This window comes from Barbus barbus (genome assembly GCF_936440315.1).
Source record: "Barbus barbus genome assembly, chromosome: 29".
In the NCBI taxonomy this organism is placed as follows: Eukaryota; Metazoa; Chordata; class Actinopteri; order Cypriniformes; family Cyprinidae; genus Barbus; species Barbus barbus.
Genome location: NC_136757.1, coordinates 24,846,636 through 24,990,814, shown reverse-complemented (window position 1 = coordinate 24,990,814; position 144,179 = coordinate 24,846,636). Strand labels below are relative to the sequence as shown.

Sequence of the window (144,179 nt, the reverse complement as noted above, 5' to 3'; positions counted from 1 at the left end):
TTCGACTGAACCCAGACGTTTGTGTGCATAATCTTCACCTTTGGCAGTAAAATATGGGACATTGTGAACATTTTTATATCAAAAAGGAAATTTTAAGGATGGAACACAATGCATGGTTCCTAACGACATGCATACTATCTCAACAGCAGGTAGAGTCTTTCACAAGAACCTGCTGTGCAGAATAGCTGCACATTCAGACAGCCAAATGTTGCCCATATGAGACCTGCGTACAGAGCTCAGGATGGGGGCTGGGACTCAAGCGTTCGGCCCTGCCAGCATTTTCTTCTCTCTCTCTCTCTCTCTCTCTCTCTCTCTCTCTCTCTGTCTGTGCTCTGGTCAGAAAATCCTTCTCTCAGAGGAGCCTGAAGGTTTCTGCATGTGGCGATCACGTTGTGGTTTCTTGTACCAGTATGCAGTATAGAGCTGAAAGGTCAGAATATGAAGAACATGAAGTGAGACCGCAGGCTTCACAATGAGCTCAGTGTGATTGCTTTAATTTGGCAAGAGTTAAAGGGCACAAAATGAGGGGCGTCAATTAATTAGACACGCTTGGTGCACTTAAAAGGGACTGTATGCTTTTGAAGGAATTTTAAAGGCATTTTTGTGAATCTGTGAGATTTGCTTTATCAGTGCCAAGGCAGGTGGTAGCTGCCAGGATCCATGTGAAGAGCCATATATGATTCATGCAGTGGCACGGGCACAGCGTGAGTGTGTGGAGTGGGGGAGTGGACTCTATATGGAGATAATTGTGCATTGGGGGAGGGGCCAAAAGTAATGTGTTTCATTGATGAGCTCTCACATGCATGCTATATGTATGTGATGTATGTGTGTATATATTAAAGTCATTAAATATGAAAAATTATATATATATATATATATATATATATATATATATATACTATATATATTTAAACTTGCTCATTTAGGTTATTAGTTCTTTCGTTTCATCGTCATGAAATTTTATTTATTTATTGTCATGTTAAATTTCATTGTATTTATTTACTTTGTTTGTTTGTTCATCTCTTAACAGGTCACATTAATTCCAGTTTAAGTGATATTACACAACAGAATCATTTCATCAAATCGTTCCCAGCTTAATCAGTACTCCATGACCTCCTGAAAAGAGGAGTGTCTGCATCAATGCAGGTTTTTGCACAGGAAATTGAGGTTAGCAGAAAATGGGTCACTGTAAGACTTGCGCTCTGTGCGTGGCCTACTGTCAGCTCCTGCAAATTGAAGGGAGATGCACAAAGATAATTAGCAGTTTGAGAACAGGAGACAACCGTGTTTCGTCTGATCCGTTTTGAGCTCTGACACTGTCGGCGTAAGGGTTAAAGTTGTAAGCAATACCCATTTGCTTGAGTGCTATTTTGGTTGGAACGCTATAGAGGATAGGAGCGCATTAAATCCTGTGGTGTTGCTGTTACCTCAGAGGTAACTGAAGTTCAGATACTGCTCGGCCATCATGATAAATTAGAGATTATGATTATAATGCATCAAACACATCAAAAGATTAATTGAAGTGTATTGAAATAATATTGTGGGCTGTGAGCACTTGTTAATTACTTAAGAACAGATGAAAGTAGCTCGCTAGCGCAGATATCTGTGGTTTTTAGGATGTTCTGGTGATTCTAAGGTACGACTGGGTTGTTTTGGCAGGATCTAGGGTTTTCTGTGTACGTTTGATAAATCATTACTAGGCTATGGTGGAAATGACAACATAACATTTTTTTTTTAATTCTGATTTAAAAAAATCATTTTCACACTTTAAAATTAGATTTTTTATTATTATTTTACATTTTATATACATTTTACATTTTGAAAATACTTTAAATATTTGTTTTCTAAATGTTCAAATAGTTCATTTCATTATTTGATTTAGTTGTGCTTAAAACAGCTTTTTTTATCATGGATTTTAAGATTGAGAATGTATCTGGAACAAAAATAAAATGACAGTGACATAAAATTCTCATTCCTTTATGTATTGCATTTGATTATAAGACGGTATTTGGCATCACTGATCTGGTGTTTGTTCTGGAATGAAAATATGAGGATTGAAATCAATGAATTATGGCCAAAAAATTGGGCATCAGTATACATTTTTCTTTTTTTTTTAAAGTGTCATAAAAGTAGATTGTTATATTTCAGCATTCTGAAGTCATTTGATGCTTTTTGTAATGAACAGACCCAAAATTGTATTTAAAGTGTGCTTAAAAGTGTATTTAGAGGTTGTTTTGGACTGTGGACACTATTGAGTTATGTAACACACCACAGATATTTTGTTTTGCAAGAGAGAATAAAGAATAATTACCTCAAAATTGTGTTCAAAGTGCACTAAAACAATGTTGTTTTTGATTGTAGTCATTAGTTAGCTTTGTAATATAAGTTTGTGGTATACACAAAAATAGCTTGCTTTTGAAGCCACTTAGAAAGCACCTAACACACCACAAATATTTGTTTTGCAAGAGACTACAAAGGGAGATTGCATTAAAATTGCATCAAACTCCAAAGTCAACTGAATTAATGTTGTTTTAGACTGACCACTGCTTACTGTGTATTACAGAAATATTATCATCTGAAACATGCTGCAACTTGTACACCAAAGCAACTTGCATAATGCAATTAACATCAAGCATGCAAAACATGCAAAAAGCTTCTGTTTATTTGAATAGCACATTTCCCACACACCAGTAGTTTCAGTTTAGCTAAAATAGAAAAGCGTTTGTTTTTTTAACAGAATTTTACATTATTTCTTAATAGCTGTTTCTATCCAAAGTTAAGAATTAAACTTGTGCGCAAAATTGGAATATTGTATAAAACATTTGCAAACAAAGCACCATTTCCATCCAGTGAGTTGAAGAGAACAAAATCGTCACTTCCTGATTAACTTGCGCTAAATATCAAGAAAAATTTAATTTGCTGCAGTATAGTAGAAGGCACTGTATATAGTATAGTATAGTATAGTATTTTTGTATACAATAAATTACAAGCTTCAGAGCTCGCAGTTGAAACGTGGTCATGTTATCTTATTTTTGGAGTCTGCTGTTTAGAAGTTAATAACAAGGAAGCACTTTGACGAGACTTTGCTCAACCATTTTAGAATGACAAAACTAATACTTCAGATGCTATGAAATGAGATTGGTCGTTGGTTGGTCCAGTATTATGCTGTCCCATCGCAAAGTCACATGTCATTTTTAATGCACATTAAGGAATTTATTCAGTAAAAGTGTTTCTATCATAGTTTATGCATTTTAAAGGAACAATCCACTTTTTTTGGAAATAGGCTAATTTTCCAAGTCCCCAAGAGCTAAACAGTTGAGTTTTACCGTTTTTGAATTCACTCAGCCAATCTCCGGGTCTGGCGGTAGCACTTTTAGCATAGCTTAGCCTAGATCATTGAATCGGATTAGACCATTAGCATCTCGCTCAAAAATGACCAAAGAGTTTTGATATTTTTCCCATTTAAAACTTGACTCTTCTGTAGTTACATTGTGTAATAAGACTGACGGAAAATGAAAAGTTGTGATTTTCTAGGCCGATATGGCTAGGAACTATACTGTCATTCCAACGTAATAATCAAGGAACTTTGCTGTCGTACCATAGGTGCTGCAGGCAAAATGATATTACGCAGCGCTGAAAGTAGTCCCCAGCTATATCATAACTAGTTACCTAGCTGGGGACTACTTTCAGGCGCTGCGTAATATCATTGTGCCTGCTGCAACTCTTTGGCCATTTTTGAGCGAGATGCTAATGGTCTAATCCGATTCAATGATCTAGGCTAAGCTACGCTAAAAGTGCTACCGCCAGACCCGGAGATTGGCTGAATGGATTCGAAAACGGTAAAACTCAACTGTTTAACTCTTGGGGAGTTGGAAAATTGCAGTGTTCCTTTAAATTATACAAAAATTTAAATTCTAGAAATTATTACAGTAACACTTTACAATAAGGTGTCATTTGTTAACATTAATGTAGTAAATAACATGAACAAACAATGAACAATGCATTTATAACACTATTTATTAATCTTTGTTAATGTTAGTTAATGAAAATACAGTTGTTCATTGTTTATTCAATTTAGTTCACAATGCATTAACTAATGTTAACAAACACAACTTGTGATTTTAATAATGCTTTAGTAAATGCTGAAATTAACATCAACTAAGATTAATAAATGCTGTAAAAATATTGTTCATTCTTAGTTCATGTTTACTAATGTTGTTAACTAATGTTAACTAATGAACCTTATTGTAAAGTGTTGCCATTATTACTTATCCAGTTTTCTTACCGGATAAAAAATGTATACTACTTTGTTGAGCACATAAGTTTTCTATGCACATTTTAAGAATTTATTTGCATCTTGGTGTTTCCATCCAGCGTTTTTTTATGCAATATCACAAAATGCACATTAAAAATGTGGATGGAAACATAGCTATTGTAATAGTAAAATGTGACTCGATACAATTTTGACAGAGCAACTTATTTTTTTAATGTAACTCTCTGTGTGTATTGTGCATAAAAATAGGCAGTAGCTTGCTGTCATACTTGCTCAGCGCACCGCAAATATTTGTTTTGCCAGAAACAATGAAGTCTAGAACAAAAGTAATTTGAGTTATTTTCTCCTCTGCCAGATTTCACCACCCTCGACGTCAGTGGCGCCTCTGCCTGTGATGTCAGACGGTCTGAGGCTGTCAGAAGTGTTAGCCGGGTGCCTTATGTCTCAACCCTCCCCTATTTACAGATCCGGCAAATCCAGGCACCCAAACAACCCCGTCCACCACCATTTATCCTCTAAATACTGATAAAAACAACTGTCTGACCACAGACACAGTGGAATGTGCTTTCCAGCGCTTCACAAAGGCAGGACGGTCTCTCAGACAGCTGCCAATTCTCCCACAAATGTGCTAGTCTGGGGTTCACGGGAGGTTGAGCCTCGCAGGAAAGCCTGTGTAGAAGCCGCTACCTTCGTGGCCGGGCTTTCTGTTGCACTGTGCCCGGATCCAAAGCTCTGGATGAGCTTAAACTTACCGTCTTTTTCCCAATCTGCACGGACAAGTCCTCCCTACCACCGCATGTTTTTAATTACAGCGTGCATTTGGTCGAATGTTGCCAACAGGGCGAGACGGAGAGCGTAATATGTAATGCGCAAAGCTTTAGCGTCTGGGTCAGGATTGAAGTCTTTTACAAAACTGAACATCTACGACCTGTTTGCATGTAAAGCGCTTGAGGTCTCTCGCCTGCACGCAACAAATCTCTGCATTTGCAAAAGTGGTTTACGGCTGTCTAAGACTCTGTCTGGCTGTGGCCTTCCTGTCCTACATTTATCATGTGTCTCATCACTGTTTTTCTTCATTTTTCCTCCCCGCCTGGCAGAATGCATGAGCGTGTCACAAAGAGCAGACTCAGTCCTAAACCACCAGACAGTGTCTCACTCCTGCTCTGAATCACAGGCGAGTTGTGAAAGGGGAGCAGCTGGGTATCTGCGTGTGGCAGGCAGAGGCCGTACAGCTCATCCCGTTCCTTCTGTCTGTCGCAGGGGAGGGAATCTCTGGGAATCCATTTGGCTGAGCTCTGCCACCTGCACATACCTTATCCATAATGTAACCGTCTGAAGGTCCAAGCCTCAGACTCTACATTTTCTAATCAAGCATCCCAGCAGAATCCTCTCAACATTTGAAACTTTCAATTCAGATTTATTTGAATAGCACTTTTCATAATAAATATGATTCTAAAGCATTTTGTAAAAAAAAATAATAATAATAATTTAAACTGAAGAAAAATAATAATTTATATTATAAATAATTATTATAAATACCACAAAATCAAGTTTGATATGTTGTATTTGCTCAACATCTTAACAGCCAAGTTTTACATTTTGGGTGTTCCATTACACAATGAAAACTTTAAATTATATACAATGAACCGAATGAATCCACATATTGCTCAACAATTCCTAAGGTAATGCTTTTCTCTCTGTGATTGACCACAGCAGTGCAGATAGGAAATAGGAACACTTGACAGCATGTTTATTTATATAATTTTAAATATATTTCAAAATATACAAAAAAATGCCTAAAAAATGGGTTTGCTAAAATAAATAGAATTTCTACCAATAGATTTTATAATCATTTTTGTATGTTTTTCAAAATATATTTTGAAATATATTTTTGTGTATAAAAGTTGAAACAAAATGTATTTTCAATTTCAAAAATACATTTCATTGAGCTTCACTGTTTACAGCATATATTTAGCATATATTTAATACATATTTTTTCCCCCAATAATTCATCAAAATAACTGGCTCAAAAGAGCTACTGGTTCATAAATGTATTTATTTATTTACTTGTTTATTGTGCATCTCATGAGTTTTCATGCCATTATTTTGTAGTAGGCAGTGTTAAGTTATTTATTTTAACTTAAGTAAATGTATACGTGTGTGTGTGTGTGTGTGTGTGTTTGTGTGTGTGTGTGTGTGTGTGTGTGTGTGTGTGTGTGTGTGAGAGTGTGCATGTTTATGTGGTTTATGAGGACACAAATTTGTATAATGACATGGGTATGACAGAGGTATTACAATATGAAGGTGGTTTATGAGGACACTGCCTATGTCCCCGTAATTCAAAAGGCTTATAAAACATACTAAATGGTGTTTTTTTGAAAGTCTAAAAATGCACAAAGTCTCCTGTGAGGGCTAAGTTTAGGTGTAGGGTTGGTGTAGGGCAATAGCACACACAGTTTGTTCAGTATAAAAACCATTACGCCTATGGAGAGTCCCCATAAACCACAAAAAACAACGTGTGTGTGTGTGTGTGTGTGTGTGTGTAGTTGTGATTGACAGTTATTAGAAGAGTTTGATATGAGAGAATACCAGACTTTTTTTTTTTCCCAGAAATACGTAGATAGTCCAATGCATAGAGTTCATTTCACCTAATATGCACTCTAATATATACAATTCCCATTTGCATTCACTTATGTTACTGCTAGTATTTCATTTCTTCAAATGCAACATGAGGTTTGAGGTGGATGTTGAGAATGTGGCGCGTGGTTTGCTCTGGCCCATTAGAGCGCTGGGGGCTCATTCCTCCTCTAAGAGCACTACAAATCTGGCATCAAAACTCTCAAAGCTCTGGGGGGAAGGATAGATATCTAGACTTTTGAAGGATGAGTGAGTGATAGAGGGAAAACCACATCACGGCACTTAATTCTTCCCTGCACAGATATAGAGCGAGAGCCGTTTCCGGAATGGACTTGCAGAGTGGTGGTATTCTGGGAAGTCAGCAGTCCATCTGTTAATGCGGCCTGGCTGCTTGCTCTGAGCACATTCCAGGCGTTTGCCAATAAAATCGCAGGAGTCTGCAGTTCGTTCGCGTTCACCTTAGCTCCAGGTCAAGCTGCTTTTACAAGCTCATCAATAACATTTCCCTCAGCTTCTCTGCTGTGATTTTAGGTCCTCAGGAATGAATCCGACTGTGATATGATAAATATTGGCCCTTGTGTGTAATGATGCGCTAATCAGGAATACAGGAAATCAGATGCTGAGTAACATTCTTCACTATGTCATGTTTCAATGGACACTCTTAAAAATAAAGGTTCTTTATTGGCTTTGATGGTTCCGTAAAGAACCTTTAACATCCATGGAACCTTTTCAATGCACAAAGTGTGAAAGGTTCTTCTGATTAGAAATTAGAAGGAAAAAATGGTTCTTTTAAGAGCTGTTCACTGAAAAGTTCTTTGGGGAACCAAAAATTATTTTTCTGTGGCATTGCTGTAGAAATCCCCTTTTGGAACCTTTATTTTAAAGAGTGTAAATACCCCAATATACTTCAAGCAAAATTGAAGAACAAACAACTGCTGGTCTGTGACAATTACATAATAGGTTCTCACAAATAGCCAGACCTTCAAAATGACAGCAGAAGGTCTGGACTTCTTTGCAGCTTTCATTGGCCAAGGAGCACCCAAGAGGCCGTCTGACCAACATGTAGTTCATTTTGTGAAGCGTCATGTTTAGGGGCATTAAAATGTGATGTCACTACAATAACAGATCAGAGTGCAACCAATAAATCATTCTAGAGTTGTCATCAGCCCTCAAGATTCTATGCCTGCATTTCTCATCTGCATTTCTCAGAAATCACTAAATGCACTTTTAATTAATGTCAGTTGCCGAATTGAAGATCTGGTGCAAACATATCAACATCGCTGTCATCAGATGCTTTCTTAACTGCTGTTTTCTCACCCCTGTCTGCTGTCTCCTGAATGTTGTCAGGCATTCGGCGTTTCAGATGGGTTTGGATAGATCATTGCACCAGCAAAGAACAGTGAATGAGATGGCCTGGAAAGTGATATTGTGATATTGATATTGATTCTCCGCATCCAATCTTTAATTATCACGCTATATGCAAATTTAGTTCATGTTAACGAAAGCAACATATGCGCTGCATTTTATTCTTCATCAGCTAATTTCAAGATGAAAGACCTCAACAGGACAGAGAGCGGCATCAGCACTGGAAATACAAGTTAGTCGTACTAGTTTTAATAAAAATGATTGCGTGTTAAGCGTTTGCGACTTACTTTCAGTTTCATTTGCGGCAGTTTGAACATTGGCTAACTGAAGAGATAAGTCATCCGTGGTGATGTGTGTTGCATTTGCGCTGTCATTTCTGACTGTAACACATCATATAGCCTATAACATGCTCTCACACGTTTATTATTTTAATATTTTGGGAGGAGTAAAATTCACACATGTGGTTTCAACAACCAGATGCTTTTAAACTTTTCCAGTTCCATCTGGAATGCATCCCAGACCACCTCCTGAAGTGATTTGAACGATGGATTTAAATTCGTCTTGAAAGCGCTGCAGATGGCATTTAGAGAATGCGGACGAAGTGATTAGGTGTAAACAGACCCAAAATAGCTAAGTAAAACTGAGGTACTCAAGGTAAAATAAGTCTGATTCTAAGAAAAAAAAGCATCTGAAGACCTTTTTCCCCCATTCCGTCATTTTTCAAAGCAAGGATACATTCTGTATGGCCCCTAACAGTATACCTCAGCTCAATTATTTTGAACTTCTTTTGACTTCTAAGTGGCCATTCACACAGAAAGTGTTTTTGCTTTGAAAAGCAGGAGACATGAGCAGTGGAATGGGGGGGGGGGCAAAAACTTTTTTTTTTCATTTTTAAAAACGTTCCCTTATGCGCGACACCAAGAGACGTCAGCTTAACGGGCAAACTCAGTCGTCTAATGCATTTACATAGAAAAGACAATGGAAAATTAGCGCAATGGAATAGAAAAACTGATTCTGTGTAAACGCCCCCTCAGCAAATTTCTTTTTCATTCTTCACTATGCGTCTATCAGGTCCTTAAATGCCACCCAGATTCGTCCATGTCTCCTCAGTAAACAGGTTGTTTGTCTTGTCACCTATCTGACACACATACCATCAAAAAGCTGCTAATGGCTCAAACTGAAACTCGCTGTTGCTAGTGTTTTTGTTTTGAAAGTGTTTGCAGTTATGAAATGTGCGGTGAGCTGCTCTTCGATGTGTGAGAAACAGGATGAGGTTGGGTGCTGCCGTGTGGTTTGGACTGACATGATAACCCCGAGCTGAGGACATGCCTTTTGAGAACCTCTCTGCTGATGATTCGACCTCTTTCCTTGCGGTGCTGGAAATGTTGATATATCATTAATGCATTTTAGAGATGGAGAAAGCGAGAGAAAGTGTGTGTGTGTGTGTGTGTGTGTGTGTGTGTGCATGTGTGTGTGTGTGCGTGTGTGTGAGAGAGAGAGAGGCTCTTAAATACCCATCGGATGCACAGCATGGATCCTTCCAGAGAGCACTTTGGCAGCAAAATATCAAGCCAGAATCCCAGCGAAGAGACCACAGGGAAGCCAGTAAGAAGCTATTTCAGGTGATTCGAAAGCTTGATGCTGCTTGGCCCATTTCCTGACCCTCCATATGAAACCCAGCATTGAAAGTGCTGATTGAAACCGCTACTTATACAAATCCTCTGTATTTCAGGTGTGCAGCCCCACTGGGATACGGGATACAGTAAATGCAAATAATACAATTCTACCGGTCTAATAACCATGCATATTTAAGATTGAAAAATAAACAGGCGTATCTACTTATAGCACATGGGAAAACCCCTCCCATAATGTTGTTGTTGACAATGAAGGCTATGAGTCACATTGTTTTGTGAGTGCAAGTGAGTGGAATTTTCTTCAAATTCATCAGTCACTTGGTGGCAGATGTAACATGAACAGGTTGTGTGACATGCAGCTTGAAAAAAATGCTCACTACTGTGTGAGTGTGCATCATTTACACTTGTGAAAAATCAAGGGAATAAAATTGAACTTTTAAATGCAGGTTCACTTTCAGGAAGGACATTTTAGACACGTCCGCTGCGATCATTAGGATATTATAGCCCTTCATGTCGGACATTATAGTCCTTCATGTCCGCTGCGATCTCAAAACTCTGGCCGTTTGATAATACCTAGAATATCAAAATCAACTGCGGGCGGGAGATCGTTTTCCTATTTAGCGCCCAAACTCTGGAACAATCTACCTAACACTGTTCGGGAAGCAGACACACTCTGTCTGTTTAAATCTAGATTAAAGACCCATCTCTTTAACCTGGCTTACACATAATACACTATCGCATTTCTATAATTCAAATCCGTTAAAGGATCGTTAGGCTGCATTAATTAGGTCAACCGGAACCGGAAACACTTCCCAAAACACCTGATGTACTTGTTACATCGTAAGAAGATTGACATCTACGCTAATATTAGTCTGTTTCTTTCTTATTCCAAGATCACCGTAGCCACCCAGATTCAGTCCGTATCCAGATCAGATGGTGGATCAGCACCTAGAGATGACCTCTACAGCCAGGACACCTAGATGAGCCCCAGAGACTGATCCCCAGTGAAGACCCTGTGTCCAAGACGGCCATCGCGACAAGACCACAGGAACCAGATGAGTCCTTTGCACAATCTGATTCTGCTTTACCCTAGATTTAAACTGCTGATTTTGTCTGGCCAGAGGAGAATGACACTGTTTCGGCAAACTATTTCCCCGTCTAAATACTGTAAAGCTGATATAAAGCCACCCAGCTTTATATCAAGCCGATGTAAAGCTGCTTTGGCACAATTTGCATTGTTAAAAGCGCTATATAAATAATATTGACTTGACTTAACTTGATGTTATTTGTACTGGCCACCATTTGTTTTGTGTGGAGAACAATTTGGCTTAACATATTTAAATAATAATAATAAAAATAATAATAACTAAATATTGTAAATATATTTAGGTGTATGATTTTAAGGACGTTATGATGTTATTTTAATGTTTATTTATTTATTATTTTGATAGTGGGTTGGTTCATTATGTGATATTGAATGTGAGAACCACAGATTAAGGAAATGTCTGCAGTCATTTGCAGACATAATGACCACATTTACACTGTCACCCAATTTTTTTTTTTTTTTGTCCAAAAACTTGTGGCTTAGATTGGATCTTGTTGCATATGTCCATCTGATTTGGACTGCTTCCAAATTTGAGTCTAAATCCAGGTGTCTTTCTGATATCTGGCCATCAGTGTACACATGCCACCACTGACAAGTGAGCAATAAGAGCTACAGTAGTGATTAATGTTCGTATTGTATTGTGATTTCCTCAAGAATGTTTCCATTCATAATACATTTTTCTTGAGTATCAAATCAGCATATTAGAATGATTTCTGAAGGGTCATGTGACACTGAAAACTGAAGTAGTGATGCTGAAAATTCACAGGAATACAGTATTCCTGTTTTTACTGTATGTTTGATCAAATAAATGCAGCCTTGGTGAGAAAAAGAGACTTCTTATAAAAACCTTAAAAAATCTTACCAACCCCAAACTTTTGAATAGTAAATTTATATTATAAAGAAATACAAATTTACCTGTATATGTATTAATTTAGTTGTATCTGTTTTATATTTAATTTATTTATTCAATTTAATAATTCTTTGCATATGCATGCCACATTCTAATGATCCCTTCTTGTCTTTTTGAATGTAAACACATGCAAATATATGTCAGGATACTGGTTCTGTGCATTACGTTTTGCAGTGTATATGCATTCATATTAATGCAGATTATTTTTGAAAAGCCCCAAAATAGCTCTCAGTCCTGCATCTATGAATAACTTAATTTGAGCTATTTGTGCAGACCTTTTGTTTTCAGTCACAATGTGCGGTAATTGTTTTGTTGTGCTACAAATAGAAATAGAAGCTCACTTCGATGATAATTTAATTTGTGTGCATTAGGTTAAAGGCAGGGTAAGCGATTTCTGGAAGCCAGTGTTAATAATTGAAATCACCAAAACAAGCACGCCCCTACCCCAAAAGGGTCTCGCCCCTATTTTGATAGATCCACCCCACATATATGTAGCCTACGCAGCAGGCAACGAGTTCTGTGAAACATAAGCCACTTTTCCACCAAAATTACCTGGAGCAATATGTCCCAGGAACCCCCCTAGTCTGGTGATGTAACGTTAGGTCTGCGCACGTTTCTCAATACCAAGTACGCAAATTTCGACCTTGCATCCTCGGTGGTTCTGACTTCGCGAGTTCAACTCAGAAGTGTGAACTCCCGCGGACGGAACAACGCAAGTCCGGTAATTCTGCAAAGAGCAGCGTACTTGATAACGTCAGTCAGCTCACCTTGGCTGCTGCAATCTTCCTCAATGTATTTACAGACGAAATATATCAAACACCACTGCCTCTGTTCGTTTTCATTTAAACATATTAATAGCCACAGAAATGTAGAGGGAACGTACATATTACAATGAAACTAAATATTATATCAAACATTGACCGTTTTCATTTTCATTTTAACATATTAATAGAACAATAGAATAAAGACCAAAGACTACCTGTTAGATTTACCCAAAACAAATTATATCTTATGTTTAACCACTACAGAGACTTCAGAGCCAGCGGCAAATATCAGAAGGACTAGCCCAGGTTATGCTCCTCTCTTCGTCATACATGAGCACTGAGCGCCCGGTGATCGCGTGGAGCTCACGTCGTTCCGAAATCTGATATCTATTTTCAAATAGGTGCTGTTTTTATAAATAAACCGCAGATTTGAGTTTTAAACAGCTACATTCTCGCCTGAAATACACGCGTCAAGCGTAGGTAGTCTTTAGCTGTTGCACGTCCGGTGTAGATAACGGTGTTACTCACCTATCGGGAAGAAACAAAGCAATCTCGGCGTCCGATCGCAGGCCTTCCGCTCCTGGAAAGCTGATCCAATATTTACATGGGTCCTACTTCTTGCCTTATCGTTCTGCAGACGTTTTCCTCTTTTGTTTTTTATTTGCCATCTCTATCTTTCTATCTATCTTTCGGCTCGGCTGTTCACTGAACGCTCTCTCCTTCATATCATGAGTAGACACGCCCCTTACTGCTAATTGGCTACAAGTTTGTTTTGGTACTCGGCCCCGACTCAGTTTTCTAAAACGTTTTAAAAAAATGACATACCCCACCTTTAGAAGACACAACGGTTAAATTTAAGCGTTCCCATTTGCCAATCCCACATTTGTTTTTCAAATGACTAAAGTGGGTGATTCCTTTTACCTTTTGAACTCTGTAATGTCTAAAAAAAGTATTCACTTTATTTGGATAAAAGAAATTAATATGATTTCCGTCATCACCTTCTTAAGTTTAATATTGTATCTAATATATTAAAATTGTGAAATGGAAAAGTACTGCATAGCAAGAATGACCCAAACCAAAACCAGAGCCTGGCGTGTGTCCTGCTCCACCAAACCTTGGAATTCAGAGACAGTGACTCAGACTGCATATTTCATGGAGAAAAAAAACTTGTACCAATCTGTAGTTTGGTTGTGGAGACAGCTGTGCAGGGTTAGAAGAAGGACTGGAGAGAGGGAGAGGAGAAAAGAGCGGTGAAGGACACCATGGGAAAAGTGATCTCTTTCAGAAAGAATGTTAGCGGTTCCAGCCCATGATTCCAGCTTATAATGGATCACCTACCATGGTTTCTAAGAACTCACGTCTGCCATTGCTGTGCCTCTGTGCTGACGGCATTTGAGAGTACTAGAGTGTGAGGAGAGGTGAGAATCAAGACCTGAGAGCAGCAGTAGGGTTCTGGAGCCAATCATTTTCTCCATAAATAGATTGTTTTTTTAGTCAAGACAGACCTACCATGAACTCCAGGTTTGTTCATTGGTGATATGTGCTTCTGTAGAATTCTCAGTTTAAATTATTGTGATTTGTTACACTATCCACAATCCTGAAATCACCATTTTACTTTATTTTATTTTATATTAAATTACTTTTTATTCAGCAAGAGTGCAATAAATGTATCAAAAGTGGCAGTAAGGATAATTATAAAATTACAAAAGATTACGATTACGATCACAGTTTCCACAAATATATTAAGCAGCAGTTTTCAACATTAATAATAAGACGACGATATATAGAATATACTTTGTTTTTCCATTCAATTCATTTAATCCTTCATTAAACAAAAAAACATTTAAGATTCATTTTCCCCAAAATATTTAGTCATCTTTTCTTCTTCTCTTTCTTTTCATTCCATGTTGTGTGTGTGTGTGTGTGTTAATATGCTGAAAATTTTGCTTTGATCACAGCAATAAATTCCCTTTTAAATAATATTCAAATAGAAAATTATTTAAATTGTAATAATATTTCACAATAATATTGCTTTTACTGTATTTTTATCAAATAAATACAGCCTTGCTGGGCAGAAGAGACTTTTAAAACCTTAAAACTTTTACCGACTTAACTCTTTGAGTTTTATAATAAAATAAAAATATATTGTTCTAATAATTAGTGAATGAGCCTAAAGCTTTTATTTAATATTGTTTTGATCTATTATGTCACTTTCTATGTTTCATGAGAGCAGTAGTAAATTCCCTCATAAATGAATTTAAGTACACAGTATACTTTTACCAAATTGTTATTTTCTTGACTTACAAAAATAAATTGACTATGAAAATAAATTAATAAAATTAATATATAAAATGTAATTAATAAAATAAAACATGATTATCATTATTATTATTATGTAGATTTTCTTTTTTTTTTTTTTATCTCAATGGAGAAAATTAATGGGAAAAAAATACCACAGCCACTATAGAAAAGTGGGCGGTTACTGTTGCACTATATAGCCATTAAAAAGAAAGGACAAGTAGAGGTGAAGGAAGGTTGTTAGTCTAGCCTGGGTAAATATAGTATATTGTAATAGGGGTTTTGACATTTTCCAAGAATGTTTCTCTGTATCAGTAACCTTGGCTGTTGCACTACTGATCGACGGGAAAATGTGTTTGAGGTCTTCCTCTAAATGAAAGCAGTTGTTTTGCACCAGACTGTGTGGAGCATGTAATCCTTTGAGCAGATGATAACTGAGGCCCCGTGTGTTTCCATTGAAATGCTGCTCAGGTAGCAGCCGCCTGAAGCCGCACACATGGTCAGTACAGCAGAGATACACTCCCAGTCCCCTGTCTCATTTCATAACGTTCTCTTGCTTCCCTGGTACCCGAGACACACAGAAAGAGCGAAAAAGAGTGAAGCAGTGAGAGATAAACAGTGGGCTGTGACTTCCACTGAATTTCTGTGTAAGTGTCGGCTGGGCTGTTGAGTGAGTAACAGAGGTGCTCAGATGTAAACAAAGCTCAGAGTACATGCGTGTCTTTGACTCTGTTACTGCAGACAGGGCTTATGTTTACATGCTGGTTCGGTTACTCTGAATTTTTATTTGTTATGAGTCAATAAAAGTGGCGATAGGTCACAGAGTGCTTTGTTGATATTTTATACACAGCAAACATATGATTATATGAGTGAACTGAAATAGTATGTGTTACTAATTATAAGACAGGGATATTTTGCAACAATGTATATCTACTTTCTAAATATATATTTTTTTGTAGGTTACATTTCAATTTAAGTTGTTTTTTAACATGAGGGTTGTTTTTATATGATATCAATCTGAAGAATTTATTAATTACAATATTTTTGTATTTTGTTGTTTCATTAATTATTTTGTCTTTCATTATTATTTTACTGTTTCAATTTAAAGTTTATCTTACCCAATACAGTGTGACTCATTCAGTGACCTCTACTGGGGCATGTTGTCACATTTGGACATAGTGGGACATCAAGCCCTGGTCTCTTATATTATATTATTTATATTTTATTAATTTATTATTAATTATTTTTATTGGGGGGGGGGGGGTGCACAGTGTGCCATAGCCCTGGTCTATTATATTATATTATATTATATTATATTTAAATATTATTATTATTATTATTAAATAAAATATTTTAGTGTATTTTTGATCAAACAAATGAGTATAAACCCACTTCAAAAACACTGACCGACCCCAAACTTTTGAAGAGTATTTAGAAAACAATTATAATTATAGTAATGCAAAATAAAATAAAATAATAAAATTATTATTTTTTTTATTTATAATAATACAATTGTAATTAAATACAAATAAATATGTTTTAAATATATATTAAAATATTATTTAAAAAATATAAAATAAATGAATAAATGAATAATTTGCGGTTCATGTGAATTATTTTTGTGTTCAATTTGAATGTTTTATTGTAATTTATTTTTCAGCCGCCACCTGCAAGGAATGGTCATTAATTTTACAGTAGCCCTCTAGGCATGCTGATTTGTTATGACAGTAAAATTTCAACAACCCTTTGTCAATCCTTATTTCTGTATGTCACACCAAGAATCTGTATGATTTTAGTTAATGACCCAATTGTTGGTGCGCCATAGCGCACAATCCCATAGCCCCCACATACATCAAAGGCGTGCCCTATTATGCAACTCCAGTATTTTCATTGGCACTAGGATCTGTTCTGCGGTGAATTGAGCAACGCGTTTAGTTTATATTCTGATCTGGCATTTACAACCCAACCTGTGCAGCTTCTCACCGCACCCTCAGGGATCTGTGCTAGCGTGTGTCAAACTTTCATTTTGGTACAGCTTGCTCTTGTTCCCGCCGAAAGTCACGTAAACGCCCTGAAACATCTATTCACCTCACCCCACCTCCAGGCGTGACTCTTCCCAAATGAACGTTTTTTTGTTTGTTTTTTTTTTGTCTTTTGTCTTTTCTTGGCATCGAAATGTCCCAGAACAATTTAATAAAACATAAACAATTTCCTTAGTAATTCTTGGAAATGGATTCTACAAAGTAGTTTCACATGTAAACACTGAACTGAAACAGTTCCAAAACCTGCACTGAAAACAATATAGAGACAATTGGTGTAGAAACAATTTTCCCTCAGAAACTAGTAAATTCCACGATTAATTACACAGAAATGCATAAATTTGCCTAATATTTGTGTTTGTGTGTAGGAACGCAGCGTTAGCTTAGCATCATGCAGCCGATCTAAATTGCTCTAAACCAATCCCATATGTGGGACTTACAAGGCGGCTGCTTAGGTCTACAGCGTCAGTTTTGGAAAAGAGCTAACGACTCATATCTGAAGATCTTATTGGCTCTCGATGTTTTCATTAGCTTGCATGCCTGTGGTGACAGATGAGTTTTGATGTGTGTATTCTCAGGTGTGGAATTTCATTGTGTTCTGTCATTTTTACATGCATCAGCATGTGATAGCTGTTATGTGTTTGTACACATATTGTTTTAATCTATGCGAGCGTCTTTTCTCTCTTTAGTGAAACCATGAGTAGTAAAATAGTTGTTTGGGGTGGAGCAGAGCCCACGGGTGAAATCTGCTATCAGATGAAGGACGCCAAGCGACAGGAGCCGTATGCATGCTTTGTCATGCATTTCTCTCACGCTTATGCAGTCGTTTTTTCCCCACATGCTCATTATGCACATTTTGTACATTTCTCACAACCCCACCATGAATTCTTTAAAATGCCACATAAATGGGCTGCAGTGTCATGCTCATTCATCATTCATTCCTCATAAGATTTAAATGCAACTTGATTTTGAAACCTTATATATATATATATATATATATATATATATATATATATATATATATATATATATATATATATAAAACTATATATTTTTATTTATAAATGTTTTTTTATATATATATTTCTATATTTAAGGAATCCTAAAATAAAAATATTAAAGAAGTATATCTGTTTTCAACATTAATAATAAGAAACATTTCTCGAGCAGCAAATCAGCTTATTAGAATGATTTCTGAAGGGTCATGTGACATTCTGCTTGAATCAAAGGAATAGATTACATTTTCAAATATATTCAAATAGAAAGCAGCTATGTTAAAATGTAATAATATTTCGTAATATTTTATTGCATTGCTGGTCAAATAAATGGTGAACATAAGAGACTGCTTTCAAAAACATTAGAAAATCTTTCTGACCCCAAACTTTGAACGGTAGTGTATGTACGGGTATATATATATATATATATATATATAAATGGGTTCTTCTTACTGCAATGCAAAAAACTCAGATTGGTCTGAATTCACAGGTGCTATCATTTGATAGATGCTTGAGCAACTGGAAACACTTGTGTTTGTTTTGGTGTATCTACAACAAGGAGTTGTGCGTAAGCGTGAGAGGTACACGATGTGTGTGCGTGCGTGTGTTTACTATCCATATTGACCCAGATGACTCATCCTAGCATCTAACCCCATAATGGCCTTTTAATATAGCTGTGACCGGTGCAGGTGTCTTTGAGCACGATAAAATGTGTGTTTGTTGCTAAGTGCACCTCGCAGCTGTTTAACAGTCATTGCTGTTTACAGAGTAAGGGAAGTTTCCCCCTCTCCCCGCTTCTAATAGACTCACTTCCCCCGGCTCAAACTCCACTAGCTGTGAATGAGCTGTTCAGTTAGTATGTCACTGTGACACGGCCCTAACCCACACTAAATTCCACTTCAGTTATCTCAACCACATTCCCCAGGAAAGGGAACCACGTTCTTCCCTTTTTCAGTCTGCTTTCTGTTTTATAAAAGTGTATTGTTTTATTATGCAAGGGCCAAAACCTTGAATGGAATGTATTTTTTTTTTAAACTTCAGTGCCACATATTTTCTCCTTGGAAGCTGTTTCAGTGTAACAGTTCTGCTGATGTTTAATATTTTGTTTCATCATTATCTCAGTGAACGGTGCAGTGCGATTGCATATGTGCACGACGGAGTTGTGTCACCCTCTCAAGTCGTGTTGGTTTTTTCACCGCGGTGCTACAGATCTGCCCCAATTCCCTGCGATTCACATAAATCAGCACGGCCGCATTGTGCCACTCTTCCCAATCCTGTAATTGTTGTGAGGGAATGTCACAGTAACAATAGCAGCGTTGTAGGGCCAGCGCTAGAAACCCCGCAGGGCTGAGGCACACCTCTCTTTCACCTGTCCTACCTTCCGCAATTTAATGTAAGACATACAACTGGGGCAAATAAGTATTTGATACACTGCCGATTTTTCAAGTTTTCCCACTTACAAAGAATGGAGAGATCTGTAATTTTCATTGTATGTACACCTCAGCTGTGAGAGACAGAATCTTAAAAAAAATCCAGAAAATCACATTGTATTATTAAATAATCAACTTCCATTTTATTGCATGAAATAAGTATTTGATCACCTACCAACCAGCAAGAATTCTGTCTCTCACAGACCTGTTAGTTTGTCTTTAAGAAGCACTCCTATCCTCCACTCATTACCTGTATTAATTGCACCTGTTTGAACTCGTTACCTGTATAAAAGACACCTGTTCACACACTCAATCAATTAAACTCCAACCTCTCCACTATGAGCAAGACCAAAAAGCTGTCTAAGGACACTAGGGACAAAATTGTAGACCTGCACAAGGCTGGGATGGGCTACAGGACAATAGGTAAACAGCTTGGTGAAAAGGCAACAACTGTTGGCGCAATTATTAGAAAATGGAAGAAATTCAAGATGACTGTCAATCTCCCTCGGACTGGGGCTCCATGCAAGATCTCGCCTCGTGGAGTATCAATGATCCTGAGAAAGGTGAGGGATCAGCCTAGAACTACACGGGAGGACCTGGTCAATGACCTTGTAAAGGATTAGCCCTTATTTTAATTTAGTTTTGGGAAACTATTCTTAAGATTCGATATTGATATTTACATGATTAATCGATATTAATCAAAACGTCCAACTTATACCTTGTTAACGATACCTCTTTAACGACTTGTCCAGCAAGCATTAAAATCAGTATGTTATCTTTTAACAATTCAGATTATTCTGTGGCCACAGTAATACAGAATTGATTAGGTCAATTTTGAGCATAGGTAACGCGATCTTTGGCAAATAGTTTAAGACTTGGAAATCACACAGCACCAGACAAAGATTTCTTAATAAAATCAAAGTTTATTTTACTACTCTACACACTACTAAGCTAAATAACACAAACAGAATATGTAACACACAAACACCCACATTGCAATGAATTGTTTTGAGATGGAGAGAGTTTAAGGTTCTAATGCTCGTTTTCAAGAATGCTCTAACTTCAATCAGAGGGAGTCACAAGCAAGGAACTTTACTATCTTTACACTTAAAGATTAATGCAACCAGATTCCAGCAGCATTAGGAAGAATTGTTTGATTTTACTTGCTTTAAATTGAGTTCCGTTCCTTTCCTGTTCGAGGGAACCCCGGGTGCGGATTGGCTGCTGATGTGTCGTCGTCACGTGATGTCATGGGGATACCCTTCAGTGGTTGGTTGGCTTTTTTCTGACGTGATGACACTCTTAGGAAGTTTGTTTCAGTTCTTACGGCTTCAGATGTTCAAGTTTCTTTAGAAGTTTGACTAAGTCTTGATAGTTGTTCAAATGCTCGGCCAGATGTTAATGGCTGGAAGCGCTTAACATCGTGATCAGAGCAGGAGCCGAAGCTTCACTAGGTCAGCGCGCGAGCAAGCAAAGAGAGCACAGCTCCCAAAGGTGGGTGTCTGCCTTTTAATGGGCTGACTTCAGTCCGCCCCTTTTGCTGTTTAATCCAATCCCAAGTGTCTCTGTAGGGCGGAGCCCCGCCCCGCACGGCTCAGTTTTCCGTGCATAAATTATCTGCCCAGTTATTTTATTGCATGAAGAAACTATTGAAAGCAGATTTCTATACGTGTTGTAATCATACCTTATGATGATAAAAGACCATTTCCATCCACACCAGATTATTGCTGATGAAATCCGCTTTCATTCGAAATCAAACACCAAGTATTTTGCATACCCAAAGTACATATATCAATTTTATCTATTACGCGGTTAAGCCATAGATTAAACGATTCTAAATACTCACACCAAGCATGTGAAACTAAACAATAGTGATCGGGAAAAAATAGACATCAAAAGATTACAAAAATACCATAGGTTCCAATAACACAGCAAGCTTAATTTCATGAAATACAACCTGAATATATATTGTAAATATATTGTACATATTGCTTTTGAGTATATTGCTTTAATAGCAGGAACAATTATACTTTGTTCTTTTTGGAATCCTTAAGCAAGATTTGAGTCGCTTTGTCTGTTAATAAGAAGAAAAGGATTGTTCAAATGTGAGCGAGAGAAGAGTTGTCCGGGGATCATGAGAGTCCCATTGGACATGTATCTGTGAGACTTCAACGTCCAGTCTCATCATAAAAAACGTCTCTCCTGACTGATACAATCATTGAATATATGCGTTAATGATCAGGAGGTATCAGAGCTGGTCTGTGCTGGATCCTTTCCAGATGCAACAGGCTTTGTACTGTTCGACTTTATTTATGGTAAACCGGTCACGAACATTGAAGGTTCTGTTCTTTAAAGACATCCAGATGTTCTTCTCAAATATCTCCTGTTTTTATGGGTCTCAGGAGATACGACGATGGTTATCCTCTTATACACCCTTTCCACCAGCTGGAACCAGGTGCTAGTTCAGAGCCAGTGATATAGCCGGTTCGACTGGCGAGCCCTTTAAGAACCGGTTGCTCGCACCGAACGGTCCACGCAGCACCGATCCATCCCGAACAAGCCTAAACAAACTATCAACAATGGCGGACGTTGCGTTGCTATTGATGTTCATGGCTTTGCGAACCTACATCGGCATACAAACACGGCGAATCAAACGTGTTCGCGTTTAGCTGCTATTTCAAATATGGCGGTCCAAGTTTCTGTTCGTCTTGTTGGTCACGGTAACCCCGCCCCCAGCCCCTGACACAAGCGGTTCTTCCTTCTAGCCCAGCAATGTTTTGGTGCTACTTACGAACCACTTTTCCCGGTTCGGAGCTGGTGCCTTGGGTGTCGAAAAACAAAGAACTGGTTTGAAACTAGGCTCTGGCTCCAAACCAGCACTGGAACTGCCTTGGTGGAACAGGGGTATTAAACAGGGAAGCGTCAGTAGGCTTGGTCCCTTTCGGACTCAAAGGAAGGGAATCGTTTAAGTTTCCTCTTTGGTATGCAAGATTTTATAATTGTTTGGTCTTGGTTCAATAAGGTTCTACAACCTGAAGAGAGCTGGGACCACAGTCTCAACGGGTACCATTAGTACCAACACACTACACTGCCATGTATTAAAATACTGCAGCGCGCAAGGTCCCCCTGCTCAAGCCAGCACATGTCCAGGCCCGTCTGAAGTTTGAGACCATCTGGATGATCCAGAGGAGCCATGGGAGAAGGTCATGTGGTCAGATGAGACCAAAATGGAACTTTCTGGTATAAACTCCACTCGCCGTTTTTTGGAAATAGAAGGATGAGTACAATCCCAAGAACACCATCCCAACTGTGAACAATGGGGGTGGAAACATCATGCTTTGGGGGTGCTTTTCTGCAAAGGGTACAGGACGACTGCATCGTATTGCGCAATATTTTGGGCAACAACCTCCTTCCCTCAGTAAGAGCATTGAAGATGAGTCATGGCTGGGTCTTCCAGCATGACAATGACCCCAAACACACAGCTAGGGCAACTAAGGAGTGGCTCCGTAAGAAGCATTTCAAGGTCCTGGAGTGGCCTAGCCAGTCTCCAGACCTGAACCCAATAGAAAATCTATGGAGGGATCTGAAACTCCGTGTTGCCCAACGACAGCCCCAAAACCTGAAAGATCTGGAGAAGACCTGTATGGAGGAGTGGGCCAAAATCCCTGCTGCAGTGTGTGCAAACCTGGTCAAGAACTACAGAAAACGTCTGACCTCTGTAATTGTAAACAAAGGTTTCTGTACCAAATATGAAGTTCTATTTTTCTATTGTAACAAATATTTATTTCATGCAATAAAATGGAAATGAATTATTCAAAAATCATACAATGTGATTTTCTGGAATTTTTTTTATATTCTGTCTCTCACAGTTGAGGTGTACCTACAATGAAAATTACAGATCTCTCCATTCTTTGTAAGTGGGAAAACTTGAAATATCGGCAGTGTATCAAATACTTATTTGCCCCACTGTACCTGCTTCAGGCTTAAAGGAGTGATAAGATATCTTTCTGTATGTGTAAATGCAACTCCTCACAGAGATAAGTACAGGTTTCGGCAGGAGGTTAGACTATTCAGTGCTTTTTAAAAGACCCCAGGATAGCAAAATTAAAGTTGGATTATTAAATTATTCATTAAAGTTTTTTTTTATTGAATTTAATTAATTTTATTTTTGCTTATTTATGTATTTATCTATCTGTCTAAGCATTTACTCCATCTCTTTTATCTTCCAGGTCATGAACTATATATGCTAGGGTTTTTCTAAATGACAAAATAAATTTTTAGCTGATATACATATTTTGACAGACATTGCATGGTTACACTGAATTCAGTGCTTTAAAAGAAATACAAAATTATAGTTTAATTATTGAAATAAACTTAATTCAAAGTACGATTTATTTAATTTAATTGAGAGCTATTTTTAATTTAATATTTATTTTCAGGTCATCTAGTGCATCTAGTGTCCCCAAGTGGCAAAGTTAAATTTTAGCCGATAAAAACTAAAGTTTCTTTGTCTTCCGGAGAATGGAGCAAAAATCTTTGGGACTCATCCTACACTACACAGATTTTCGCCCAATCATATGCTCTCTAGAATAAGAATGTCCCACCCCTGCAACCAACCAACAAGTAGCAAACCATGGTTTGTGGCTGTGAGCTAACTATATATTTAAAAAAATAATAAAATAAATAATAAAATGTTCTAATCGCTTATCTCAACTAAAATGTATTTTAATAGGAAATACATTTGACATAGGAAAGAACTGTGCATGTCAAGTATTTTTGTTGGTCTTTATTTATCTTTTTTCAGGAATTTTAAGGATGGAGGAATCAATGCAATGACATTTGCTGGCATCTATACAAAGATTACACATGCTTTTCTCATAATAGTGAGTAACAGTGAGTGATGTGCTAGAGATTTAAGGAGGTTTTATTCTGGACACTGTATCATTACGAAGCATTCCCTGCAGACATTAGGGAGGAGAGTGATTAGATAGGGAAATGATTGGTGCGTGAATCAGCTAACGGTTCCTTTTGGAAGCTCTCTGGGCTCTTTGTTCTCTTAAGGTCAGTTTCAACCTTTTTTAAACATACAAACTCTTTTCTTAATGAATCAAAGGCAGAATAAGCCACTACTGACAGGGGCTGTAAGAAAAACTGAGAAAGACGGGCGTTTATGTTTATGAGGGATTTTTCTCAGGGTGATTACATTCAGCACTGTGTTTCAGTGTCTGTGGGATTACACACAGTATGACGTTTGTATCTGATTAAAGTTTCTTTTCTTAAGAAGCAAAATGAATATTTGTTGTTCACTATTAAAAGTACAAAAGTGAAATGGCATTCACAAACCCATTTATTTTTCGAGTGATGGATATTCAGCAAGACAAATGTTGGGTGGGACTTAATTTTATACATCTGGAATTGTTTGTCTCATAGAGGGTGTTCAGTACCAGAATGAGGTCAGGTGATTTGAGGGGAGGGGTTAAAATATGAGAAGGCTTAACGATGGCAGTCGACAATGAGATTTAAAGTGAGGTTAAGAAGTGATCTTTGGAATGACACGCACTGATGAATTATTCATGATATGACCAGTTGTGTCTGTTAAAGTAAATGGGGTTGGTTTTGATGCCATACTGATTAAATTGGTCTATGCCAAATGCTATTCGATGTCAATGGTGTCTGATAAGTAATCACAGCGGTACCGTTACCGTATTAACATTAACTGTAGTAACTTTGGTATTTTGGCGGAAAACCAACTGCATTGTTGTTTTAGTAAGGGTTAGCACAGGAAAATATTACAATAAATACAACTTAATTGGATACATTTAGACCTGGTACACTTAGCATTCACATTGTACTGATGCCTATTCAAAACTGCACTGGATAAAATAGTTCCTGTGATGAGATTGGGTAGGTATACATGGGCAGGTATACTTGAGCATTCTTGTGTTTAGGGTTGCATCTTGTTCGTTAAGATGTCTTTGGTCCATGTTGTGTTCATATTTCAACTGAACAAGAGTGCATTTGGAAGCAGAATGAGAATCCCCTTACATAACAGTGTTCACACTTATTCAAATGAACCACACTTACAGAGCAACCTCATCTGAGTTTGTTTTAATCGAACCAAACCTGCCAAGTATAAACACACCCTAAGTGCAGTGCTGGTTGCCTCCATTGATTTTGCTGAATCATGTCACTTCTTGACAGATGTTGTGCAAGCTTGCTCTCAAGTTACTTTGAAGAATTCAAACACCAGTCATTTATAAGGTATGTAGTACTTGGAGCTCTGCTTTAACACATTTTACCATGATGAAATCCAATCCAAATATTTTTTTTTTTTTTTTTTTTCTTCAAATAAGCACAGAATGTGTATAAAATGTCATCATATTCAATCCAGGTCCAACACGCAGTCTTTTCTTTAGCACAAACTCCAGATATCTGTTCTGTGTAGAGAACAGTGGGCTTTGATGGCTTGTTCTTGCCTCCCATCAACTCAGTGGACACGCTGTTCCTTCCATAGTTGGTGTGTCCTGAAATTCTGCTTCCAACACTAACGTAAGACCATATAAGAGGGAAGCACAAAGTGTTTCTGGTTTTCATGTGCGGTTTGTATCATGCCAAACTCTAAGTCTTTCTATGGGACTGGAGGGGGGGGTGGTCATTTTAAAGTGCCTCCTCTGTGCCGTTTTAAATGTCACTGCTTACTCAAGCTCTCTACACCTCATTCAATTACTTTATGCTTACTCCTAAGTAAAACACACGTTAACATAGAGAAACACTGTGAGACTAAATAAATATTATTTATATTTACAGTCATTTATATTTACAAGATATTTGTGGAAACCAAACATTTTCAGAATTCCTTAATACAAACACTTTTTCTAAAGAACAGCATGTATTTAACCCATTAAATGCATCCTTGCTGAAAAAGTATTTCTTAAAAGTTTTCTTATTTTACGTTTTAAGCAACCATTTTACTATTTCTGACCCTATGCTGCTTTGGCTAGTTTGTATACAGTGCCTTGCGAATATATATATATTCATACCCCTTCTTTTTTTTCTTCACATTTTGTTATGTTGCTGCCTTATGTTAAACTGCTTTAAATTACTTTTTCCCCCCACATCAATCTGCACTCTATACACCATATTGACAAAGCAAAAACAGAATTGTCACAACTTTGTAAATTTATTAAAAATAAACTCAAATAAGTACATTGCATGAGTATTCATACCCTTAACTAAATATTTAGCTGAAGTTTTTTTTTTTTTTTTTTTTTTTGATGCGACAAGCTTTGCTCATCAACATTTGGCAGTTATCTGCCATTTGTTTTCTCGCCTCTTCACCTCTCAAGCTCTGTCAGGTTGGATGGGGGCAGATGCACATTTTCAGGTTTCTCCAGAAATATTGGATTGGGTTAAAGTCCAGGCTGCTGCTGGGCCACTCAAAGACATTCACTTGCTGTATGCTTAGGGTCACTGTCCTATTGGAAGGTAAACCTTCTGTCCAGTCTGAGGTTCTGAATGCTCTGGACTGGGTTTTCATTAAGGCTATCTCAATATTTTGGTGCATTGAGTTTTTCTTCTATTCTGATGAGTCCCTCAGTCCCTGCTGCTGAAAAACAGCCCCATAGCATGCGAAGATGTTAAAATTTAGAAGTTAGAATTTGCAAAGATGTTAACCTTTTTTTTTTTTTTTTTTTGCTTTACCATTGTAGTGTATGGAGTGTAGATTTATGTGGAAAAAAAAGTCATTTAAAGCAGTTTAACATAAGGCAGCTATATAAAACGTGGAAAAAATTAAGGGGTATGAATACTTTCGCAAGGCACTGTAAATGAGGTCTGCTGTGATCAGCTGACCTCTTCACAACAGTTTCAATATCCTATGTAAAAAGAGTGGCAGAAAGTTCAGTTATGATTAGCCCAGTGTTCTGCTGTTTCACACGGCTTTGCTTTAGTGTGTTGGTTTGAATCGGGGCAGATGCATCTGAGGGATCCCCGGAGCCCAGTCCAAACATCTGTCTGTTTCACCTCTGCATCGCTTGAGTGAGCATGTAAATGATCGCTCCATGTTCTCACCTCTTTAACACACTGGTGATCGATCACATCTGTTTAGACTTTAGGCCGTGATGCATGACTGTAACAGACAGACATTATCATCATCAATCAGAGAAGTTAAGCAGTACTAACAGCACTTGCATTAAAGGAGCATGAATTATCAATAATTGAATAATCCTTTACAGGGCTAAATACTCTCCTCTTTATCTCTTTCCTTCTCACAGTGTGTTGGAATGTGGAATCTAATCAAACTTGCTGTGAGCGAGGAAGAGACAGAAAGTTCATACATGATAAGAACTTACCCCAGAGCAAAGGCCAGACTCTCCTCTTTCACTCGAGCAGCTGTTTCACAGAAGCGCATTGCTAAAGAACCTGCAGTAAAACTAGCACAAAACCATTCCATGATCATCTGAAAACCCTCGCCTCTCAAACTCAGTTTAAAAAACAGTTTAGGAATTATACAGTGTCTTTTGGGAAGTCAGTTTGCTTAAAAGAGTTTCCAATGGTAATTCTGGCCTGCGATTTGTATTGAAGATCTCTCACACACACTCAAATCGCTCCCAAGGGTCAACTATCAAAAGACTTATGAAAATACTTTTATTATGTGTTAAAATGATGAATGATGACATTCATTGATTTGCATTAGCACTAGATTAGAACAAAATACCATTTGTGGTGAAAATATTAACTTTTTAGGTTAAACATTGCTCAGATTCTTCTTTGAAACATTCCTAATGCAATATGTAGAACAGAATTTTCGCATTGTTCATTTGCAGCTGCAGTTTTGGAGTGGGCCTGAAAACTTTCCTAGTATTTCCAATCCATAGCTAACGTGTTTTGAGTGGATCACCTTCAAAAAGGCTAGGGTGTGAGGTGGTTTAAAAGGTATTCAGGGCACTGGGTGATCTGCATAGCTGCTTAGGTGTTCTGAATGGTTTGTAGGGTGTTGCTAGGGCGTGAGGTGTTTGGTGTGGTATTCGGAATGGTTTGTAGGGTGTTGCTAGGTTGTTCTGATTGGTATGTTGGACATTTATTCGGGTGTTCTATGTGGTACATAGGTGGTTGCTAGGGTGCATAGATGTTGCTAGGGTGTAAGGTGGTTGGCAAGGTGTTTTGAAAGGTTTGTAGGGTGTTGCTAGGGTGTTCTACATGGTTGATAAGGTGTTCTGAATGTGTGTAAGGTGGTTGCTATGGTGTTCGGAAAGGTTTGCAGGGTGTTGCTAGGGTGTTCTATGTGGTTGATAAGGTGTTCTGAATGTGTGTAAAGTGTAAGGTGGTTGATATTAGGGATGAGCGAGTACAGCATTATCTGTATCTGTATCTGTTAACCATATGAAGTATCTGTATCTGTATCTGTACTCGGACTGGGCGGGGCCTAACTCGGAAGTGGGCGGAATTTAACCTTGAAGTGGGTCGGGTTGTCTTGGAATGGGCGGGGCTTTAACCGGTATGTAAAAAAAAAAAAAAAAAATCTCAGACAGACAGAGACGCGAGTCGCATTCTACCAAGCACCACGTCTGAACAAACCCCCACGTTTACCAAAACTCTACTGGTTAATAAGTAAGTACTACAAACCAAAGTAAAAAACAAACCTGAAGAAACCCTAAACTTTAACGGAAAAAACCCGCGAACTTGAGTGACTGAGGGAGAGAGAAAGAGCTGTTCTCTTCTCAGTGTTCTGTGTGTGAGTGAGCAGAGCGGGACACAGCAACACAATAAATCTGTATGTGTGTAGGGGAGGGGCGCTGTGACTAGCCTATCACAGAACGCAGACACAGTCAGCTACCCAATGATAATTTTTATTCAATCCGAACACAGATATTGACTCGTATTACTCGTATGATACTCGTACTCGGCAAAAGTGCTTTATCCGTACCGGATACTCGTTTCAGCCGAGTATCCGGCTCAACTCTAGTTGATATGGTGTTCAGAATGGTTTCTAAGGTGTTGCTAAGGTGTTCGGCATAGTTTCTGTGTGTTCTTCACTGTTTCAAAGGTGTTTCGAATGGAATGTATGGCATTGCTGGGGTGTGACATGGTTACTAAGTTGTTCTGAATGGTTTGTAGGGTGTTGCTAGGGTGTTCTACATGGTTGATAAGGTGTTCTGGGTGTGTGTAAGGTGGTTGCTATGGTGTTCGGAATGGTTGTTAGGGTGTGATGAGGTTGGTAATATGTTCTAAAGGTTTGTAGGGTGTTGCTAGGGTGTTCTACGTGGTTGATAAGGTGTTCTGAATGTGTGTAAAGTGTAAGGTGGTTGCTATGGTGTTCAGAATGGTTTCTAAGGTGTTGCCAAGGTGTTCTGCTGTTTCTGTGTGTTCTTCACTGTTTCAAAGGTGTTTCGAATGGAATGTAGGGCATTGCTAGGGTGTGACATGGTTACTAAGTTGTTCTGAATGGTTTGTAGGTTGTTTCTAGGTTGTTCTGTATATGACATTTATTAGGGTGTTCTATGTGGTTAAGGTGTTCTAAATGTAGGGTGTGAGGAGGTTGGTAAGGTGTTCGGAATGGTTTCTAGGTTGTTGGTAGGGGGTTCTGTGTGGTTGATGAGGTGTTCAGAATGGTTTCTAGGGTGTTGCTAAGGTGTTCTGAATGGTTTCTGTATGTTCTTCACTGTTTCAAAGGAGTTCCGAATGGAATGTAGGGCATTGCTAGGGTTTGACATGGTTGCTAATTTGTTATGAATGGTTTGTAGGGTGTTGCTAAGTTGTTCTGAATGGTATGTGTCATTTATTAGGGCATTATATGTGGTTGATAAGGTGTTCTAAATGTAAGGTGGTTGCCATGGTGTTCGGAATTGTTTGTAGGGTGTTGTTAGGGTGTTCTATGTGGTTAATAAGGTGTTCTAAATGTGTGTACGGTGTAAGGTGGTTGCTATGGTGTTCGGAATGGTTTGTACGGTGTTGTTAGGGTGTGAGGAGGTTGGTAAGGTGTTCAGAATGGTTTCCAGGGTGTTGCTAGGGTGTTCTGTGTGATTTATAAGGTGTTCTGTTGTAGGGTGTTGCTAGGTTGTTCTGAATAGTATGCAGGACATTTATTAGGGCGTTCGTGAAAAGAGTGTTCTAAATGTAGTGTGTTGCTAGGGTGTAAGGTGGTTGCTATTGTGTTCGGAATGGTTTGTAGGGTGTTGCTATGGTATTGTGAGGTGTTTGCTGGCATTGCTAGGTGGTTACATAATGGCTTAAGTCAAAAGTCATTGTCTCTATGATATGCTGATACTTAGATTCAATGTAAACCATTGGGATTTTTTAATACTCGTTTCAGCAAACAGCAAAGCTGAAAGCTAAACCTGATCCCTTAGAAAAGTAATATTATGCTTTTCAGCAAGCCGCATGATTTGTCGCCTCAAATGACAAGACTTCAAAAAAAGACCAGCAGTTTTGAATCAGCCGCCGTGTGTTTGCTGTTGTTAAGCAGTAAGGTCAGCGGCACAACAGAGATGACGGAGACGTTCCGGTCAGATCAGATGAGAAAAGACAGAACCGGCAGAGATCAGCCATGACGTGTGCTAACAGATCGGATTTCTCCATCTCCATCGCAGTCAATGCCAAGGTCCCATAAACAATGTGTTTGTTTCCAGAACAGTTAACCCCCCACCACCACCTTCCATTAATGTGCATCCTCCATACCACAAATAAGTCAACACACGCCGTGTGGCCTGTCCTCGTGCTGACGTCCACAGTCATGAATGTAAACACAGACAGGGCTTAATTTCCAGCGCTCCTACGTCTTTGTTCCATTCTAAGCGCTTCTGTTTTCCAAAAGGTTGCACGGTTACGTATGACAGCGAGTGGGCGGGAGAGAAAGGAGATTGGTGGATAAAAGGAAAAAAGGGAACTTCTAAATCCGTGTTTGTGTATGTAATTAGACCTGCTATTGTTAGAACAGCGTGCTGGCTTTGTTTATATCTCGTTTGAATGGACAGGCACTTGGAGACGGTGTTAAGAGAGGACAAGAAAAAGAAAAATCACAAATGAGATCTCTCTGTATGATCTCTGTTGTTTCTGCTGGGTAGCAGTGATATTAAATGGAAATCTAATTAATCTCCTAATCACATTTTGTTCTAGGGCCTTTTTCTCAGGGTTTTCACATTAAGATTCCCATATCTTGGAACCAATGAATTCTTGACTTTTCCATGATTATTCTTTAGCATTTTATAATTATGTCTATGATTACGTAATCATTCTTAACAATTATTTTAATTTTATAGCCATTATTTATAGCAGTTTCAATGAGAGAGAGCAATTTCTAGTATAATACTGTAGAGCAGAGTCTGCTTATAATATCTATTTACAATGTGGAAATCTGTATGAGATTTAGATTCCATTATTTTTAACTTCAAATTTTTCAATTTTAATTGCATTTTTTAATTCCATTTTTTTCTAATTGTATTTTTATTTTTTTTATTGGGGGGAGGGGGTTATAAATTGCATGATTTTATTTCATGATTTCATTTTTTATTTCCATGACTTTTACAGATATGTATTAATTTTAAAATCATAATTTAATAAAATTTTTAATTGCATTATTTTATTTTTTGTGAAACATGTTTTTTTTTAATTGCATGACTTTAATTTCCTTTTTTTTTTTTTTTAAGTAGCATGATTTTAACTTCTGCAACTTTACAGATTTTATTAACTGAGAAATTAAAATGATTTAATTTCCATGACTCTTACAAATTGTATTGATTTGAATTTTGTTTGTTTTTTGTATTCATTATACACAATTAATAAATTGTATTCATTTTAAAACCCAATATTCAAATTGCATAATTTACATTTTTCAGACTTTTACACATTTTGTCAAATGTATTTTTTAATTGCATGATTTTAATTGATATTACTTTCATTGAGGGACACCATTAACATATTACTCATCCAGAGTTTCAGAAAAGATCTCAGCAATGTGACAAATTCAGATTTGTGCTTAGATTTCAACATGATCTCAAATATTTCTCACCAAATTCTCCCAAGGTATAGATTCATTTAATCTCATTAAATTTATTCATGAATGTCAAAAATTTACTGTTGCATCTATCGTATCTCATTTTGGTAGAAACATGTAATCAAAGTTTATATTCAGTGAAACGTAACTAAGATCCTCCATTACATGCAAAACGTGCATCGTGCTAATGTGCAGAAACTCTCTGTGCTCTTTCCACAAGTTTGGAACAGAGGCGTATAGCTGGAAGTTGAGCTCTCCAGTGACTTGCACAGTGTGTCAGGCTGGCATGTGAGCCTGGCGCGTGTGGGCCCGTGCCTGTCTCATCTCAGTGACCCTGTCATAAACTTTAGCCCGACTCCAGACACTACTCCTCTGACACTTAGAGTGATAGCATCTGTGTCACACCGCATTTCATCTCGCACTATTCATCAGATGACAAATTCTGAACAGTAAGAACGGTCGCAAACGTGCAGTCCTGGAACTGTGAAAATAAATAGTCTCTCTTCTCAAGATGGCGCCGCACATGGCAGCCATTGTGCTTGGCTCTCCAGTTGTTTGTCTTTTTGTTAGTTTTTCCTGTTTTTTGTTTGTCCAACACGATCAGTTTCACCAGGGAAGAACTGCTGAACATTCGGCAGAACACACCACAAAATCTCCAACCGGTTTTCGATTAGTCGGGTGTTTTGCTGAACATAGTAGTGGGTGGAGCTGCAGCGCTCTTTAGACGCGCAGATGGGGGAAGCGATCTGGCGCACTCGTGTAGCTCAGACAGAGTGAATTTCGAATGCCATTGTTAGCATCCATCTGGCTAATCTCCACTCTCTACCCAACAAAACGGACGAACTCCTTCTGCTTTCCCCAACCTGGTCTCATAAAAATACGTACCTCTGTGCGACACCATTTTACTTGCCTTACTGTACGTTTCACCGCAGTTTCAAAGAGAAATGTCCACTGAGTGGCGTTAAAACACAGGTTAAATACATGAACCCTGGCACATTTTTATTAGGTAAATATAGGTACATACTGCTGTGTTTTTATTACTTTGCTACAGGTACATATTGCGGCGTTTCAGAATTCAAATATCCGGGGTCTGTCCCTAAAAGTTAATGTTCTATCGTGTTGGAAATATGCCCTACACCAAACCCAACCCTAAACCTACCCGATAGTGTTAACAAATGCAAAACTGATATAAAATGTATTTGTTGATGCAACCGTGCCATTTCAACTTCCTTATATGCAGATTTGAACTGCTTTGTCAAACTGTGATTACACGGGATTCGAACAGGAGCTCCTCGCCTCCTAAGTACATCTCCGTACTCCGTGAGTTACCGTACAAACTTGCTGTCTATGAAAACCCATAGATACGAGGCTGGATATGTGCGACGCTCACGCTCAAAAGCATCAGTTTTCAAATCTCCCAGCATATTAATATTGCTTTGAAGACGTAACATGATATTCTTCAAGTAATTGTGTGAAAATGACGCTTTATTAATCAAAACTCTGTAAATTTGTGTGAAAAGAAGTAAAAGGTGTCGGAGTTTTACTGCCTCTAGTGTTTGTTTCTTTTGGAAACTGCAGTAATATGTAGTTATTGGTACGTATTTCGTGTCTCGCAAAAAAGTGCACCCAGGTACGTAAATGCCATGAGACCAGGTAGGCTTTCCCGGTTAAACAGGGACTTTTCAAACTCTGCTGCTCTGTGTTTCACGGAAACCTGGCTGAATGACGCCATCCCAGACAGCCAGATTCAACTTCCTAACTTCATGCTGATCAGAGCAGATCGTGACGTGGAATCAACGGGGAAATTGCGCAGCAGCAGGACATGCTTCTACATCAATGAAAGGTGATGTACAGATGTAACAGTGTTAAAGAAGATGTGCTGTTCAGATCTAGAAACGCTTTTCATCAACTGTAAACCTTTTTACTCACCGCGGGAGTTCTGATCGTTCATTGTCGTGTCTACATTCCTCCGCAAGCTCACATGAGCTCAGCTTTACAGAAACTCGCTGATCAGATCACAGACACCGAACAACAACACCCGGACTCTGTTTTAATCATTCTAGGGGACTTTAATAAAGCAAATCTTTCCAGTGAACTGCCAAAATACAGACAGCATGTTGCATGTCCCGCCAGAGACCGTAATATATTGGATCACTGTTACACAACAATAAAGGACGCATATCACTCTGTCCCACGGGCAGCTTTAGGAGTCTCTGATCTCTGTTTGGTTCATCTTATTCTGACCTACAGGCAGAAACTGAAGTCAGCTAAACCTGTATTAAGGACTGTAAAGAGATGGTCTAATGAGACAGTGTTTTACAAGCCTTTCTCGACCTTACTGATTGGAGTGTTTTTGAAGCTGCTGCAAACGATCTGGATCAGTTCACAGAGACTGTAACATCTTATATCAGTTTCTATGAGGATTTGTGCATTCCTACCAATACCCATCTAACTTACAACAACGACAAACCATGGTTCACTGCAAAACTCAGACAGCTCCGTCAGGCCAAAGAAGATGCTTACAGGAATGGGGACACAGTCTTGTATAAACAGGCCAAATACACACTGGAAAAGGAGATCAGAGTGGCAAAGAGGAATTATTCCGATAAGCTAAGGATCCAATTCCCTTCCAGTGACACGGCTTCAGTGTGGAAAGGTCTGAAAGACATCACCAATTACAAGACACCATCCCCCAGAACTGTGGAGAATCAACAACTGGCAGACGATCTGAATGAGTTCTACTGCAGGTTTGAAAAAACACCATTCACACCTCCTGCAACCCCCCTCTCCCCCACACCTGAACTGCAGATAAGAGATGACGTGTGCCAGGTTTTCAAAAAGAACAAGAGAAGGAAGGCACCAGGCCCAGACGGTGTGACACCAGCCTGTCTGAAATCCTGTGCTGACCAGCTGGCCCCCATCTTCACTCAGATCTTCACCAGATCACTGGAGCTGCATGAAGTCCCTTCATGCTTCAAACGCTCCACCATCATCCCCGTCCCAAAGAAACCCAAGATAACAGGACTTAACGACTACAGACCTGTGGGTCTAACATCTGTGGTCATGAAGTCATTTGACAAACTGCTTTTGCCTTATCTGAAGGACATCACTGGACCCTTACTGGGCCCCCTGCAGTTTGCCTACAGTGCAAACAGGTCTGTGGATGATGCAGTCAACATGGGACTGCATTACATACTGCAACACCTGGACAGACCAGGGACTTATGTGAGGATCCTGTTTGTGGACTTCAGCTCGGCCTTTAACACTATCATTCCAAACCTCCTCCTACCCAAATAACTCAGCTCTCCGTCCCCACCTCCGTCTGTCAGTGGATCAACAGCTTCCTGACAGACAGGCAGCAGCTAGTGAGTCTAGGAAAATACACATCCAGCACCCGTACTATCAGCACTGGATCTTCTCAGGGCTGCGTTCTCTCCACACTGCTCTTCTCCCTCTACACCAGCGACTGCACATGTAAAGACTCCTCTGTCAAGCTCCTGAAGTTTGCAGATGACACCACACTGATCGGCCTCATCCAGGACGGTGACGAGTTTGCTTACAGACAGGAGCTGGCTGTCTGGTGCAGTATTAACAACCTGGAGCTCAACACACTCAAAACTGTGGAGATGATCGTGGACTTCAGGAGAAACCCCCCTGCACTCCCCCCACTCACCATCATGAACAGCACTGTAACAACAGTGGAGTCATTAAGATTCCTGGGCAGCACCATCTCTCAGGACATGAAGTGGGACATTCACGTTGACTCTATTGTTAAAAAGGCCCAGCAGAGGTTGTACTTCCTTCGCCAGCTGAGGAAGTTCAACCTGCCACAGAAGCTGCTGAAACAGTTCTGCTCTGCCATCATTGAATCCGTCCTTTGCACTTCTATAACTGTCTGGTTCAGCTTAGCTACCAAATCTGACCTCAGAAGACTACGGAGGGTAGTCCGTACCGCTGAGCGAATCATTGGTACAACCCTCCCCACTCTCCAAGAACTGTACTTATCCAGAGTGAGCAAAAGGGCTGGTAAAATCACTCTGGACCCCTCACATCCAGCACACTCCCTCTTTGAACTGTTACCGTCTGGTCGACGCTACAGAGCTCTGAGCACCAGAACAACCAGACACAGGAACAGTTTCTTCCCTCAGGCAATCCATCTCATGAACATGTGAACTCTTAACAATAAACATGAAACACACAACACTATCATACTTTTTATTTATTTTTCATTTAACACACATACTTATTACATTTCAAATTTGCACCTAACAGACCTGTACATACTGAATTGTCTATTTTGTATATTGTGTTTGCTATTTTGCATATTGTCCATTTTGTATATTTGTACATTATTATTTTTATTTTTTAAATTATTATTATTATTATCAGTGTCCTGTCGCTGTCATTTTGTCGCACTGTGGATCTACTGTCACTAAAACAAATTCCTTTTATGTTGCATTAAAGCGAGTGGCTCTCGTATTGTCACATTTTGCATTAAAGCATGTGAATGAATGTAGTGGTTTTTCGTTTCACTCTTGGTGTGAACAGACCTTTTGTCCGTGATTCGTTTTGCTTTTCCGCTCATAGTGCGAACAGGCCTTTATTCTTTCGACCCTGCACCAGCATTTAAGCTTCAATGGTTCGTTACCCTCAGTATGTGCTTACTTTTTCTTTATTCACTCATATACAACAGAGAAAGCAAGGTCAATACGGCCCTAAGGAAATGAAATTCCCTAAGGATAGGCATATGGCTCCCGCTGGTGCTAATCAATATCTGCAATGCGGCACACGGCCCTGATCAATCGTGCATCATGAAGGCTTGTATCTTCGAATAAAGTATCGTTAACATCTCCAAAACCAAGAGCTGCATCTTCCCACCCAGGATCAATAAGAGTTTTCTTAAGCCTTGAGCACACGGCCTGCACTGTTTTCATTGACGTCTGCTGCTCTGATGTATATTTGACTGCTGGGTGTAACTTCTGTCCTGGAGAAGCACCAGTCAACAGTCGGATTTTAATGCAAGGAACTTTGACGATGTTAGGGGAACACCCTTTGATTGACAAACATCTCACACCCTACTTAATGGTAACACCTAAGGTCCGTTGGACAAAGAAAGATATGCTTAGAAAGATAATGAAGACTCGAGTGAGTTCTTGTAGGCATTGTTGCTGTGAATGTGTATGATGGGCGGCATGTTGTGTCAGAGGGAGAATAGCAACTAGTGAATAGAACTTAACATTAATAAATGCAACCCTAAGGATCTAGTTTAATCATTCAAGTCATAAATATCAATCTAAAATTCAGGCGTTTTCCACTTAAACCAGGGTTGGAAATGAACAGTTTTGTCACCAAAAGTCGAAGGACACAAATGGCCCTCGTTGTGAATTTGTCTGTAACGTAAGAGTGGAGATATTACATAATCTATTCAAGGCCTGTCTAGTTATTTTAAGATTTAGTCAGAGCTGTTGCTTGAATACTGTTACTTGGAACAAAAGACTCTAAAACAATGATTACATCAAACTGTATTGAGCTATTTAATCTAGCCACTAGCCAATTAATATGTATTCTAGAGAGTTTGTGTTATGATTTATTGTGTGTTATTTATAGAATCCCCACCATATAAAAGTCTGGGTTCAGTAAAAAAAAAAAAAAAAAAAAATTATTCAACAAAGACATTAAACTAATCAAAAGTGACAGCTATAATTTTGCGAAAAAAGTTATTTAGAATAAGTGCTGTTCTTTTGAACTTTATATTCATCAAACGATTAATAGAAAAAAAAAATGTGTCAATGGTTTTTTTTATATAATAATAATAATAAGAAATATTTCTAGAGCAACAAATCAGCATATTATAATGATTTCTGAAAGATCATGTGACACTGAAGGCTGGAGTAATAATGCTGAAATTTCAGCACTGCATTACAGGAAGAAATTACATTTTAAAAATAGTCAAATAGAAAATAGTTATTTTAAAGTTTTTGTTTTTTTGTTTTTTATGTATAGAACATAATATGCCCTCATAAAATAAAATAAAATGTCCCTGAAAATCAATTCCAGGGGCCCTTAATAAAAGTTAATTTCAGACAAAGGAACTAATGTCGGAACGGAAAATAATAGATCACTGTTTTGTTTTGCTTTGCTATTTGTCAAAACCGCTCGAAACTCCAAAACACTCTAAAATTACTTCACTTAATGAGGGCAAAGGGAAAAAAACAATGACCGTGAATCTAGCTCAGGCTCTACATCTGTTTTTCCATTTGGGAGCTGAAACGGTGATTGTCTACAGTGAGGTCACAAAGCTTCCTGTTGCCAAACAAAGTGATTGACCGTTGCTTGGCAAGGCGGTTAAACAGTTGTATTCATTCATGATGCAAATCAAGAGGAAGTGCACAGCTCTCCCCCAGTTTGTGGGGGGTTTTACCATGAGGTTAATGTTGAGTAATGGTGACGGATCAGCGTCTGTGTTTTGATTCAGCTGGGTCGTGATTATCACGAGGAAATGACTTGGAAAAATCCCCTCGTCTAAAAATGAGATGAACACAAAAACAAACCCAGACAGTGGGTCATCAGAAAAGAAAAACATGTGGAGATATCCATGTGATGATGATATATCAGATGGGTGCTCTGTAATCTATTTTGCTAAAGGATAATTATGTTAACCTGTTTCTGGTGTCCAGCTAAACGTGAGCGCCGTATTCATGCCCACAGACAAATGCACTTACACTCTCTCAGCCTGAGATGAGAAGTGACATACGCTAGTACTGCTTCAGCCTATACCTGGCCATCCCGAACTGAATCACATTCCAGAAGGTAATTTGCTGCTAAAAGCATTTCAGTAGTAAGGGGCTGTCATCAGATCTGCTGAAACGGGAGGGAGGCCAGGAAAGCCTCCCATCCAGTGCTTGTGTACGAGTGCTTAACTGATAGGACGCTGTCTGGGACACATAGCAGTGTGACATTCCTGACCTTGACAACAACTATGTTCTATTGTGCTGATAATGTGACAGTGTGAATTTTTAAACTGTATAGCTTAAGGTTGCTTTTGCAGAGATATGAAGACATAATCTAGGTGATTTCTAGGTAAACACTGTGTTTCTGTGGTGCTATCAAAACATTAATCTGTTTGTTTGAGACCAGCCCGACACAGCAACATTAAACCAATAGTGTGAGTTTGGGGGCGGGGCTATATGGTTGATTGTCAGGTTGTAGAAAGGAGAAAAAGGTTTCTTAAAAAATTCCCTGAAAATAGACTAAATATTAATAGTTGGTATGCAGTAAGTGTTATAATCTAACGTTCAGATGATTGAAGTTAGTAAGATTTTTTTTAATGTTCTTGAAAGAAGTCTTTTATGCTCATCAAGGCTGCATTTATTTGATGCAAAAATACAAAGAACAATAAAAATACTATTCTAATCTATTTTTAAAATGTAATTACACCTGTGATTGGAATGCTGAATTTTCAGCGTTACTCCAGTCTTCAGTCTCACATGATCCTTCAGAAAGCATTCTAAAATACTGAAGAAACATTACTTTATTGATATTGCAAACAGTTGTGCTGCTTAATATTTTTGTGATACGTTTTTTTACAGGGATTCTTTGAAGTTAAACAGAATTTATTTGAAATAGAATTTTTGTAACAATGTAAAAGCCTTTACTTTTCATCACATCAATTTAATGCATCCTTGCTAAATAAATGTATTAATTTCTTTCAAAAAAAATTACTGAGTCTAAACATTATAACACCAGTGTAAATTTTAGTTCATAAATTAATTACAACAGCGTAGCCTAATTTAGAGTTGGGACATTTTAATGAAAAATATTTCAGTTCATGTTCATTTTAATGTTTTGGCAAATCATAGTTGGAGATATCAATGCTCTCCATTTAAAAAAAAAAAAAAAAAAAAAAAAAAATCAGAGGAACAGGAAACTTGATCAAAATTCTCCATTTAATCCCATTACTTTATAGAAGAAACCATTATTAAAGTGATTTGTCATTTTCCTTTCCTATGAAGAGGACTGACAGCAGTGCTTTCAATTTTAGCTGCATATTTAAAGTCCTCCAACGATTCAGCATGTTCATTTTGATATGGAATGAGTCATATCCGTTATCGTCTGCTGTTGGCTGGCGTTATTTGTTTACAGGCTCGAACCAAGACCAAACAATCCGGACAAACATTTCAGAAGCAAAAGCATCTCATTTGCCCACCAATCTCTGGCACTCATGCCCTGACAGAGACAATGATTTAATACTGGGCCCTGCAAAAGCCAAGCTCTGCTTTGAGGTGTCCCCCCAATTTGAGACAAGTGAGGGTCATTTCCTGAAAGAGGGCTGTGGAATGCCGAACAGGTATGTCAGCGACCTTTGACCTCGTGTTTTTACCGGCATGAAAATTGACCCCGTGTAAACCCATGCAAAGCCCTTCCCACATGGCTTTGAAGTCCACTCATGGTTTTTCCCATGGTTCCCCTCCTTCCAGTCAGATTCTCAGGGGTGAAGAGGGGGGTTTGCACACTGGAGGAATGGAGTCTGAAGTTCCAAACTAGCACTTGAGTCATCTTTATCATTGTGGGCTAATAAAAGCGCAAGCACTATTCGTGTCAGATGAGCCGGGGCACCGGGCGGCTGTCACTCTCTCCTCTGCTGAGCAGGCAGCCATAGACGTAAGTGCTGTCATACCTCCATACAGCTTTATATTACATAGACCCCCACTGCATCTCCATTTCAGAGCGCCTCTCGTTCTTACCTAAGCGCGGCCCATAATCAGCGCTGAAGTGCACAGAGAAGGTGACTCATTATAGCGGGCCGCAGCCGTTAAACCAGCTCTATTAAATCAGTCTGAACGAGTCCCGCTGGGGGCTAGCGGTGCATTGTAAGAAGATGATGTACAAGACTTAATGTGGATGTGAAGAAAAAGGCACTATTCTGACATGCACAAAGCACTCTAATTTGCTGCCTGAATGATAATAATCAAATGCCGTTTGGTTATCCATCATTCCTTGAAGTTCTATTTATTTATGCATTTCATTTTATTTCCATGGTTTTCTTTCTAAAGCAAGGTATTTCTGAGTTTTTTTCTTCTTTCTGCTCTCCAGGGGAGTCGTGCATATCTTCATCTAGAAGAGAGTTCAGATCTCTGAGTCATCAAAACGGAGCGCCAGCATTGTGATTTGAACTGAACAAAAACAGGATTCTGGGTAAAAAAAGAAACACCACACAAGCACAAAAGCCAACTTATGAATCACACACATTAATCTGCAAATTTATGACTCACTGGCTTTTTCTGAAAAGCGCAAACTATTCACAGTGGTAACGGAAGGGAAAGCATGAGTGAAGTTTTATGGAACAGAACTGTTTTAAAACTAAACACAAGATCATTTGAGCAAATGATTTCATTTTTAATAATGGCACTAGTATAGCAGGTCAAAAACGGATTTGGAGCAGCGTTAATTTGGTATTATTTACAAACTAATATAATTTTTATTAATATTTTGAATAATATTTTCCGGTTTTCTATTAGTTTTTCATTTGCTATTTAGATTATTTATTATTTATTTTATAATTTTATTTAGATTTTCATTTAGTTCTTTATTTTTTCAGTTCCTTTCCGTTTTTATTTATTTTCATTTTTTATTTTTTTTTATTTCCAGTTTTATTTATTTTTTTATTTCCAATTTTAGTGCCTAAACTTATTTTAGTCAGTAGCTAAGGCAACATTTCTCATTTTCATTTAGTTTTTCATCTAAGTTTTTCATCTAATGTTTTGTATTTTATTTTATTAGCTTTATTTCAATTAACAAAAATGTTTTTAATAGATTAAAATAGACAAACCCTTATTTGGAGACTGAAGTCACACTTTAAAATGTATGAATGTCATTGAAATAAATTACAAATTATTTTACATATTTATTTTTAAATGTCTAATTTAAATATGCATACATATATATATATATATATATATATATATATATATATATATATATATATATATATATATATATATATATATATATATATATATGATATTATAAACATTCTTAAGTGTGACTTAAGTGAAATACATTTGGAGCCAATATCCACCTTATATTTCAAGACTTTAATTAGCTGCTGTAGATAAACTACAGGAATAACAAAGTGCAGTAGACAGTAAAACTGTTTGCATGACAAACCAGTATGTTTATAATTATGACACTATTTAAATAGTATGATAAGAAATACCAGTTGACAATATCAAGCAGCATAATGTGCTTTTTTGAACAGCTCAAAAAGCTGCACGTTATACTTTAAAAATACTTAGCATTTGATCAAAAAACACATTAATTGACTATCTGATTGGATATGCACATTCTATTTACACTTGGCTACGCAAATGTGTCTCTGCAGAATGGATATAAATACAACCTTCCCACGCTATTTGCAAATATAAGAGAGTTCACTTCCGTGATGATGCTAATGCTGGGCAACAAAATTCTCTGTTAAACACCCACTTCAGCCCACATGGCACTTCGTGTTTTGAGTTTTTTTAGTTGCTCCATCCATGTGTCTCATCCACGTGTCCCAAACTTCTGTATACTGATGCTGTTTTGTTTGGGAGGAGTAAAGTTTACATATGCGGCCTGAACAAGCAGATGCATTTACACTCTGCCGAGTTGCTTCTTTGTATGTATTTGAAACCACCTCCTCAGGGAGTCTGAGTGATCAGATTACTACACATCTCAAATGGGTCTTTGAGGGCATTTACACTTGGTCTTTACTACTTAACTATACAATGAGTAAAGATGAAGTGACCAGGTGTGAAACCCCCTAATACGGGAAGTCGTGGCCTAATGGTTAGAGAGTCGGACTCGTAATCGAAAGGTTGCGAGTTCGAGCCCCCGGCCGGCAGGAATTGTAGGTGGGGGGAGGGAATGTCCAGCGCTCTCTCCACCCTCAATACCACGACTGAGGTGCCCTTGAGCAAGGCACCGAACCCCCAATTGCTCCCCGGGCGCTGCAGCATGGCTGCCCACTGCTCCGGGTGTGTGTTCACGGTGTGTGTGTGTGGATTTGTTCACTACTCACTGCTGTGTGTGTGCACTTGGATGGGTTAAACGCAGAGCACCAATTTCGAGTATGGGTCACCATACTTGACAATACGTCACGACTTTTTACTTTTTTTTTTTACATTAGTTTTTTTGTTGATGTTTAGGCATATATCCAAAGGGCAGGGAAAATACAGAACACAGGGAGAGCAAGTGCCATTCAAACAATAATCTGCGCGGGAAAGAGAGGACAAGAGACATGGGGGATGGGTCTGCAAGTCTTTTATCTCAAGTTTCCCACATCCTGCCGCTGAGTTTAAAACCGGCCACCCAATTTGAAAGAATGCCTGGTATGTGCCTCATTTCCATAGCGACCGGCATTGTTCTCCATTTAAATAAAGCCTGTTGCACGCCAATAGGAGAAACAAAAAACTTTGAGCTAATTTGAGATTAATGAGGTAATGCAGTGCATGCTGTCTTCATATGCACTTCACATGACTGGAACAAAAACAAAAGTGCTGTCCATTGGGATGATGACGCATTTTATGTACAGAAAAGGAAAACGTGGGTTGCATTACACTGCAGAATACTTTTTACATGTCGTTTCTTCCTCTTAGACCATGTGAGCCGATTGTGTTCCTTGAATGCAATATACAAGGAAAACTTAAAAGTTGCACATTTGTGACCCTGGACTACAAAGTCATAAGTAGCTCAGGTATATTTGTAGCAATAGCCAACAATACATTGTATGGGTCAAAATTATAGATTTTTCTTTCATGCCAAAAATCATTAGTATATTAAGTAAAGATCATGATCCATGAAGATATTTTGTAAATTTAAAACCTTAAATATATCAAAACTTAATTTTTGATTAGTGATATGCATTGCTAAGAACTTCATTTGGACAACTTTAAAGGCAATTTATTTTAAATATTTAGATTTTTTGCACCCTCAAACCAATATCGTCCTATCCTAACAACCCATACATCAATGGAAAGCTTATTTATTCAGCTTTCAGATTAAAAAATAAATAAATAAAAATGGACCCTTATGACTGGTTTTGTGGTCCAGGGTCACATTTACTGTTATATTGTCACTGTACTAAAGTCAATTTATTTCTATCTATCTATCTATGCCTAATATATATATTTTTAGATTACATATGTATATAATATGCATTTGTACATATTAATATGCATGTATAAAGCATGCATCTATTTTGTAGTGCTCTTCAAACTTCTCTGAAATAATACTCCGAATCCGCAACGGGGGCTTTGTTATGTGTTATATTCACTCCGCCATGTGCATCATTCTCCCTGTCTGCCCCACGCCGGCTAAACGCCCTCAAAAAAACCCTCGACTATTTGGCGCGTTTTGATTCCCGCCACGTCTACGTTTTCCTTTATTTTCATATTTGATTGACTTTTTCTGCAGAGGCAGGCGCATTACTCATTGGCTGAATCGTGTTTGTGGGCGGGGCCACCGTTGACGTACGTGCATCCTTTTACTACTGGGTATATAACGACTCTTGCCCCTCCCTCATGCTTCAGAAAGCCGGGTGTTTGTGTCCGTCGCGCATCTCAGACAATAATATTTATCTTCGAAATATATTAATCGTTTGTTTATTTAATTTCATATTCTAAACTGGAATAGACCTTGCGCGGTCGTTTAAAGTTCGTCTCGAGAATCAAAACCCATCGAGCCTCGATGAGAAGGGATTTCTTCAGGCTTCTTCTAGACCGGATCCCTCAAGTAGACCTTCCCTACATCCATCTCTACACGACGGATTTCGACCTCAACATTGGAATAAACCTCAACCAGAACTCGCATTTCGGATTATAAAATGCTTCTGTCAAAACTCAACACATTCGCTCACATTTCCACCGTGGACATGCCGGCGAAAATCCAGCTTCAAGGTTAGAGGACGGTTATTCTCGCGTGTCTCGGTGTGTGTTGTGGTTTTGGGCTTGTTCACGTCAGCAGACTGAGTGTTGGGAATGGCGCGTGCGTCAGATTTCCAATTATTTCACATCTTTTATCAATTCTTACGAATCTATCGTGTCTTTTATCGACAGTTAAGGAGAAAGAGCCGTTCGAGAAGGTGTATCAGGTCGGCTCTGTGCTGGGAAGCGGAGGATTTGGGACGGTGTATGCGGGTTTGAGGATCGCCGATGGCGCGCCGGTAGGTTCCTGAATAACGTTAGAGTATTTTTATTCATAACGTGTGTGTATAACATATATATATATATATATATATATATATATATATATATATATATATATATATATATATATATATATATATATATATATATATATATATATATATATATATATGTTTACATAATATATCACTTCACTGCTTAATAATGCATTTATTTACCATTTCTAGGTTGCCATCAAGCATGTTGCAAAAGATCGTGTGACTGAATGGGGAGAGCTGGTGAGTTTTTAATTAAAATGATTATGTTAAGATTTGTATCTAAAATATCGCACGTAAATAATAAATGAGAGCGTCACTAAAACGAACATGTCCTCCGTTTCCAGCCCAATGGCGCGCGCGTCCCTATGGAGATCGTCCTGCTAAAGAAGGTCGGCACCGGATTCCGTGGCGTGATCAAGATGCTGGACTGGTGCGAGCGACCGGACAGCTTCATTATCGTCATGGAAAGACCGGAGACCGTCAAGGACTTGTTTGATTTCATCACGGAGAAGGGCGCGTTACCGGAGGAGCTCGCTGGGAACTTTTTCCGCCAGATTCTGGAAGCGGTGCGTCATTGCCACAACAGCGGCGTCGTTCACCGAGACATCAAGGACGAGAATATCCTCATCGATCTACGAACCGGCGATCTGAAGCTCATCGACTTTGGGTCGGGGGCATTACTCAAAGACACCGTTTACACCGATTTCGACGGTAAGAGCCATTTGCATGACCTTCAAGCCCAGGTTCCCACGGTCACGGAAAACGAAAATTAAAATACGTGCTTATCTAGCCTCATGGAAATGTGTGAGGGGTTTATAAACAAACCAAAATTATAGGCTAGAAATAGTTTAATGTCTTTTTAAATGCTGTGAGACATTGACATTCGATGGTTGTAAGGTTAGAAATCCTGCCAACCTCTAAAAAGGGTGTATGCTTTTATATTGAGGCGATGCTTTCACGTTTTAAAACGAGTGTATCAAACATATCTGGCATTAATCGCTTGATTAAATGTGTATTATGACCCCCTTTCATCGTTGACTAGCCATGTCAAGCTTAATAAAGCGCTCGGCGTGATGATTTGTTTATTTTTGTATTATGTTGCTTTGGGGAAAAGGCATTTTGCTGGTTTATGGGTTTGGCGCCCCCTCCGGTGGGAAATGGAATTATTACAACTCAAAGTTTGTAAACACAAGTCACATGGCAACCAGTTTCTCCACATGCGCGCGCCTGCAGTCACGCTCCCGAGCACATGACTGTGCACATTAATGCTGCACTATAACATAATGTTCGAACAGACACACCTTTTTCCTGCCGCACCTTTTACTACAGTGTTTGGTTTAGTGTTTGGTATCAGTCAGGTATTAAAATAAAGACTTGTTTTATTGCATTTTTTGGAGGGTTCAGTGTTGCAGAATCATGAACTTAAATGCATTTTTCTGTTTTCTGTTCTCTCTTCAGGTACACGTGTTTACAGTCCACCAGAGTGGATCAAATTTCACCGCTATCATGGTAGATCCGCGACCGTGTGGTCTCTGGGCATTCTGCTGTACGACATGGTGTGTGGGGACATCCCATTTGAGCAGGACGAAGAGATCGTACGTGGACAGGTGCTGTTCAGGCGGAGAATCTCCACAGGTAAGACTCACAGATCACATGACGCCACCTTCTAGGAGGTTTATGCGTTTATTGCAGAGCTATAATCACACATCCTGTTGTTTTATAGAGTGCCAGCAGCTTATCAAGTGGTGCCTGGCCCTCCGCCCTGCGGAACGCCCGTCTTTCGAGGACATCATCAACCACCCTTGGATGCAGAACACGGCGCCCCCTACAGACAACACTGAGATCAGACTGCACAGCATCAGCCACGAGCATCAGCCAGCTGCTTTCCCAGCAGTCACTGTGTGCAAATGACTCTATCTGAATGCATACGTAGAGACTTTCCATTACAGCAGCAAACCACCCAGGGGACCTGCGGACTGAGCAGTGCAAAAAAAACAAAAACACATGCTATTCTTTTATTTTGAGCATTGCTGCTAGGCAGGAGATCTAGGCTAGGCCAAAAAAGGGAGAGGTTCACCTTTTAGTGAGATCGGTTATCTCTCGTCTCCTGCCTCCCTGTGGCTCAGGGTCCCATAAGGCTGGATCGTAGTTACCAAATGACTGTCAACACTGCTGTCGGACACGGGTAGATTGAGAAGCCCATCTCAGCCAGTGTAGGGAGGAGCTCGGGGACGCCCGATGCAGCATCTACGAGGAGTTGTGCTGCGATGAGGGCCGTCAGGGCTGTTCCTCCAGGAAGCAGATCAGCCGAGCTTAATAATTTTAGTGCCTTCTGTGCAAGATCAAGGGTTTTTGTTTAGTTTTTTTGGAAATACTTGAATTGAGTAATAGCCACTGTAACACTCTACTCCTTAACCAGATGTCTTTTTTGACCTTCTTGCTTCCACCTTACCTGCTTCTGGCAGGTAACTGTCTGTCTTACTCTAATACGTCAGAGAGAGTAACCAAATCGACCTCACAAACCTCTGCAGAATGATAAGTCTTACCTCACTCTTTCAAACCGCTCTTTCTTTTTCCTCTTCATTTGTACTGAATAACCCTCAACAACTACCACTCATTGTCACAGATGCACAAAGCAATGCAACTATGACGTAAAAGACTACATTTTCTGCATATTATTTTTGTTTATATTGTAAATAGCTCGGTCAGATGACTCAATTCCATGATGAGGCTTATGTGCAAATGATATTTATTGGAGTGTCTTAAAAAAAAAAAAGAGATTGAAGTGGAAGTATTTATTTATTTATTTATAGAGAAACAATTTTCAGCAAAGTTTTTCTCATTCCACCACTGAAGGGCCCACAAATTATTTAAATGTATTTTTACCATATTTAAAGCCTTTTTTGAGAACGATATGTACATATGTTGTAAATAATCTTTGAAAGCACTTCTGTTTCTCGATGCATGGAGTACTGCTGATGGTAAACCATACCAGTCTGAAGTCGTGTTTGTCACCTAATTTAAACTGTCTGCTGTGCATATGTTGGAGGAACTGACCTCATGAATGTTTGAGGAACGAGTGATTTTACATGGTTTCTTTTTCACCTTTAGTAGGCATGATTGCTACTCGGATTTTGTTTTTCTGATTTAGCAATGTAAATTATGTTTAGAAAGCTATTTTTTTACACAATTGTCAATAAATATTTTTTTAAAATTCACTCTGGTTTCCCGGGTATGATTTGCTTTGTTTGGTTCACTACAGCAATATCAATCAGTGGTATTTAAACAGACAATGTCATTTGAGAAGTAGAGATGGACAGATTGCAGTGGTATTGGCTGTAAATCCATTTAACTAACTTTAATAACGCTCTTATCGTTTTATATTGATAGTGTATCTTTACTCTGAGGCGATTAGGACCACATGGGTCTAGATTTCTTAATGCTGTACTCCTGAACCGGATACATGCGATAGCTAACAGCATATACTTTATCTGTGTTTTTGTAGATAGCACCAGGTATGCTTTACATAGCATTATAAAGATATCGCTCACTGAGAAGGACAAAGATACAGAGTTATACATAAAGCCTGAATGTGAACGCCCACTTGCTCAGTGTCCTTGGTTCCAGCAGTACTTTTCCCATATTTTTCCATAAGTATTTCAAAGAAATTATTTAAAACCTGAGCCATGAACCAAAACAAGCAACTTTATGTAGAATGTAAAAAAAAAATGTTGAAAAAAAGTTGTTGGTGCACATATATATATATTATTATTATATACTGTGTATATAAATACTGTATATGTGTGTGTGTGTGTATATATATATACACACAATTTTATTAATTTTTTTTATTTTATTTATTGACTCCATTAAATCATTATTAATCATATGTAGGATTTAGTCCATGTGTATAGCTTTAACGTCGTTTATATGCTTTTGTTCTCCTAAAAGCTGATAAACGGTTTAAATATTTACAGTCTTCTAGGAAAATAGACCAAAAATATTGATGACTTATCTCACCCTAAGGGGCGTATGCAAATATTTACCCAATAAAATACTCTCTTGAACCACCTGATTCCATTTAGCAATAGCAAATGGCATAAAAATCATGGTTCATGTAAACTAAAGCCTATTGGCTATTTAAAAAAGCCACAATCCTTCTGTATGCCCCACCCAAACTTCCTGTCTCAATAGGAAATATATCAGGAATGAAAACTGTGCATACCACTGTTGCCACTCAGGTAGGTCTGTTTATATGCTTTAATTAAAAATCTATTTCTTTGATTGAAATTATACCTGTGGAACCCTCCGGTTGTGCCCCATATGTTAAAAGTTAAAGAGAGGCATAATAATAAATTCTCCCTGTGAGCAGTTTCACATTGTGCCTGAAACCTTGTCAGAGAAATAAACCAGATTTGTTGAATCGCTTCTCCTCTTATGCACCGTACAACCCAGGACAGCATGGCCCCCAGCATGGGGCGTCCTGACCTGATCCTTCCGTGGGCCCGTAATGGCTGCCCTCCCTATGAGGACGCACACAGCACAAGCAGGGAACGTTGTTGTTAAGCCTTTCATTAATCCTCTCACAAAAACCTTCTCAGCATTTACACTGCAGCTCTAAATGAGTTAGAATACGTGCATGTGACCCGAGGGGCACCTAATCGCTCAGCATCCGCAGGGGTATGTAACTAAACCTGACAAACCACACATCCAGGCTTGAGCTTTGACATATGACCAGAGCACAGTCAAAGTATCTGAATGAGTGGAAACCAAGTTCAGTATTCTTCAATATGGGAAGTTCAATATTCTTCAGCTCTCAAATTTTATTCACATCCATAATCAGATTCAAAATAATGTGCCAGTGCCAGGTTTCATGTCATTGACTTGGAGATATTAAATTTTTACTTTTGGGTCTGCTGCTAACAAAAAGATTTTTAGCTTCATGGATATCGAGTGCTGTAGTGATATTTTAGTAGGTAAACAAAGAAGTTTGCATCACCCTGGTTCCCTTGACCCAATAGGATTTTTTAATAGTTTTTATTTTTTATTTTTAAAGAAAATAATCTGTGTTTGATTTTTAAATGTTTTATCATTATAAACTTCACAAATGATACATTTTGAAGCCCATACACTAAATCAACAATTACTTTTGGTTTGAAAGGGCATTTACAGTTACCAAAAATATAACTTTTTGGGTTTTTGGTTATCAAAAATAAATAAGAAAGCCCTTCTCAGGTGACAAAAAGTAATACAAAAGTAATGTAAATCTTTCATGTTTTTTGCAGCCATTACTTTTAGTATATAGTATAGAGAATAGAGTTGCTTGAAGATTCATCAAAAGTTCTCCTGTTGTGTTTATGATGTAATGGTAAGTAAATAATCGCGATTAATCCAAAATAAAAGTTTTTGTTTGCATAATATATGTGTGTTCTGTGTATATTTATTATGTATATATAAATATACACACATACAGTATATATTTTGAAAATATTTACGTCTATATTTATATTAATATAATTAATATTATAAATTAATTAAATATATTTAATTTATAAACATGACATATTTTTCTGAAATATATACATGCATGTGTGTGTATTTATATATACGCACTAAATATACACAGCACACATACATATTATTTTGGATGTGATTAATCGCGATTAATCGTTTGATAGCACTACTAAATTTACAGTTTTGGGTGAACTATCCCTTTAAGTGGCATTTGTGGCCCATCTGATAAGGAAATTCATTTCAGATGTTGGTACGCTTCAAAGTTCTCAGGCTTTGTTGAAAGATTTTTATTTTTATTTTCTTGGAATAATTTCATGTTGGCTTCAAAAAAAGGTTCTTCTATGGCATCAGGCTGTAAAACCCTTTTTGGTGCTAATAGGAACCTATTGTGAGAGTGAAACTCCCAGTATGACTGTGGGAAGACTTCGTTCCTCAGTTTGTAGGTTTGATGAATGGAAGTCAAAGGATGGAGGCGAGAGCCTAACATGCAAACTGGTTTTAAAATGAGAGTCAAATAGCTGCTAGAATTTGCATGGCTGGAATCTATGAGCGAACATTTGACTGTTGAATCATCCCTGCTGCTGTTGCATAATCACCACAAAACACTACAAACACGCACAAGTTTCCGAGCAAATGCTCTGTACAATATCTGAATATTTACAAATCCGAGCCGAAAATCTCCTCTCTTGACAAATCCTCAAATAAGCATATTGTGTCACCGTCAGTGTGTTTTATGTTTGACCTTCGATGTTTTATTCATAGTGTTTATATGCAACATCTGTCATATTTTTAAATAGGACAGAATTCATAATCACATTTATATTTTTATCGTTTTCCACAATACATCAAGAGGAATATTTTATTGAGATATACATGTGTGAACTACATGTGTGAAGTTTCGCTTTTTCTCTTTGACGTACAATAAGAGTATATTGGTGTTAAATTACTGTGGAAATCAGCTCAGGTGACTTGGTCTTGGAAGATTGTTTATGTTCTTGCTGAGATCCCTGACTAGTAGACTTTTAATCTGAGCACAGTTTGAGACATTGCTGGGATTTATTTATTTTTTCTCAATAAAGAAACCAACATATTCAATCTCTCAACATTTTTCCTCTTTTGAAAAGTTATAGAAACGCTATTGGTTTCTTATGCTGTTGGGACAAATGGGGATGCTGAGAAGCTCAGAAAGGTGAAAAGGGTGTATAGCGCTAAAAACTTCATTGACCATTTCACAGACCTGTTGTCTGGTACGGGACATCGTTGAGATCTCTTCTGAAATGCAATAGGAGACACATGTGCACACTGTATTATTTTATTTTTGTTATTCTTTATTTTATTTTAAAGTTTTTTTATTTTAAATTTTTTTTAATTTTAGTTTAAATATAGCATTTGCGCACTTTTCTTCGTCTACTTATTTTTCAGCCATGTGAGTCCATGGCAGTCCATAGAACCGAAAATAATCAAATTTGGCACAATTTTAATATTAATCTATTTTAAATAACGATCTGACCAAATCTGGGTTCTCTATGACCTACTCTACAGTGCCACCACCACCATTTCAAAAAATCTGTTTTCTTTTGTTTATAGAAACTAAAAATTTAATTTGCTAATGTAAAAATGTGTCCGGTAACCTAAAATATATAAGCAACTGGTTTTATTAGTCAAACATTTAATATGACTCAACTGACCTGAATTAAATAAATTGCACCAATCAAAGTCATATATAGAGGTCAGATCAGGATGAAAAACAACAACATTATTTAAAGTGTTTGGGAAATGCAAAATGTGTTTAATAAATAGAATTTCTTCCAACACAATATCAGTCAGCATTTTCCAGCCTTTTGAAGCTAGACGATTGGAAACATAATCAAACACATTATCTCAGCTTCCCCTGAACTTTCCTTCACTCGGGTTAAGAGTTCTAGTTGCTATTCCGTTCACTCCCTCTCTTTCTCATCGCGCTCTTTCACACTGCTGGGAAATGGAAAGAGAACCCCAGCTGGCTCAAAGCACACTCTCCTCCCTCTCAAAGAACTGGATCTGTTGAGTAATCTTCCCGCACACACATACACACAACAACACTGAAACACTTGGCCGAAAGGAAATTGAGAGTGAGAATATTCATAAGACCGTGCTGTTGCGTTCAGAAACGGCCCAGACGGTTTCAGATCTCTCCCGCACCTGCAGGTGTGTCTCACACACTGTACACCTGGATAATTAGTCCCACTGAGTCAGAGTTTCTGCCACACACGGGCTCAATGATTCGGGCAAGGTCATTGTGGCCTTCGTCTGATTAAACCCTGTTTGCTTCACTTGCATATGTGTGATTGTGTGCTAGGCTGTTTGCTCACGTGCCCAGCTAGATCCATAATCCCATATTCTTTTTTTTTTTTTTTATTCTTTTTTTATTCAGCTTTTAATATGACATTTGCTTTTCCAGAACAAAGGTCCAAAAGGAAAGCAATAGTACGGTATACTAGTTACAAATAAATTCCTCTAATGTTCAAAATAAAGGGTTTCCAAACAGATCACAGTGATAACATCAGCAGGGTGTGAAGAAGAAAAAAAAAATGAATAGATAAATAAAAAATAAAAATAAATAAAAAAATTTAAAAAAGTATATATGTATATAATAAAATAAATAATATATATATATATATATATATATATATATATATATATATATACACATACATACACATATACACATACACATAAAAAAGTAAATTAAATACAAAAATACTTCGATCACCACATAATATTTAGGTAAATCAATTTAAGAGTTACAGATGCAGCATAAAAAACTATGTAAATAAGTCATCTCATTCCTAAGTAATCTAACACAGGCTTCCATATTTTCCAAAATATATCTAGCTTATCATCACCGATAAATCGTAATTTCTCAATATGAATAATGTCCGCTAGCTCACTCAGCAACACATCAAATGTTGGGACAATGTCAAGTTTCCACCTCTGAAGGATCAGTCTCTTTGCAAGTACCATAAATAAAGAAATACCCATGTCTTTCATATGAACTAAAAGAAGGTACCGAAATCACCCCAAAAATGGCAATCATTGGATCTGGAACAATATCTTTTTTATACACTTTTGAAAGCAGGTCAAAAATCATAATCCCATATTCAACTGAACAATAATCATGCATAATTGACTGCACAAAAGCTGCGATACTAAAGCAACATGACAGTCTCTGTATCATTAGTGGCTCTTGTTAAGACAGGCATTTCTTTTTGCTATTACACAATGGATTTCAACAAAACACAACTCTAAAGTTTTTTTTTGTTTTCATACTTGCATTGAGGTATGTAAACCATATAATATCATAGTGACTTGGGGTGGGTTCTTGTATTTAGAAACTACCCAGAAACTGCATAGCAATATTAAACTTAAGTACTGTTCAAATTTGCATGGACAGCTCATGTTTGGCCCAAGAGATATTCTCTTTTTTTAACTCTTTTTGACCTGGACCACTAAGACACCACCAAGCAATTAACTGAGCTTATTACAGTTTTGAATTAAACTATTACTTAAACTTGCTTAAACTATTACTAAAACATTATTTTATGTTTCAATTAGTTCAGTTAAAAAAAAAAAAGTCTGATATATTCGATTTTATAACTGTTTATGTTTATTGAATCATTGATATTTAAATACATACAACATAAATAATGAAATAAAAACAGCAACACATAAATAAAAATATAAATAAATAAATTAGCATTTTAAGTCATAAAGTGTATAGCTGTTCACGTGCATTTGTTGCTGCCGTTAAGAAATCCCCTCTTTTCGCAGAATTTTGTATCTGTTCATCAAACTTACTCTCTCCCATGCAGAACAGACGTTTGGAGAAGAGCATGGGAAACAGAGGCCGTTCACCATATTAGATGTCATACCATCAGAATGATTTTGAAAGGTAAAAACATCTGTAATACAATAACTGCTAGAAACCACCCTGGACCTCCTAATTGAAAAGCAACACCCTCTAGCAACCCCTCAGAACACCTTAGCATTGTTGAGGCACCCGTTAAACAAATTTTTTAATTCTATTACAGTGAAAAAGCACTATAGTCTGTTTTAAAAGACTGTTGTATTTTTAATTGTGTTGATAATGTCATCCATCACATTAGCATGCACAGTGAGCCTCTAAAGAATTAAGTGTGTGTGTATTTTAAAGAACTGTGGGAGCGCTCACAGTGTTTGCTTCCAGGCCGCTCTTCCTGTGTTTCCAGGACTCTACGGAGCTGCTCGGATAGGAATGTGCCTCTGAGAATGACCCAGACTCTTTTTCTCATCAGAATCTGTTTCTACCTGTTAAACTTCTTTCTCCCAAGCTTTTGCGAGCGGGTTCCTTTGACTACCCAGCATTCCTTTCTCAGTGACTCACTCGACTCTCAGCAATGAACTGCAGCGCGCTGATCACAGATCAGCCGTTTGAGCAAAAGGTCATCAGCCGAGAGCAAACCTCAGCAACATTCCTGTCCATCTACACTGGGAGAACACAGGAATCGATATCCCGACCTGCAACTGCAAACACGCAGCTGTTGACAAACCTCTTGTGATTCATCCTTTGGTAAATAGCTGTGTGGCGGCAGTCAAGTTTGGACAAATATGAGGGCCGGGACTAGCTTATGCAGTTATGAGGACAGTTCCGTGTGTGTCCTCCTCCCCAACAGATATTACTCACTGGAGTTTGAGTAACTTGAGAACTCCAGTGGAGTCAGTTCCCATGGTGGAGAATGACTTGTGGTGGGTGGACTCCGTGCAAACTGGAGATGTGCATTGGAATGAATGGGAATGTGAGATTTGGGAGTATTGGTTTTTTATAAGTTCTTGTCTATTTCTCATACTTGGGATGAAAGATTTGAACAAACCCTTAACCCTAAGTATTAAACTAGAGTGCATCTTGCAAATTTGTGCTACAGACATGAATGATACCTCATCGACCAAACTTATATATTTTTTTTGCATGACAAAATATTCTAAAAAAAAAAAAAAAAAATCCCCTTTTTTCTCTCATGAAAACATATTTTATTTTATTTTATTCATTTTAATTAATTTTATTATTTCTTTATTTTATTTCACAAATGAAGAAAACATTTAAATGTTTTTTTATTTATTTTAGAAATTAGAACAAGTCATCTTGAAAAAAATGACAAATTCATAACTAAAATCTTTCAAACAAACATTAAAAAACACCAAAATGGACCATATGAAAAAAAATATTTTATTTAAATATTTTAAATTGTTTAATTATATTAAATTATGTGCTTTAAGAAATTTGCTTTATTTAAATCAATAGCTTTATTATATTAAATTATATTTTAATTAGTGCTGTCAAATGATTAATCGTGATTAATTACATCCAAAACAAAATTTGTTTACATAATACAGTGCCCTCCAAAATTATTGGAACATGAAAAATGGGTGGGTTCAAACAAAAGGTGTGTATAAGATCCAGATGAAAATACCTGTAAATAAAAGTTGAAATGTTAATCTCTCATCTCATATTCATCTTTGGATGTCAAACCCAAATGTTTTCAGTCTACAGCAAAAATAAAGGAATTGGCCTTACTGTTCCAATACTTTTGGAGGACACTATATATGTGTCAGAGGCCGTTTCTCAATACCAAGTTCGCAGAGTCTGGACTTCCGTCCTTTTCGAGTTTGGACTTGCCAAGTTCGACTCAGAAGAACGAACTCTCGAGGACGGGAGGACGAACTGAATTCTGGGTTATGGCCCGTATCAAGTCCGCACAAGTCACCTCTCGATGCATCCTCGGTAAAAGGGGCGGATCAAGAACACATCCGGGGATTTGAACTGGACTTGGCTAGATGTGAACTTTGAATTGGAACAGTACTTGGGCAGCGACTGATGACGTTTCACAAGTCCACAAGAACACAAGTACAGACAAGTACGCATCTTGAGAAATGGCCAGAGAGTCACCACAGTCACGGCAGTCTCCACCAACAATACTCACCAGATCCCAATCCCCTGATTTCTGATCAGCGCCACCTGTCAGCACTATATCCCTGCACTCCTCCCATTCACTCACTGTCTGGTCTCAAACGTTCCATGTTGACTAACCTGACCCACTTACCTTTTGTCTACTTACCAGTTGCTCCAGTGTTCCCATCCCTGTTCTCCACCCCTCCAGTTCGTCACCGTCTCCACGCTCCGCTGTTACCTCCGGATCCCCTGGAAAAGGAAAAAAGACATTCACACTCAGATAAGCCCCTAGAAACATTCCCATTCCCCGCCTGCTTACCTGGACATTCTGCTTATCTCATTCCCCTCTGCTACTACTCAATAAACCTGTTGATTGTATTGCACTTACTTCTGTGTCCTGTGTCTATCTGCTGACAATGTGTTTGTACTGTGTATATTTATTATGTGTATATATACATATACATTCATGCATGCATTTATTTAGGAAAAATGTTATGTTTACATATTATATAATATAAATTACATCAATGTAAATATTTTTAAAATATATATTGTATGTGTATGTATTTGTGTATACATAAATATACACACAGATATTATGTAAACAAACTTTTATTTTGGATGCAATTAATCGTTTGACAGCACTAAATTTAATTATTTTTAAATTAATGTTGCAATCATTCATTTTATTAAATTAGATTTAATTTATTTCTTCAAATTTTGCACAAAGTCCTCTTCTTTAACCTCAGAAGTGAATATGCAACAAAAACAACAACAATAATAGTTTTTAGCAGTGATAACACCAATGTTATTTATTATATTATATTTTTATTTTATTATATATGACACTTGGAAATTATCCAACAGTGGTACAAATATTGCAAAACGTTTCCGAATTTCAAACACGTCAGCAATGTCCTAGAGGTTTCATAACAGAGTTCATAATGCAACAGAAAAAAAAACCTCAATCAGAGTTTACAAACACAAACTGTTTCCTTTTGCACATCTGTTGTAAGACCTCCTACATACCATGCCTTCCCATCAGCCCCTCCTAGCAGGTTTCCAGTAAACCCTCGTATCGCTTCCTCATTCCTCAGCTTGTGATCAGTCAGATATAGACAAGTGAACACTTGCACCTTCTTCCTCTTTGCTCGGCTGCGTCTCATGTCTCCCTCCCACATTCAGGCTTCATTATACAAATTAAACACTAAGTACTTTAATGTGAAAGGACTCACGCTACACGCCGCACTTTACATTTTCACAAAATAAGGGATTAATAGCAGCTTTGTGATTTATCAGCAGTTCTTCGAGGTTTTGGGTACACGATGATGCAAATTTTTCTAGGAAACGTGGCTCTTGTTTTATGTTAAACATCTTGTGTACTGATGTGTACCTAAGTCACATTTCTAAATGTTGTGTCATGATGAGTGTCATATCTACACTGAAAAAAAAAAAATGTGTAGGATTTACTTTGAAACGGATTTTACTTAGAAATTGCTTGAAAATTTCACAAATAATTACAAAGAAACTGCAATAACACATTGAATTAAATGTAAAATTCTTAAGCAAAGACTCAAATAGTAAAAGTACTCCAATAGTATCATTTGCAACCTTGAAAAATCATATTTGACAGTGTACATTTATATATTAGCGCAGTATAACAGGATTGAGAGTTATGTTTTTTTTTTGTGTCGCCAATGAAAAAGCTTTATAGAAAACTACAGAAGAAAGTGCAACATTTCTTCTTGATTTAATAATTCGCTGCTGTGATTCTGTGTTTTTAAACATCAGTTCAGTGAATGAGTATACTATATATGCTAGTAGCCTAAATTTCACAAATAATTTGAGAAAGTTTTAGATAGAAATACTGAAATAGTATTTTCTTGGAAAAAATATTTTATCACTAATTGATCAAAATCAGGTTTTATAGTATATAAAAGTAAAGAATAGTTTATGAAAGTTTTATATTAAATCATACTCCATCTTTACAACTTTGATAAATCATTTAATCACAATACATACATATGTACACAATCATTTCAATGTATATTATGCAATCAGTGACATTCAGGTATTTGTAAGGATATAGTATCCAAATACTATCATGAGTCACAGTCCATGTAGGTTATGTGGGGTTGTGGGTAATAAAGTGCTTGTGTAAACACTCAGGTCTGAGCGGCACGTGATGATGTTATGAGCTCTGGCACTGAAGCTTTTGAAACAGAGCTGCTTTAAAGAGGCCATTATGAGGCCACACTTCCCTTACTGGCATTATGAGGCAAAGGGCACTGGGCCACAATTTCTACTTCCTGCCATATTGTTACAACACTAGAACACCGTCAATACCACGACTGAGGTGAGACCCTTGAGCAAGGCACCGAACCCCCAACTGCTCCCCGGGCGCCGCAGCATTGGCTGCCCACTGCTCTGGGTGTATGTTCTATACTGTGTGTACACTTGGATGGGTTAAATGCAGAGCACAAATTCTGAGTATGGGTCACCATACTTGGCCACACACCACTTCCCTTTCCCTTTCCCTTTACATCTGAAGCTGCATGAGGAGGGCATTTGGCACTGAATCACAGTCACTCTTAAACCATCACAATATTGTTTAAGACCCACCTTGATGAAACACGTGAACGCTGATGAAGAAGCAGCAGTTCTGATCATGCAGTTGCAATATATGGCATAATAAAACAACATCCTTTATAAAAAATAAACAGATCTTTGGCAATATTGTCCTGGACAAATGATGCAGGAGTCATGACTAAACCGTGCACAATATTAAGCCATCAGATCAGCGTGTTCTTTTCATATGATGGTGGGTGTGTTTCCACATGGTGCCTGACAGATTTACACACTTGCACAATATTCTCATCCAAACTTACTTCTGATGAGGATTACTCCATAAACCACAACATAAATCACCCTGCCGGGAATGATTTTAGTCAACACCTTTAGTACACAGTTGACTGTTAAGTGTGTTAACTGAAATCTTCTGCTTTTTACCCTGGAATGCCCAGAGGGCAGTGTACACACACACACACACACACACACACACACATACATGCATGTATGTGTGTGTATAAACACATTATTAAAAAAAACAAAAATGACATTACAGTTAAAGAGAAATACATTTTATATTCAAACATTTTTATGTCAGTTTAAAAATATAAATTTTATACTAAATATTATATCTAGAAATACATACTACAATTACAAAATAATTACATTAAATAAATTAATAATACAATTTTATTTATTTATTCAGTCCTTCATTCATTTAAAATATACAATTATTTAAAAATAAAATGTATATAATTTGCACTACCATTCAAGAGTTTGGGGTCAGATTTTTTGTTGTTTTGTTTTGTTTTGTTTTTGAAAGAATTCTCTTATGCTCACCAAGCTGCATTTATTTGATTAAACATACAGTAAAAACGGTAATATTGTTGCAATTTAAAATAACTGTGGTCTTTTTAAAATACATTTTTAATTACGCTACATGGCCACTTTTTTAATGTCCATCAAGGGAGAACGATTGCCCTCGTAATGGTGTAGTTACAGCTGGGTCAAACTGGACCATTCTAACATGTAACTGTCAGTCCTCTGTCGTGTGTGTCATGTGTTCCTGCCTCATGTGTCCATATTTGGTTTGTTTCCTGTCCTTGTTAAATGTTATCATTAGTTAATTGTTGTCCAGCCGTGTTCGTCTCGTTATCTATGATTATCCCTTGTATATTAGTCCTGTCTGTTCAGTTAGATTGATTCTGGTCTACTCGTTACTCCCCGGTGTTTGGGGCCAGCCTTGCCTTGTCCTGCCATGCCTTGACTATGATTTGAAGTTACAGCCTCATCTGCGTGTTCCTGTGTCCTCCCTCGTGTGTGCACCGTGACAGTAACGTGTTTTCTCTCAGGAGAAAAATTTAAAAAGTAGGACACTTCATTCAAAGTCTCCATTTGTTCTGCATTTAATCTCATCGCTGCCTAGTAGAAACGACTAATATATTAAAGAAATCTCTTTTGTGTTTCTCCTTCCGATGGGATGCAATGACCCCAGTTTTTTTCTTTTTCTTCATTCACTCTTTGTTTTAAATATAGCACATGTCAGAAGAGGAGGTGGAGGATGCTTCGGTTTTTCCTCAGTTCCTCTGCTCTTCCAGTCAGTGCTCTGCCGTTGTGACCTACTTCCTATCCACTCTGACCCACTTCCTGCACTTCCACTCTGACCTACCGCTTGCATCCGCCGGCGGTGCCAGTCTCAACCAGTCCTCTTGTATAACATGCCGCTTGTGAGCGACGTTCAGTCTTAATCTTACACACACACACACACACCCTTTGAGTTGGATGGAGACAATGACTAACTCTCTCCTCAGTCTGTGGGTGGTGCAGACGGAGACTCTGTCCTTGGCATGGAGCTATTGTGTTCACACTCCTTCTGGAAGGCGATATCAAAGTGTCAGGCAGGCCTTGGTGTGGAACAAGATGTACTCATTGAGGAGAAAAGAATCTGCTTTAGTTCAGATTATTTCATTAAGATGATGAAATGAGTACAGTGAAGGTTTTAGATTGATTCCAGACATGTTATAATTGGATTTTATGTATATATGTACCTCAGTTCTGAATTAATTACAAGGACTGGGTAAAAAAAAACATTGAAATGCAATAACGTTAGTTTGTATGTATTATGTAGACTGTAAATGCCCAGGGAAGAAATATCATAAATTAAATCTCTTTAAGAGTTGTTACATTAACATTTATTCATCTGACAGATGCCTTTATCCAGATGCATTCAGTTTTAATAGGGATATTGCTGGATTTTAATATTTTTGGAATTGTTCTATTTAATATTATTGATTTTTATTGCTTAAAATAAATTGTTGATATTTAATTTTTATATATTTTACAATTACATTTTTTTTCTCCTGACTTTTTCAAGTATCCTGATAAAAATACTGCAGTAATCTAACATGTGGCTATTGTTAAAATTATAAAAAAAATAATTTTCAGTAATTGAAATAAAGCTGAAATAAAATGAAAACAAATATTAGATTAAAAACTTTAAAAAAAACAAAGTTACAAAAAAATGTGTAATATTGCCTTAGCAACTAACTGAAATAAATAAGTTTAATTTGAAGCACTAAAGTGACTAAAACGGAAAAAAATAAAATAATAATTGAAGCTATATAGAAATATAAAAAACTAAAACTAATAAAATGACAAAAGCACAATTATTTTACTAAAATTGTATCTAAAATTAAAATCTAAATTTTAAATAAATTATTCAAATTATTTTCAGTAACTGAAATGAGCTGAAATTTTTTTTTTTAAATGCAAATGTTAGATAAAAAGAAATAAACTTAAATGGAAATTAGAAATACTGCCTTGGCAACTAACTAATATAAATAAATTGAAGTTGTATTAGCCTATAAAAATTGAACTAAACGAAAATTAATTAAAGCTATATTCAAAAAAACAATAAACAAAAACTGAAACTAATAAAAATGACAAAAGCACTGAAAACTGAAAATATTCAAAATAATATATAAATAAAATAAGTACTGTAAAAGTGTGTATAAATAATACTAAAATAACACTGTCTCACGCCAAGATACTCAAATTTGCTGAAAAAAAAAAAAGAACTCTCAATTCTCAAAAATGTACATTTGCAAGTTACATTACGCCAATATATTGGAACTGAGAAAAATTTAGTTTTTGATTTGTCATCAGTTTTCACTCAGCTTTTCTCTAAATCTGAATCAAATCCCTCTATCATGTGACAGATTATACATGTACATGATTTTGGTCATATAACTCAATGTGGACTAAACGTGAACATGTTTAAATATGTTTTACCTTTGTAGGGCAGTGTGCTGTCCACAATCATTTTATAGCTCAATAATCTCACTATATGTCAACAATTGTCTCATTTGCGTCTTTTGTTTCTTTATATCTCAGTTAAATCTATGAAAGGGCAACCTCTGAGTAACAGCATTTTCCTCTGGGTGGGCTTTGAAGTGCTTATGTGGTGTTTTTCCTTATAATTTCCCTTTGGAGAAGAGTCACATACATGCTGCAAAAGCAGGATATTGTCTTTCAAGACTTCCTGTCTCAGTCTGCTGACCAACGAGACAGAACCGACTGGTGCATGCACTCGATAACCCGACTCTGGGTGTGTGTGGCACTGAAGAACCAACTACACACACGCTTTTGCACTCATAAAGCAACATTCCACAGATGCCATGGCTTCCTGAAGGACACGAGCAACATGACCTTTCATCTGTTTGTTTCATGTGTGGTGTGTGTGAATGAACTCAGAGGAAGCGCTTTAATGAGGGGGCAATTCTTCAAGCGGGAGGGTCTCAAACTTAAACACACAAGCGGATTGAACCCATTCACACAGTTTAGCGCTCATTTCCACAGCCATTACAGACGCAAACATAATACTTCCCTATCAGCTCTTTGTAAATGAACCCTGATAAACCCGGTGTGTTGAGAGTAGTGTTACTGTATGAATGCTGAGGAAGCTCTTCTCTTTTAAGGGCCTTTGTAGAATAAAAATAGCAAAAGCTATTTGAGGCCACAGGTTCTAGGAATCACGAGCAGCGCTTTATTATCCATTTATAGTTCACAGGAAGTGCCATGTCCAACTTCCGCTAAGGATGTGTGTATAATTGCTTTGCCTTAGGCATATTTACTTTTTTTCTTCATGCATCTGCAGCTGTTGTTATTGTTATTATTTTTTAAAGAATCATTCTAATAATAGAAACACTTAATATCTACTGCATTCAGTTCACAATCGATTTTAATATTACTTTTAATTTACTACAATATACTTAAATATACTCGATATTTTACTTTACAATACATACAAGATATAACAATACGTTATTGAAGTATCAAGCTGATATCTAATGTTTTTGCAATTCTAAGAAAATTAAATATCAGAGTGCACAGGCCAAGTCCATGCCAATTTTGTGATTTAACAGAGGGATAAAGCTTTAAAATATCCGATTTTCAATATCTTTAAAGGTTAATGTTAAAAGTTATGTTTTAACATATGCAATGAAACGATCAGTCTTCGCAAAACATACGTTTGCAAAAATCTAATTAAGAATAGGGCTGATAATAATTTCAGTAAAAGATCAATATTGCACAGGCTTCAGTACAGCAGAGGAAAGTGTAACTTTCAAGTATTTCACTCAGACCTCAGAGGAGAGCCATACATTTATGGGTAACTATTTCCATCTAGTGTTCAAATTGGGGAACTGTGAATTGACTCTTTTATCAATGCATTATAATGCATAATGGTTAAAAAGATTATTAATCACATTTTATTTATGTGGTAAAATAAATAATGACATAATTTGTCATGCATTTATTCATCCATCCTTGTGTTATTTGTTGTACTGCTTTTATGCTGATTTAAAACAAACAAACAAACAAACATTTTTTTTTTCCAAATAGGATGATTTATCATATATGTATTGCGGCAATCTAATGAGAATATAATGAGAACAATAATTTGCAATTACGAGAAATACAAACAAACTCAAAGGAGGGGCGATGTAAAGGTTTGTAAATTTAGTTGCAGATTTTGTGGAGGTTTTGGAATGCACAAATTCTTTTACGCACCAATTGTGCATTAATATTTTTTTCTGCATCTTCTGTATTGCACCTTTATGTTCCCCAGTACACTGTATTGCTCTGTATATTATAGGAAACACGGTTTCAAAGAATGTAGGTGCTGTAGAGATCAAAGTCTAATAAAACTCAAACCCCATTGGTCCGCTCCCATGCACCTGCTAGTCATTTCAACCAATCACAGCGCGACCTCACGCACCTCCAAGATGGCGACGTCCATCCAGAACCGCTGTAGGCACATTCGGTGTTGGCAAAATACTCGCAGTAACTAATCAAAACAAAGTAAGACAACATGCGGCAATACAACTAATAACATCGTTTTCGCCGTTGGAAATCTGCATTTGTCGGTTGACTGTGTGGGGTTCGCTTTCATGGCTGTTTGAGCGTGAAATTGGGCGTCCTCTCGCCATGGCCACCGACAACAGGATTCATTTCTGGCGGAAAAACCCAAAGGTTCCCGGGAGGTGAGTTTAATCACTTATTTCCTCTTTGAAATAGTTTAAGTGTGTTCTTTTGTACTCAGAAATAATTTTATATTAATGTATCGACTCTGACCAGCTGCTTTGTTTACTAGACACCGTGGCTGTGTGAAACATAGAAAGCTGTCTATTTTGACAGCATGGCTGTTCTGGACGTATGTTGCGTTTTTGCTCATGTTGTAAAGATCAAAGTTAAGATTATTTGTGCATATTATGAAACTGATGTTGTGGTGTCCGCTTGTGGTCATATGGTAACGAATTTAGTGTTGGTTTGTATCAACCCTTACTATAGTTCAACATTTTTGCTACTTATAGTTATTTTTGCTACTATAAAACTGTGGTAACTTGGGGTTTAGGTGCAATTTTAATCATAAACATAAAGCTTCTGGCACTGTATGATTTCATAATAATTTGTTATGATGTTACAGTAACTGGACTAACTATGCATGCTATCTATGTACTAATCAGTGCTTGCCATGGTAATTTTTGTAAAGGAAGCACAACTACCTGCATATGCATTGCTTTGGTTGTTTTCTAAACAGTATTTAATTAAATAGTAATTGAACCTCTTAAAGCAGACATGTAGGTTTGTCCAAGTTGTCCTCGCTGGGCCTTTTGTTTAGTGTGGAGAGAGAGTTTGCTGAGTGTGCTTCATTGCGGGTTGTTTGGATTTTCATGGTCACTGACAGAATCAGTTCATCTGACTGCGAACGCAAGCTTGTGATGACTGGACAGTTTCCTGTAGATCAGATGTTATATCAGGCCTTGCATAATCTTGCAAAAGAGGAACTCTCATGCAGTCAGTGTGGAAGATGTGCTGCTACTCTTGGTGTACAGCAGACACTGAAATTCACTTTTTTCTTTAAGAGCTAATATTCGCACATGATGGAATTTAATTTCAGGGGTATTTTTTTATTACTTTTGGAAAAATAAAATGTTATATGTTTTTATCTACTAGTTTAAATTCAGTTTTTAAAACATATAAGCACATATGTTTCTTTTTAAGATAGCCTGAGTTGTAGTTAAAGATTGTTTGCTGTTATCTCAATATTACCTCTGTATTATCTAGATAGAAGTTATTGCCAATAGGTTTTATGTTGTTAAATTGCCACTGGCTTCAGTCTTAGATATTTTTTATTTGTTTCCTCTTTTTCAGTCTCTTTTACTTTTATGCATTTTATGCACACAGTCTGTGCTATGCTTAAATTGTATCCTTTTTTTGGCATGTGGCATTTTTGACCCTTCAAAATCTTTGTGTCAGTTAGATCTTTTATGTTTCTGAAAAATAAGATTTTTCACCAAGGCACAAAATACAGTTAAGAACAGTTATTATTACAGTTACAAGGAATAGTTCACCGAAAATGAATATTGCCATCATGTCGTTCCAAACCTGAATAAGTTTCTTTATGTTGAACACAAAACAAGATATTTTTAAGAATTTTGAAGAACCAAACAGTTGTTAGTTCCCATTGACTTCCATAGTAGGGAAATAAATACTATGGAAGTCAATGGGGACCTTCAACATTAAATGAGGACCATTTAACATAAAAAAGAAACTCATACAGGTTTGGAACAACACGAGGGTGAGTAAATGATGACAGAATTTTAATTTTTTAGTGAACTTGGCTATCAGTTTTCTATTTTAGCCTATTTTAAAACTGTATTTTTAAAATACAGCAACCATTTCAGTCATGAGTCACATGATTCTTCAGAAATCATTGTATAGTTGTGCTGATTTGGTGCTCAATATAATAGAATTGGTTATATTGTGAAATATATTATTTCAGATTTTTAAAAAAAAAGTGTATTTTAATATATGTTAAAGTTAAGATGTTTAAAAAAAACAAAAAAATCAGTAGACAAATCTCCATAAAGCAGATTTATAAATTGTGAGTGAAAATGACCTTTATATATTGCGTGCTATTGTGAAGACTGTAAGTCTGTCTCTTGCAGCCTCGTTTTCATCCGTTGTAATATGGCATCTAACCTGAATAAGATCTAATTTGCTGCTCAAGAAACATTTCTTATATGATACAGATTTTTTTTTCCAGGATTCTTTGATGAAGTTCAAAAGAATTGCATATAATTAAAATAGAAATCTTTGTACATTATAAATGTCTTTACTGTCATTTTTTAATGAACTGTATAAAATTAATTTATTTGAATAATTTCTGAACTTTAATGGTTTATACATTGACAAAGGTTCCTGCTGTTTTTGGAAATAGTTCTTTTTTTATAAGTTCTTTGTCTTTTAAAATTGATATGTTTGATACATTTGATATATTTTACTACAGTTTCCATGGTATCATATCTTCAGAAAGTTGCTGTATTGTGAGCAGAACACAATGAAGATGATGTTAGAAATGGATGGGATTCCCCTCTGTGATGGGAAAGATGAACAGGTGGAGCTGAAGCAGCCGTTATTGTTTGGGTGTGGTTGTGATTCCAGACTGTTTGAGTTGCTTGTTCAGGTGAATCGGCAGCAGTTGGAGGACGCACAGTGGGTGTGATCCCGCTGTAATATGAGTGGACGAGAGGTGTGGCCCCTTTCCCACTGTTTATCTCATTTAACAGAAGGGACAGAGCATGCAAAAGTGATACTAGGTGCTTCCAGACAACTGTGGTGTCATCTTAGTAAAATGACATGACCTACAGTTGTAGAAAGGTGCACAAAAAGGTGTTCATTCACAGAGTGTGTCTTCATATTAGTTGATAACTGAATTATAGGCTTGTTTAATTCATTATAATAGCAAGTTAATGAAATTCTCAATGGAAATGATTAATTACATTGATAGTTTTCCCACTCTGTTAGCTTTTCTATGTAGATTATAGTGTGAAAATATCTTCTGTGTGTGTATAGCAGAAGGAACAGCACACGTTTAAGATAACGCTGCCCTCCAGCAAACTGCTCGCATACTCAAACACACTCCTCACTCACAGCCCAATATTTAATGCAAATGCGAGCAGCTTGCTTACATATCTGGAAGTAATTTACCTTTTATTTTCTGCTCGCATGAAAATTGATGAGTTGTATTTCAGCTGTGTGCATTGTGTTTTTGCCAGCTATTCTGTGGTCCCATTTGCACATAATGCCTTTAGTATTGTGTTGATTTCACCAGAAAAGGACCTTGTAACAACCATACTGTTAATTTTCCTTTCAACAATATGACCACACCTATGGCCCTGTGTTGCCTGTAAAAATTCTGCTTAGCATTGCAATGTTTGGAGTTCTCTCACCACCATTATGCAGGATATTGCACAGTAACTCACAATAGCCTCTGATATTATAGAGATTTATATTTATATGTTTTAGTAATGTGGAAGACCCAGCAGTGTGCTTGGCTTTTAATTTGAGATGTATTTTTTGCTGTCACTAAGCACCAGCAGGTCTATCTCCCTGCTCTGGAATTGTTACCACAGCATCTCCAGATATTTGTGTTTCGCTGTGGGTTTCAGACTAGGGTCGGGGGACGTATTGAATATTCAGAGTATATTTACAGTATACAGTTAAGCAGCATTATGGATGTCACAATGATGGCTATGTTTAGAATAGCATAATGCAATGCTATTCTTACCGTTTCTGTAGTGTGCATTATATTCTGTTCATAGTATGCAACTTTTATGTATGCTTAGATGACTGATTATTTGCCAAACATCCAAAATGCAACCTAGCACTCTGTATCTCATGAAACATTGTATTTAACTTAACCTTCCATTTCTGTTTGACTGCTGTGATTTGTGGTCCGTTTCATTAAATGTCTACACCACTCTTAAGCCTTAAATTAACCTTAACTACTGTTTAAAATTTAAGATTTATTTGTAATGTTACAAAAATAAGTCTCTAGTTGTAATGCTTACCAAAGCTATGTTTATTTGAATAAAAATAGTTAAAAAAGTACAATTGTGAAATATTATTACAATTTAAAATTGGCTTAATATTTGAATATATTTTAAAATGTTACATTTATTTATTTATTTATTTACTGTTTTAATCTTTGTGGATAAAAATAGCATTTCTTTCCAAAATAAAAAAAACCCCATACTATTCAGTTTTTGGTAGTGTATGTAATGTAATGTACTATCTGAAACGGTTGCTTGGGTTATATTATGTGGAATGCATTAAGCTTGTATTAAGTCATGAATACAGCTGTGTCATTAACTTAGTTTCACTATCCCTCCTTGTCTTGTAACTCAGTGACTCAGAAGTTTAAGGGCAAAGATATGTTTTGATAGCATCTCTAAGCTTTTTTATACTTTTATGGTGCCTTTTATCTCATTTTAAAGGTTGATGTTCCCAGTCAGTTTTTCATTATATGGAAAATTGGCCAGGATATTCCTTAGCAGTTTACTTTTTTATTCCACAGAAGAGGAAAAGTCATGCGGTTTTGATTGTAAATATGTAAATATTGAGATTTATATCAGTTACTATATCATACGATAAGGCTGAAAATAGAATTTGTCATCCGGTAGAGACATCCGGTACACGCTCACGTGACGTTGCTGTGCTACTCAGTCAAGAAAACTTATCGTTTGCACGTTTTTAAGCATTGTGGTTTAAAAACAAGAGGTTTTAAACTGTTGAAATTAGGGATGCACGATGTTATCGGACTGATATCGGAATCAGCTGATAATGGTTTAAATGTAAATATCAGCATCGGCCTGATATGAAAAATTATGCCGATATGTCTTGCCGATAAGAGTAATACATTAACTCACATGTGCTCAGGCTGTACTAGTGATTAGATCACGTCAGCAGTGTGGCTCATTCTTGAAGCAAAGTTTTTTCTTAATGACGATTAGATTGACTGACTGTTTTGGATAGCTGCATTTAATCTGTGAAATCCCATACAGAATAACCTGTTCTAATATACCTGTTCTCAGAATAACCAGAATAACCACTGTTTTACTTTTTGACAACTCTTTTGTTTTAGACCATCTACAAATGTTAAATCTTAAAATAAAATGTTAGGGTTAACACTGCATCTTTCTGGGGGAAAAAATGCAGCGATTGATATAGTTTATTTATAGTTATTTTCAAAGCTTCAATGTACTGTTAAAAAACCTTCATTTTTATTTAATTCTAATAAGTTCTTTTTAAAACCTAACCAAAATTTGAAATATTTTGCTTATAATTTCTGCACAGGAGAGACTTGGTGTTGTTTCCAAACGAAAGGAAATATATCGCTATCAACCAAAATGAGTTGAAAAATATCGGCATATTGGATATCGGCAAAATCCAATATCGTGCATCTGTTGTTGAAATGCAATTGGCAGCGAAAGAGAACTCATTTCGCTGTATGTGCGTGTTGTCCGAGATGTGGGCGCGTGCTCATAGAGAGGGGGAGTATTGAACGGAGTTAGACTGATTTATTTAGAACTAAGGCCAATTTATAGGCCTTGAAAGGTTAAATACACACACTTGTGTGTGTCAAAATACCATCTATGCAAGTATCCTTGAAAACACAGTAGCTCTAAGTCTTAAGTGAAAGCAAATAGCTGAAAATGTTTGATTATTTTATGTAGCATGTCTTATTTGTTCTACTGTTTTTTTTTTTGTCCTATTGCTTTAATTTGTTTCTTATTCTTATTTAAAGGTGGGGAAAGTGATTTCTGGAAGCCAATGTTAATATTTGAAATCACCAAAACAAACATGCCCCTACCCTAAAAGGGTCTCGCCCCTATTTTGATAGCTCCGCCCCACACATACGTAGCCTACGCAACCCAGGCAACGATTAGTTCTGTGAAACAAAGCAAAACCAATGTTACACCGTGTCTACACCGGATGCGAGCGGCGCGATAAAATACTATAGAAGTCATTATATTCAGTGATGCTGTCTACACTGGATGTTGCGTGGTTCGACACGACAATTCCCCGACAGAGAACTGTTGCCGCGTTCTATTTATGTCATACTGACACAAATTTCAAATTATTTTCAATGGTCGCTTTATCGCGTCCAGTGTAGGCATACTTTAGCTGTTGTGGCGCATCCAGTGTGGACACGATGTTACTAACCTATAGAGAAGAACCAAAGCAACCTCAACGTCCGATCGCAGGCCTTCCGCTCTTTGAGTTCTCTCCAGCGCTGGAAAGCTGATCCGATATTTACACGGGTCCTACTTCTTGCCTTATCATTTCCGCAGACGTTTTCTGCTTTTGTTTTTTATCTGCCATCTCTATCTTTGTCGCTCGGCTGTTCACTGAACGCTCTCTCCTCCATATAATGAGTAGACACGCCTCTTACTGCTGATTGGCTACAAGTTTGTTTAGGTACTCTGCCCCGACTCGTTTTTGATAAATTACATACCCCTCCTTTAATCGCTGACTAGTATTAGTTTTTTTTGTGATATTTACACTGGTTACAAGAATTATGAAATTGCTTTGGTATCAAAAAATTTGATATCATGAAGACCTTATTTAAAACAAAAATAATGATATTGTGACAAATATCGTCGTAATAAAATTACTCATGTCGTGATATAAGATTTTGGTCATATCGCCCACCACTACCCAGTCCTGTTTCTGATTCTCAAAGCACATATCAGCTTTTCTTTCTTTTAGCTTACAGCCAGTATATGGAGCACAACACCCTCCTCTGGACCCACGCAGACACCGTCCGTAAGTGCTGCTGCTACATGTCAACTGTCTGCGTGCAAATCAGCCATTTGATTTTTTTCAGTTATTTGTGCCTTTACTCTCTTCATTCATGTTTTCTGTCTTTCAGTTGTGGTCCGAATCACTCTGAATATGTTTGAGTGCAAGATTTGCATAAACCTTATGCAACTTTTTATCTATTTATTTATTTTTTATTTGTCTTGCATTATCCTTTCTAACTGTAACCAGTTCATATGTTATAGATCGTGTGCAATATTGCCATTTTCAAAAACCTGTTTATTTGTTTCCTTACAGATTAAAAGATGCTCTAAAGGCCAGCAGTGTGAACACAAAATCCAAAAAACCTTCCACTTTCCATGAATTTGCTCGGAGCACCAATGATGCATGGGACATTGATGATGAAGAGGATGACGATATGTTTAGTCTTAAACAGCCCTCATCTTCACCTGTCCAATCACGATCCATGCCTCAAACACCCTGCCTCAAAATCATCAAAACCCCAGAAGACACAGAGCCACTGCCCCACTCACTGGACAGGCAGGAACCAATCAGCACAAACCCCAATCAAGATCGACTGGATATAGAAAGCGGTCCAGCCAATGGCAGGGTGGTAAAGTCAAGCAGCGACGCCCAGCTGAATGTTAATGCAGGTATGCTGGTAGATGTTGTTTTTAAGCTTGGAAGAAGATATAAAATCATCAATCAGATGTAGGTTTTTTCCACCTACCTTTAATCTAAAAAGTCCCGTCATTACCTAATTACTGTTTGTTACATGGCTTGTATGGTTGTATGAATTAGTTTTTGACCATCCATTCAGAGACCGCACCAAGTTTGCTTTCTTTAAAGGTTAGACATGGCCAAAAGGTCACTTGTATTTCCAACCCTTATCTGAAAAGTTTGGTTGGAAGTATCTATTGAAAATTTGCCTTGCAAAATGAGACCAAGAGTCATTTGTCTATTTGACTAAAATACCTATACATTAAATGTATATGTATGTATGTATGTATGTATGTATGTGTGTATATATATATATATATATATATATATATATATATATATATATATATATATATATATATATATATATATATACACACACAGTATCTCACAGAAGTGAGTACACCCCTCACATTTTTGTAAATATTTTATTATATCTTTTCATGTGACAACACTGAAGAAATAACACTTTGCTACAATGTAAAGTAGTGAGTATACAGCTTGTATAACAGTGTAAATTTGCTGTTCCCTCAAAATAACTCCACACACAGCCATTACTGTCTAAACAGAGGATAAAGACCAAGGAGAGGGAGTGGTCATGGTGAAACATCCAATCATTTGGTATCTCTGAAAATAAAAATAAAAAAGCTCTGGAAAGCCCTGAATGTGCTCTGTACAGGACATCCAGACTTAAAACTGTGACATGTAACATCTCAGAGAAATCGCTAAAAAATAATGTCCTCTACAGAGGACAAAACTATATAGCTGGTAGTCAGGAGGATATACATGTACATGTTAAATAATATATATTTTTAATTTATTTAATAGTACCTTCATTCAAAAATATATATTAACATATAATCATATATAATGTTATTTGTAATTTTGTAAAGATTTTTATAAAATATATTTTAATATTAATGCTTAATATTTGTATTTTTCTGTCCTGTTTAGCTCGCAATACTCTGCAAAAACAGCAGTCACTTCCTGTGCGGCCCATCGTTCCATTGGTTGCCCGCATTTCGGACCAAAATGCCTCAGGAGCTCCGCCCATGACGGTGAGAGAGAAGACTCGATTGGATAAATTCAAGCAGCTACTTGCCAGTCCCAACACAGACTTGGGTAAGCCTTAAAACAAACAATTAGAGATTTGTGCAAGCGTTAAAAGAAAAACAAGGGATAAGGTCTGTTTTCAGCGGCATTATGAAAGTGGCCACTTGTGGGTTATTTGTGTAAGATATTAAAGCCCATCCATCAGGGACCTCAAAACAGAATGCCGCCAAACCCTCACATGTGTTCACACCTCATTTTCTCGCCTGCTTTTCCACCTCTAGCTGAATCACTTTGCCAGGTGAGACAGTGTGGGATGGCAGAATGGATGAAAACCGTCCATGATGTTATCCTAGTCTTCCTGAGTTCACGCTGAGAGGCCCTTCTGTTCTCTCCACATTCTCCAACCAATCATCTCTTAAAGTGCACCTGCGAGCTAGTGGAACAAAAACAAGTTCTGCGCGTGCCTGCGCTCATTTGTGCCGCTGATGCTATAATGATGCTATCAAAGAGACTCACTCTTCTTTGCTTTATAACTAAGTTTCAACCTCCGCAGGCTCTGAGCTTTCTGAGCGACAGGCTGAAATCATGGGGGAATGAGAACCATCAGTCATTGGAGGGGAAATTAATGCGTATGCACTTCTTTCACAGCGCCTTATGAAAAATGTGCTTGTGATGTAGTTGGAGGGGCTTCCCTGCACAGTATTCGGAGTTCATAATAGCTTCTGAGATCTTTCATCATTCTGCTATCATATGACGCTTGGCAGGTGTCCAATGCCATTAGTATTTTAGGAGCGCTTGGATATCGGTTTCGTGTTTGTTCTAACTCAAAAACGACCCAGGAGCGATCTCACCAGATGTTTCTCAGCAAGTCTTTAAGTTTTCATAGACATTGTAAAAAGCGGTTTTTACATTCGCTGATCACGATGACCCAGAGGGCTTGGCGGGAGTTCGCAAAAACAATCCTTAAAAAGTGGTTTAGAGTTCAGCACCTGGACAGATCGATGATATCGGTCTAATGGCATCCACCTGCATTGTAATGTTTACTTCATAACAATGACTAAATAAGTAATTGAGAGCGGTGGAGTTGAAAAGCTCCATTCAATTAAAAAAAATAAAAGCAGACAGAGAAAATAGTTAAAATTCACTATGATTCATCTGGTTATGACAACAATTATCTTTTCTTTTTATTGTAAGACTCGAAAGTACAATACGGTAGACTTTTATTTCTTTTTTTAGTGGTTATTGCAAAAGCAGGAATCATGCTACAACATTTGATTAACCAGTGCATGCTGATGAACTTTATCATAGTTTATTTTTATGGTAATGAAAGTGTTCAACATTCAACTCGTTCTTTTTTATCAGTATTATTTGTGATTTTTAAATTTTGTGAACAGGAATTCCTTTTTTCGTGAGCTTTCACTTTCAAATTTGCGATCTTGGTGTCACATTTTACAAGAAAAGATAATTGTCTGTTTTGCTTATATCTACACACCTTTCACTTTTTAAGACTAAAACAAAAGATGGATTAATTGTTATTCTTAATTAAAAAGCACAACAACAATAAAACAGTAGGTTACAATGACAAACTATCTTACATAACATTTATCAACAAAACTAATAAGACCAGGCATGGCAGGACACATCACATGCAGTATTATATACGTCTAATAAATTACAGAATGTTTAGCAAACACTGAGCAATCAAATAATAAAAATATAAAAAAATTAAGGAAAGCCTCCATAGCGTAACGTGGGGTAAACAGCAAAGATAACAAGCTTCTCAAAACAACAAAAAAAGAAAAGTAAAACTAAACTGGCTGTCGCTGACAGGACTTGCATGTTTTTTCTACAAGAACACCAGCGTGTTCACCTTCTCTGGTTTAAGAAGCGGTCTTTTACTTTAGTTTGAAAACAAAATCCTCCGTTGCGCTCTGTCCGCGACGCGCACGTTTACGCTCGTGCTGACGCGACGAGTATAAACCAGGCTCTACCCACGAAGCGCTCACGCTGAAAGCACCTCTCTTCACGTGATCAGTGAAATCTGACTCCTGCTATAATGTGCTGCGGCTGGCAGCGCGCGCTGTATGAAACAGACGTTTTGGAGTAGCGCAGACCAGGCACTCCTACAAATGCGACCAAGTCAAATTTTAACTCGCAAAAAATTACCATTTTGGTGGTAGTCTAGACCCTAGTCATGTTAAATTTAATCTTCGTATTACAACAATAAAAAACATTTTATTTCTAAAAAGCTTTAGCAGCAACACTAATATTAGCAGTAAGCAAAATAAACGTAGAATGTCTAATGTTTTCAAATGGAGAAAATAAATAAAGGACAGGTTCTAAATTATGCTGCTGACAGCGCGGTTTATCTGCATTTACACAGAACTATAGGCTACTCAAACTGCGATCGATTGCAGAGAATTTCCATAGAATTGTATTAATTTAGATGTTTATAAACTAAATAATGTTTATATAGTAAGTGTTAATACAATTTAGGGTGCTTCAAAAAAGTGAATCTTGTTAAAAGTTACATGCAGTGGCCGTGCTGAGCATTGAGCATCAACCCGCTGAGTGAACTGCAATATGAAAGCGGCTTCACGAGACTAATGATGAGCATATAGACAACAGAGAGAGAATTACATTCAGCGCTTTTATTTCCAACATGCGCTAATTCATGGCTGTGTTATTTCAGGCAAAGTTATATCTTTATAGGCACAGGGCTTGACAGAGTATCTTATTTATCGTATTTCTTAGAGCAAAGTTGCATAAACTACATATCAGGCATTTATGTAATACATCTAATTTGTGCATTAATGACTAATATTAAATAGTTTACTAACTACAGCAAATCAAGTATCTGCACGCCGTTGTTGTTGTCTTGTCTCCCCTCAGATGCGCCGCAATTGCGATCCTGCGCGCAATTCTCAAAACACCCACAATATGGCGGTGTTTATTACAAAACCGATATCCGATTATGGAAAAATGCTTAAATATCGGGACAATATCGGTAAATCAATATAGCGGTCGATCTCTACTAGTAACCACACAGAGTACCCTAGCAACTGCATAGAAACACATCATAGAAAGTTTTGCAAGGACACATTTTCTGAAGAAATTGAGTTGAAATTACCATACTCTACTGTGGAATTGCTAATTGTTCTTTGGAAATTGTTTTTCTTTGTGACATTTTAATTGTCTGTTTTCATTTGTATTATTTTTTTTTTATTTCAGTAGCTCCTAAATCTCTAAAGTTTTGTTAAATTAATTTATTTTATTCAGAGACATAATAAGAAAATAAACTGCCAAAATAATTTTCTTAATCAGTATTTGTATCTTGTTTTCCAGTCAAACATACTTAAAACAAAATAATTAACAATAAAGTAAAGGCTACTTAACAGCATTGTGTTAAATTAATATATTTTTGTTCAGAGACATAATAAGGGAATAAACTGCCAAAATAATTTTCTTAATCTGTATTTGTTTCTTGTTTTCCAGTCAGACATACTTAAAAAAATTATTCACTTGAGAAGCCAAACGGTGTAAGATATAAACCTAATTAATTATATATTATTACACATATATATTATTGAATGTCTTGAATTAAGTTTCTTTTTCTTACCCATTGGCAAATGTTTTCTCTTGTTTTAAGCATAACTCTGTTGTAATTTGAGATTTTATAATTCAAGTAGCCAGTGTGATACGAAATGTAAACTTATTTCAGGATATTTTCTCTGTAAATCTTGATATGCAATTTTCCTTTTCAAGTAAATTTATTTTCTTGTAAGGATGTTTAGATGTTTTACTGGAAAACAAGACAAAGACTAAATAAGAAAATTATGTTTATGGTGCATTCGGAGAGAAACAGAAATGTGAAATAAGGAAAAACAAGCTCAAACTAGCAAAGTTCACATGAGCCCTACGGTAAAACATGACAGCAGGCCACGACACGGATGCTTTTTAAGCTGTTTGTCTAAATGTGCTCTCCAAACATCATGCTGACATCCCAAGCCATTGCTTCATCACCTGTGAATCGTCAACTTCCCAGCCATTATTTTAAAATCAATGTGCAGTTATGGCTCCCTGAAAACTCTGAGTGTGTTTGCTAATTAAAAATAATTGTTTATTGATTGTGTTGATTGAGCTATAAGTTAGTGTCACCGGTCCTGTGAAGGCCGACGACTGTTGATTTAAAGCATGATTTTCTATCACCTCATATGAACAAACTCTTAATGCATGTTTTAACTGTTGATTGGTCTTTATATACTTTAATGCCAGCCTTCTGCTCCTGCAGCTTTATTTTTACATTGTAGCTTCGCATCCAAATTGCAGTATGATGTTCACCTCTGTAGCTATGAAACAACACAGCAGTTGTGCTGCTGAAGTATTTGTCATTTTGAATGAACTTTGCACTGTGTTTTGTTCATACAGAGGAGTTACGGAAGCATAGTTGGTCGGGAATCCCTCGTGAAGTTCGGCCAGTCACCTGGAGACTCTTATCGGTAAGTATTTACCACTACTGTTTATTTCATGTCCACTTTGGCATGTTATTCAAACAAACAACAGTGAGATGACAAAAAAATATGTGGAAGAGAGGGAAGAAAGGGACTGAAATATGTTGAGATGTATTTGAGATCACGTTGTTCCACTACACATGCCCTAAACATGAGGCCATGGTTTCAATGCCTTCTAATTTTTATATATATAATTTTTTTTTTTTTTTTTTTTTTTTTTTTAGGAAAATAAATTTATTGTGTTGGGTCTGTTAAATATGTTTTGAACTACTTCTTGAAATTACTTATTTCAAGTGCAACCAAATGCAAATTCAATTGAATGAATAATATAAAAATGCCGTAATAAACAATTTATCAAGGATTTTTTTTTTTTTATTTACTGTAAGCCAGCATCACAAACCTGAAAGCAGTGTAGTTCTGCATAGGGTGCACAGTAATTTTCTATGCTTTTCAGAGGGTATAAAACTTCCACGCCACTTTTAATTTAATGTGCGTTATTGATTTGTTTTGCAATATTGGTTTTGCTGAGCACTTAATGTCAGCAGAATTGTGACTGTCATCATCGGAGGTGTAGAGCGGGCCTCTGTGCTGTGGCTATATGTGTGCGGAGAATGCTTTACAAGCCTCATTTGCGTTTCTGGCACATGCTTACACAGTCAATAACACACACCTCTGAGCTAAGCTGTACAAGCAAATCCCCACCCAGACCCAGCTCCTCCAAGCTTTTACTGCTTCATGCATTGTTTGCTAGGGAGATTAAACGGAATAATTCCATATGTATAAAATTACAGAGGTAGATGAATGCTTAACAAAATATTCCAAAAATCAAACATTTTGTCTTGGCTTTTCAAATTGTGATTGTGATTGTAAAGAGCAACAGTTGCATTTTGTTTTTGTTGGTTCACATCACGTTTGTGTTATGGCACCAAATCTAAACGTTTCCAACTTCGATCCTTGATTTACAGCACATAAACCTCGCCAAGACCTTCTCTGAATCACATTGGAAAGCCGTTTTAAGATCATTTCGATTTTCAGCATGGAATTTAATAGCCGTTATTAAAGTTTTGAAGGGCCGATGATGGGGCGAATCCAAACGAGCGGAGTTTGTGCACTCATTATTCGCCTGAAGCAACAGACATGAGCTGCCTCGAGTTGGATTCTGAACGTACGTTATCATTTGTGTGTTCAAGCGCTCTGCAACTCTGTGTGTGCTCATTAAAACTAGAGTTGAGAAACAATGGGAGGGGAAGGCACTTTTAAAAACACCATTTTCTGAAACATGATGGAGAGTCATGACAACGATCTAACTGACAGTTCCACGCCTCCACATCTGCTCTACAAATAGCCTGCACTTGTTGTCTGCTCTTTAGGGAATCATCTGTAGCTAGTAAGTATGTACTAGCACAATTGCATCCTGTCTGTGTGTTAGTTTACTAGCTACATGATTAGAAGTTTCTCCCAGAGTTGTGGATTTTTTTTTTCTAAACTTTTAAGATCAGAAGCTTGTGTTCTGTATTTTCAAGTGTGTTACTTAGTTGTGTTTGCTAAGGCAAGCATCCCTATTATTATTGCTCACACCATTATTCATACTATGCTATTATTGAAGCAATTACTCTGCAATCTGAATTACAAAGTTTTCACTGGAGAATATAACAGGCAAAGTTTTGATCTAATGGGCAATATAATAGACTTGATTGAAGTAGAAACCCAATGCTACAGTTCAATAAAAGAATCGAAATTGATAATAATGACAATTTTTTTTAAACTAAATATTTCAAGATACATTGTTACAAAAGTTCTTCTGAACTTTCTATTTATCAAAGAATCCTAAAATACAATATCACGATTTCTACAAAAATATTAAGCAGCAAAACTTATTATGTGAATTATGTGACACTGAAGACTGGGGTAATGATGCTGAAAATCCAGCTTTGCATCACAGGAATAAATTACATTTTAAAATACATTAAACTAGAAAACAGTTCTTTTAAATTGTAATTGTATTTCACAATATTATTATGTTTTATTGTATTTTGATCAAATAAGCATAAGCAGTAAGTAACTACCCACCCAGAACATCTTAGCAACTGCCTAGCAATGCTTTAAAAACCCTAGCATCTAAATGATAAGGCACTTTATGAACTTTATTTTTCATTAAGGCACTTTGGAAGGAAAGCATTTGCTAAGAACTTAAATGAAATGCAACTCGTCTTATAAGAAGCCTTTTAAAAAGTGCCATTTGTATGAGCAGCACAAAAAAAGCCAGTAGCATAAAATCAGTCAGATCGTATTCTGAAAGGCATTCACTAAACATCTGACTTCAGCATGATAAAAATGCTGAAATGATCCAATCTGTAGATAAAAAAAACAAAAAAAGATTAAAAGCTTCTTTTTATGCAACATTTTCTTTCATGGGTCTACAGTATTGAACTGAATTTACATACTGCTATTTTAATATCTTTTAGTTTGCATTATTTATAGGTTATATTTTGGTTAGAGGGCAAGATGCACTTGGAAGACATGGAGATAGTGTGAGTACAACAGTTCTTTTCTGAACGCTATTAAATTTGCATTTTCTTCCTTCCATGTGCTTTCTCTCAGGGCTATCTTCCAGCCAATAGAGAACGAAGGGATCTGGTTCTCCAGAGGAAGAGGGAGGAGTATTTTGGCTTTATCGAGCAGTATTACAACTCCAGAACAGATGAGAATCACAGAGACACATACAGACAGGTAAAACTCAACCCAGCCTGCTTCTGAGTACGTTCTCAAAAAAGGGGAAGAGTTGGCTAAAATTGACCACTTTCTTACTGAACCTGGAGTAAGAGAGCACCTTTATCAGTCCACAAATATCCAAATATTTGTTTCATTACAGTTTTTTTTGAAAAACGTTTAACTGTTCAAAGTATTCAATGATGTAAATGTTTTGTTTTGAGATCTTAATGTTAGGCAAGGATGTTTTAGGAAATGTTTTGCTGAAACATTTTGGAGTTTGTTGTGTACATTATTATATCTATTGAAGATGTACCATATCATGGTGTCAGTTATTACAGACAGCGAGTAAATAGGAAATGCATTGTCTGTTCTAATGGACAGCATGTCACGCATGCCATCCATAGACATTATGTTGAAAGCAACCCAGAATATTTGTTTAAATCCAGGTTGAGTTAGTTGGAAAACATTATAATATGCAAACCTGTTGTCTGTAATGGCATGAAACCAGATAATGCATTTCAGTGGAAAAGGATATCATAAGATCGTTTGCAAGATTACAGATATAATTTTTTTATTCCAAATATTATTTGTTGAATATCTGTCCATTTTGCTATTAAAGGGCTGCATTTAGTGTTCATACATCCCTCAAAACACATCTGATTTGTGTTTTGTGAATATGACAGTAAACATGCTTAATTTGACAGGGCTTCTTTAAGACAGACTGATTGATTTGGGAAAAACCCTGAAAAAAACTTCAATTTGGGGTCGGTAAAAATCTTATGCTCACCAAGGCTGCATTTAATTGGTCAAAAATACTGTGATATTTTATTATACAGTAGTTTAAAACAACTCTTTTCTATTGGAATATATTTTAAAATGCAATTTATTCCTATGATGCAAAGATGAATTTTCAGCAGACATTACTCCAGTCTTCAGTGTCACATGATCCTTCAGAAATTATTCTAATATGCTGATTTGCTGCTCAAGAAATATTTCTTATTATCAACAATGTTGAAAACAGTTGTGCTGTTTGATATTTTTGTGGTACTTTTTTTTTAATTCTTTGAATAGTAGAAAGTGCAAAAAAAAAGCATTTATTTGAATTAGAAATCTTTTGCAACATTATTTAAATGTCACTTTTGTTCAATTTTAAAGCATCCTTGCTAAATAAAAGTATTAATTTCATTACAAAATAAAAAATCTTTTAAACAGTAGTCGAGATTGTCACATGTCTACTGCTAATTACTTCTGATTTGTGATTTAGCAGACGCTTCAGTCCATTAGGAACAATCCCACTGGAGCAACCTGGGGTTAAGTGTTTTACTCAGAGGAACAATGGTTACAATTCACAAATCAATCCTTGTGGAGTTTGAACCGACAACCTTTAAACCTACAAGCCCAGGGGGCCTTATGTAGAACACTTGCATAGATTTCATCTTAGAGGATGATTCTTTCATGAATGGAACTAATCCGATTCTGTAGTTCGAGTGAGTCAGTCATACATTTGCAGAGATTATCAGTGAATAGTGTTGACCTCAATGTATGACCTCAGAAGACTCGTAGTGCACAAGACTTTTGCATCTTTTCTTTGAAACTTTTTTTTTTTTAAAGGATGATTTTTGGGTGAACCATCCTTTTAACCACTAGGCTACACCAGACGCCAATCCATTGAGGAACCTCATCATCTCTGCAGTGAGTCACTCAAGGTTACACCTGCTTCTAGAAAGCTGTGGTAGTAATACACCCAGATTTTGTCCTGCGTGTTATTAATGTGGAAGAAGGGGGCCGGGATCAATATTCTTATGGGCTGTAAAACTCAGGTTAATGGTGCAGGACTGGTAGTCGATTGCTATGCGCTGCCTTCTCTCCACTCCTCTTGTCCGGTTCCTTAGGGCTTGCTGGCTCCCAGCCCCTCATTTCATCTACTGCAATACAAATCGGACACAGGCCTTTAAAAGGATTTATATGGTCGTACAGAACTGTTGGACTGGCCCCTGGCTGTCTGGGCAGAAACACTAAATGACCTTTTAGTGTGGTCACAGTCTGAGAGGGCAAGGAATGGCGGTGAATACGAGCGAACTGCACTTCGGTAGCCTTCGAGTGACCTGCATTACTACAAAGCCATTTTGTCAAACATATGATGTAAGTAGAAATAGAGAGAGGGAAGAAAATAAGAGAGAACTGGATGAAACAGAAGGGTCGCCACCTGTATGTGTGCGGCCGGATGCTGCGCTGTCCGCTTTCCAAGTGAATTCATGCAGGTTTTGTGTGTAGCTTGTCACGAAACCAGATCGATAGCGTGTGCAGTTTGGGCCCTGATGGGTTTCCTCCATTTACTGGAAGGGAAAAGGCACATGTAACTCAATTTAGTGCTCTTGTGCTATATTGATTTAATCTCTTATTTTTTCCCCGATCACCTGTGCTCCTGACACGCTGATTCGGTAACTGGTTTGTTTAGCCGTGTATTTGAGCTTATCCGTATACACCTTTGTATGTGTTTGTGTGTGTCTCTCTCCATAGATTCACATCGATATCCCGAGGACGAACCCTTTGATTCCTTTGTTCCAGCAGCCCCTGGTGCAGGAGGTAGGTGATCATCTGAGGCACCAACACCTGCGTCTCACTGCACAGCGCACCTGTGACAGAGCCACCAGCGTCATATAGGCGTCTGATCTCACACAGCAGGCATTACACACTTAATGTAATCATAAAGATAATAGACTGAATCACACACAAAGTCATGTCCAGGTCACTCTACACCCTGAAATTAAAAGAAAATAAAGAAGCTGAATTTTAGGACTATTATTTTATATGATAAAATAATATTTTATTATTAATATTAAATATTATATTAATATAATAAATTTATTATTATTTTATTTTTTATTTTTTGCATTATGGCAGTTGTTTGCAAGACAAAAACAATTTGTCACAAATTATCACTACCAATTATGCATTCATTTTGAACTTTTTTTTTTCCCAGTTGTGTTTGAGGAAATTATAAAATATTATTTGTCTTTCTTTTAACTTTGGGATGAAATATGATCAAGACATATTCTTGAAATATTTCATGAGATTCACTTAAGAAAAGTGCTTACTATTCGTAGTTTTTGCTTTTAGAGACAAGCACATGTTGCCCCAAACATTATCATTATGCAACAGAGATGTTTTGAGTTTGATTGTCAATAGATTCTAATTACTGTAATATGGTGTTGTTTTTAAATGAGCATAAATGACTATACACAATTACTGTAATGCAGTAAAATGTAATTGTCGCAATGCATTTAAACAATGAAGTTGAAGCACTTTTTTTTTTTTTCCAGTTCTCATGTAAATGATTTGATGCAAAATATAATTTTTCTTTCTTTTTGTTTGGGGTGAAGTATGACCAGGAAATATTTTTGAAAGGTTTTGTGAGATTCACTGAAGAAAGAGCTTACTATTCCTTATCAGTGTTTATTTTTGTTTATATTCATAGTATTTATTTATTTATTTTTGTTGTTATAGTTTTTGTCTTGTATAGTATTTTGTTTCATTTACCTAATACAATTATAATTTTAGTTAACAAAACTAACATTTTATTGTATTCAAATATTTGCGCACATAAATGTATTAGCATTTTATTATTTTATTTTTTTTATCAATTTACCTAGTGGAGCAGTTTAGTTTACCAGTCAGCTCTTTCAGCTCATTTTTTCCCCTTCATATTTTTCAACAGCATGTTTTAATTCAAATGTAATTATTGTCCTGATCATTTTTGTCTTTTTGTTTGATAAAAAGGCAATCAAAAACCTTTCAGCACTGAATTTTTTTTGTCTGTAATTTCACTGATGATGTACTGGATAGATGTTGCCAGCATGCATTGGTTTAACTGAGCTTTTGTTTGTCATTGGATGCTTACCAGCAGGGGGTGCTGTGGTGTTTTTAACTTATAGAGGAGTGTGCAACACTTGTAACCCATAAACCAGAAGGAACAGAGCACTTGAAATGCAGCTGCATTTGGAAATACAAGCATACGAATGAGTGGACCTGTTGGTCCGTCAAGAGTGAATTAAGCAACATCGGTTGCCAAATGTTTGCACAACAATCACACGTTATGAGAAATGAATCATTAAGAGGTATTGTCTTGTTTTTCAGGTGTTTGAGCGGATTCTATTCATCTGGGCCATCCGTCACCCCGCTAGTGGATACGTGCAGGGCATTAATGATCTGGTCACTCCCTTTTTTGTGGTCTTCCTTTCTGAATTCGTGGGTGAGTGTGTAATAACCTTCCACAAGGATCAGTTGATCCATTCGACTGATTTTTTTTTTCACCTTTCTAAATGTGTTCTATTGGTTGAGCACATCAGAGTCAGGGAGATGCAGACGATCCAGTATCTGACAGATGATGCTGGAAAATGCTTGTGCAAATGTAAACAAACTGACAATATCCTGTAATGTCAGACACAAAAATACAGAATATCAATTATCTTTGAAAGAAACTCTGATAGACGGTGAAAGAGGGAAACAGATGGAAAGAGTGACAGACAGAAACAAAGGGAGATGGGAAGAAGACGGGCAGACGGAAGAGACAGATGGGGAGAGAGGGAGACAGAGATTGTTACATCCATCTATCTATCGTTCTATTTATCTATCTATCTATCTATCTTGTATCTATTTATCTATCATTCTTTCTATCCTTATATTTGTCGTTCGTTATATCGTGCTCGCTATCTATCTGTCTGTCTGTCTGTTTATTATATTGTTCTCTCTATCTTTGTCTCATATCATTCTCTCTATCATTCCATCTATATCTATCGTTCTATCATTATATCATTCTTTGTCTGTCGTTTCTCTGTTCATCTTTTTGTCGTTCTTTATATTGTTCTATCTATCGTTCTGTCTATCTATTGTGCTGTCTGCTCTATCAATTGTTCTGTCACTTGTTCTGTCCATCTATCACCCTGTCATTCTATCTGTCTGTATATCAATAGATAGATGGATGGTTGGAGAGATGAAGACAGGCAGAAAAAGAGAGACAGACAGGGAGGGAAATAGACTCTCCAGCTCTCGTCTCATTGCTATTCTCCCTCCACCCGGCAGCCTTTCCCTCCCTTCCTTATTTATTTCCTGTCCTCTCATGTGAAGGTTAATTACTTATGGATAGTTAAGGATTACAGAAGAACAATAGGAGGCTCATTGATCTCTCCGGTGTGCCGCTGCTGCAATGTCACCAGTGCAAATACCGGGACATACCCACAGATTACCTGGATCACCAATCGATTTCTCTTTTTCTCCCGTGTCTGTCTCTCTCTCTCTCTCTCTGGCTGTCTACCTCGCCAAGCGCTCTCTCTGTCTTTTCCTCATCCCTCTGTTTCTCCACAAAGCTCATTTAGCCAAAAGCAGATTTTCCATACCGGCACTTTCGTGTCATTCTGCAGGGCCTTTCTATCTCTAATTTGTTTGCGGGCCATATGAATATGTGTGTGTGCTTTTGGGATTCACCGCGTGTGTGCGCGAGTGACTCAATGCCGCAGGTTGAATGAGCCGCATTGATCGGCTGGATTTAAGTGTTTACAGAGGCTTGCGAGGGTGCCGAGCACACGGTGGGGGGCTCGACCCGCCGATCGATACATCTGAACAAACTTCATGATCCCAACACGCTGCCAGCGGGAGATAAAAGAGCGAGGTTAGCACACTCCCTCTGACGCGGGCTTCATCCCCGTCGTCGAGGCCGCGGGGCGAACGCGGGCTGTAACGGCTTCTCCTGCTCTCATACACAGCGTTTTGCCAACTTTCGCTGCACTGTTTCTCTTGGCCAGCACGCCTCACTGGCTTTATAGGGCTCCTCTGTGAGCTTTTTAACTTTCTGCTGAGACTGTCCTCCGAGAGAGACGGCGTAGGAGAGTATTGGCGCTTCGCATTTAGCTCAATATCAGCGAGTAGCGTTTTAAAGAGTAGCCGGCAGGAAGGAGAGTCACGGCGCCCTTCGGTTTAAAGTGTTTGTATTGATGCGCCGAAGAATTTGAAGTGGAGAGAGAGATGTGGCCGAGAGAGAGGGAATATTCTCAAAGGGTAAATCGTCACATTTACCCTGACAGACAAAGAGGACAGCGGGGAAATCTCATCTGTAAAGCATCAATGCCCTGTCTCCGTCTCTCAACTCTCCCTCACACACACACACACACACACACACACTTTGTTTTTTTATTACTGAAGAGGGTATGTGATATTCTCACCTTATTATTTATTGCCTTCCTGGTTTTATGGACTGTTATTTGCGCCGTCGAGGTGCAGTTTTAGTATTAGATGGATGGACTGGGTAAGACAAGTTTGTGGTTTGGGTGTCGTGTTGTTGAACAATAAGCCGCAAGAGGGTAAAATCACAAATGCACCGCTTTTGTTGCTTGAAAATTTAAAATATTCATATAACAGCAGTAATATAGTTTGTTTTTATAAACAGTAGGTTTTATAGTTGTCAAGCAACATGACTATTTAAAGGAATTGTTCATTTAAAAATGAATACTGGTATGCAATTTACTCGCTCACATGCCAATCCAAACCTGTATGACTTTCTCCTGTCGAAGAAGAATGAATCAGTTGCTGAATGAGTCCATGAAAAATGAATCAGTCACTCCTTTTCATGGAATTGGCGGCTGGAGCTTTTTAATCTTGCAAAAAGCACCATAGAAGTAGTCCATACCACGTGTGCACTATATTCCAAGTCATTTAATAGCTTTGTGAGGTTGAAATTTCAAAGTTATCAACTGAAAATCTTCTCCTTTAGTTGTTGCGACTGGACTATTAGGGTGCTTTCTCACCTGCCTCATTTAGTTCTGTTGAATCGCACTAGAGTTCGTTTTCCCTCTTGGTGCGGTTCGTTTGGGCAGGTGAGAAAGCAGCACTCGGGTGCGCACCAAAAGCGGCCCAAACAAGCGTACCGAGACCTCCTTGAAGAGGTGGTCTCGGTACGCTTTCAAAGGAACCCTGGAGCGTTTCATTTGTGGTGAGAAAGCGATCCGACCTTAAACACACCCAACCGCAAAAAGAATTGTGCATTTTTGGACTAAACCGGCAGCCGTAGTCAGCTGCGCTGTGCATTATAGGATGAGGAAGTGTTTGTTGACAAGTTTGCAGTTTAGCATGGCAGGTCGCGGACAAACTTGGAGTTGTGAGGAGGTGCGGAGCCTCAAAATAGCAGTGTGCTGTCTGCTGCATTTTACTCCTGTCTTTGTTTACTTCCGGGAGCACCGTTGGAATTTTCCCGCATGCTCTTTCTGACCAATCGAAAAGCAGTTTAGGGAATGCGTTCAAAGACACATCTAGCCAACAAGTGAAGCAGATGTTGTGGTGTGAAAAGGAACCAAAACGGCTAAAAATAGCTACAATGTATAATTTTTTGCCTTTGGTCCGGACCAAATGAACCGAACTACAGATGTGAAAGCACCCTTAAATCAGTGAGTTAAGCTTAAAACCTCAAGACCTGGTCTGAATTTGTGATTTTGTGAATGACTCATTCACAGCAGTTTTGGGAACTGAATTTGCTGATTTTTAAGGTCCTTGCACACGGAGTCCGACATTTTTTTTCGTATTTGTCATCCTAAAAATTAGTCACTCACAGAAACCTTACTGAGTCCGATGCATATGAATTAATTTGTTGCGGAAAAATTTGCAAAACAGTAATAAATAGTCTTTAAGCAGTGAGGATGATTTTGTTCTCCTCGAATCTTAAAAATAGAAAAAAGAAAGGAAATATTGGGTCCATCCAGTCATGAGATTTTGAGAGGAAGGATAGTTCCATCTCCTTATTAAGGAGCAGCAGAATTATCACAGGCGATTCAAAGTTTACTTCAGCATGTCAGTGGCTCAGTTTGATGCTTTGCTAGCGATCCTAGAGCTACATATTAAATGGGTAGTTGATTGTGATTAAACTTTTTTTTTGTCGTTAGTTAGTGTGTAATGTTGCTGTTTCAGCATAAACAGTATCTGCAAAGTTCAATGCAAACGGAGATATCTTCATCTTCATCTTCACTTCCTCCCCCTAAACAGTTATCCTCTCTTGATGCTAACAGTGCTACTGTTCCACTCTGACGTCTTGTTTAAATACTTTCTTCCCCTTAACTTCCAAGCCAGCCCGTACCACCCCTTCTGCCCCTTGGCTATCTGATGTCCTCCAAAAACATTGTTCTAAACTCAGGGCTGCGGAAAGGGTATGGCGCAAATCACGTAATCCTTCTGACATTAATTTATATCGATCACTCTTCTCTGACTTCTCTGCTAATGTTTCCACTGCTAAAAGGACATACTATCATGACAAAATTAACAATTCGCCTAACTCTTGCATGCTCTTTAAAACATTTTCCTCCCTCCTTTGTCCTCCTCCTCCTCCTCCTTCATCATCTCTAACAGCTGACGACTTTGCCACATTCTTCAATTTTCCACACCACAATCTATCAAACATATCTTACCAGCAAACATACACTCGTTCACATCCTTCTCTCTACTCTCTGAGGCAGAGGTCTCTAAACTCATCCTTTCCAGTCACCCTACTACCTGTCCGCTTGATCCTATTCCATCTCATCTCCTTAAAGAACATTTCTCCTGCAGTTGTACCTGCACTCACTCACATCGTTAATACATCCCTTCACACTGGAATTTTTCCCTCAGCATTTAAACAGGCCCGTATAACTCCACTTCTTAAAAAACCCACTCTTAACCCAACTGTTTTAGGGAACTATAGACCGGTTTCCCTTCTTCCTTTCATTGCAAAAACACTTGAACGAGTTGTGTTCAACCAAGTCTCTGTCTTTCTCACACAGAACAACCTCCTGGACAGTAACCAATCTGGCTTCAGAAGTGGACATTCGACCGAAACTGCCTTGCTTTCTGTTGTTGAAGCCATAAGAGTTGCAAGAGCGGCTTCCAAATCTTCATTACTTATCTTGCTGGATCTGTCTGCTGCTTTTGATACAGTCAACCATCAGATCCTCTTGTCAACCCTATTGAGAAAGGACATCTCAGGAACCGCACTCCAGTGGTTTGAGTCTTACCTCTGTGATAGGTCCTTCAAAGTATCTTGGAGAGGTGAGGTATCCAAGTCGCATCATCTATCTACTGGGGTGCCTCAGGGCTCAGTTCTTGGACCAATTCTCTTTTCGGTCTACATGGCATCACTAGGTTTTGTCATTCAGAAACATGGCTTTTCATATCACTGCTACGCTGATGACACTCAACTCTACCTCTCATTCCATCCTGATGATCCGACAATAGCTGCTCGCATCTCAGCGTGTCTGACAGACATTTCTTGCTGGATGATGGACCATCACCTTCAACTCAACCTAGCTAAGACAGAACTGCTTGTAGTTTCAGCTAACCCATCGCTTCATCACAATCTCAACTTCCAGTTAGGCTCATCTACCATAACTCCTTCAAAAACAGCCAGAAACCTTGGAGTTGTAATTGATGATAAGATGAATTTCTCAGACCACATTGCTAAAACTGCCCGGTCCTGCAGATTTGCATTATACAATATTAAGAAGATCAGGCCCTTTCTCTCGGAACATGCAACACAACTCCTTGTTCAGGCTCTTGTTCTGTCCAGACTTGACTATTGCAATGCTCTCTTGGCAGGTCTTCCAGCCAATTCTATTAAACCTCTACATTTAATCCAAAATGCCGCTGCAAGATTAATCTTTAATGAGCCAAAAAGAACGCACGTCACACCTCTGTTCATCAATTTGCACTGGCTACCAATAGCTGCTCGCATTAAATTCAAGGCATTAATGTTTGCCTACAGAACCACCACTGGCTCTGCACCCCTTTACCTAAATTCATTACTTCAGACTTATATGCCCTCTAGAAGCTTGCGTTCTTCAAGTGAACACCGCATTATTGTACCATCCCAAAGACACACAAAAACACTTTCACAGACTTTTTCATTAGCTGTTCCCATCTGGTGGAATGACCTGCCCAACTCAATCTGAGTAGCCGAATCCTTACCCATCTTCAAGAAACGGCTAAAAACTAATCTGTTCCATCTTTACTTGACCCTCTAACTCTAGCACTCTCTACTCTAATTTTATTTTATCTATATGTCTTTTTATAAAAAAAATAATAATAATTATGTCATGCTTTAGGCTAACCAAGACTTGTAATAGCGCTTGTAATAGCGCTTGTAATAGCGCTCTTTTGTTGGTTTTGATTGCTTCTTATGTCCTCATTTGTAAGTCGCTTTGGATAAAAGCGTCTGCTAAATGACTAAATGAATAAATATCATCTAAAATTCTCAACAACAAAGAGTTACTTCCTGGGTTTGTGACATCACAAACCCAGACAAACCCCTCCCCTGGGAGCATGCAACAAAGGGAGCGAGGCCGTGCTGCGCTGCTTTAGAGAAGAGGAAGAAAACTAGGGGTGCATGTAAAGGGGTGCTAGGGGTGCATGAATCGCGATTCTGTCTTCTAACGATTCTAATGGATTCACAAGTTTCAAAATGTTCTTAAGCAGCGGTTCTCAATCCTGTTCCTCACGTCGCCCTGCTGTGCACACGCGTCTGCGTCTCTCTCTCTCGCTTTCATTCAGATCACCAGCTCAGCTCAATCAATTAACTGTTTTTACACTTATTTTCACATAGCTATGAGAAGCGTTATACATTGTTGTGCGTGCGGTTGCTGTACTGTATTAAAGGTTTAATCAGGAAAAAATTGTATATTAAAAGCTAACAGAAGCAGTAGCATTTACAAATAACAGCGTATCTAAAAATAGTCAACAACAAACAAAAAACATAACATTAAGAGCCTTGCTTGCACAGGTTCTGCGCGATCCTCTTCACTAATATCCTCTGCATCTCAATCAAGCTCAAATTGATAAGGAATATAGATGACGCCATTGTTTACAATACAACCAGAGCACATGCCGCTGAGGTGAGGGGCGGGACGTTTAGAAGCGCACTAGAGACTGTTCAGCCAATCACAACACACTGGATTAGCTAACCAATCAGAGCCCATTGCGCATTTTTGAGGGAGGGGCTTCATAAAAGCAGGAAATGATTAGCACGTTTATAGGAGAAGGGACAGAACGGTGTGGAATAAAGGTAAATTATGTGAAAAATAATGCTTTTTTTTAAAAAACGAAGCATTAATGCATTAGACTGCACCCATAAACGTAATCAAGCCTAGAAAAAAACCAGTCAACCACCCCTTTAAAAAGAAAACCACCAATTTCTGTGAACTCAGTATGCAAGAATTTTTACAGTGCTTTGTGCTACGAGACGAAGTGGATGAACTTGACCATCGCCATTCTTGATTTTGGCTATGGTGGTTCTGAATTGTCAAAACGCCTCTCAAAATGCGAAAAAGAATGAATCAGTTGTTGAATGAGTCCGTGAATAATGAATCGGGCACTCTTTTCCATACAGATGGCAACTGGAGTTTTAAGTTTGAAAAAAAAAAAAAAAAACACCATAAAATTAGTCCATACGGCTTGTGCACTATATTCCAAATTATCTGATAGTTTGTGAGTTTGAAACTTACGTTATTCAATTAAAATCTTCTCCTCCAGTGACCGGATTATTAAATCAGTGGGTTGAGCACAAGAACCAGATTGGTTTGAATGGTCTGAATTTGTGATTTGTTGAAGACTTAGTGGCAAAGTACACTTTTTTTTTTTTTTTTTTTTTATGCATACGCGAGGGTCCACGTACAGTGCACACAGGGCTCGAATTGAGGGGGGATGCATCCCCCTGGTCGAAAAAAAAAAATGACAAAAAGCATCCCCTCTGTAAAACCACCATCCCCCCTTACCATCGCCTTTGGATTATTAATTGTGTGTATTACGTAAAACATATCATGCACATGAAATGTAAAAATTTTCTACTAATGATAATTCACGAACCAAATAATGGTACTCTAAATTCGGTACTCTAACAAGCTCGAAGCATGTTTCCGTAATTTTTCGCACAAAATGGTTCAAGCGCAGCTTTTGAAGTTCTTTAAGACAACAGAAGGTTTGTTTTTTCCTTGATTAGAATTTAAAGACATTCCCCTGACATGACGTTGTTGTGATGTGTGACTGTGAGGGATTGAGAGACGATAGGAGAGCTGACATTATCCAACTTGCCAAAAAAAAAAATGCGTATTGAGAGTCCAAAAGCATTCGTTGCGTGATGAAGCCTATTAGAATGCAGTTAGAATGCCCTTTTATAAATTTGAAACAAAAAATATTTTAGTTTTATATTCATTGCACAAGCCAATGTACTATTCTTAATATCAGCACATGTGCGCTAGCACAAATATGCTATTGGTTTTATACAACATGGTGTTCTGTTCCTTGAATGAATCTGTTTTTGAACGAATCGACTGAGCCAGTGATTCAGACGTCCATTCAGATGGACTCCCTTGTTTCGTTTCTGACTGACTCATCCATTTTGAAAGACTCGTTTGATTTGAAGGATTCGGTAAATCATTTATTAAAACAGGGACTTGCTGCCACCTACTGGCTGTTTTACTGTCTCATTTATTTATCCATGACAGTCCTAAAACAGCCAAGGTGCCAGCACAAAAACGCATTCAGCAAAATATTGTTTTATTATCAATATTGACCAAAATATACCCCAGAAGGAAAAAAATAATAAAATCTTAATAATAGTTATTTTAATACGGCTAATTTTTTCATTAAATAAAAACCTTTAAAAAAAAAGAAATTGTAATCATTGTGTAAAATTAGCCACAGGACCCATCACCCCCCTTTGTTTCACGAGTTGCAGACTTGACTTGTGATTACTGAATGATCTCTCAGGTCACTTATACTCGCACACAGCACAATAACCCCCTTTTTCTCCACGGGGTCAGAGAACAGGGTGGCAAAGCCTCTCATTGTGCCACAAACAGGATTTCTCCTGCATTCTGTAAAGCCGCTTTATTCAGCAGCTCTGTGTGTGTGTGTGTGTGTGTGTGTGTGTGTGTGTGTGTCCAAAGCTTTGGAGTGATGTGGAAATGTGGAGAGCTAAATGGATCAGGAATCTCTCCAGTGCTGTGGCCAGTGACATATGGCCCGGCCCATGACCGGCAGGACACTGCATGCTTCATTTGTGGTCAAAGAGGGCTATTTACTTTCCTTTTCCAGCTTTTTTTTCCCCCCCTCTGCCAGCTCTTTCCTGTCGTTCTCCATCTGTCTTTTTTTTACTTGAATCCCATCCGGGCTCTCACTCAGCCCCACATCAGCTGTTCTTCCTGCTGCAATGCAGAGGTTTACTGACAGTTTGCTCAGAGTTTGAGCAGAGAGGTTTTGCCGGTTTTTACCTGCTACCAGTCTAATTCATATTTGTGGGCCACATTCAGTAAATACCATTTTCTGTGTAAATTGTTTGTAAAACCGTTCCTCTGTGAATTGATTAATTGATGGTTTTCTTAATTAAAAGACTGATTAACTTCTAGTTCTAATTTATCAAAAAAAAAATTTTTTTAACAGCATCATTTTGTCACAAATAACATATTTGATTTTTGTAATAATTCGTTTTTAAAATATATTCAAGGTGTTTTTGGATAAAAAAAAGGTTGCAATAATTTATTTTTAATTTGCATCCTCATCTTTGTTATCCAGCTAGATGATGTTTTCTTGGTGACATTTTAATCAGCTAAATTTTCAACAGTGATTTTTATCACGGAAACCCAAATGAATTAGTTTGCAAGACATAAAAATGTGTGCATGATAAACAAACGTAAGGGGTAGTTAGTTTATCTATATTATATGTATTATCTTATTTTTGCAGCTTAATTTGCAGTCTTTTGCAGTTTCATTTAGTGGGATTACACATTTAAATAAAAAAAAAACAATATTTGAAAAGAGTTCATTCAAAAATAAAAATTGTCGTCATTTACTCACCTTCATGTCATTCCAAACCCGTATGACTTACTTTCTTCTGAAAAACCCCCAAAAGTATGCTACTATTCAAAAGTTTTGGATAAGATTTATAGATGTTTTTGAAAGACGTTTCTGCTCACCAAGGCTGTATTTATTTGATCAAAAATGCAGTAAATTTAAAAAAAATAGTAAATTCCAAATTTAGTAAGTAAATAAAAAATAAAATGTTAACTTTTTTTCTATTTTAATATTTAAAATGTTATTTATTCCTGTGATACAAAGTTGAATTTTTACATGATCCTTCAGAAATCATTGTGTGTCAATTTACTGCTCAAGAAACATTTCTTATTTTTATCCATTTTAAAAACAGTTCAAGTGCTGCTTAATATTTTTTTGGAAACTATAATGCATTGTTTTCAGGATTCTTTGATTTTAAAAGGAAAATTCTAAAGAACAGCATTTATTTCAAATAGAAGTCTTTTGAAACATTTTGAAACAGATATCTTTATTGATCAGTTGAATGCATCCTTGCAAAATAAAAGTATTAATTTATTGGAAAAAAAACATACTAACCCCTTCTAACTTTTGAAAGGTAGAGTACATAGGTTTATGCGTCTAGTTACTGTTTACAGTCAGTTTGATTTTGTCTCTAACCACAGACCTCAGCAGAGATTGTCAACATGGTCTTCAGTTGAGTATCTGCGGTCATTCGAGAGCATGTGTTCTTCGTGTCTTCGACCTTGGATCTGAGCTTCTTATCTATATTTCAGCTCTCATGTACCGCAGTAACAGTTTCGTGATTGACTGAATTGCTTTGGCGATGCGCAAGCTGCATGCAAACATGCCTAGAGCGCTCTCTCTCTCTTTCTCTTTACTCAATGCTTCATCAAAATAGCTCCTTGTCCTTCCTCCCCCTCCCCAATCCCTCCATCCTTATTAAGAAAAGAGCAAGAAAGAGAGATCAAGAGATGGAGGACTACATTAGTTGTGTGGTGGGTGAGTGGAGTGGTACACAGAAGTCTCTTCCAGCCAGGTCTGACTCTCTGGGGCATAATGTGTGTATCAGCATCATTTAGCACATACTGTTTAAAGAGTTGGGAAAGGTCATGGCTGCGAGGGGAAGCCTGCGGTGGGAGGGAGGGAGCGGGGCGAGGAAGTGAGTTGATGAATGTGTTGAATAAAGAATGCAGTTTGCCGGCTAATGATCTAATGGCTTTGTGGTGTCTGTGCATACGATGCGCGTCACACACCAGAGCTGCTAAAAACACCTGCAGTGTGTGTTGGTTTGATCTGCTGGTGACCGAACATGAATGTGTGTGTGTGTTTTGTGTCTTCTTTTCCTTAGAGGAAGACGTGGAAAATTTTGAAATGGCAAGCTTGTCTCTGGATACGCAACGAAACATTGAAGCCGACAGCTTTTGGTGCATGAGCAAATTGCTGGATGGGATACAGGTATTTGATCCACTTGAGGCTTGATGGGAGATCGCACAATCATCTCCAGTGATTTCCATTCAAAAGTAGCCATTCATTCTAATTTTTTATTTAATTTTACCCTTGTTGTTTTTCTTTTCTTTTTCTTCCTCTTCTTCAAAATAATTTTCTATTTATTGTTACTCTGAATATTTTATAGAATTTTGTTTTATATAAACATAAATTCATATATAAACAAATGTATAATAAATTTAATTCATGCCATCATCGTTTTTCTTATTTCTTTTTTTATCTTATTATTTTATTTTATTTTTTGTACTTTTATTTTTATTCCTTTAACATTTGTAATAATAAAAGTAATCTTTTTTTATTGTTACTTTTATTTAGTTTTATTCAAAGGAGAAAAAATCTTCTTTTCTTCATCATCATCATAATCTATTTATTGCTACGGTTAATATTTTATAATTTTTTATGAACATATATAATTAAAGTTAAACTAAATTTAATTTCATGTCTTTATTTTACTTTTCTTGTTCTTATCCCTTCTTGTATTTTATTTAAATGAAGCTAGATTCCTTTTTTCCCCCTCCTCCTCATAATAATAATAATATTCAAAATAATTTAATCTTTTTTCTTGGTGTACTGTTACTAATATTTGTTATAAATTTGAAATAATTTTCAGTTTTAAATTTCATTTGAATTGTGTGTTGTCATATTCCTTATTTTTATTTCTCTTCTTTATTACTTAATCCATAATTATTATCCCATACTTCATAAAATTCAATTAAAATACATTATGCACCAGCAGAGCTAATGCCATTAAGACAGTAACGGTAATAGCTTTCTCCAGGCATTATAGACCTTCTTGGTCCATCTGCAGTTCCCTGAGGACAGTACCTCTTCTGTGACTTTTTATTAAAACTAAACCCTGTAGTGGTCATCCAGTCCTTTTGTTCTTTTCCAAAAGCCAGAGACAAGTTGAATACAATGCAATAAAAAAAAGACTCTCTGACGGACTGAAAAAAGGCACCCGACTTTGTTATGCTTGAGCCCTAGAGGATAAGACACTTACCCGCTTAGGGGAGAGAGCCATAAAAACTTGGAGAGGAAGTTGAAGCTAGGACGTTTAAGCTAGGGGGATTCAGATCTTTGGCTGTGTTCCCTTGAGAACGGCCCTCTGTTAGAGAGAGGCGAGCGTGTGAGGGCACACATCTGCAGGCAGGAGCAAGGGTCAGATGCGGGCCGCAGTCAGGTTGTCCCGTGGGCCGCTCTGTGTTGTGCTTATTGGCTGAGTGGAGCCGAGCTGAAGGGCAGAACACGCGCACGGATCAGAACACAGAATGTGTCTTCCTATGCAGCCGTCCCCCTGGGCTAACACACGAGCCACAGCACAGCAGACAGCCACTGGCCCTTAATGACCCACAAGGGATGAGGAACAGAGATAGAGAGATGGAACAACATTAGTTATGAAATAACAATAAATGTGACGCTATAGTGCCCACAGTTCCTACTGTTGATCACTGGGTACCAAGCCATGCATCAGGGCTGTCATTCAGTAATTTTTATTTTATTATTTTATTTTCTATTTTATTATTTTATTGTTGTTACTGTTTTCTCTTTCTTCATTTTTATTTTATTTAAATTTTTTGCACACGCAGTTAATAAATCCTAACTAATTAATTTCACCCTTGTCATTATTGTTTTCTTTTTCTTTAACTGTTTCTTAAATTTTATTATTTTATATTTAATTTGATTTGATTTTTCAACTCTGCTTCTTTTCAACCTTTTAGCACACAGCTAATAATTTTTGTAAGCAGTCTATAAATGATAACATTTATTTATGTTTATTTGAGGGCTCTTAAAAGCATTTTTACAGGTTTAGTTAAAACCATTACCATGTAGAATACAAATTGCCCTTCCATAACACTAATTGCAGTGCTTTTCATGTCATGTAGGTCAAAGTAGCACATGATGCTTATATTGAGCAGTTGAAGCTCTTATATAAGTCCTGTGAAAGAGCCTTAGTGAGTTGACAGAATAATTATTCATGTTCTAAATTCTGCCTTTGTTTTTCTCTATCAGGACAACTACACATTTGCCCAGCCTGGGATTCAGATTAAAGTGAAGGCACTGGAAGAGCTCGTTAGCAGAATAGATGGTAAGATCATGTTGCCAAACACATCAATTCCTTTCACGCTTCATGGAATTAAAGGAATTGTTTGTGCAAAAATAAGAATTTTGATAATTTGCTTCCTCTTGTTCATTATTAAAAAAAAAACTTAAATAAAAATGAGCATGTTCAAATTAAATTTCATTTTGGAATTGAACAGCCCCTGGTCCCTGTATGCTTTCATTGTGACAAAGGAGCAGCGTGACCATTTTATAATTTTTCATTTTGAGTTCCTACATGGAAAACAAATTTGCAACGACATCAGAATGAGTAAATGATTACAAACTTTTAATATTTAAGTGAAACGGATAGGGTTGTCACGGTACCCAAATTTCTGTATTTGGTACCAATACCAGTGAAAATCCACAGTTCTCGGTACCAATTTCGGTACCAAAGCAAAACCCAAAAACATGCTAATTAAAAAAAACACATTTTATTAATAAACTTAAAAATAAACTGCACAAAAATCAATGCCATTCTTTATGCTTATTTAAAATTTTGTAATACAAGTATTGGGGAAAAAAAAAAACTAAACAAGTTTCACCCAAAAAATGGTCTTATTTTTTCTGCCACTGAAAAACCACTGTATGTTGTTTGTTTTAGGGTTTGCTTAGGGTTCTGCAGCTGTAAAAGGAAAATAAAATATACTTAAGTAAAGCAATGGGCTGAGTCTGACCAAATGCACCATTAGATCATTGACTCCAGATAGATTTTTGTTAGATAGCATGACCTATCAATAAACAATAGTTATATAGCAATTCTTCTTCTTAGGGTTCATTTCAAAATTTACTAATACATAAAATCAAAAGTTCAATCTGTTAAAATTATGTAATGCACAATGAACCAACATGATCAAGTGCTTGTATTAAATAACATTCACAAACATTAATTAATGTTAATTAATTTATGTAAAAATGTATTGTTCACTCACTGTAAATTGATGTTATGCTGGGTACATACTAAAAGATTTTTAAAATCTTATAAGATCTTCAAAATGTGAGAGACCTCAAACATGAGGACAATAAAAATTGATTGGATATTGTTTCGTTTCACGTGATAATCTTAACATCATATGCGCGTTTGTCCTCAGGTCCCCCACACATCAGGATTTCTGCTGAACATGTTGAATATTTACGACTCGCGATCGGGGTGCCTCCGGCGTTCTTCCGAGCAGATTCAGTCACTCTTAACACACCTCACACCACAGGAAAATCTGATAAGATAATCTTTAGATCCACCAAGATAATCGGGACATTACCTAGGATTGCTGGAAGGAGAGAAATCAGCCCGATTATCTTGTGGTGTGTACCCAGCATTAGATTATAACATGCTAACGATTAACTCTGCTAATAAGGGCAATGGTTATTTCAATCCGACATTCAAATCAAAATATGGAATAATATTCATTACAGAAGATCTTAATATTAAATATTAAGTTGAAACTTACCTGCTTGAACTCTTTCATTTGATCCGGGTGTCAGTCTTTAAAGTGTTTTGTTAGTTTGATGCGTTTCCTCGCTTTGATGTCGCCCTGTCTCCGTGCTTTTATGACGCGAGCACATCTGCGCACCTTTCGGATAGCGCAGCAAGAACCGGGTTGACCGGGTACTCATACCACCAGTACCTAAAGGTGCTGTATGAAGGATTTTGACTCTACTAAAGCATAGAGTCAAGATATTTAAGAAACATGCTAAGTTAACATACTTGTTTAACAATGCTACAGTCAGTTATTCTCCTGAAAATGTGCGTTCCGGCCCGGAATGTCTGTATATGTTTTGGTTTGTGAAACCCGCCCACTGCCAGTTTACCAAATTGTATTTCGGCACGCCGGGTTGCCAGTTGGCAGAAAACACAGCATATTTCATGTCATTCATAGTCATGTGCGCTTGTTGCTGTTGGTGTCGTTAATCTGGCAACCCGTGTGCGTCAAGTCTGAGGAAGAGGGGTCGGGTGAAAAAAACCTACATACGGCACCTTTAAAAAAACTTTGTACCGTGACGTTTTAATTTTTTTAGTACCGACTTGCTACCGAAGTACCAGGTCTTTTGACAACACTAGAAACGGATGTTAAAATGTTTGGGGTAGTTGGTCCTAGTCGCCAAGCAAGTTACCTTTGACGCTGTATACTTAAATGAAATCACACTATTTTTGCACTTTGTTTTTGACGTTTCAACAAAGCTGCACTCAGATATATTTATTTATTTTTTCACTTGTTGTAGCTGTTGTTCTATTGAGGACCATAAAAGTTTTGACCGGTTTCTATGAATAGTTCAAATGCAGTCATCAAAGCTACTTTGGGACCAACCGTGTTGGTCAAAGTTTCTGTGACGCGCAATTTTAATTTTTTAAAATTAATTTTAACACCCTCAGAAGCTTCAGCACAAATAACACGTCATGACTGCCAGAACAAAATCAAGTGATCCTATCTATTTTGCCCTTTGCCCTCCAGAATGATGTGCACTAGTTGTATCGAACCATAAATAGCAGTGCAAAATGTTCATAACAACAAGGAGCTGTTTTTCTGCCAGGGTGCGATCTTGTCCGTCGCCTCGGAAAAGACTTGTTTTCCCATGGTGTTGGCCGGTTATGTGTCTTGGAATCACACGTTTCCATTATGCCACTAGTCCGCCTCTGTTTTTTTTCTTTGAGAGTGTTTATACCATCTGGACGCCTCCTCCCCTGTTCGGAGTGTTTGGTGTGATAAGCTGAACAGCCCACACTGAAACTCTCGGTGAGAGCCGCCGAGCGCCTCTTTCCCATCCATCAGCATCCAACAGCACCGTGAGCTATAGCAGACTCCACAGTCTCACCGGGGAGCACAGGAGAGAAATCAATTCCCCATAAGCCCCTGCGATTAGGGTGTGAAGGCAAATGGAAGTGAGCTGAGAGGAGAGACGAATGGAGTGGACTAAGCAAAGGGAAATCGCAAATCGCACTTTCAGAAGACTAGTGAGGAAAATACACATCTTGTAGATGTCCCAAATGGTGTTTACTTTAGATTTTTTTTATTAAATGTTGAAATGAGTAAAATGACTGGCGTTCAGCTTGATAAGCTTAGCTGTGGATAAGTAGTCATGTGTGAATTATAATGCACTGGTTTGAATCGATGTTAACTGTTCGTCTTCCCTGTTTAACATGTTATGCAACAGAATTTATTGCATGTTACAGAGTATATTTAGCAATCCTTAAGGCAGGTATTGAATGTGCTTGACAGCTATTAGTTTTTAATAAAGCATACAAATAAGTGCAAGATTATACACTTTTTGCAAAAATGATTGCAAATTTTTATTTTATTTTAGTGCTTTAATCGCATACAAAATAAAAGTTTTTGTTTGCATATGTGTGTTCTGTGTATATTATGTATATATAATACACACACATACAGTATATATTTTGAAAATATTTACAAGTCTATCTTTATATTCACATAATTTATATTATAAATAAATATATTTAATATATAAACAACATATTTTTATGAAATATATTCATGCATGTATGTGTATTTATAAATACATAATAAATATACACTGCACACATATACATATTATGTAGACTTTTATTTTGGATGCGATTAATCGAGATTAACGGTTTGATAGCACTAATGTGTTTATTTATTTATTTATTTTGAATGAAGTCTCTTATGCTTGCCAAGGCTGAATTTATTTGATGAAGAATACAATAAAAACAGTAATATTGTGAAATATTATGACATTTTAATAATATGACAAATACTGTAATAAACTATTTTAAGAAGTAATTAATTAATGTGATGCAAAGCTGAATTTTCAGCATCATTGCTCCAGTCTTCAGTGTCACATGATCCTTCAGAAATCATTCTTATATGTGGATTTACCCTTCAAGAACTAATACTATTTTTATGCATTAATTTATGAACCATTATAAAGACTAAAATAATTGGGATGCTGTCCGAAACGTTTGCTGTGTTTCTTTTATTCATTGCACGCATTCACTTTGCAAATGTTTTATTTTATTTTATTATTATTATTAAAATAGTTGTGAATAAAGTAGCATTAGGGCTTATTCAAACTAATACAAAATATTTGCATTTAAATAAGTACAACTAAATGTATAAACAAAGTACGAGTACAATGCCTCAATTTGTGATAGCTCTTAATTTTTTTTTTTTTTTTTTTTTTTTTTTTTTTTTTTTTAACGTTTCTCTGGAAAGTTGAGCCTTTTCTTTTTTTCTCGGAGGACCAAAAAAAAATAAAATAAAGATATTTTCCAGAAAATGACAATGGTTTCAGTGTTATGGCACAAGAAATTGTTTGCAAATATTTCATACTTTCATTTTGTTTGCTGGAATCGGAGTCATTATGAGCAAAAACTTTTTTTTTTCTTTTTTTTTTTATTCAAGAAGTGGGATTGGGAAAGAAGTGAATTTGTGATAATGTTCAATCCTCACACCGATGACTCACTCCATTAGTTGAATCCATTATGATGCAACCCTTATGTAACATCTCGAAGATCATTCATTATTAAAACCTTTTTTTGAAATCTTATTTTTGCTTTTTTTCGTGGCAATAAGAGTTTCCATTTTCCTTCTGATAGGTCCGACTTCAGTTCTCAGTACTTTCAGAAACCCATCACATTTTCTCCATCAATATCTATCAGGAGTCTAGTCAATACAGCCGCTTTCGAAAGCCATTCTTATTCTGTTCAAAGGCCGAACGAGAGCTTATCAGAAAAATCCCTCCAACCTTCTCTCTCTCTCTCTTTCTATCTTTCTCTCTTTTCATTCAATTGAATATAATTACACACACGTTAGGGGTCTATAATGTTAATTCAGTGAAACAGGTGTGGGGAGAATTCAACAATAGCCGGTGATCTTAGTTCAGGGCCAGAGTGCTTCTTTAAACAATGGGAGTCCATACATGGTTTACAAAAGCTACTCCCAGTGCAACACTTTGCCGAAACTACCAGTAAATGGATATAACCCCCCTGTGCTTTCTTCTCTACACCCACAGAGGATGTCCACGTGCACTTTCAGAAGTGTGAGGTGGAGTATCTGCAGTTTGTTTTCCGCTGGATGAATAATCTGCTGATGCGGGAGCTGCCGCTGCGCTGTACCATTCGCCTGTGGGACACCTACCAGGTACTGCTTCACCAACAACACCAGCCAAAACATGTCGGAAAAGCCTTTCCATGAGCTTCTATGTCAAATGTGTCATTTATCTGGTGATTTTATTCAAAGTGGCCTGGGGTTAAGTGTCTTGATCAAAAACAATGGTGCTGGTTCAACGATCAGCTTTGTGTTTGAACCTACAGCCTTTTGGTTACCAGCCCAGGACCTGAACCTCTAGTGGGAGCGTAATTAATTGTGCTTAGAATTTTTTTATTTGGTTGCTTTGGTGCACTTCATAATTATTTTTAATAATATGCTGACTACACAATTATCCTGTAATGAAGGGGTGTTGTAATTGTTGTTGCTAAAAGTTTTCTCTTCTCCAACTTTTTTATCAACAAAATTATCATTATACCACCTAATTAATATTACAATACATACTTGAATGTAGGCATAGAATTGTGAATTAAAAAAAAGAAAATTAATAAATAAAAAGAAAATGAAATGAAAATGTATTTAATTTAATTTTAATGTTATCTCTTCTTAATGGTTAATAAATAATATTAAACAATTATTTTGTTAATAAATAATAGTAATAAATGAATTAATAGTAATATATTATATTGAACTTTCTACATACATAGAAATCTAATATAGCTTCTGATTATTATTATTAGTAATTACATATATTTATTCATTTATGCTATGCTATGCTGTGCTATATTGATGCATATTCAAATATTTACACTTTCAGAAGACTAGTCAGGAAAATACACTGGCGAGCATCTTGTAGATGTACTATGTTTATTCTACATTTTACATTCAGAGTACTGTCATATTAGATGAACTATTGCAGTTTTGGATTAACAAATGAGCATAACAGTAGTTTTCAGTAAAAAAAATTATTTAGGTTTAAAAATTGTTTATTAATACAGGAATAAAAACTAGATGATGATGATTTTTGGTCAATTCAGAAGATGGTTTTCAGTGAATCTGTTTGTATGCATGTTATTAATTAATAAATTTTTGTTTTTCAGTATTCTTAAGTAAAAATAATAATAAAAATGTATTTATTTATTTATTTATGTAATTATTTTTAAAGCAATATGCCCCGTGAAGTCATGGTTTACAGTGAATTTATAACAGCTAAGGGTGTTGTTAGGCACAACACAGAGCGGAGTTATAGCTGATATAAATTCACTGTAAACCACGGCTTCACGGGTTTTTTGCTTTTATGAAATGGTTATTCCATGTATGTAGCAAGGTTTCACAAAATAAAATAAAGCAAATAAAATGTAATGATATTAATAAAAACATTATTCCGCCTAACAATGTAGTTCCTCAGAAACGATTGTGGTTGCAACAAAGTGGGACAGCACACAGACGCAGAAACAAAGAGGTCAAAGTAATAAAAAAAAAAAAAAAAACGGTGCTCATGGAGTAATTTACAACAGCTTCGAACACGGCTCAACCAATCAGAATCAAGGACAGGAACTATCCATCAAAAAATATTCAGAATGACCATGGAGTTTTTAGACTTTTTGGATGTAGTCATTTGATAATAAAGGCTTTTTAATTCACAAGAGTGCCATGGTTTTTCTGCAGTATTTTTTGATGGACTGTGATAAACCCTAGACCAGAGAGCACCTTGACCCTACAGCACCAGGACCCCGAGACCTCTCTATCGTTGGAATTTGTTTGAAGACAGGAACAATCTGTTTTATGATATTTATTTAGTATACTTTAATTTTGTTTTGGTAATAATAATTGATTGTTAAATTGCATAGCTGATGCCTTTTTACATCCCTATGTCACCTCCAAATATGTGGTTTCCAGGAAGAACGCAGACTCTCCTGATCTTCAAATAATTTTTCAAACGCTTGAGAGGTTATGGGTGACACGTCCTTGAAGACCACGCTTCTCATACATTTTTTTTCTTGCTAAAATGGCAAAAAGGTGTGAACCGCTTGTATTCATTAATATTCTTTTGAAGAGTTTCCTTCCACTGTTTTCCTTTCGTGTCCTGTCTGCATGTCCTCTCTCAGTCTTCCTTTTGATATATCTCCTTGCTCATTTCTTTGTCCTTTATATCTGCCTCCGTCTATCTGCCGCTCCATCTCTCATGCATGGCGTTTTGACGTGGATCCACAAGGTGGGTTTTATTGGATAAAGAGGAATAGTTGTCAGGTGACAAGTGCAATCCGAGAGAGGAAATGGCGAGCAGTGAACCATTATGCACGCTTGCATGTCATTTACTTCTGTTCGTTTTGAATCAGTGATGTTGCCAAACATTATTGATGGGCATTTTGGATCATCAGCCCCTTAAAGGCAACATATAAAACACCTTTAACAGATTTTGACACAATTTTTCTTATACATATTTGTAAATTATTAAGAAAAAAAATAGTGGATGTACCTTTAAGCTCTGCTTCACGAGCACAGTTTTCCTCCAGGTTATTTTCCATCTGTTCTTACTTCTCCGTTTCAGGTTTTTTTTTTTTTTTTTTGGTCTTTATTTCCTCAGGCATTTTTCACAGCAGGGTCAGGGTCAAGGCGAGCAGGAAAGGTGGTATTCATCCACCTCGAAGAGGTAGAGGCGGGAAGTGTGTCAATGAGGCCAGCTTTACACAGAGAAAAACTGAGCCATGATGTATGTGTTCTCAAGGTTAAGCCATGCTTAAACTATCTCTTGTGACCTGCCCTGCCTCCTTCACACACCAATGTTAGCAAATTTAATGATAGATCAAAGAGAGATCAAAATGTGATGTTTTACCTCAGAACAAATCCTTAGAAAGGGCCTAAATCTTGTACATTCACAAGGCATTTAACTTGTGTAATGTGATGCATGTCAGAATACAAAATATAGCAGAATATTTGGTGGAAAAATAAGGGTACATGATTAGTTAAAGGTTTGGAGTAATTGTTTTTGACTTTTATTTGATGAAAAATGCAGTAAAAACTGTAATATTGTGAAAAATTATGATTTAAAAGAACTCTTTTCTATTAGAATATTTTTAATATGTAATTTATCCCTGTGAAGACAAGCTGAATTTTCATCACTTTTGAAAACCATTTTTGCTGCCTAATATTTTTGTAGAAACCGAGATTTTATTATTTTTATTGTTTTCAGGATTCTATAATGAATAAAAAGTTTTTAAAAAAAGTAGAAATCTTTTGAAACATTATAAATGGCTAGATGCATCCTTGGCTAAATGTATTAATTTCATGAGTAATTTAATATTCAGCTCTGCAATCACAGGATATTAAAACAATTTAAAAAAAAACAGTTTTTTGTAAATTGCTTTTTTTTTTTTTCTTTTTTTTTTTTTACAATGTTACTGTTTTTATTGTCATTAATCTCAATCATATTTAATCATATAAATGCAGCCTTGGTGAGTTATTGGAGCTTTTTTTCAAAAATATTTAAAAAACTTAATTATTTCAAACATTTGACCAGTAGTGTATATTATCTTTCACTGGATACAGATTCTTGCTTGCATCAGTTTTTCACTTTTTATTTGTGATGTTAATTTTGTGACAGTTTTGAGTCATAAAACAAATACTATAGACTTGATCTTCATTTCTATATACCTTGGAGACTTGTGTTATAGATTTGTTTTAAAATGTTAAACAAAATGGTAAAAGGTCATGTAAAATATAAAGTAGCTCGATGCTGCATTGGCAAGAGGTGCATATAAAGCAAAACTTGAGCGTATCTGCATAGAACTGACTCATGAATATTCATTAAATTACATGAGTGGGCAGGCCAATTATGTAGCAGCATTTGCATGATCCAATTATTATTCATGAGCTCAGCCATTACTTATTGTGATGTCGTAATGAGCTTAAACTTTTTGCATTTTTAATTTTTTCATTATGATAACATGGACTGATGAAGCGTGCGCAGTAAGGCAAGCAGATTGGGTTCATTTTGATTTCATGTTGCCATCTAGCATTAATTACAGTCCTTTTTATTGTCATTTTGTATTAAAATACCATTGTTCAAATGACACTTTAGGCTTTTCTGATAACACTGAATAATATGTTCCTGATTAATTGTTAATGAATACATTTCATTGGCATTATCCAGTGAGCAGACACATGTTGCATGTTTGGCAGACCAGAGCAAGTTGATTAGATGAGGGCGTTTTGTCCAAAAAGGCAAAGAAAAGAGCCTCAACTTCTCCTGGGCTCCTTTATCAGGTCCCTCCTGTAATTGCACGTTTGGCACAAAGACTCACTCCTCGAGATCAATTAGAGGTGCACAAAGAGCCCGGGCCAGAAAGAAAGAGATGTGGGTGAAAGAAATGAAGAAGGAGAGAGAGAAAGAGCTGTGAAGACAAAAAGGAAAGTCATGTTAATGTCTGACTGATGTTCTGAAGCATCTGCATGTCACGTCCCCTCCATTAGTGAGATGGCTTCTGTTGAGAGGTGGAGGAGGGAATGCTTGGCTGTGAATAACCCCATGTCGAATGCGTTCTTATGGGAAAGAGGACTTAATCATGAACGCTTCTTTCTTCTGCTTTTGTTTGCTTAGTCTTCAATCCTCTTAAGGCTACCGGCTATCTCTTCTTTCTCTCTTTAGTAGTCCTTTTCTTATTCCTTACTAACAAAAAAGTACTCTTTCAGTACCATAGTGCAGTGATGTCGTCATACATGTCAGTACTACAATACTTGTAGTATACTTAGTCCTAGATTGAAAAAGGAGAAACAATACCATTTTTGAAAGAATTGAGCTTTATTCAGCAAGGATGCATTTAACTGATTAAAAGTGACTGTAAAAGATTTGTATTTCAAAATAAATCCTATTGAACTTTTTATTAATCAAAGAATGCTGAAAAAAGCATGTTTTTTATAACAAAATAAGCAGCACAACTTTCAACATTGACAATAATAAGAATTTTTTATTGATCAGCAAATCAGCATATTAGAATAATTTCTGAAGGATCTTGTGACATTTAAGACTGGAATAATGATTTTAAAATATACATTTTAAAATACATTAAAATAGAAAACTATCTTTCTCGCTGAACGTTAGTGTGTGTGTGTGTGTGTATACAGTATCTCACAGAAGTGAGTACACCCCTCACATTTTTGTAAATATTCTATTATATCTTTTCATGTGACAACACTGAAGAAATGACACTGCTACAATGTAAAGTAGTGAGTGTACAGCTTGTATAACAGTGTAAATTTGCTGTCCCCTCAAAATAACTCAACACACAGCCATTAATGTCTAAACCGCTGGCCGCAAAAGTGAGTACACCCCTAAGTGATAATGTCCAAATTGGGCCCAAAGTGTCAATATTTTGTGTGGCCACCATTATTTTCCAGCACTGCCTTAACCCTCTTGGGCATGGAGTTCACCACAGCTTCACAGGTTGCCACTGGAGTCCTCTTCCACTCCTCCATGACAATATCACGGAGCTGGTGGATGTTAGAGACCTTGCGCTCCCCCACCTTCCGTTTGAGGATGCCCCACAGATGCTCAATAGGGTTTAGGTCTGGAGACATGCTTGGCCAGTCCATAATCTTTACCCTCAGCTTCTTTAGCAAGGCAGTGGTCGTCTTGGAGGTGTGTTTGAGGTCGTTATCATGTTGGAATACTGCCCTGCGGCCCAGTCTCTGCTTCAGTATGTCACAGTACATGTTGGCATTCATGGTTCCCTCAATGAACTGTAGCTCCCCAGTGCCGGCAGCACTCATGCAGCCCCAGACCATGACACTCCCACCACCATGCTTGACTGTAGGCAAGACACACTTGTCTTTGTACTCCTCACCTGGTTGCTGCCACACACGCTTGACACCATCTGAACCAAATCTCATCAGACCACAGGACATGGTTCCAGTAATCCACGTTCTTAGTCTGCTTGTCTTCAGCAAACTGTCTGTGGGCTTTCTTGTGCATCACCTTTAGAAGAGGCTTCCTTCTGGGACGACAGCCATGCAGACCAATTTGATGCAGTGTGCGGCGTATGGTCTGAGCACTGACAGTCTGACCCCCCACCCCTTCAACCTCTGCAGCAATGCTGGCAGCACTCATACGTCTATTTCCCAAACACAACCTCTGGATATGACGCTGAGCACGTGCACTCCACTTCTTTGGTCGACCATGGCGAGGCCTGTTCTGAGTGGAACCTGTCCTGTTAAACCGCTGTATGGTCTTGACCACCGTGCTGCAGCTTAGTTTCAGGGTCTTGGCAATCTTCTTATAGCCTACGCCATCTTTATGTAGAGCAACAATTCTTTTTTTTTTCAGATCCTCAGAGAGTTCTTTGCCATAAGGTGCCATGTTGAACTTCCAGTGACCAGTATGAGAGAGTGAGAGCGATAACACCAAATTTAACACACCTGCTCCCCATTCACAGCTGAGACCTTGTAAGTGAAGTGACATACTGCCAGGTATGGTGACCCATACTCGGAATTCGTGCTCTGCATTTAACCCATCCAACGTGCGCACACACACAGCAGTGAACACACACACACACCGTGAACACACACACACACCGTGAACACACACCCGGAGCAGTGGGCAGCCATTTATGCTGCGGCGCCCGGGGAGCAGTTGGGGGTTCGGTGCCTTGCTCAAGAGCACCTCAGTCATGGTATTGAGGGTGGAGAGAGCGCTGGACATTCACTCCCCCCACCTACAATCCCTGCCGGCCCGAGACTCAAACCCGCAACCTTTGGATTACGAGTCAGACTCTCTAACCATTAGGCCACGACTTCTCGTAACACTAACGAGTCACATGACACCGGGGAGAGAAACAGACTAATTGGGCCCAATTTGGACATTTTCACTTAGGGGTTTACTCACTTTTGTGGCCAGCGGTTTAGACATTAATGGCTGTGTGTCGAGTTATTTTGAGGGGACAGCAAATTTACACTGTTATACAAGCTGTACACTCACTACTTAACATTGTAGCAAAGTGTCATTTCGTGTTATCACATGAAAAGATATAATAAAATATTTACAAAAATGTGAGGGGTGTACTCACTTTTGTGAGATACTGAATATAGTTATTTTTCAGACAAGATTAGAATTTTTCCTTTTTAGAAAAATCTTGTCTTAACAGTGGCACTCTTGCTATTTTCACACAGAAGTACTCTTTAGTTCCTTATACAACATGTATCTACTGGCAATTTTAATAAGTTCTTACTTTCAGAAAGATTAATTGTCAAGTGAGATTTGAACCCGGCGACTCATCACACTTCAAGCAAGAAATATCTCTAGACTAACACATTTCATCATTTGAGATGTGATAAACTCAACTCCTAGATTTGCTCCTGTGTCTTGCAATTTCTATGTGCCTTCGTAAAAATCCAACTTTTTCCTCCTTCCACATTCTCCTCTTCTTTTCCCCCTCTTTTCTCACTTCAAGAGGGACCAAGAGAAACAAAGTAAACAAAGCTATTTATAACCGCTCGCTGCCTCTCAAGTGGCTGAATGTACCACACTGTACACAGCACAAGTAGAGGGGGATGCTGGGGAGAGAGAAGGACGAATGAGGAGCGGAGAGGCGGATTGGGTGGTGTCTTCTCTAGATACAACGGGAATAACTAACACAACCTAATTCCCAATCCAATAAATTAGATAGATGGTAAAACTACATTAGGAGCTCTGTGTGCAGGTGCTCGACTGTAGCTGAATAATTTAACGAATAATATGTGTCGTCTTAAAACTCTTATTACTCATGATGGAAGTAAACCGTTGTTTTTATTTCAGGCTGAGGGAATGTGCAGTTGTTGGAGCCATGGCGCAAAGCCAACAAAATCAAAATGTATATCCTAGCTTTTACTGGGAGATGGGTTCAAATCCAGCCTGCGCTGTGACCTGATACCTTTTATCCCCTCCTTCATATACTGTCTTTGTGTTTGCTGTGCTTTTCTAACCAATAAAGACAGAAGAATCTTCTTGCAGATCTTGGCTATACAGCCACCAGTCTTCTGAAATCACATTTTATATTATTTATGTAATATTATAGTCTTTATTAATATTCTGAATTAGCTTTTACATTTTTAGTTTTCATTATGTGCATTTGTCAATTTTATCAGTTTAAATATTTTAGCCAATATTTAGCTTTATTTTATTTTTTTTATTTTTTTGTCATTTTAATCCTTCAACTTTTCTAATTTTGTAAGGTTTTTTTTTTTTAGTTTAAGTTTTTCACAAATCAACTTTATTTAGACTAACAAAAATTATTTTTAATAGTGTTAGTTAACAATAACAGCACTGGTGAGGAACAAAGTGAAATTATAATCATTATTTGTTGGAAATCTTTCCTTTTTTCAGCTCCCAAATCTTTGTGCATGTTAGTGTTCAAAAATGACCAGATTTTATTTCATTGGTTCTCAAAATATGGTTAATATTATTGACTTAAATTTCAGTATGTTTGTCTGAATTTCTTTTACGCTATGGTATTAATTCAGGAGACTCTAAATATGGCACATATGGACATATGGTACATACTTTTGACACTTTCATGGTGTGAAAATGTAAAAAGAAAAAAAAAAACTTTTAAAGCAGATAACAGAAAATCATTAATTATGAGCAATCAGCAAGCCAAAGATGACTGTGGTTTGGAAAAAGCTCAGTATGAAGACAACAAGCTTTTAAAGGAACTTCACTTAAATACTTACATGGGTTTGGAGCAACACAAGGGCAAGTAAATGATAACAGAATTTTTCATTTTGGGTGAACTATTGCTTTAGAGCTCAAAACTGGTAACTGAAAGGTTGCTGGTTCAGTTCCTGCAAGGAGCAAACCTCAAGCCATCATTATTTTGCCCTTTGAGAAAGGCACTTAACCCCAGGGGCTGAGTCTCTAATAAGTGTGCTGTATGTCACTTTGGATAATCATCTGCTTAATGACTACTTACTAATGCAAGCATGTGTGTTCTGCTCTGTGTCTGCTCTTGATCTTCAGGCGGAGTCTGAGGGATTCTCCCATTTCCATCTCTACGTGTGCGCCGCCTTCCTCATCAAATGGCGCAAAGAGATCCTCTCCATGGTGGACTTTCAGGTATTGACAATCTTGTGTCACGGCCACTGGGCTCTGTGAAGCAGCGTGTCTCGTTTACATGTGACCGTCTGCGCTTCCCACACATGCATGCATCACTGGAAAGCGTCCCGACCGTCACTTACCCCGAGACTATCAGAGTAATTGGCCCTCCGCTGTAACCGAATTTCACAGGCCAGCGGATTCACCACACCTCACCGCCCGCGAAACGAGAGCGTTCTGTTACTCGCCCCCCATTCTCGCTCTTCCGCGCTCCCTTTCGAAGGATCTCCATGCCTCAGCTCCGTCTCTGATTCTCTCATTTGAGCATGTGTTTATACTTGGGCTGTCAGTGGGTTAAAATAATCACATTTAATCATTTATGGACTGATGATCATGTTCACGATCACTTTTTCCAAATGTGCTTTTATTTGATCATAAAAAACTATATAATAATAAAAACAATAATAACTTTTTTATTTATTTTTTAGGAAAAATAGTTTGTCATATTTGAAGAATTTTCACATGATCACAGATTTTCTTTTTTGATTTTAAAAAGTATTATATAAGTAACAAATTCATAGTATATTATTATTATTAATCTTATTAAATATTTTTATTAAGATATTAATATTTTATAATTTTTTTATTGAATTACATAAAAATATTATCAAATAATAATTATTTGATTTTATAATTTTTAATGTCATATTGTTTTTGAATTTTCAGCATCCTAAAGCTTTTTAGGATATTTTTTTGTCTCGTATTTAAATTAGATTTTGCATCCCACATTTCAATGTCGTCTTAGATTTTTGGACCCCACTCTTATGTATTTTTTTTTCACTGTCAAAATCCAGCCAGTTTCTCACCAAACATCAAAGACATTTTGTTGATGTTGCTACAGTCTTCTGGTGCTTTAACCGTACAAGAGATAGCATGTTGACTGAGTTTCATTTGTAGGTGATAATTCACACTTGTTGAGCTTTGATAGTAATTAATTTACAGCATACAAAGACTGCAAATGTCCCATCTGGGTTTGATTTATAAATAAATGAGCCACTACTGATGTGTTTCTCAATTATTTACTGATAAATGAGCTTCTGTTTACAGGATTGCTGTTCCTGAGAATTGAGCAAAGACACCTGTGCTTTTGACAATTCAGACTATAAATCAATCAAAACAAAGCCATTGTGTTGTAGAATTAGGTTAATACCATAATGGTTTAAAGTAAATTTAACAGCGTTAAACATCTTTAATTAGTAGGTTTATATTCTTGCACACACACACACGAGATGTCACGCCAGACTATTCGGTCCATATATAGGCTGTTATGATGAGCACCATTTTTTAACCCAAAGCTCAAAGACTCTCTGGTTAGCAACTTGATAATCAATGATTTTCAGCTTGATGCTGCTGCGCTAAAACTCCCAGACCGAAGAACCCGAGATCTGATCTTACACAGAGTGAAGCTGATTACGATAGATCTGCTCTTGTGCACTTATAGCAGCTGTAGGTGGTGGAAAGCCCACACATACACGCGCGAAACACACAAGCAGCGACCTAAGAGCAGCGCCAATCATGAATCACATTATCCCAACATTGTAATCATGCCGTGATTACAAGCATTTCCAGTTGAGAGCAGTAAAAATGCATTTCAGAGAATAGATAATAGCCAGGAAACAGTATTTTTGCGGCAGAAAGCTGCTACCAGCAGCTGTATAAAAGCCACTAAATGATCCAGTTTTATGAAATGTGTTTTTATGTCTTTTCAGAGCCTGCTAATTCTCCTGCAGAACCTTCCCACAATACACTGGGGCAACGAAGAGGTGGGTTTGCTACTGGCCGAGGCCTACAGACTCAAATACATGTTCGCTGACGCTCCGAGCCACTACAAGAGATGAGAACCCGTAAGCGGACCGTGGCTAGACTCTACGAAACCCAGATGATGATCCGACCTAACAACGGGATCAGTCCAAACGGCTCTTCTTCGCTCGGTTTAATCTGACACAGCGAAGATAGAGCTTACCAATTTTCTCCAATGATGTCAAATTTGTGTCATCGTCTGTTACAATTCACGATCAAGAACGAGACGGCGTAAACAACCACGGACAAAACGGATATTTTGGAAAAAACCTCCCAGAGATCTTGATGGCTGACAGTTCAATTTGCCTGCAGATGGCTTCGGAAGATAACTGACAGTGAGAAGCTGAGAGCCGAGGAAAGAAAAGCGCTTATCAAACTAAAAACAGAAGCACTTGGCATCCTAGGCTTCCCCACAGCTTCCTCTATTTGTTGCCTCAGATGTGGAGCAACCTCTCGTTTTTATTTCTTGGCAGATTCTCTTTTTTTTCTGTTCTCCCTCGCCGACGTTCTCGTGTTTTGTGTTATTAGACCATAATGTGATCTCCTCGGCCCTTTTGCTCATTGCCACATTGATTGTACCGCACGCAGGTACACGGGTCGATTCCCATCCGTAATCACTCTGCGTTATTGAAGCTCTGCAATACATGAAACTATGGCAGCCGTAAAGGGTCATTTCTCAAGAGGCGCAGCTGAGCGTTTCGGATTCGAAGAATCAATATGCAACCGCCTGAGCAATGTGTTTGGGTTTTTATGTTTTTTTTAGAATCACAAGACTGTGAATTTTAACAATCCAGTGGCTTTGTATGCGTATGAAGCACAATTTTTTCGTAGAAAATGAGTACTTTTAGAGCTTTCGTATTAGCATTCAAACTACTACTGAGGTAACGTTTCAGCACAGACGGCCGAACTGCGGTGAAATATTAATATGGCTTTATAAAGAATGAATCAGTGTGATATGAGGTCAGCCTATGAGACCACAGGACTGGAGTCGTGTTGAAAGGAAACTACTGACTTGGAGGCAGACTGAAGGGTTTTGGTTTTCACTGTGTGCTACTGAAGCGTGGACGGGCGGTACATAAACAAATCCTAATCTTAAATACTTTTGAAGAACGGCAGATGAAATCTCAAAGCACTGTGAAAAGGCGTCTACCATTCGCACGTCCATTCGATCTCCCAGTGCAACCGAATTAAGCAGATGTTTATGCTAATCAGATGTAGATGATCTGATTATCTCCCTTTTCCCTTTGAACCCTCGTTTCACCATTTATTAACTCCTTGCTGATACGTTTTGATTGGTAATTAATTGTTCACCTTCTGAATCTTTCCAAACTAGATGTGTGATCTTTATAAATGTTTTCATTAAAATCTCTAATCATTTCGTATAACTCAGACCAAAACCCTGCATGGATAATCTGAATAATAAATTAAATAAGTGTCTTTCTGCTTTAATTATTGAAGCAAGTGGAGTGTATTGATTAGATGGAGGTGTCAGAATCAGTTAAAAGTGATGCCGTTGAACTTCAAGCTCAGCGCTGTGGAGTTTGCTGATGTTAAACGCTTGAATAATGTACGTTTTGTCAGCTCGCTGTCCTTATTCATCCGTCAGTGACATTTGAAACCACCTGCGCCGTACGGTCTCGCTGTTCCGATCTATTTTTGATGAAGCGTTTGCGGTGCTGCACTTATTTTGAAGTGAACTGGAATGTACTTTTTTCTTTCTCTGTTATGTCTTTGTCTTTGCATATATTAATGAGCTTATATTCACTCCAGAGATAATTAGTTTGCTCGTTACCCTCGTCACCAGTGTGCTAATGAAGGGGTGACTTATTGTTGAGGGTTGAGATGGCTGTATGGCTTGTGAGCAAATGGAGCAGTAATTATTCATGAGACGCATTGAGTGAACTTTTAGTCTTTTGAATGTTGTAAATGTCTGAATTGATTGTATCAATGAATCTTGTTCAAGTCAACATGAAATCAAAATGGACACTATTTGATTTATTAAAACACATTGCTGGTCTTATTGTGTGCGGTTCGTCGGAGCACACAAAAATCGTCTGCCTCTGAACGATCTCACTTTTCTCCTGATGTCAATTAGGCTATTGAGTGATGTTAAGCAGTAAGATGCTCTTGAGGGTGAACATGCATGTCTCTATGTCCGGCTCTCAAAATAAGGGTTTTGTGCAGACCCATCCCCCTTTCTCAAAGCAAAATCAAAAGTGTAACATGTTGTATCTTTATTGCTTCCCTTAATCAGTTAATGCTGTGCCAAGCTGTTAGTTTCCTAACCGAAGGCTAATTGAAAGGGAAATATTTAATTAAACCATTTTTAGTTATTCAGTAATATAATGTGATATTAAATACACTATCGTTCAAAAGTTTGGGCTTGGGAAGACTTCTTATGTTTTTGAAAGAAGTCTCTTATACTCACCAAGGCTACATTTATTTGGTCAAAAATACAGTGATATTATAAAAAAAAAAAAAAAACAGTTTTCTATTTGAATATATATTAAAATGTAATTTATTTCAGGATCATGACTCCAGTCTTCAGTCACGTGATCCTTCAGAAATTATTCTAAAATGCTGATTTGCTGCTCAAGAAACAATTCTTATGATTATCAGTGTTGAAAACAGAAAGTCTAAAACAACAGCATTTATTTATTATAGATTTTTACTGTCACTTTTGATAAATTTAATGCATCCTTGTTGCATAAAAGCATTTATTTGTTTCCAAAATAGTTTTTGAATGGTAGTGTACACTTAAAAAGCAATAATCTATAATAATCTTTATATATAATCTTTAATGTCTATTAGAGCACCCATAAATCTGTCTCAGCCAATAGAATAGCTTTGAGGAAGGAGGATAGGATTCTCCAGCAGTGTCGGATCTGATCGGGTTTCAGGAGGACAGGCCTTAACAATCCATTCATTCTCTCTCACTTTCCATCATCCAATCAATTCCTAATGGATAAAATATTAAAGCCCAACCCTGCATTTTGTTCTGGAATATTCTGTTCCTCTTGTTTGCACATGCTGTTTCATGTTGACTTTAACACTTCTGGGCATCTTACATCATGAATGTTTTAAAAAGTCTGGATTTCTCAAACACATCTGATTGTATTACATCTATTGCCAACATGTGCATTCATACTTTGTTTTTTTGTAATTTTTTTTTAAGAAAGAAAAGAAAAAGTGAGCGCTCTGCCGGTACAGCCGCCATGTCTATTTATAGACATGTCCTCTACGTCTTAAGTTATTTGTCTCCTTCCAGTGACTTGTCCTGGGATTTCCTGCTTTCTTCTTTCTCTCCATTTTGGACTCCCCGCTTGGCATTATTCCTCCCTTCATTTATCCATTTCATCCATCAGGCCTGTGTTTGAAAGATATGCTTGCTTTCTTTTTTGATTTATTCAGAATGTACTCTATAATTTTAGGATCAAATATTTGCCTTGGGTCTACAAATAGAAATGGTGTTTCTCTCTGTATTAGTCATTCTACTTGTGGAGAGAGTCATTTTTTTGCAGTTTTATGATAATGTAGATGTGAAAGAACAGTACTGTGGTTTATGCAGCTCATAGCGTCATGATTGTGTTCCCAGTTTGCAATGCAAATGAGTCTCTGTAGCAGCTTCATGGCGCGTCCTAACGCCAGAGCTCTTTTATTTGTTTTTTCCTCTCTGCGTAAAATGCCAAAATCCTCGAGTCATTGGGTTCTTCTTGCTTAATCAGTGCTTTTGTAGTCCATGCTGCTTTTAGCCTTAAAGAAAAGAGGAAACGTGGGAGTTTTCTGCTGTATATTTGATTTTTGGATTCTATTAAACTGTTGGTACTCGGTTTTAATTTCATTATTGTGTGTGTGTGAAGAATGACCGTGTCCTCTTGATGAGTCCAGGCAGCTGACGCTCGGAAGCGCCCTGTGGAAATGTCAGCTGTAATTAGCGCTTGTTAAGCAAATGGCAGGGTTAATGACCTCGTCGTCTCCCTGCCCACAGCCGCAGTCTGTTGACTGTTGACTGACTGCGACCGAACCGGCATTAAACATTTATTATTCAATTTGACCGCTATGTCCAAGGTGTTGATGGACACTCCTGGATACTGCGAATTTCGGGGGGGGGGGATTATGGGACATTATAACAGCTAATTGTGCAGCTCGGTGCTTATTTTTAGCCGTCCTGTCAAACATCAGGACACTTACGGGGGAAAGAGACCGAAGGACAAAAGGTGATTTCACAGACACTCCGATATTGGGTGACAAGTAAGTCCGTGGAGAGAGTGAACTGAGAAGAGAGTCCGCTGACGGACTGACAGGGAAAGTGTTTTGGGCCTCTGCGGTACGGTGTCCTCGTGAGAAATGACGAAGGAAGATTTTTAAATGAGTCATTTTGAATTATGTGAAATGTTTGGCCTTTACATGTCAGCAGCTTTCTGCTTTAGGGGACTTTGTGTTTGAGAGGACCGAAGGTAACGGCACGCAACCAAACACACAGTCACTGAATAATGCAATAAACCAGTGATTTTTAGGCGTTAACCCCTTTAGCTGTGGTAAAAACACTTTGTGCTCAGTATTGAATGGCTTATTGCTTTTATAAAATGGTAGAATAAAACGAGGAAAAAAAACACTTGTTCAATAAATAATTGCATTTATTATTAAAAACCACAACCATTTCTTCAGCAAATAAATGTCATCCTCACTGCTGTTTACAGCAATGTAGCATATTTGAATGAGAGAGAAAAAAAACATTTTTCAGATGAATAATACAGTCTAAATTAAAGGGGTCATGACATGTATTTTTTATTATTCAAGTATGTTCCTTGAGATTTTTTTTTTTTAATTAAATATATGGGAAAATGATTATTTTCAACCCTCATTCTGAACCTCTCTCTAAAACGACCTGTTTTTAAGGGGCGGGTCCTTTAAGGCTTGTCAGTTATCAGCCACTGTTATGATTGGGTACCGTCATTGCATAGGAAACAGTATCAACGCCCCCTTGCTATTGCGTGTGTGTTTTGACAACTTATTAAAAATTAAACGGTCATTTCAAGATAAAGGCAAATTTGATTTCTCATGTCTTATATTTTGAAAAAGGCATGGTTGAACGAATTGTTTGGGAGACGTTGAGCAAATAAGGTAAAAATAGAAGCGTATTATAAGACAATGACAGTGTTTTTTTACCTTGCATGCATGTCAACCTGTTTTTGAGGACTCCCAAAACTAAAATATGAACCTTTCATAACCCATAATAGGGGCACTTTAAAGAGATATATATCAAGCAATTTATATTTTGTTTGTTAATTTATTTGGTATGCAGGACAGGATAATGTAGTTTTTTTGCAAAATAAACTCCTTTTAGGGTGATACTTTGTCACCCTGATGGGCTTTGTGTGTGTGTATGATATTAACCAGCTGACTTATAACCTATCCTATGGCATGAATAAAAGTAAATAATTTTTAAAAAGGACTTGAAATATATGTATTTCAAAGCAAGGCTGTGAGGGATTGAAGTACACTGCATTCAATGGATTGTATTGTTGTTTAACAACATGCCGATTGGTAAGCTAATTAAAAGTCTTTCTAGGGGAAAAACACTGTAGTTGCAGTGCGTGTCACTGTAAATACTGTGCCTGTCTCTTGTGATAATCACCATGTGACTTTACGGTACCCTGTGAAAAGGATACTTATTAAGCAAATGAAAAAATAGGATGTGAAATTTAATTAATTTGAGTTAAAATTATCCTTCTCTTTATAATGCTGGAATAATAGAAAGTATCATTGCTAATGGGAAAAAAAACCTGTGTGTGTGTCTATATTTATATATGTATATACATACATACACTCACCGGCCTCTTTATTAGGTTTACACCTGTTCAATTGCTTGGTAATCAGCCAATCACATGGCAGCAACTCAATGCATTTAGGCCTCTAGATGTGGTGAAGACGACTTGCAGAAGTTCAAACCGAGCATCAGAATGGGGAAGAAAGGGGATTTAAGTGACTTTGAACGTGGAATGGTTGTTGGTGCCAGACGGGCTGGTCTGAGTATTTCAAAAACTGCTGATCTACTGGAATTTTCACACACAACTATCTCTAGGGTTTACAGAGAATGGTCCAAAAAAGAGAAAATATCCAGTGAGCAGCAGTTGTGTGGACGAAAATGCCTTGTTGATGTCAGAGGAGAATGGGCAGACTGGTTAGATATGATAGAAAGGCAACAGTAACTCAAATAACCACTCATTACAACCAAGGTATGCAGAATACCATCTCTGAACGCACAACACGTTGAACCCTGAAGCAGATGGGTTACAGCAGCAGACCACACTGGGTGCCGCTCCTGTCAGCTAAGAACAGGAAACAGAGTCTACAATTAGCACAGGCTCACCAAAATTGGACAACAGAAGATTGGAAAAACATTGCCTGGTCTGATGAGTCTCGATTTCTGCTGCAACATTCAGATGGTAAGGTCAGAATTTGGCGTAAAGAACATGAAAGCATGGATCCATCCTGCCTTGTCTCACTGGTTCAGGCTGGTGGTGGTGGTGTAATGGTGTGGGGGATATTTTTCTTGGCACACTTTGGGCCCCTTAGTACCAATTGAGCATCGTTTAAACGCCACAGCCTACCTGAGTGTTGTTGCTGACCATGTCCATCCCTTTATGACTACAGTGTACCCATCTTCTGATGGCTACTTCCAGCAGGATAATGCACCATGTCACAAAGCTCAAATCATCTCAGACTGGTTTCTTGAACATGACAATGAGTTCACTTTATTCAAATGGCCTCCACAGTCACCAGATATCAATCCAATAGAGCACTTTTTCACACAGGGCCATGTGGGTTTGGATTTTGTTTTCCCTCCATAAAAAAACCCTTCATTTAAAAACTGCATGTCGTATTTACTTGTTATCTTTGATTCATATTTAAATTTGTTTGATGATCTGAAACATTAAACTGTGACAAACATGCAAAAAAATCAGGAAGGCAGCCAACACTTTTTCACACCACTGTATATATATATATATATATATATATATATATATATATATATATATATATATATATACAGTGCCCTCCAAGAGTATTGGAACAGTAAGGCCAATTCCTTTATTTTTGCTGTAGACTGAAAACATTTGGGTTTGACATCAAAAGATGAATATGAGATGAAAGATTAACATTTCAACTTTTATTTACAGGTATTTTCATCTGGATCTGATACACAACTTAGAAGATAGCACCTTTTGTTTGAACCCACCCATTTTTCATGTTTCCATTTTCATGCCTCACATGTGCTCAGTAGGGTTCAGGTCTGGAGACATACTACTTAGCCACTCCATCACCTTCAGCTTCATCAGCAAGGCAGTTGTTATCTTGGTGTGTTTGGGGTCGTTATTATGTTGGAAAACTGCCGTTCAGCCCAGTTTCTGAAGGGAGGGAATCATGTTCTGCTTCAGATTGTCACAGTACATGTTGGAAACCGTGTTTCCGTCAATGAACCGCAGCTCCCCAGTACCAGCAGCACTCACGCAGCCCCGGACCATGTTGCTACCACCACCATGCTTGACTTGTAGGCAAGACACAGTTTTCTTGGTACTCCTCACCAGGGCGTCGCCACACATGCTGGACACCATCTGAGCCAAACAAGTTTCTCTGAGTCTCATCAGACCACAGTACATGGTTTCAGTAATTCATGCTCTTGGACAGGTTGTCTTCAGCTCACTGTTTGCAGGCGTTCTTGTGAGCCAGCTTCAGAAGAGGCTTCCTTTTGGGATGATGGTCATGCAAACCGACTTGTTGCAGTGTGTGGCATATGGTCTGAGCACTGACAAGCTGACCTTCCACTTCTGCAACGTCTAAAGCAATGCTGGCTGCACTCATAGGTCTGTTTTTTGAAGCCAGCTTCTGCACCTGACACACAGCACGAGGACTCAACTTCCTTGAACGACCCTTGCAAGGCCTGTTCAGAGTGGAACAAGTCTTGGAAAACCTCTGTATGACAGTGGCCACTGTACTGTAACTCAGTTTCAGGTTGTTACTGATCTTCTTTAGCCTCGGCCATCTTTGTAGAGAGCAACAATTCTAATTCTCAAATCCTGAGTTCTGTGCCATGAGTTGCTATGTTGAACATCCAGTGGTCAGTATGAGAGAATTGTACTCAAAGCACCAAATTTGAACTGCTCTAATATAAGATACACAAATTTGTATAGTCCTGTCAAGCAGACAAAACCATGAACATGATGAATAGGACGTGTGGCTTTGCATGGTTAAACGACGTATAGCTGTTATCACTTAGGGTGTACTCACTTTTTTTTTGCCAGCTTTTTTGCCAATAATGGCTGTATATTGAGTTATTTTCAGAGGAGAGTAAATCTTTACTGCTATACAAGTTGTACATTGACTAATCTAAAATATATCCAAGTTTAATTTCTTTTGTATTGTCCCTTGAGAAGATATACTAAAATGGTTGCCGAAATGTGAGGGGTGTACTCACTTTTTTTGAGATACTGTATATTTGATCATCCTGAAAGTTGAAATGATCTTTAATAGTATTCTTGGATAGTAGAAAGTATTATTATTAATGTTAAAAAACAAAATGACCTTATAAAAGATAAAGTTACCATATATATGTGTTTGTGTGTAATAAAAAATTTAATAATTAACATACAAAACGTAATTTTAATGTATGTTAATCTAATTAACATACATTAAAATTACGTTTTGAAATTTAAATGTCCTTTTAATATTTTCAGTATGTATTAACATAAGTATGTCATATTCTGTTTTATAATATCAATAAGGCACTCTTGTTGTGGATCCTTTATTTGTGACCATATTAACAGTATAACACAGCTGCTTGATTTTCCCATTCAAGGTCCACTTTCCCCCCAAGCCTACTTTCTACTTCCTGTCACTCTCCATCTTTCCGCTTGGTTTGCTCTCATCCACAACCCTATTTGCAGGTGGACCATTGTGATCTGTCTAAATATTACCTCTCCCGCATCCCCCATGCTCCATCCGTCAGGAGGCAGCAACGGCTCTCCCATGCAGAAGGCCTCGGTCTGCAGCTGAAATATTGATCACAGCGGCTCATGGAAGAGCTGCCACCCAAAGCCCGTGACAGCACTCGGGTCACTGTGACAAAGACAGAGGTGAGTGATTTTCTGTGATTAGGAATAGCCAGAGGCACTCGTGGCATTTTCAGTCTCCGACGTGCTAAAAGCGATGGAAACGAAGCGTGCTGGGGGATAAGAAAGAGAGAGTGAGAGACAGAGGTAGAGAACCTACTTCTAGATCCTTTCAACCGGAGTGCCATCATTCAGGGAAGCTGATTCAGGAATTCAATAATGGATGGAGTGTGTTCTCTCTTTCTCTGTGGAAGAGTAAAAGCTGCCACTGAAAGGTCATTGATGCTTCTCTGTCTCTCTATCCTTATTTCCTCCTGGTTCCCATCCAGTAGCTAATCAGTGACTGACAGCTCAACCCACGTTTTCTCTCTCTCCACCTGTGTGTGTCTCACTCTGTTTGTCTCTTATCTGCAGATGGATGGATAATGGTTTGATTGTTGGCTTTGAGTAGTCACTGAACATGTCTGAAGGAACAGAACATTAAGACGCTGTGCCATTAACAGGATACGGTCCTCTGTTCTTTACACAACCTGAACAGAAGGTCAAGAAGTCGAAGTCCTCGAGTTCCTCGCTCGTGCTCACTAACATATGGGAGTTTACAGGTGGAGATCTGGTTTTTGGCAAGAGCTGGCTGAAATCTGCAGTTACAATCTGATTGGTAGACATCTGCGTACTTTCAGGAAGTGGTAGCGCTGGGTATCCTGGGTATGCAAATATGACAATTGCATTTTTTTATGTTTTTGAAGGAAGTTTAAAGGCGGCATTTATTTGATCAAAAATGCATTAAAAACTGTAATTTGGAATTATTTTTATTATTTTAACAGTGAAATATTATTAGAATTTAATAGTGGTTCTTATCAATGTTGAATTTTCTTTGCTGCTTAATATTTTTTAATATTCTTTAATGAATGGAATGTTCAAAAGAACAGCATATATTTTTTTTATAATATTATAAATGTCTTAACTGTCCCTTTTTTCAATTATTGTATCCTTGCTGAATAAAAGTATTAATTTATTTCTGTTTTAAATCATACTTAACGCAAACCTTTGAATTGTAATGTATCAGTTTCCACAAAAATATTAAGTAACAACATTTCTTGAGCAGCAAATCAGCATATAAGAATGATTTCTGAAGGATCATGTGATAAGACTGGAGTAAACTATATTTTGAAATATATTAAATTATCTCAAATGGTAATAATATTTTCACAATATTTCTGTTATTTTTGATCAAATAAGTGCAGCCTTGGTGAGCATGAAAGACTTCTTAAAAAAAAAAAAAAAAATTATAATAATCTTAATGACCTTAAACTTAAAGTAGTGAATGTAAGGTCAAAAGTCTGGTTACACAAGTAAATGTAGGTGGATATGACCTTCCATATTGATCTGAATTTCTCCACCCACCCGTTTAATGCAGCAGCCACGTTTGAGACTTGTGTGAGTGTTGATTAGAAGTGTTTTAAATCAAAATAAAATAATGTTTGCCCCTTTAACTCAGCAGATCTCATATCTGCAGAAGTCTCTGAGGCTGTGCCATTTAGAGGGTGTTATGTAATGCACAACTCGCGCAACAAACATCAGATGCACATTAGGCAAACGCACAAACGCAGCCTTATATTCACAAGCTCAGTGACAGGTCAGAACATGTGAGAGGTTAAAGATGGTTCATGTATTTTATAAATATATACTGTAAAACTGACAACTTTCTGCCAGTATCTTGTGGATCCATGATTGTTCATGAAGCATTATATGGATGCTTCAGCAGGGTTTTTTTTTTTTTTTCTTTGTTTCCACAGATGGATTGAGATATTTCACACCTATACCTCCTACATGATTCTCAGAGTTTGCAATCAGCATATGTTGTGCACACCTTCAAAGACGTGATAGTTAGCACATAATAACTTCTGAGCAGTAAACAAAAAAATGGTGAATGTTGTCCAAACATGGTAGCAGACCAAGATGGAATGAAGATGCATTATCATATATACATGGAGACATGTTGCACCAAGTTTAACGTTAGTGAAATATCATTGGGTTTCCATTGTCACTGAAGTCCCACTTGGGGCATTGAGTTTTGATGCACGATATTTGAGAGATTTGAGAGCTGTATGGTATAGGACAGTAATTTCAATTATTGGCTTGTTCCTCCCACAAAGCTGTAAAATGGCTTCAGAGGAATGTCTTTTTTATTATGTTTTGGGTAGTAACTACATATGTGAATGTACCACTCAAAAAAATGTTAAAAGCGAAAAACTTTCTAATTTAATAATTTAATTAAACCTTTTAAGTTCCAAACGTTTTGTTGAGTTTAGTTGACATAATAATGTTGATCATTACATTAATTTAATATTGTGCATAATTTAAACTTGACCATGCCCGACCATGCGTATTGACCCTGTGAAGCTCCCAACGAACAGTTTTGGTGGAAACAGGACAGTTTAGATGCAGGTGTGATGTTTTTAAGATATAGCCCTGGTTAGTACCAACATTACTTTTAAACAGCTTCTTTTGTCGACAGTATATATATATATATATATATATATATATATATATATATATATATATATATATATATATATATATATATATATATATATATATATATAGTAGCTTAATTGAGTAGCAAGTTGAAGTTTCAAACTTAACTTCCCCTGAAACTGCATGGAAGAAATAAAGACAGGTTTGCACCAACACGTGGTCCACATGCTACTATCTCTTTGATGGTCTATGACAGCTGCCAAACTGGCTTTATGAATGTGTTGTGAGGTTATGAATGCGGCAGCTCTGAGCCTGAAGTCATGATGAAGGGATGAAGGTGGGTTTACAGCTTTAAACTTAATCCTAAATTGGAGGGTTTCCTTCCAAACCCCCACATGGCCTGAATCTCTCAATAAAACATGAGAGAGGCAGCAGAGGAGCCTGAATACATATTTAAACAGGCTATTGAATATAGAGAGAATGTGTCTTTGTATTTAAATTTATGTTTAAACAACTGTGTGTGTGTGTGTGTGTGTGTGTGTGTGTGTGTGTGTGTGTGTGTGTGTGTGTGTGTGTGTGTGTGTTCATTTAGCAGCTTCATTGTTGAGGCACATTTCTGTGTTCCTTTCAGGCTTGCTCGAGTTTCAAATGCGGCCTGATTCAAATATTCCCTTTTTCTTCTTCAAAAACGCATAAAGTGCTGATAAATGGTTTGAAGAGAGAGGCACTAAAAGGATGAAACTCCAGAGAAGAGACCAAACGGGGCGAGTGCGGTATCAGGTGTGTAAATATGTGTGTGTGTGTGTGTGTTCAGCCCTGTCAGTTGTATTGGATAAATGATGTGACAGGTGAGAGTGTGCTGGAGTGTTTGAGAGGTGGATGAGTCTGTCACACTGATTGATTTTCTTTCTTCGAGCGGCGCAGGCGTTGACGGGGAATGCAAACAAGTGGCCATCTCACTCTCCACCATCTGCGCTCTGAAGACAGCTTTGCAGCGGCCACAAGCATTCTTCAAACGTGCTTTGGTGGCCGGTTTGGAAAGTTTGTGCTGGTGATATCTCTCTGTTTTAAACTATAAAGACTAAGCTTTGAAGCTGAAACTTTTTTCAAAGGTTTTTAGAAGTTTGATCTCTTGCTTTTTTGTGAACTAAAGCCATATCCTATTCAAGTAAGCTTGCTTTTTACTGTAGCCGTGACTTTACTCCAGTACTCAAGAGGGCGCTAGAGTTGCATAAAAACTAGGCCTGCTATTCACGGTCATGTACTTGCGTAGAATATGTTTGACAGATGACTAACGTGAATAGTCCATAAAAGTATTTGGACACTTAAGTCACACTTAAAAATCTCTGAGTATATCGTTAGCAGTGTTATTTTAGTATTCTTTATATGCAGTTGTAGTATTAAATAATAATTTGGATTAGCTTTTGGTTATACATATTTACTTTTAATTAAATATACTTTTTCTTCTTATGTTTATATTTTCTTTTTTTTTTTTTACCAAAAAATAGTTTTAGTTTCAAGCAAACAAATGAGGCTACAGATCTTTTACCCCAAGTAATTTTGCTTTCTTTTCGATGTCATATTGTGAGATATTCCTACAGGATATCAGTGACTTACAATCATACAGGTGTTCCACAAGTGGCAATTATTTGCCGGCTTTGACTGTTGACAAAGAAGTCTTGACAAAGAAATTGAGAATAAATGAGGCAATGCAATGCTAGCATTTGTTTTGCAGGGATAAAATAGTCAAGAAGTCATTATAATAATTATCAAAAATGCTAATTTACTAGATTTTGCACACCTGCCTCTGCAAACAAGTTGTATCATTATTACGTGTATGTTGGAATTTTTTGGCTCTTTGTTGCATTCATTTGCTTTAAAGTGAGTGTTTAACACAACTTTAAAACAAATGAAATGGTAGAGCACTGGGTGCTGCCATGTTCTTATGATGTCATGCATCTGAAACGTGACGAAATATGGATTGAATTTTGTTTTTCGTTGGGTTGGTTTTGTTTTGGATTTTGTTTTGTATGGTTTTTGTTTTGGATTGTTTTATTTTTTGTTTTTAGATTGGATTGATTTGTTTGTGTTGGGTTGATTTTGTTTTGAATTGCTTTATTTTGAATATTTCTTTTTATTGTTTTTTTTTGTTTTGAATTGGTTTGTTTTGTATTGGTTTCTTTGTTTTCGAGGTTGTTTTGTTTTGTTTTGTTTGAACTGTTTTGTGCTATGTCACTAACATATTTAAGTGTCCAAAAACGTTATGGTTCACTGAAACAATAAATTGCGACATATGGAAGTGCAGTATCTATAACAGTGTTTTTTTTCTTTTTTTATATTGTTCCTAGGAGATCTTGGATAGCCTGCCTCAGGATGCTCCTCACTGCTGTTTTTCGGATGATAATACCCTCGGTACGGTGGCCGCCAGCATCCTGCTGCCCTCTGGACCACACAGCTCTCTCTACAGCTGGAGGTGGTGGTACCCACAAACATGCCTCTCTGTGACAGGCCTCACACCAAGATGAATTCATCGCCAGCACGGGTTGAAATACTCTGGCCAAAACAAGTAATTTGATTGCCCCGACCGCAAATTAAGTTAGTGTGATTCAATTTTCGATTTGGAGCTATCCAGCAGCCATACATCACAGCAGACATATTTCATTACCCAGCTAAAGCAGGTGGGGGGCGGGGCCAGGGGTGCAGGTCTCCACAGGAAGACATCATAGCATTGTTATGGCACACGTTGAGTCGCTCACACTCCCTTCCTCCCAGCTACAACAGGGCTATTTATAACACGCAAACACATAGGGCTGTCACTGCACACGCTCGCGAGCGCATCAGATATATCCAGATAATTGTGATTGTCCCTGTCCGTTCGGTGAGAGATGATGTAAACAGCATTATCGCCACTGTTTCGGAAAGGGAATGTGTGTGTGCGTGTCTGTAAGACAAACAGCAGGCTGTTGTTGCACACAAACTGCCGGGTGACGCAAAACAGCACTTCTCGCAGTTTATGTCTCTGAGAATTGTTGTTCGTCTCCTTGGTGACCGGCCGTCACACTGATTGCACTGACATGAAGAATATCCGCGCTGTTCGTAGTCTGGTCAGGGCAAAATTAAATGTTTATGTGCCTCCATTTCTGTCCTGGTTGCTTACTGTTTTATCATTCATAGTGTTATTGTTTTAGTATTGTTTATATATACGATTGTATTTATTTGTATTTTAAATTAACTTTTTATTTTAGTTTAAGTTTTAGGGATTTTGTTATGTGCTTTTGTCTTTTGTTTTTTCAACTTTTTTTTTTTTTGCTTTAATTTATTTTTACTTTAGTTTTAGTAACTTTTTTACTTCGAATTAAACTTAAAAATACATATTAGAAATATTGCTTTGGCAATTAACTAAAATAAATAAGTTTAAGTTTTGCATCTACTTTTCAGCTTTTTTTTTTATTACCAAAAGCGATTTTTATTTATAGTTTTAGTTTTAGATAGCAATAAGAAAACTGATTATTAGCTATTAGGGGTGGCACGGAACACGGATATCATGGTTCGGTACGGTTCGGGGGTCACGGTTCAATATGATTTCGGTACAACAGGAAAAAATAAATGAAAAGAAACCGAGCATAGTAGATTTGTTTATTTTGAACAGAGTAGTACAGTAGTAATACTAAATATTATATTACATTATATATATATATATAATTTGCAGTACATATACTCACTGCCCACTTTATTAGGTACACCTTGCTAGTTGGACCCCCTTTTGCCTTCAGAACTGCTTTAATTCTTCGTGGCATAAATTCAACAAGGTGTTGGAAACATTCCTCAGAGATTTTGGTCCATATTGACATGATAGCATCACACAGTTGCTGCAGATTTGTCGGCTGCACATCCATGATGCGAATCTCCCGTTCCACCACATCCCAAAGGTGCTCTATTGGATTGAGATCTGGTGACTGTGGAGGCCATTTGAGTAAAGTGAACTCATTGTCATGTTCAAGAAACCAGTCTGAGATGATTTGAGCTTTGTGACATGGTGCATTATCCTGCTGGAAGTAGCCATCAGAAGATGGGTACACTGTAGTCATAAAGGTATGGATATGGTCAGCAACAATACTCAGGTAGGCTGTGGCATTTAAACGATGCTCAATTGGTGCTAAGAGGCCCAAAGTGTGCCAAGAAAATATCTCCCACACCATTACACCACCACCAGCAGCAGCCTGAACCGTTGAGACAAGGCAGGATGGATCCATGCTTTCATGTTCTTTACGCCAAATTCTGACCCTACCATCTGAACGTCGAAGCAGAAATCGAGACTCATCAGACCAGGCAACGTTTTTCCAATCTTCTGTTGTCCAATTTTGGTGGGCCTGTGTGAATTGTAGCCTCTGTTTCCTGTTCTTAGCTGACAGGAGCGGCACCCGGTGTGGTCTTCTGCTGCTTTAGCTCATCTGCTTCAGGGTTCGACGTGTTGTGCGTTCAGAGATTCATACCTTGGTTGTAATGAGTGGTTATTTGAGTTACTGTTGCCTTTCTATCATATCTAACCAGTCTGCCCATTCTCCTCTGACCTCTGACATCAACAAGGCATTTCCGTCCACACAACTGCCGCTCACTGGATATTTTCTCTTTTTCGGACCATTCTCTGTAAACCCTAGAGATGGTTGTGTGTTAAAATTAGGGATGGGACGATACACCTACCTCCCGATTTGATACTATCACGATACTTGGGTGCCGATACGATATGTATTGCAAATTTTTTTATTTATTTTTTGTTTTAGAATTTCGATTCTACAAGTATTGCAATTTGATATTGCTATGTGTTGCGATTTTTGTTTTTAACTCTAGACCATGGGAAAAAGTTGAATGATACACTTGATACACAGACTGTCACAATAAAAAAAAACACACACATCTTAGCAATCACTATTGAGATTCGATATTACAATTTATTGTGATTTTTGTTTGCTTATTAAAGACTAGACAATGGAAAATAGTTGATTATACCATTAAAAGAGACTGTATATGATGAGTCATTAATAAAAAACAATGAATCTTTCTCATGCATCAATCAAAACATCTTTCTAAACTTTTATTTCAGGAGCATTCACATACACAGTGTATATTTAAAGTAACAAAACCGTGAACTTGCACATGAATATAATAGTCAAATGTTCAACAAAATTTGTAGAAAAAAATACTTTCTGAAATGAAATAAAATGCTATGTTACTTTGCATACCGTTTCAGTCAGGTTTAGTCATGTTTTCCCGGCAGTTGGGATTCAAAACGTGAAGGTGCAGAAAGAATTCTGGAAGAGGTTTGATCCTCTGTCTCAGTCATGATTTTGCTTTCTCGTGCCGACTTTAAACATATATGACGTCATCTAATGCAGCGGCACTGCACACGTAGACTGATCGTTGTATGACATCAAAGCATCGCGAGAGCTACAGAGAAAAAACGGCTCCCACTGATCTATATATAATGACTGCTCCGCATGCTTTCGAATCGCTCTCTCGGTACTTTGATGTCATACACTGATCGTCTGTACGGTGCTGCTTCAAGTCGAACACACTATACATTTCGCCCTCAGTTGAAATTACAAAGCGCTAACTTCTACGCACCTCTTAGGAAAAATAAAATAAAGAAATAAAAATTGATTAGGAAAAACCAATCGATTTTTAAATAGTTTTAAAAAAGAATCGCGCTAGTTAAGTGAATCGATTTTTTTTCTCCCACCCCTAGTGAAAATCCCAGTAGATCAGCAGTTTTTGAAATACTCAGACCAGCCCGTCTGGCACCAACAACCATTCCACATTCAAATTAACTTAAATCCCCTTTCTTCCCCATTCTGATGCTCGGTTTGAACTTCAGCAAGTCGTCTTCACCACATCTAGATGCCTAAATGCACTGAGTTGCTGCCATGTGATTGGCTGATTAGCAATTTGTGTTACTAAGCAATTGAACAGGTGTACCTAATAAAGTGGCCGGTGAGTGTATATACAGTGAGGCAAATAAGTATTTGATGCACTGTCGATTTTTCAAGTTTTCCCACTTACAAAGAGTAGCGTTGCTCCCCCTTCTGAATTGAGGGTGAATTGCCTGTATTCATTGTTAGGTCTCATGCACCGAACTGAGATGCCCGTACCCTGACGGTTCGGTACGAATACATGTACCGTGCCACCCCTATTAGCTATTAATCCAAGTGGCATCTACTTGCAAAACTTAAATTTATTTTTAGTTTATTTTAGTTTTAGTAATTGTAGTAATTCAACGTATATTTGTTTCCCGTGTATCTTGGATTTACATTTTTTTTTTATTAATTTTATTTTTCATCTAATGTTTATATTTACTTTAGCTTTATTTCACTTTCCAAAAATGCACATGGAGACCCGTTTAGCTTTATACGTAAAAAATCTGTATCGTATCGGCGTTTCATCCAGATGGATCTGGCATTTTGGGAGCCTGAAACCGCTATGTTTTTTTTAAACCAGGCCCCAGAGTGGATAAATCTGAAAACAACACCCTTGCGTCTTCGTACAGCTCGGGCTTTGTGTGGATGAACCCTTAGCTATCAATCCAAGTGGCATTTGGAATAAAACTTTAATTAATTAAATGTATTATTTAGTAAATTAGAAATGTTTTCTGAAATAAGTTAAACATTTTAATCTAATGTTTATATTTTATTTTATTTCAGCTTAATTTCAATTAGTTAATTTCAATTAATTTATACTTAATTCGGTTTAAGTTTTAGTAATTTTAGTACATCACTTTAAATTTCTGTATTTCAGTTAGTTACCAAGGAAACAGTTTGAATTTCCATTTAAAATTTTTCATAAAATGTTTAGATTTAGTTTTATTCAGATTTATTTCAATTACAGCTTTTAGTTGTTTTAGTTAAAGGGGTCATATGATGCGATTTCAAGTTTTCCTTTCTCTTTGGAGTGTTACAAGCTGTTCATGCATAGACAAGATCCCTAAAGTTCCAAAGACTAAAGTCTCAAACCCAAAGAGATATTCTTAATAAAAGTTTCCTAAAACGGCTCATTTAAACACGCCCCCCCACGTCTACGTCACTGTGTATTATTTGCATAACACCGCCCAAATGTAAGAGGGCAAAGAAAGAAGGCGTGATTTTTATTCTTGCTGTAGTATTTGCTGGCGCCATGTCTGGGAGACGCTGTGTTTCGTTGTGAAAGCGAAAGTACTTTGTTTGGGCTTCCAAAAGAGGACACAACTAGAAGTCAGTGGTTAAGTTGTATTTACAACACTGTTCCAGAACAGTTCAACCCAAATATTAGAGTGTGTGCAGCGCCTTTTATGGAGGACTATTTCCTGGACCTGGGAGAGTAGCCTACAATGCTGGCTTGCACAAAGGCTGTTTCTATAAAGTGGGGCAATTCCAACTTTGCAAGGACAGTCTGGCACTTATGACTCACATTCTTTAAGTATGTTTTCATATTTAAAGAATTTGCCACTGACTATTCAAACGTGAGTTTTGAGCAGTGTAGAGTAGTGCTTGTTGTTTGTCGTTTTTCTGATCACAAATGTAGTCATGGTAATGTTGTAACGCAACGTGTAAAAAGACAGTATAAGTCATTATAAGCTTTTCTCAGAATTGATACTGCGTTCTTTTCTGTCATGTTAAGGGAAATATTCTGGTTGTTTGTGTTTCCACAAAATGGTTGTGGAGTCATGCAATGTGACAGATTCGCCCTAAAGTATGCACTGTAATGCTCTTATTCAGCATGCTAGCTGACTTTTGAATAGTCGCTTATTGAGGGTTTTGTAAACACAATACGGTGTTTACGTCTGTTGCCCCTTAAGCCGAATGCCACAATCTCTGTGGTAAGATTGGGCTGGTGAAGTGGATGTAAACAGACTGCGTTTATATTTCATTATCCTGATCATTTCCTGCAGATGTATCTATGAAAACATTGATTAAAATGAGTATAAAGAATTTTTATAGCTCCGGGGAAGAAAAAAAGTGGTGTTTGAGTCACAGCTGAGGCTATATTGAATCTGCAGTCAATTAGGAAGATGAAAACACATTTTCAGAGCACATATTAAAATAAGAAGAACCCAGTAAGGGGTGAGTGCTGTTTCTACGTTTCTAGTTTGTTAGGCTCGAGGGGAGTCTAGTGAAGAACTCTCGCAGCAGTCCAAGCTGCTAACCGCTTTAAATACAGCATGAATTTCCTACGGATCTCGGCCGGTGTAATTGGAAAGGCGTGTTATTGATTGCATTGGAGACTATGGCTAATGAATAGATTTAGCTCGAGTTCCCGCTCCTGTTTTTTTTCGCTCTCAGTCAATGACAGCGGCGCCGCAGAGCAACAGGCCGAGATTACTGTAACAATCCTGTTATTCTGTCTTCTAATTAGGATGGGTCACTCTATTTACCGGTATGATGTAATTCATGTTGCGAATGGAACTCAGTCCATTTGCGCTCAGTCATTATTTTCCGGTTTAATGGGGGTGTCGAGACGGGGTGTTTTTCTGAGTCCGCGAGGCGGTGAGCTCTTTAAAGACAATTGGACTTGTAATAGACAGAGAAATGCTTGGCTGGTTCATGGCAGCTGTGTTGTCAATTATATCGAACACCTGAACCTGTTAAACATCAATACATTCATCTCTCTGCTGACACATTATTCTTCTTATTATTAACAATCTCTGTTGGCATGATAGTGTGTATTAAAGGTGCTTTTAGTGCTTTTTTTAATATATCATGCATGAAAAAGAGCAATCAGGGAAGCAGAATGCAGTTGTTGTTTTTTTTAGCCAATCAGAAATGCTCTCAGCCTGTCTCTTATATTATGTGTTTGGTTTGCTGACGTCAGATTGGCTGACGTGTCTTTAGAGGGTGAGCTTTTGGAGAGAGGGCTTATGGCTGACGTTAAAGCAAAATAGCTGAAATGGAAGTAACAACTCCTTTGTAGTTTCTACAGTAGCATCAATTTGTAAATAATAATACAGTTATTGAATTTTTGTTGCCCTCAGGATGGCTTGTTCAGTACTTTGAGTTGGTGTGGTGTATCTGTTAAGGCTCAAAACAATCTCTTCAAAAATATTGAAAAACAAGCACTTCTGGCTACACAAACCTGATGAATCCATATGGATCACACTCAAATCTACTCAGTTGTTTATCATCTGAACAGCAAAAGAACACATGGATGTGAGTTGGATCTGCTTAGATTCATCCAACCAGTATTAGTTAATGTATTTTATTTATTTGTTTGTAGTGTTAGACTATGAACAATTACATGGATTTTCAGTTGGATTTGTTTAATTGTAACATTCATGTGTTAAATCCATGTGTTAAATTGTTAGAGAGATTTCACTTTTTTCACGCTGTTCAAACTGCAAACATATTGGATTTGAGTTGGCTTCTTTTTGATTTGCTGTTCAAACTAAACATATGAATCCAAACAAATCTGATTAAAATACTTTTTTTGTAGAATTCTGATTTTGTGTTTCTTTATTTTCAGACTACAAGCAACTAAATGGATTTAAATCTAATTCATTTGCATTCATATGTTTAGTTGTGTATAGCTCAAACAGCAAATCAGATCATTAAAAAGGCAAGAAAGAGCCGACTCAGACCTATTAAGTCCATTAAGTTTGTAGTAAGAACAGAGAGAAAAAAAAACTGTCAACTGAGTTTAACAATCCAACCACAAATGTGAGCTGGGTCTTTTTGTATCAGGTTTGTAGAGTCAGGTTTCTGCTGTTCATACTACAAAAAAACTAAATGGATTTGACTCTGGATCCAAATATTTAGTTGCTTGTGGTCTGAAGAGCAAAAACCTGATCCTACGAACCTGATGAAAACCACATATACAGATCCAACTCTCATTTGTTTACTTGTTTGCAGTCTGATCAGTAAAATTCCACATAGTAGTTCCATAGTAGAAACCTATTTTTTTTACGCAGACATGGCAAGGAACTGTATTTCCTCTCCGTGTCTGAACAAAGCCACTGATCTGGGGTTTGTCTGAGATCTTGATTGATGCATTTGAGCAGCAGTGATCTAAAGGAACTCTCGGCACATTCTCCTGCAAATGATGATTGCTTTGCCTCACTGCTGAGGCAGAAGCCCTTGCTGGAATACCAAATTATATCTGTACGTTTTGTAGATTGTATTCACGCCTGATTATGTCTTATCTTCTCCTTCTCTTTCTCTCCCCGCATCGCATCACCTCTCCCTCTCCTCTCCCTCATCTAGTCTCTCGCACTCTTTAAAGCAGTTAGATTAGTTCTACTGTTCTTGTCTTGTCTCATTATTTAGTGAGTGCCGGAGCCGAGGAGCTTGTGCTGTAACCTCGAGAGACGGGGGACACTTATTTAAGTCGGCCCTCGTCTTACGTCTTCCTCAGAACGCCAGGCTATCATGTCTTCAGTTTCTCAAACTGTCCATTTAGGCGCTTTAGCCTTAACGGAAGATTAAGACCAGTTTCGTATGAGCCATATGCAAAAAAGAAGCATCATATCAGTATGTATGAGGTTGTCACATCTTTCTGAAAAATTCATCGGAGCAAATGGAGCTACAATGCAAATAGTTCCCCCGCTGTGCAATGATTTCTGTGCCATGCCAGGTGCCCTGTTCAAACAAATGTAAATGAAAAGAAAGCAAAGGTTCCATTATGGCATGGAAAACAGCGAGGCGTACTTGGGCCGGGCGGCTGGGGCTCGACGTATAGCGTGCGCATGTGCCGAGGAGGATCGTGGGATGTTCTCTGCTGTGAAATTTCATTGCACATTTACATCTCATACTTCTCTGTCACGAATAGAATTCTGATGGAAAAATTATTTAAATGTTAAACCAAAAACTGTCACCTAGAGCATTAGATGCATTCATAAATAGTCAGAGGGAGAAAACAATATGACTTATTTACTTCCTCTCATTAGCTTTCACTCCACTTTTCTCTTCTTTTTCTCTGCTTTTTCTGCTCTTGAGTTTTGCAAGGTGTCTAATGATCAAAAGGTTGACTATTTGAAATGCACTAAATTGACAGTAAATATGCTTTAAGGATTTTTTGGAAATGTTACAGCAGAGACCTTGTGATCAAACTTTTAGGACTGGTAACAGTGCAACTATGATGTGATAAATGTCTGATGATTATGAAGACTAGTAAAAATCTACCAAAATTGTACCTTTATGTTACATTCTTTACCCCTAAAAGGTGCATAGTAGTACCATAAAAGTACATATTACTACTCTAAGGTACTGATATGAACCCTTTAGGGAGGTAAAGAGGGTACAAAGGTGTCCATTTGAGGGTAATGCCAGGGGGTGAAATTGGGAAATTAGAGGTGCTGATTAAGCATGATATTAGATGATCCCACATAATGCATAAAGCACAATGCTTAATGTAAATAATTTTTAATGTTTTGCTAGTTGAAATGGAGTTGGTGTCATGAAAGATCCTATTCCCTTTTCCTTTGTGGTTGAAAATCATGGCATATTGTTCTAGTTAATCAACAGAGCTATTAACCAGGTAGGGCTTTGCAAACTGTTGTCTGAAAATGGAAATTGGATTAACATTGTGAAATGTGAAAATTACTATTTTTTGCTTTGGTAATGTAACGAGTAATTTAAATCAAATGAACACACACTAAATCATAGTGTGTGTTCGTGATTAAGAATAAAACTGTGATTTTCTATCATTTCTAATCAGGTACTGAATAGAGTACACCACGTTGTCTTAGCCAATATAAATGCTGGGCTGAGGAAGCAGGATAAGATTTGTGGTGAAATAGGATCTTGCATGACAACAGAATGTTTTTTTTTTTTTTTTTGCCATTCTGATTACTAAAAACTAAATTTACACATCCATTACAACTCAAATCCATTTTGTTGCTTATTCATAGCTTTCAGTCACGTGACCGGCTCAAAGACTTGGAGGGCAAAACATCCAAAGAACTGCAGCACAAGCGTGTAAATGTTTCATCTGTTTCCCAGCCGCAAATATTTAGATCACCTCTCAAAAGAATAAAACAAAGGTATTTTTGAACAAAATGCAAGTTTTGCCCATTTGCAATCCATATTAAGCACCCGCAGAAATATTTCAATCATAAACAGTGCGACAAAACATTGTAAAAACACTTAAGGTGCCGTAATATATTTAAAACGTTAATATTAAAAAAATCAAATTCAGTATTCACCATCTTAATGATGCATTGTTTACATAGGCAAGCAGATGAGCCCGGAATATGAACGCAATCCGCTTAATGGTTCAGTGTTTTCCTTCTAATGATTTTCAATGGGAAGCCATTTAATGTGAAACTTTGCACATTGCGTTTATATTCTGGCTTCATCTTCTTGCCTGTACAAAATATACATCATCAGTAAGGTGTTTACTGAATTTCACAACTTTCATCTGTTTTACTACATTACTACTTGATGCAATTTGCATAAACATAACTGGAGGTCAATGGAGCAAAGCTTCGTTTTGCCCACCAGGTGGGCGTTCCTATAAGGGTGTGATGTCACGTGAAAACTATAGTCTATAGTCTAATTGACCTATCCCCCCCTAGTTGCTGTTGCTCCCTCGGACAAACAAACGGAGTTGCTCACTGTCTTACAGTGACAAGCTGTGAAAACCTTGTCCTACTGTGTTTTTGCACAATTTTGGACACAGAAGTCCACCAAATGGGAATTAAATATTCCATGGAGGGATTTATAAAAAATTTACAAATAAATACGGTGGGTTACTCGAAGCGAGGGTTTGCAGATCACAGTGCAAGCGGGAAAAGTCTCATATTATGGTCGATCATCACGATCGTGGATGACCACATGCAGGATCAACACTGTTCATGTATCGCAGGGTACGATTAATTAATGTTCATTTAACCAGTTTAATATGGAGAGGAGCTGAAATGTAGACCTTCGTTTATGTGTTTTTGACGTACACTACAAGACGCGAGAACAGTCTGCTATTTAGGTTTGTACATTAGCATGGACTCACTAACTTTAACGTTAGCTAGTTTTAGCCAGAGATACCTTGCTAAAGCACAAGATAACGTTAACGTTTTGCTTGAGCAGATGAAAATTGTAACTTAATGAGTGTATGACAACCAGAAAATGAACGTTTTTGTCTTCATTTGTATTGGGGTTGAATACTTAGGGACATTTTGCTCGGTTTTGTTTGGATTCAGGAAATGTAATAAATTATATTGCCCATCCTCTCAGGATACCTGGAATCAGTGTTACAAGTACCACAGGCACATTGTTTTTTCACATTTGAAGCATAAACCCCATAAAACCGATGAGAGCTTCAGATCTTCTAATGTTTCTGTATGGCGTTGAAACCTAAAGATGTCCGAGTTCTGCTCCCCGTGCAACTGATACCAAAGACTATAGAAATACAAAGACAGTTCACTCCTATATACTCTTTTAGGGCCGACGTCACAATTATGTCACAGCACTAGCTGGAGGCAAAACAAAGCCAAAACTGGAGGCGGCCCATTCAAACCAGCGCAGATTCGGCTACATAAGGAGCTTAAAATATCATGTTGTTGTAATGTTGTGTGCCTGAATCGATGTTGTAGAGGCTCCAATTTGAAATTAAGGCATACCTGATGCCACTGCCAGACAAAAAACCGACGACAGCTGTGGTGAAACGAGATAAAATGAGCGGATTGGACAGAAACGATCGTCAAATAGGCTCGCGTTTGCAGCGCACACTTCTTATCAGAAGAGGTTAAATAAAGTGAAAGTGAACGGGATTTTGCTGATACTCGACTGCCATTGGCTAGTCCGCGGGGGGGCTTACTGATAGGTCAATTGGAATTTGTGTGATTACAAAAAACTATACAAATTTGATCCAAAATTATTATAATTACAATATTATAACGGAGTGTCTATTTACACTAAGTGCAAATAGCCTGCCTTGTTGGCAAAGGATATTTACACTAACTCCACCCACTAACGTGTGATTGGGTTAGTCAACACTAAAAAAAAGATGGTAATTCAGTAACAGTTTCAGTGGTGTAGATGGTAAGGCACGTGCTTTTTGCCGCAAACGACGAGAGTTCGAGTCCGCCTTTTGCTGAACTTTTTTTTTCTTCCTTTTAAATCTCATATCGCATCAGAAAGGCATTTATTTTCAATAAAAATGAAGGAAATAATAAAAAAGCTGAAAATAAAAGTATCGGGTAGGTGTAGGGAGGGCTTTATTGTCCCAATAAAGTGGCATCCATTTAATAATTTTAATTAAAACTATAATTTACACTCAATACGTTATTATTGAGTACTGTTTTATAAAGTACTACAATACTGAGGTGCAGATAATTAAATATCATAAATCGCTATTTACACTTAGTGCAAATAGCCGCTGCCATATTATAAATATTAAATACTATTACAATTTCAAATAATCCATTTTCTGTTTAAGTATGTTTTAAAATATAATTTATTCCTGTGACACAAAACTGAATTTTTAGCATCATTACTCCAGTCTTCATTGTCACATGATCCTTCAGAAATCATTTTTCAGGATTCTTTCATGAACATTAAGTTCAAAAGAACATTTATTTGAAATAGAAAACTTTTGTAACATTATAAAGGTTTTTTCATTACTTTTGAATCAAAAAATACTTTTCAATTTAACATTCTTGCTGAATAAAAGAACTGAATTTCTTAAAAAAAAAAAAATCATACTAACCCCAAAATTTTGAACAGTAGTGTATATAGTCTTTTTCGTGTCTAATATTTGTATGTGGCTATTGTGAAGTGGCCTTGTGATAGTAATACACTTTTAAAAGTACAAACTGTATGTATCAACTTATTTTAGTTGTGGGTATTCATGGCCTCTCGTACTATATTGTGTCAGTGTATTTACTGTGCACTGGGTCATGTGCTGCTGACTGTTTTCCTCACTGCTGTGAGAGTCGCACCAGCTCATTGACTGTGGCTTGTGGGTTTGTGATGCTTATTGATACTTGCAGTCAGGATCCCCTACTAGGAAGATACCAGGCTCTGAAAACAACTTCCTAATGGCACAGTTTTGCACTCTGAAAATCCAGTGAGCTGTGCTGAAGTTGGTAGTAGATGAATACTGTATGATAAATCTATTTTGTAGCAGCCAAAACCCTAGACGCATGAATGAAAACATGAATCAGAGACTGGAGTTGCAAAATGATCCATGCAAGCACGACGAGTCAAAGTCTGAGATGTGCACCAACAGGCTCTTAGTGCAATTTTTTGTGTTTTCCCAGTTACGCCCAGTAAATTAGCGGATATGCTCAACATACTTTCTGTGATTTTGCTAAGTAGGACATGTTCCAGGATCAACAAATCGATGCAAATTCACTAATCATGGGTGAGGCCTTCAGTTCAAAGCGTGCATTTTATTTAGAGTCATATTCAAGCTTGTGCTCCTTTTTATCTTTAATGCATTTTGCAGATCCTCTAGTGTTTAATGCCAGTTAGTTTAATAGTTTTTAGTGCATTAGTGCCACAAAGTGCTCTGATATGTGTAGCTGTAGTGTCTGCAGACATGTGACAAATCTCTAATCTTATTGGCTGTCATGTTTAGTGTTTGTTGGTATAAAGCTTTCTGGAATTCAATTAATTGGAACACTTTAAAATAAGTTTTCAATAAACTAACAGTGGCTGTAAAGAAAAGTGATTTTAAAAAAGAAAAAAATCTAGCATCTCTATCTGTCTGTGTCTGTCTATCGTTCTATCTAGCGCTATATCTATCATTCTATTGATTATTCTGTTTTTTATCTCATTCTGTGCATCTATCATTCTATCTTTCTATTGTTCTATCCATTTAATTGTTCTGTCTAACATTCTCTCTCTCTCTGTATGGAGAAGCAATGATGAATTTGAAGATTAATCTTGAAAATGTTATGTGAAGACTTTTTCAAACAAATAATAAAGAAATAGCAATTAATTAATTATCTGAATTAACTAGATTTAAAAAAAAATACTGTAAAAATTACAACTAATGCATTAAAGGTATAGTTATGAAATTAAAAATAAATAAATAATACAATTTTGTCATTTAAATTAATATTTTAAAGAATGTAATGGTTCAAACGACATTGGACCACACTGACTTTCAATTGACAGGAGGGAAAAAACAGACACAACATTTTTTTATCATTTTATAGTCCAAAGAAAAAAGCCATATGACATTGAGCAAACAGCTATCACTTTTTTCAAATTAAACCTTATTGTAAAGCGATACTGAATCAAGTTATATTCAGTTTTATTATATATTCACATTTGTTGTGAAAGAGCCTTAAGAATGAAATTGTTGCATTATGACCAACTAAAAGTCCAGAAACGTGTCCTACGTGGCAAATTTACACTCTGACACAATGAGCCTTGGTGCCACAAGTTTGAGTCTGGCTCACAATTTTTCCTTTATCTTTCAGTCAAATCTTTTACTGTAGCATCCATTGAAATGGAACAATAGTCAAAAATAATAAATAAAAAGGATTCAAAGCAGCTGACACTGACTTAACAGACCATGAACTGAATTCTCCCACACAATGTTCCTTTTGTGGTTTCTGCTCCATGTAATTTCCAGCTGCTATAAGTGGCCAATCAGTATTAAAAAAAAAAACCTCACCGGCAAACACGATTGTTTAAAATCCGTCATATAGCTCCCGTCAACATAATTTACTAGTCGATAACAGCACGTTATGATTTTCTGCTCGGTCACAGTCATGTGATCAGACTTCAGGTTCTCTCTTCATGTTACAGTACGTGGTTATCGTCAGAATCTGCACGTTGCTTAGCAACCCCACACTATTCATTTTGTGAGCTGGTATTCGCCCTGACAGTGGAAGATAATGGTGAGATTTGATCATAGACTCAGTTTTCATTTCTCTGCAACTTATGCACTCTGATTTATTTTTTTAAAGAGTGTTAAGCTTGGAATAATGGAAAGGAAAAATAAAACTCTGGAATAGAAGTCTCACGCAAGTAGAAACATCACAAGGCGGTCGCTAATCACTCCTCGCTGTCATTCCAGAGACACGTTCAGGTCTGTTGCAAACGAAGGCATCTCGCAGTGCTATCACTCACAAGCCTGATGTGAATGGGAAGAACTCTCCAGAACAAAAGAAGCACAAGCCCAGAGAGCAGACAAAAGGTGTCTCGAACACTATTACGAAACCAAAGTCTGCGCAGGTTACACTTCTCAAAAGTCGAAGAAACAGTTTCTGCCTCTGCGTTCCCCAGAGAGCCACAAATGAGGAGAATGCAAGATAAATAAGAGAGAAACACCTGCAGATTGTGAGAAGAGATGTTGTTATACGTAATACACTCTTCAGAAAATTAGGGCTCTTCGGCTTGCAACAATAGCAGAACCATTTCATAAAGAACTGTGCATATATAGTAATACATTTATATGTAATATTTCTTAATGTAATGCCCTCTTATAATACCTTGTAGCCTATATTAGGGTTTTACATTAAAAACTGATGGTGAACTGATGTTAATTAATTTTTTGTTTTTTTCTTGATATAAAATTATAGCAAAATGACAGTGCTCTAGCAAAAGTTATTTGCTGAATACATAATAATAAATGATAATTGACAATGAACATGAATAAATAATCATGTTTGTATGTAATGTGTCTCTAAATAGAACTGTTTTGAGTGAAGAACCATGCTTATTTTTTTTTATTTTTTTTTTACGAGGTTAGTTCTCCAAAGCTCTGGGAGATTATGATAATTTTTTTTTTTATATTGGATTGGGATGTACGATATTTGATGGCGGTTTTGACCACTTCTTCAGGGTGACATTGTTCTAAATAGAACTGTTAGGCTATGTGCAAAGAACCATGCTTTTTAGAGTGTAGTTCTCCAAAGCTCTGGAAGATAATCTGCTTTACCAGACTGGGATGTTAGGTATTTGATGGTGGGTTTGAAGTGTGTGGTTAGGGATTTGACTTCTGTGCACAGAGCTTGTAGAACCGCATTCATGTGAGGTTCTGATGGTGTGTGTAGTATACCATCATTCACGGAGAGCGGCGTGATAGCCATCTCTTATCAGGATTGCTCTAACAGAGCCAAAGCTTTACCTGAAACAGTATCTCAAAGGCAGCCGTTGTAAAGCAGCAATGTATCACGCTGCAAGAGCGGTTGTTCAAGATCGGCGAGCCTAAAGCGGTGAGCACGACTTCTTGCGTTCAACATAAGTGTGTCTCGGTATCGAGGTCCCAGGCTAACAATTTGTAGCATCTTTAACCTATGTTTTAAATATGAGGCCTGTCGGAAAGCTAGACTGTGTGGCTGAAAATTGCTCAGAGCCTGGACTTTGTGTCTTTTAGCGCACTTTTATCTACTCTCAAAACTGCTGTCCG

The 144,179-nt window shown here is 37.3% G+C and overlaps 2 protein-coding genes across 3 annotated transcripts; both read left to right on the top strand.

Annotated features, from left to right (window-relative positions):
- The first annotated feature begins 44,954 nt into the window (after positions 1–44,954).
- LOC306848909 (serine/threonine-protein kinase pim-1-like) lies at positions 44,955–48,881 on the top strand. Its single transcript, XM_079383702.1, has 6 exons — positions 44,955–45,376; positions 45,536–45,642; positions 45,853–45,903; positions 46,008–46,374; positions 47,122–47,298; positions 47,387–48,881. The coding sequence occupies exons 1-6, from the start codon at positions 45,304–45,306 to the stop codon at positions 47,572–47,574; spliced, it is 963 nt and encodes a 320-aa protein (XP_079239828.1). The 5' UTR covers positions 44,955–45,303; the 3' UTR covers positions 47,575–48,881.
- Positions 48,882–64,975: 16,094 nt separating this feature from the next.
- LOC306848993 (TBC1 domain family member 22B-like) lies at positions 64,976–116,733 on the top strand. 2 transcript variants are annotated; one of them, XM_079383801.1, is made up of 13 exons: positions 64,999–65,253; positions 71,828–71,884; positions 72,176–72,531; positions 73,553–73,720; positions 78,080–78,150; positions 80,764–80,892; positions 83,395–83,460; positions 85,012–85,126; positions 96,059–96,165; positions 98,227–98,302; positions 103,306–103,433; positions 112,330–112,425; positions 114,174–116,733. In XM_079383801.1, exons 1-13 carry the CDS (start codon positions 65,198–65,200, stop codon positions 114,300–114,302), a joined length of 1,554 nt encoding a protein of 517 aa, XP_079239927.1. In that variant the 5' UTR covers positions 64,999–65,197; the 3' UTR covers positions 114,303–116,733. The 2 variants fall into 2 exon arrangements, with proteins under 2 accessions (XP_079239928.1, XP_079239927.1); XM_079383802.1 differs by lacking the exon at positions 71,828–71,884 and having other exon boundaries at positions 64,976–65,253.
- Positions 116,734–144,179: the final 27,446 nt, after the last annotated feature.

Coding starts and splice junctions, on each gene's coding strand:
- LOC306848909 (XM_079383702.1), top strand. CDS start 45,304: ATGCTTCTGTCAAAACTCAACACATTCGCTCACATTTCCACCGTGGAC. Junction 45,377..45,535: donor GGCGAAAATCCAGCTTCAAG/GTTAGAGGACGG, acceptor TTTTATCGACAG/TTAAGGAGAAAGAGCCGTTC. Junction 46,375..47,121: donor CGTTTACACCGATTTCGACG/GTAAGAGCCATT, acceptor TTCTCTCTTCAG/GTACACGTGTTTACAGTCCA.
- LOC306848993 (XM_079383801.1), top strand. CDS start 65,198: ATGGCCACCGACAACAGGATTCATTTCTGGCGGAAAAACCCAAAGGTT. Junction 71,885..72,175: donor GACCCACGCAGACACCGTCC/GTAAGTGCTGCT, acceptor GTTTCCTTACAG/ATTAAAAGATGCTCTAAAGG. Junction 85,127..96,058: donor CTTCCTTTCTGAATTCGTGG/GTGAGTGTGTAA, acceptor TCTTTTCCTTAG/AGGAAGACGTGGAAAATTTT.